At 35.6% G+C, this 144,179-nt stretch overlaps 9 protein-coding genes and 1 long non-coding RNA gene across 30 annotated transcripts; 5 read left to right on the top strand and 5 right to left on the bottom strand.

Moving 5' to 3' along the window:
• Nucleotides 1-26,511: 26,511 nt before the first annotated feature.
• LOC106130244 (kinesin-like protein KIF18A) lies at nucleotides 26,512-38,579 on the bottom strand. The gene is made up of 8 exons (XM_013329049.2): nucleotides 37,851-38,579; nucleotides 37,468-37,686; nucleotides 36,947-37,152; nucleotides 34,598-34,902; nucleotides 34,067-34,248; nucleotides 32,892-33,801; nucleotides 31,489-31,617; nucleotides 26,512-29,707 (listed from the first exon to the last, which is right to left on the bottom strand). Exons 1-8 carry the CDS (start codon nucleotides 38,385-38,387, stop codon nucleotides 29,586-29,588), a joined length of 2,610 nt encoding a protein of 869 aa, XP_013184503.1. The 5' UTR covers nucleotides 38,388-38,579; the 3' UTR covers nucleotides 26,512-29,585.
• A 2,926-nt stretch (nucleotides 38,580-41,505) lies between these two features.
• On the top strand, nucleotides 41,506-44,416 carry LOC106130172 (odorant receptor Or2-like). Its single transcript, XM_013328946.1, has 5 exons — nucleotides 41,506-42,278; nucleotides 42,460-42,559; nucleotides 42,750-42,854; nucleotides 43,934-44,089; nucleotides 44,366-44,416. Exons 1-5 carry the CDS (start codon nucleotides 41,506-41,508, stop codon nucleotides 44,414-44,416), a joined length of 1,185 nt encoding a protein of 394 aa, XP_013184400.1.
• Nucleotides 44,417-58,089: 13,673 nt separating this feature from the next.
• Nucleotides 58,090-66,774, top strand: LOC106130180 (signal recognition particle subunit SRP72). The gene is made up of 13 exons (XM_013328955.2): nucleotides 58,090-58,211; nucleotides 58,625-58,859; nucleotides 59,110-59,254; nucleotides 59,421-59,611; nucleotides 60,034-60,171; nucleotides 60,627-60,759; nucleotides 61,094-61,273; nucleotides 61,757-61,915; nucleotides 63,333-63,548; nucleotides 65,320-65,414; nucleotides 65,613-65,714; nucleotides 66,090-66,194; nucleotides 66,601-66,774. Exons 1-13 carry the CDS (start codon nucleotides 58,109-58,111, stop codon nucleotides 66,731-66,733), a joined length of 1,935 nt encoding a protein of 644 aa, XP_013184409.1. The 5' UTR covers nucleotides 58,090-58,108; the 3' UTR covers nucleotides 66,734-66,774.
• An 830-nt stretch (nucleotides 66,775-67,604) lies between these two features.
• Nucleotides 67,605-72,062, bottom strand: LOC106130188 (probable rRNA-processing protein EBP2 homolog). The gene is made up of 6 exons (XM_060945288.1): nucleotides 71,991-72,062; nucleotides 70,500-70,611; nucleotides 69,987-70,207; nucleotides 69,383-69,541; nucleotides 68,296-68,443; nucleotides 67,605-68,006 (listed from the first exon to the last, which is right to left on the bottom strand). Exons 2-6 carry the CDS (start codon nucleotides 70,551-70,553, stop codon nucleotides 67,635-67,637), a joined length of 954 nt encoding a protein of 317 aa, XP_060801271.1. The 5' UTR covers nucleotides 70,554-70,611; nucleotides 71,991-72,062; the 3' UTR covers nucleotides 67,605-67,634.
• A 2,852-nt stretch (nucleotides 72,063-74,914) lies between these two features.
• On the top strand, nucleotides 74,915-95,067 carry LOC106130202 (uncharacterized). 3 transcript variants are annotated; one of them, XM_013328992.2, is made up of 12 exons: nucleotides 74,915-75,059; nucleotides 75,715-75,834; nucleotides 76,694-78,402; nucleotides 78,504-80,835; nucleotides 80,927-81,105; nucleotides 81,230-81,452; nucleotides 81,818-82,262; nucleotides 82,347-82,435; nucleotides 82,524-83,894; nucleotides 86,139-86,382; nucleotides 89,437-89,606; nucleotides 90,816-95,067. In XM_013328992.2, exons 2-11 carry the CDS (start codon nucleotides 75,796-75,798, stop codon nucleotides 89,601-89,603), a joined length of 6,798 nt encoding a protein of 2,265 aa, XP_013184446.1. In that variant the 5' UTR covers nucleotides 74,915-75,059; nucleotides 75,715-75,795; the 3' UTR covers nucleotides 89,604-89,606; nucleotides 90,816-95,067. The 3 variants fall into 3 exon arrangements, with proteins under 3 accessions (XP_013184446.1, XP_013184445.1, XP_013184444.1); XM_013328991.2 differs by having other exon boundaries at nucleotides 82,332-82,435; nucleotides 89,437-89,562; XM_013328990.2 differs by having other exon boundaries at nucleotides 82,332-82,435.
• Nucleotides 95,068-95,126: 59 nt separating this feature from the next.
• Nucleotides 95,127-115,497, bottom strand: LOC106130204 (transcription factor cwo). Of its 8 annotated transcripts, none has more exons than XM_060945044.1 (9): nucleotides 114,863-115,497; nucleotides 101,272-101,380; nucleotides 100,642-100,825; nucleotides 99,444-99,608; nucleotides 98,772-98,975; nucleotides 98,098-98,312; nucleotides 97,575-97,703; nucleotides 97,103-97,196; nucleotides 95,127-96,806 (listed from the first exon to the last, which is right to left on the bottom strand). In XM_060945044.1, the coding sequence occupies exons 1-9, from the start codon at nucleotides 114,913-114,915 to the stop codon at nucleotides 96,613-96,615; spliced, it is 1,347 nt and encodes a 448-aa protein (XP_060801027.1). In that variant the 5' UTR covers nucleotides 114,916-115,497; the 3' UTR covers nucleotides 95,127-96,612. The 8 variants fall into 8 exon arrangements, with proteins under 8 accessions (XP_060801027.1, XP_060801033.1, XP_060801030.1 ...); XM_060945050.1 differs by having other exon boundaries at nucleotides 98,772-98,972; nucleotides 114,863-115,491; XM_060945047.1 differs by having other exon boundaries at nucleotides 98,098-98,285; nucleotides 98,772-98,972; nucleotides 114,863-115,486.
• On the top strand, nucleotides 103,526-105,257 carry LOC106130205 (uncharacterized). Its single transcript, XM_013328995.2, has 3 exons — nucleotides 103,526-103,925; nucleotides 104,524-104,680; nucleotides 104,954-105,257. Exons 1-3 carry the CDS (start codon nucleotides 103,660-103,662, stop codon nucleotides 105,218-105,220), a joined length of 690 nt encoding a protein of 229 aa, XP_013184449.1. The 5' UTR covers nucleotides 103,526-103,659; the 3' UTR covers nucleotides 105,221-105,257.
• A 1,514-nt stretch (nucleotides 115,498-117,011) lies between the features above and the next one.
• LOC132901900 (uncharacterized) lies at nucleotides 117,012-118,497 on the bottom strand. Its single transcript, XR_009656944.1, has 2 exons — nucleotides 117,893-118,497; nucleotides 117,012-117,512 (listed from the first exon to the last, which is right to left on the bottom strand). It is a non-coding gene; the product is annotated as an uncharacterized LOC132901900 (long non-coding RNA).
• A 1,340-nt stretch (nucleotides 118,498-119,837) lies between these two features.
• LOC106130198 (cyclic GMP-AMP synthase-like receptor) lies at nucleotides 119,838-142,211 on the top strand. The gene is made up of 10 exons (XM_013328979.2): nucleotides 119,838-120,046; nucleotides 121,204-121,284; nucleotides 122,398-122,471; nucleotides 123,764-123,925; nucleotides 124,775-124,895; nucleotides 137,432-137,582; nucleotides 138,078-138,240; nucleotides 138,479-138,704; nucleotides 139,429-140,097; nucleotides 140,534-142,211. The coding sequence occupies exons 1-10, from the start codon at nucleotides 119,924-119,926 to the stop codon at nucleotides 140,888-140,890; spliced, it is 2,127 nt and encodes a 708-aa protein (XP_013184433.2). The 5' UTR covers nucleotides 119,838-119,923; the 3' UTR covers nucleotides 140,891-142,211.
• LOC106130199 (cyclic GMP-AMP synthase-like receptor) lies at nucleotides 125,182-135,281 on the bottom strand. 12 transcript variants are annotated; one of them, XM_013328982.2, is made up of 5 exons: nucleotides 135,148-135,281; nucleotides 133,774-133,970; nucleotides 131,419-131,894; nucleotides 131,054-131,216; nucleotides 125,182-130,459 (listed from the first exon to the last, which is right to left on the bottom strand). In XM_013328982.2, the coding sequence occupies exons 2-5, from the start codon at nucleotides 133,945-133,947 to the stop codon at nucleotides 129,803-129,805; spliced, it is 1,470 nt and encodes a 489-aa protein (XP_013184436.1). In that variant the 5' UTR covers nucleotides 133,948-133,970; nucleotides 135,148-135,281; the 3' UTR covers nucleotides 125,182-129,802. The 12 variants fall into 12 exon arrangements, with proteins under 12 accessions (XP_013184436.1, XP_013184437.1, XP_013184441.1 ...); XM_013328983.2 differs by having other exon boundaries at nucleotides 133,774-133,995; nucleotides 135,148-135,249; XM_013328987.2 differs by having other exon boundaries at nucleotides 133,774-133,953; nucleotides 135,148-135,240.
• Nucleotides 142,212-144,179: the final 1,968 nt, after the last annotated feature.

Genomic DNA, 144,179 nt, shown 5'->3' with positions numbered 1-144,179 from the left:
CCAACCTCCATTTTCATTATGAGTTATTTTCTGTTTGAAAATAAGACTTAAACCTTTCATGCGAATAATGAGTAATTTGAGTGTATATTTTCTAAGTACGTAATTTTCTAAGCTCTTGTTATATCTTGATGTAAATCATTTTCTCCGAATAGACATGTGTAATTTTCTAAAGAGTAATGACAAAAATTTAGGTCACACATGTCGCGTTGTAACTTAAATCAGGCATATTGTATATCTGCCGTGTGGTTCCCGGCACCATTACAAAAAAGAATAGGACCACTCCATCCCTTTTCCACGGATGTCGTAAAAGGCGACTAAGGCATAGGCTTATAAACTTGGGATTCCTCTTTTAGGCGATGGGCTAGCAACTTGAATCTCAATTCTATCCCTAAGCCAAACAGCTGAGCGTGGCCTATCAGTCTTTTCAAGACTGGTGGCTCTGTCTACCCCGCCAGGGATATAGACGTGATCATATGTATGTATGTGTGTATATTGTATATCTTACGGTGTACGTTCACAATCCAACGTAGCCAACAGTCTCGAAAAGACATGAAAGACCACATTCAGCCTAATGGCATAATGATGAAATACAGGTATACTTACTAATGGTTAAGTACATACATATCATCACGTCTATGTCCCTTACGAGCTAGACAGAGCCAACAATCTTGAAAAGACTGAAAGGCCACGTTCATCTGTTTGGATTAATAGTCGCCTTTTACGGTGTCCATTAGAAAGAGATGGAGTAGTTCTAGTCTTTGTTTTTTTGGTGCCGGGAACCACACAGCACATGGTTAAATGGATATAATATTATTAATTTACTTTCATGCTGGGATAATTCCCGTGCAGATTGTAAAAGTCAATCAAGGGAGAGGCTATATAACTTGTGATTTTTCTTTTAGGCGATGGGCTGGCAGTCACTTTTTGAATCTCAAAACCATCATAATTAGCCATATAGCTGAACGTGGTATTTCAGTCTTTTCAAGACTGTTGGGTCTATTTACCCCGAAAAGGTTAGATAAATATATATAAACGGGACAGATTACACAGATTGAGTTAGCCTCGAAGTAAGTTCGAGGCATCTGTTATCTAATGTATCGGCGCACCCTGGGCTTCACTTAAAAAAAATTAAGTTTGTAGTTTAGGAATTTTACTTTATTTTAATTAGGTAGATTTATTATTAGTTCAGTTTCATTTTGACAATATAATTCCAAATACATAATGGTTGATGTCTACTTATTTTATTATAAATTAGAGAAAGTTCGTCTCTCATCATGCCCTGGCCGGGAGTCGAAGCCGGGACCTCGCCGCGCCACAGAGACCGTCAAAGATGTATGTACCTATGTATCATCTGTGCCACTATAGCAATTTTCAGTGCCTAAAAAAATAAGATGACGTCACGTTACTACATCACATCCAGTAAGATCGACAGTGTCCTCGGGAGACAAGCCTCAAAGCGGCACAAATAACTTCAGAGATGGTGTATGTTTACAGATGTATCTCTGAGACGTGAGACAGACCCGATGTATGTAGGTCAAATATTTACAATATGTTATCTTTTATTTTAATATTTCTTAATAAAAATTTTCTCAAGACCAGTATCACAAAGATATCATACTATGATAACAATTATCAATTAATATTTTAGTCAAATTTTCTTAAAATTAATTCTTTCTTTCTTTCTAGTGTCGGTGGCTTGTACCTGTATGGTGCACATTACCACTACGCTGACGCCGTGTGGACGCTCAATAGACAAGTGCCTCTTGCATCAAAAACTATTTAAATTCTAGCTTGAAAAGGTTTCACTCAATTCCAATGTAATAATAATTTGCAAATAAAATCAAGGAAATACTATGAAAGTTTAAGAGCGCGTGATTTCTATTAAATTGCTCTATCAAAAGGAGATCGCAATTTATTTATAAACTATCATCCAGAAACCAGAAAATCCATACTTAATATTACATACATATAGTCACGTCTATACCCCTTGTGGGTTAGACGAAGCCAACAGTCTTGAAAAGACTGATAGGCCACCTTCAGCTGTTTGGCTTAATGATAGAATTGAAATTCAAATAGTGACAGTTTGCTAGCCCATCGCCAAGAAAATAATCCCAAGATTATGAGCCTATCTCTTAGTCGCCTTTTACGGCATCCATGGGAAAGAGATGGAGTAGTCCTATTCTTTTTGTGTTAGTGTCGGGAATCACACGTCAGACATAATATTAAAAAATAAGATTTATCTGCGTGTTTGTATCTTTAAATCTAAACTGCGCTAAGAAATTTTGTATGAATAAAGTTATCCGAATCGAATGTAGGGTAATTTTTATCTGCAAATTCCCACGGGAGCCAAACTTCTGACTAATGTATGTAGTTCTATAATAAATACGCCATATCCAGTAAATGTAATGCCCAAACCCAGACATGTTTTTTCTGCGCCCTTATTTCGAATTCGGCGGGAAATTGCCCGAAATCGTTGAAATAATAACGGCTTTATCGAGTAATTGTTTGCCTATTTTACGGTCTGAAAGGATTCGGCTGCCATCCACTTGAATTCCGTCTAATTGCTTTGTATTTTTGCACGGGCTTTACTCTTTATTGACGGTGTATTTATTTAATGCCACGTGATTCCCGGCACCAAAAGAATAAAGCATGGGACCACTCCCATCTCTTTCCAATGAAAGTCGTAAAAAGCGACTAAGGGATAGGCTTATAAACTTGTGATTCGTTTTTTAGGCGATGGGTAAGCAACCTACTACACTACTACTTAAATCTTAATTAGAAAGGAAAGAAGGCTGTACTAAAACTCAAAAAATTTGCGATTATTAGTTATCATCAAATAACATCATTGATTAATTAGAATATTACACTTTGGTCACATGGGTGATCAAATTCCACATTTTTGTGTCCTGAAATCACCTAATGACTAATCACCTGGTGATCAATATGGCAAAGCTAATCGACCTTACATTTCAATCAGACGAAATCTTCGCTGAATGTCGAACACCTATAACTTATAGAGTTAATTAAGCCACCGCATTTACCTGAAAACTTGAACCATTAACGACTGAATTAGAAGAGTCTACTTGGAACTTAACTGGTGAATTTGGAATGTTACTTAGCAGGTGCCGTGTGGATCCCTACACCTGTTAAAAATAAAGAATAGGACCACTCCATCTCTTACTTTGGCAGTCGTAAAAGGCGACTAGGGGATATTAACTAACTACGGGGCTAATTTAGAATTCTTCTTTTAGGCAATGGGTTAGTAACCTGTCACTATTTGAATCTCAATTTTATTATTAAGCCAAACAGCTGGACATGGCCTATTGATCTGTTCAAGCATGTTGGCTCTGTTTGCTCAGCAAGAGATGTGGACGTGATTATATGTATGTATTTACTTAGCAGGTTCATGTAAAAATAGTAAATTATTTGGATTCGGTACCTAGCAGAGTAGAGAATCACGTTTCATCTCTTCTTTAGATATCGTAGGAGGCAAGTGTACTATGTAAAAGAATGAAACTTCTGCTTTCAGAACTAAACAATCTTTTGCAAGGATACACTGATAAATTTATATATAACTATTAAATTCAAAAATAAAATGATGCCTCTTTCCCGGAAGGGAAGGCTAAGACTACATATTTCTAAATGCCAAAATGCCTACATATTTCTTGCACATTCGTCAGTTAAGGGTTCTTGACCTGTCAAAAAAAAGTTATTCTGCTGCAATTATATAACAAGGCTTTTTTTAGCCTAAATATAAGCGGTCTATCCCAACAATCTCATTGAGGGACAAATGAAATGATTTCGACAAATCAATGAGGCCGTTAAGCAATACCGAATATAAGTAGGTAATTAGGTCAGCCTGATCGACTTCCATAACGATCTTCGAGCTAGAGAAACCTAGTTCAGCCTTGATATTAGACGTCGCAGTATAAAAAGTGTTCATATCTGTAGGTACTTAAGTTATTTAGACAAAAAAAAATAGAGTGGACCGACTAGTTGGGAAATATACGTCACAAAGTGTTCCTCTTCAATTTAAACAAAATTCTACCATTCGTTTAATACAAACAATGGTCTATATAATTCTGAGGCGAGGATGCAAATCTTCCCCGTTCTCACGGTAATCCGAGTTGCAGTTTTAGTTGGACAAAGTGTTGTAACCGTGTTAATTGACTCCGAGTTAGAACCCTCTCGCACCCCGATCGAGTTAGGTTAGCGTTGTATTAGTTGCAAACCGCTCGTAATTGTAACAGATTACTGTATACTTCAACAAGGAATTATTATTAAAGCTTAATATAATATTACTAGAATGTTAAACAGTTACGTAAGTTATGGTGTTCTTTATGAGTTATTGAAATTAATGTCCAAAATTATTTTTGACGCTAACAGATGTTAAATTTATACGGATCACGCCGAGCTTGCATGAAGAGATTGATGAAGCGAAGAAAATATGCAGAGATCGTGGCAAGTGGAAAGATTTAGTCTCTGCCTATCCCTCCGGGGAAAAAGGCGTGATTTTATGTATGTATGTATAGAGTGATTCAAGAGGGAGGTTTATAGGTATAAATATTACCCGTGCGAAGCTGGAAGCTGGGGCGGTTAGTAGGAAATAAAGCAAAAATAAAAAAATAAGAATACACGGGTCGAGTCTCGAGTTTCAAAGGTAACTGCACTTGTTTATTCGTTAGTTGAAAACACGATGATTTCCTTTTTTATTTAGTCATTTAGTACGCAAAGCGGCAAGTTTTAATGAACTCGCCGAGCGCCGGTCATACAACTTTCCGTCAACTTGCTCGGTTTTAGCTGAAATACAGTTTTTATAGATAACAAATGGGATGTTATTTTTTATCTTCAGTGTCATACTTGTCATGTTTATATCCAATCTTTAGGTACACATACATACATACATACAGTCACATCCCTTGCGGGGTAGACAGAGCCAACGGTCTCGAAAATCTGAAAAACCACGTTCAGCTGTTTGGCTTCATGATAGAATAAGTAGAAAAACATTAGTTACACATAAATATATAAAATTAAACCTGACTTTTTCAACGATATACGAACAACCAAAACATTTATTATTATTAGGTACTAGATATATACCAATTTGAAGGCACGCGCAAAGGCTGAGATAATAGGATAGGATAGCAAATAAAAACACTATCCAATCCAATAAACTATAAAACATTGCAATACAATAATAGAAAAGTTCTCAATTAAGAACAGTAAACCCCGCAGTTGGTAATTCCTGTAGGAATTATGTTAGTTCCAGAAGTTTCCCGTGAGCGCGCGTCGGGCGCTCTCCTATATTTGTGTTATCCACTTGAGTCAATTTTAAACTTGGTACTGTTTGTGCCGCAAAATTATCGCTAAAGTAATAATAGCATGGCTCCCTCGGAAGATTTGCATTGGCACTAAAACTTCGTACAAATATCTCTTATTGAAAATTTAAGACTGGATTTTAAAGTTCTAACTTAGTTACTGAGATATTTGTCAATGGCCATAACAAACTTGAAGTTGAAACTTTTGCAAAGCTGTTTTCGTAGCTTAATGTTCTAGTTGAAATTATAGGTGGAATAACCGGTCAGGTGAAAATAAGAGCACAAACATAAGGGTAGGATAAAGAAACATAGTTTTGATTTTTGTATATCTCATATACCTAAATGTGACACCTCAGGTCATGTGACAATCCTACCTGTAACTGTCTCCGTGGTTTTTGATGGCCTAAGTTTTTGTAAATCTACCAATTAGTTACCTCTTACATACAATAACCACAAAAGAGATCAAATTATCCTTCTGGAAATAGGTACGTAGCTAATCAGTGCAAATAAACTATTTGAAACTAAACGTCTTTTAATCAATTCCTTCACAATCTTCTAATTACTCGTGGAATAAAGGATTCCGATAAATCCGATCTACCTGTGAGTCCACGCTCCTCTGCAAGAATCCTCCCCGAATCTGAAAGAATCCAAGCCATTCTGAAAGAATCCGCAGCTAATGCGAGCGACTCGTCGGAATGCGATTGGCGCGCAATTAAAACTACCGCGTGTTTTACTGATACCTCACCTGATTCCTAGTCTAGGAGATAGATGTACAAAAAATATTCATCATTTCATTTACCACAATATCAGAATGCAACTTTCGCTTAGCTCACGTTCGTCACTCTCTTAAATGCAATTCAATTAAGGTGACAAAGGATATAAAATAGAGATAAGTCCTCCAATTTGAATTTTTATTTTGGTCATTCTGTTTTTCATTTTGATGTATACAATAAAGTACTTACAAATAAAAATGACTTACCTACCTAATGATAATTTAAAAATAGAATCTAAAAAAAAAGATGTTTTTATTAAATATATTAATTATAATATTAACAAATTTAATCATTATTATCAAATTCTACGGTGTACTTATTGGCCACTACGTATTTACTATTATATTCTTTTTCAATAGCAAGTCTAGCTCCTGGTCTATTCAGGTCGGATATCCAAGTTGTGCTGAAGGAATTTGGCGCTATCACTGCCGAATACTTCCTCAACTTGATTTGGGGCAAATGAATCGGAAAACTTAAGTTTTACTTTCTTTCTATTATTTTCTTACGACTAACGTGAAAGAGTTTAATATTGCTAATACATAAAACTTTCAAACAATTTAAATGGTAAATGAAGCGAAAGATGTATGCAGAGATCGTGGTGTGAGATTTTATGTATGTATGTATCTAAATGGGAAAGTAATGCTCTGTAAAACACAAACATAGTTTTACCATACAAAGTGAGAATCAAAAGAATTTTATAGCTTCATTTCTCATCTTCATCTCTTACGGCGTGAAAAGACCCTATAACTACGTGTAACCTACACGTGGTTATAGGGTCGGCTGATGGTTTAAAGATAGAAGAATCCCATGACAAACTTTTGCCACGATTATCAATTTAAAATGTTAAAATAAACCTTACTTAATAAATTTAAAAATTACTTAATTAATCTTAATGAAATTTTGTCATTTACTTACTTGTAAGAAAAATATAGGGCTTCTTTTTCCCCTGTAATTTCCACGGGAGCATAGCCCCGGGAAAAATTCTAGTAATAAATACATACATTCCATTTTTAAGAAAACAAAAGGGTAATCCAAATTGTGCCTTTTAAAAAAAGTTCTAACCAAGCTAATGATCTTTAAATGGAGACGTGGATTGAATAAAGGCTGTAAAAAGAATTAGTATCCTGATCAGGTATCGACGCATTTACTGGATTCGTATAACAGCGTTTTTCTTGCACGCAGTATTGAAGATAAAGAAATAAAGCTTTGTAGCAGCCGCGTTTTTAGGTACTGAATAGAGGAAAACAATTATTAAAAAAAAAATTTTTGATATCTATTTATTGTCATGAGAAAAAAAGCTAAAGAAATAACATATTTTATAATAACTTACTTTTGATTTTAACTATGCTTTATTATTGCTAGAAAATGTATTTTTAATGCTAGATTGATTATTAAGCAGTAATATAAGCACTTAAAAATATTGGGCTTGAGTGCTGCTTGCGTTGAAACTGATTGGTACCTATTATCCAAAAAGGGTTAGATTTCCATGCGGAGGTCAGATGGGAGTCGCTTTATGTAAATACGTGACTTACCCAATTCAGGATCATGGTCAGAGCGCAGCCCAGGCTCCTCTCCGAGAGCTGACAATTTTTTGTCCAAAATATGGAAATTGGAATTTAGACGAATTTACACTGAATTGTACTGTCATGACGCATTATTTTCATATTTTCAAACTAATACCATTCATCTAATACTTAGCCCTCTAAGTGAGCTGTGTTTCTGTTCTCTCGTTATTTTTCATACCATCTTGATGCCCCAGACAGGTGGCAAGTCGTAAAGCGAGGCATTGACACCAAAACGACCAATTTCGGGAGAAACGTGCAAAAAAAGTTACATGCTCCGGTCACTGAATACGACGTAAACTTTACGGGCCGCCCAGATGGCGCCACTTACATTGAGGTAGATTTCAAACATTTTAAAGGAAATAACTGTCAGCCATTTCTTAAAACGAAATCTAATAAGAAGTTAAGCACTAAGAGATGACGATGAAAGTAAATATATTATGAGTGTGGTCACACACATCCCTTTACGTTAATTTTTCTTCTTTATCCCTTGAATAAGAAAACAAATAGACCATTTCTATTTCCATTCTATTCTATTCTATAGTCACTGCGTGACAAAACCCCTTTCAAATATTAAAGAATAAAAAAAATCTTTTTGGTACTGACATGAAGGTAATCTTGATAGGTAAGTACGTCTTTTTGTTAAAAAAAAACATTTAAAAACAAATTTTGATTTATAACCTCATTATAATTACTTTTCCTATTAAGTGTGCCTTGTTCTAGATTAACATGATTGTTAAAGTTTATTACAGTTTTTATTCATAAGTTGTATACAAAGATAAGAGTATGTTGTTAAATTAAATCACAGAAAAAATATCATTTTATTTAAAATGTATATACGTTTCTATTTTGTCGACATTCAATTATGCCGATAATGCCACATCCTGCTGTATCATACCAATCTACCTCGCCCTAATCCAAGTAATTCGAGGAAGAAAATAATTTCCCACAACGTACGTTCAAAATTTTTCTACATACGAATTCAATCTTGCACCGTTATAATCTTTATAACCCTAATAATCCTTTCGTTCAACCAAATATATACTTTACTGGTGGGTAATAAGTGCTATTATCAAGCAAGTATCATTCCAAATAAGTTATTTTGATATACAGTTATTTTTTATGCAAAAGGGAAAACATTTTGCCTACATTTATTACATAACTTTGCAGTCCCTAAGGTGTAAGACAAGACATCGGTTTTCGTCGAATTCCGAACTTGCCCGTACTGGGTATTGGTAAACATCAATCTAATACTACATCTTGACAGACAGACAGATATCATATATCTATCTCGGAGCATCGGGGAATCTCTTTGTGTGGGTTTCTGAGGATTGTTTTTTGTTTAATATTTTTTTAACGTAATTCTTGTTCAATTAGTTAATTGACGATAACTTACTTGAAATGCTTCATCGAAATGTTTGCGAAAAGATCAATCAAAGAACATCAAATGTTTAGTTTTTATCAGTTATTCATTGAAATGTATAATTATCAGGAAGTTATGACAAGGATTTAAAATTGCGTATTTTTTTATAAATCCAAATAAGTCTAGGGTCGTGCAAAAGTAGGTACTTCTAAGTTCCCCTTTGGTAATAAGGCCTTTTTAAATGTGTGTTTTTATCAGCGCACAGTCAAAACTACTACACAATGTGGAATCTTAAGCAAAACCTAGGTTAAAACTAGTTTGAAGTAAATGCACCGACTCTAAGCATGTCAACATGCAACTCATTAGATCACCATTTTTATCGTCATTCGCTCGTTAAATTTTCATTCTCTTAACAATTAATCAAACCAGACAGGTCATCTTTTGAGAAATCTACGTGTTTTATGTTAACACTAGGACAGCCGTGTGGTTCCCGGCACCAATACAAAAAAGAATAGGACCACTCCATCTCTTTTCCATGGATGTCGTAAAAGGCGACTAAGGGATAGGCTTACAAACTTGGGATTCTTTTATAGGTGATGAGCTAGCAACCTGTCACTATTTGAATCTCAATTCTATCATTAAGCCAAATAGCTGTACGTGGCCATTCAGTCTTTTCAAGACTGGTGGCTCTGTCTATTACGCAAGGGATATAGACGTGACCATATGTATGTATGTATATAACATACAATAAATATATAAGGTGATTGTGTGAATGGAACATTCTGGCAAAAGGTCAGGTCAAGAGCACCTAAAACCAACGAGGTTGTATGAAGTTAATAATAAATGGGTAGAAGTAAGGGATCGTGGCAAGTAGAAAGATGTAGTCCGCCTACCCCTACCGTAAATAGGCGTGATTTTATGTATGTGTCATCGCATTATAACTGATCTATACAACTCAGCAAGAGTCATGGCATTGGAATTAGTGTACTTCGAAAAAAACTCAGCTATTTTAATCACTCCTCCACCGACGATGCTCCAACCTTATAAACAAGCATATTACAAGTAAATCTCGTGTAAATACAACCATATTAAGCAGTTCATGCAACATTGTAGGTGAAAAATATACAGGGTGACATTATATCATTGGTTTCAAGATTCGAAACGCTTAATAATAATTATTAATTTAAGAAAACATACTTCACGTACTTTGTAAATTAAGTGACTTTGCAAAACTTTATTTTTGCAATGAAACTGAATTTTGTAGTACCTACTTATTTTATTTAAAGATTTTCAAAAAAATTAAAATAAACTTGTCCCTTAATTTTTATTTTTAAATAAGAATGCCAAGTTTAAATGCATTAACATTAATAATCTCACAGTAAGTTCTTTCCAGGAAAACTATTAAGATAAGAGCTTTAATTTAAGAAAATTTTATCTTACCACTCTATGTCATGAATACAGATGTTGAAAAGGATGCCAATAATTTCATTCGGCCTGTATATTCTAAGCTGAAAGTTTCTCTCGCAGCGACATGAATGGCGAATCATTTTGCTCGTCACCGCTCGCTTCACTTCCACTCTCCCGGCAATACATCAAACCTAGACAGGACGCCATGTTGGAAATCTTCTTGTTTTATCTTGCTACTGCTATTAAATTCTGCATAGATTAAAATGACCATAGATAAATATAAACACAGCACTAAAGCGTTTGTGTTTGGTAAAATTGTGGGGTGTATTTTACAGAATACTTATCCAATATACTTAAATATTACGAAATAAGTACATTTTATTCGAGTTTGTTAATTTTATGTACAAAGGTCACAGCCTTGACCGTGTGGTTCCCGGCACCAATACAAAAAAGAATAGGACCACTCCATCTCTTTCCCATGGATGTCGTAAAAGGCGACTAAGGGATAGGCTTACAAACTTGAGATTCTTTTAGGCTAGCAACTTGTCACTATTCGAATCTCAATTCTATCTTAAAGCCAAATAGCTGAACGTGGCCTATCAGTCCGCTCAGGACTGTTGGCTCTGTCTACCCCGCAAGGGATATAGACGTGATTATATGTATGTATGTACAAAGGTCACAGCGGAGCGCTGAAAAGGAGCACACCAAAGTAGTCACTGCTTTGCTAAACGTAATTGGGCGTGGGTAGGCCATGTGTGCAGACGTGGAGATGGTCGATGGAGTAAATCCGTCCTGAAATAGCGACCAAGACCTGGAAAGAGGAATACTGGCAGACCATTGACCTGCAGGTTCGACGACATGAAAAACCATGCTGGTATAACCTGGGCCAGAAAAATCTGTGATAGTGCTAGGTGGAAAGATATATTCAGTGGGATATGCCAAGCAGTGGGCGAATACATGTTGAAGAAGAAGAGATAAAGGTCACTGTGAACTGTGTGTGTTACTCGTACTATATCAAAGCGTCTTAGATATAAGTATGAGTTATTAATTGTTTAATTTAAAAAGATGCTAATACATTTATTCACCCTGAGAGTTCAATTTTGTATTCATTACCTTTCCAATACTACCAGGTCAAGCAACAGCTTAGTTAATTACCTAATATTGTACCTATAACTTAAAGTTTAAAACCAGTATATTTTTCTCAGAGTGTTTTATGAGTAATTACGGAGAAGGTTTACGAATGGACGACTCATCACAACATGTTTATCACACGACCTAACTTATCTTACCCTCGGTCTAACTTAATCGTAGGTAATGGATCCCATATCTCAGACATATTAAATATATTTTATATCAGACATAGATTTTAATTCAATTAGTCTTGTTGTAATTTTAATTCAATAATTATAATTGGTCGTTAATAATTGAGACTTCATATAAGACTTGATGTAAGTATATCTATCGATTTCTCTTATTTAACATCAAAATAAGTTAAAAATTTAGCCATTCGACAAAAATCAACTTATATTTTCAGCAGGCTTTCTCATCTTTCTTTGAAAATTAAATTTAATTTAAAATTTTATTTATTATCTTTTCGAAGAGATATCAGTCATTGGCCTTATTAAGCCCTCATTGCCTTATTACCAACTGGGTCAAAAGTATAAGGCTTTGCCACGCTATTTCTGTAAAATACTTAGATCGACTATAAATTGAACGGCCACTTCAAAAACATAAAGCTATTCACTTTATTATTGAACAAGTTCCGATAGCCGCATAGTTGTTTTCGATATTGAAATAGTTCACTGTACCTAAGTACGAGTACTGATAGACTTATTATCTTAGTGGTACAAGTTATGAACTGTAAGTTCTTCGATACAGCTGTAGAAATGTAGAAAATTTCTTCAAGGAGAAGATTAGCGTGATTATGCATTATTTTATCTTGCATGCACCACTCACTATCGTCACTATTTGAATCATGAAACAGCTGAACGTGGCCAATCAGTCTTTTGGCTCTCTCTACCCCGCATGGTATATAGACGTGAATATATGTATGTATATATGTTCTTATACTGATGACAAAATTTATTTTAACTGTTATAAAACTAGGTGAAGCCTCTGTTCGAAGAAGACTCAAGTGTTAAACATGTATTGATGGATGCTCTAATTCTCGTCGTGATTAAAACTGGTGTTCAAATCGCGACAAGCCGCTCTACTTCCGTGTAATACATCAAACAGAGACAGCTACGAGCTATTGCAGCTGTTATCGCATAAATATGAAGAACCTGCAGATGCTAAGTAAATCTATATCCAATAATAAGAAAGACCTCATACGAGTACAAGTTTATAAATAAATACAGGTTAATTTACATTATAAAATTAAACGCGCACGTAACGTGCCTTTATTTTATCTAAGACTATCGAAATTTAAAAATAGTATATTGCTACGCGATAGTTTCAAATCAGTTATCTCATACTAGGATGGCCGAAAACAGAAGACCTAATTTTACAATCCACAGATAATAAATCTTACTGTCAAAACAGTGGCTCCCTATTATACCCCTACGTTCGTTAATAATGTAATTGTGATATGTTCGTTCGCCGGGTTCGAATTCCTAGCACCTAACAGAATGCGTGGGTAAGAGGAAAGTAAGAGATATGGCCTTAAAACATTACGTGTGCCGGCCAAAATCAAATTTACGATGTTTCAGCATTGTTTTGTAGTGCGGGAATATGCGTTAGCTATAAATAAATACATAAGGGTACATACAAAGGTATAATAACATATATATCACCTGCGGGGCAAATACGGCCAATAGTTTTGAAAAGTCTGAAAGGTCACGTTCAGCTGTATGGCTTTATGATGGAATTGTGATTCAAATACGAACAGGTTGCTTGCCTATTGCCTAAAAGAAGAATCCCAAGTTTATTAGTCTTTCCCTCGACTTACTCTGCTGTTTCTGTTATTTTTGTATAGATCTTTTTGACAATGAATAATCTAAAATTATTCTACCTTGTTTTGGCAAAATTTTACCATCTTTTTTTAAGTAACATCCGCTAAAGGCATAAATACAGGATTCCTTGTACATATGTTAATCTTAAAACGTACGCATTGTAAGGAATTTTTAGTGGAGTGGGAGTGTTTTTTGCAAAATAATTAGAATCCAACTCACTTTCACCCTATTTTTCTAATTGCTCAATTGCAGTAAAACCATGTTACCTAATGGATATTGTAAAAACGAGTCTACCAACTGCACATGAGGTAAAAGGCATTTAGCTGGAATTACAGGCAGCCTTTTATAAATGCTAAGAGCGGGCTGTAATCCGGTTGGCGTTCACAATATAATTTCCTTCACTACGAGATTACGAGATAACAAAGATAGGTTCCTGTAAAGTGGATATATATTAATTACTAAGAAACATCATGTCTCGATCCCTTACGAGGCAGACAGAGCCAACAATCTCGAAAATACTTGAAGGCCACGATAAGATAGATTTTTTAATATAATTTTTATAAGTTATTATGCACTTTTGAGTCAGATTTTCTGATTCATTTATAAATTTTAATCCCTACTGTTACAAAATTTACACACACATACATATTATCACGTCTTCCTCCCTCTCAAGGTAGACAGATCCAATAGTCACAAAAATAGCAACCTACATTTATCACTTGCTAAACTTTATCGCTCAAAATTATAAGCTGTGCCACATACTTTCCTGAGAAAGGGAAGAAACTATCTATTATGTTATTCCAAGTTTCATTCAACCCTTGTTCCTATTAAATATCATCAAAATCCGTCCAGTAAATTTGCGTGAAAGGGGAAAAAACATGCACCCACGCATCTTTACAAATTTTCGCCTTTATAATAAATATTATTAGGCTTATCCTAAGGAAGCAATCGCTAAATAACCCTGTCTCTGCTCTTTCATTAACAAGGAAATCCAACTAAATCTCTCTTCATAGATACGGTTGCAAGCAGTAGCGTTAGCCTGGCACACAAATCGTTACCTTTGTCGGAAAAAAGAAAGTTTCCCTTTACAGATGGGATCTCGATGTGTGTTGTTTGTTGAGATTTAAGATCGCTCCGCAATGTAGAAAGAAATTCTAAACTTACACTGTTTTTAGGGTTCCGTTTCGAAAAACTACACGAGCCGAGTGTACCTATGTGTTTTTATCTGTTTTGTCACCGGCAATCGTTTGAAAGATTAGTGGACATACGTTTCTATATCGCTTGCGGGGTAGACAGAGCCAACAGTCTCGAAAATACTGAAAGGCACTGTTCAGCTGTATGGCTTCATGATGGAATTAAGATTCAAATAATACCAAGTTTATAAGCCTATCCATTAGTCGTTGTATGGTATTAATGTAATGTGAATTTCAGTCTTTTCGAACTTTTTGGCTCTGTCTTTCCTGTAAGGGACAGACGTCATTATATGTACGTGATGATATGTATGATAGGGCATAAGTATCATAAAAGGTTTCTATATGAACAGAAGAGATACAGAGAGAACTGTAAAAAAAGACAAAACGACCATATCAAAGTTTGTCAAGATTTAATCTTTTGTTTGTTGATTTCGAGGGATTATTTGAAATTTACCTAAATAGATATACTGACAGGAATAGGCGAATGCTGGTTTAGTCATGTGGAGAGGATTATTGAAAGCATGTTGTTTAAGAAAATATACAAGGGAAGCCTAAATGGGAACGTTGAAGAAGGAAGGCCTAGACGAACGTACCTTGATCAAATCAGCGACGTTCTCGCAAAAGGTCAGGTCATAAGTACCCGAAACCAACGAGCTTGTATAAAGAATATGATATGTCGTAGCAAGTGGAAAGATGTAGTCTCTACTTACCCCTCCGAGAAAAAGGCGTGATTTTATGTATGTATCTGTAAACTAAGAGAATAAATTAGGGCTCTTCGAATGACTTTCTCGAACGGAAGACACTATTTATACAGTATCAGATAAACAATTCTGTGATTGACAGTTTTATATTTCGCTTATTTTCGTGTGGTTTGCTTAATTTGTTGGTCGGTTTGTGGTAACGCGAGAAGGTGACCCAACATTAATTGGTTTTATGTAAATATGGAACGGGCTGTGATATCTTACCGACATTATAGACACCATACACAAGTGATAAGCGAAAGCGTTTGATTGTCGCTAACGCCTTGCATTTATAGCGTATCATACATACATACATACATATGGTCACGTCTATGTCCTTTGCGGGGTAGACAGAGCCAACAGTCTTGAAAAGACTGAATGGCCACGTTCAGCTATTTGGCTTAATGAGAGAATTGAGATTCAAATAGTGACAGGTTGCTAGCCCATCGCCTAAAAAAGAATCCCAAGTTTGTAAGCCTATCCCTTAGTCGCCTTTTACGACATCCATGGGAAAGAGATAGAGTGGCCCTATTCTTTTTTGTATTGGTGCCGGGAACCACACGGCATTATAGCGTATCATTAACTAATATTATATAATTATGTTATTATTTTAAAATACAATATTGGCAACATGATCACAATTAGACTGGGCCTTGATACGCTGCTTATTTAAAAAATATATTTTTAATAAATATAATTGCGATGCCTTGACGGGACGGGACGGACTTGATATTGCCTTGAAGAATATATGGGTACAAAAACTGTTTCTAGAAAATTAAGACCTTTTGTAACTATATTTAATGATTATGATTAATCAGTCATACATAAAATTACGCCTCCTTCCTCTTTCATTCACGCTCTTCATACAATCTTATCTTTTATATAGGTCAAAGAGAAGTAAAAAGCATTCAATTATGGAATTTGGCATAGTTCTTAGCTAATAAATCACCATAACAAAATGGTAGCCTTTCCAGTAGGTAAAGGAAAATTGTAATGAAGCGCATAAAACGAGAACATTAGAAGTATTCTAAATAATCTCAAGGCAGCTTTGATACAAAATTTTTCCTAAAGACCAAAAAGAGATATCCTTGTATCTACCGTCTAAGCAACGACAGTTTCGAAATTTAAATTTCTCCTTCGAAACTAGTTATATGCAAAAAAAAACTTCATACGAACATTTTCCGTAGACGGTCGAAACGACCATCATAACATCATTGCATTTTTGTTTATTTGCATCAAATTTTTACTTCGCCAATCTCTTAGCCCGACCGCAACTCCAATTCCACAAGTAATATTTGAATTAAGCCAACGACGACTCACCCCCCAGGGTTGTCGTCGAAATAGGATGGTGTAGCCAAAATAGATGGATGTAGCCAAAATAGGTTGTAGCCAAAATTCGTCGGCCCATCGCAGTTGTCCCGTTAATTGATTTATGTACCACCACGTCCTTTAATAGATTTGTTGCCGCAATAATAAGGATGAATTTCCGAATGATGGATTTACGAGTTGTTCGGAGTTTGATAAATAAATAGAATTGGGTTACTTTCAAGCGTACTGTACACTGAAATGTTCTAAAGTTTATTAGCAATGAAGTATGGAATTAGTGTCAGACTTTTTGTGTGTTTTCAATGTTTTCTTCTTCCTCCTGGTTACATCCTCACCTTTCTGCAGACGAGCCGGGATTACGTCGTTTGATCATGATCCTGGACCACCCAGTGTCAAGTTTCTACACGAAGCTAGTCCCATGATCTCCGCAACCTTCACAGGGTAACCTAATCCACTTTGAATCATCGTTACATATCCTGTTGACTGAATGGCGGATTTCTTCGCAATGTTTTCCCTCACCATAAGAGCATCGGTTAGTACTCAAACTAAATTTGATTTTATTTCAATTGAAACTTTTATTTAGTAATTGCGTTATTCACCAATTTAATTATTGTGGTTGGTACAAAATAATGTATCTAAAACAGATTTTCGATTAATTTTGTATATGTCCCTCAAACAATTAATTTCACCTAACTATTCGTTATTAAATTAAAATTATGCCAAAAATTATAACAGAAGTATCTTCGACTTACATAAAAATAGGGAAATTATTATTACACCGTGTATTGCTCTGCATATGCTGCTCGGTAAATATGATGGCGATAGAGTAGGAAATAATGAACTAATTAACCTTTCAGTTAGCAATGGTGTGTCCAATGCACTGCCGCGCATATTTAGCAAGATAATCGTCGCTAATCATTAATTACACGTGCGAATGAATGGCGCAAAACGTGCCTCGTTTGTAAAGCCGATGTTCAGGGGCCCAGTTGCTCAAACAATGATTACGGTAAGATTTTTTTAACAGTGGTTAAATTAAAAGACCTATTAAAAGACCAAGAATACTGGAATAAAAACTGTTTTTTTTTTTACATTATTACCTTAAATTCATTAAGAAGGTTTACCAGGTCTAAACTAAACTAAACCAGTGTCTAGTTGACCTTTGGCGAAAGAAAGAGACTTTTTTAACTATATTCATTGAATTTCCATTTTCACGTTCAGGTCACGTTTTAGATCATAATCTTAAATAGCTGATCTAAGTTTAATTTATTTATATACGCATAAATTTACAAAATATCTTTGTGAAATAGTTCAGTTATGGACTTAAATAGGCATTTGGTCAGATTTTTTGTCGCTAAAGCTCTGTTGGAATACACATACATAGGTTCATAAAATCAACTTTTTTTTTGGTAAGGTAGGCAGAGACTAGATCTTGCCACGGTACCTGTATACTTGTTTAGGTTCATCCACATTTGGAATTTTTGCCACATTTTAATAACTTGCTAAAAATGAATTATTTTTAATCTTTAGTAGGTACAAGTTCCTTAATTCACAAATTTAAAAAGATTGTGTAGCCGATCAAAAATCACCTTACTAGTGAGCCTAAATGAATCGCCTACCCTTCGTTTGTCAAAGCTGGTCTGATATAATCAAACTAGAGGATATTATTTTTTAACAATCAAAAGATTTTATTTTAAAAATATATAAAGTGCCAGGAACCACACGGCACATTAGTACGTAAATATACAAAGAAAACTTAATATACATACCTACATATATCCACGTCTATATCCCTTGCGGGGTAGACAGAGCCAACAGTCTTGAAAATACTAAAAAGCCACGTGCATGATGGAATTGTGATGCAAACACTAACAGGTTGCTAGCCCATCGCCTACAAGAAGACTTTATTAGCCTTTCCCTCAGTCGCTTTTTACAACTATCCTTCCAATTCTTCCAATGCCAGGAACCACACGGTACCTCAATATATATTTAATACACAATTTCATTGAGGTACTCCAATCGTTAACTATTTAACTGGTACCAAAGAATTATTTTATTCAGAGATAGTATAAGAATAATTCAAAAGCTAATGAAAATTATCGAATGAAAAAGAAAAATTGGCGACAGTTTGGCAACCGCTGTTCCAGGGTCTAATTTCGTGATTGCCTTGATCACCCTTCCCTTTGATTACGACAAAAAGACGAAACCTTCCCAACATAATGCTAGGTAATTGTACGATTTTCTTCAATTATTCGGAATATAATTTACTGGGATATATTTAAATCAATTTAATTCACGTACTAGCATGAAAAACGAATATAACAATCTCACTGCCTTAAAGGGTTGGGAGAAGAAATTTTTGTATACATACATATAGTAACGTCTATATCCCATGTGGAGTAGACAGAGCCAACATTCTTGAAAATACTGATAGGCCACTCAGCACTCAGCTCTTTGGCTTGATGATAGAATTGAGATTCAAATGGTGACAGGTTGCTAGCCCATCGCTTGAAGAATCCCAAGTTTATAAGCCTATCCCTTCGTCACTTTTAACGACATCCATGGCAAAGAAAAAGAGTGGTCTTATTGTTTTTTTTATTGGTGGGCACACGGCACAAATTTTTGTATACCAGTTGTTAAGTTGGATCGTATCAAACCACATCAGAGAAAATGGCATTCAAATTGGAGTAACAGTTTTCGCGTGATACGAGTAAAAACCAACCTACATACAGGCACAGCCAGAAAGACTGGAAGATTTGTTAAATCACATTTTTGACTTCAATTATTGCCCACAACAATTTTTATTAAGTATTGGTACCGGTATCGGACGGTTCCTATTTTATTAATGTATGTTTAATCAAACGCCCCGGGTTTGAATTATATCCTTCAAAAGGTGAATTTTTTTTTTACTAATACTAATTACCTTTATAAAGAGACTAAGCTTATGCTCTGTTTTTTATACGCTTAAACATACATACATATAATGTCTTGTTCCCTTGCGGGGTAGATAAAGCCAACAGTATCGAAAAGACTGAAATGCTACGTTCAACTGCGGCTTAATGATGGATCTGAGATTCAAATAGTTACAGCTTGCTTGCCCATCGCCTAAGAGAAAAATCCTCAGTTTGTTCATTTCCCTTGATTGACTTTACAATCTGCTTTTTTTTTGCTACCCGACCATGCTTCTAATCTTGTTCATCCTCAAAAAGAAACAATGACCTTAAGTACTCGTAGGTATCTCATACAACCTTTGATGTCGGTGTCCATTACGTATTCTTACTGAAATCTCTCAACGAACACGCCCTGGTTTTCCTTAAACCTTCATACACACCCACTCAATCAACCTTTAGTACATTAACTCTATAGTGGGCGGTCGGTAACCTAGCCGAAAAAATACTTTATAGAAAAAAAAAACACTTTTACGCGACCAAAAATAGATGAAAGATGAATGAAATACAGGAATTCATATACCACTTCTGAGTAATCTTTTCTATAATTCATTGAACTAAACTCTTACATAATCTTGTTATTCCTACTACTATCCTGCGTCGGTCATGTAGGCAGGCCTACCAATGACACTTTCCTGAAGTAGATATGTGCATTAGTTGGTGTTCAAACCGATTTTTTCGGCAATGAGGGAAAACATTTAGAGAAAACACCGAGGCAACTGGATTTATAAACTTGATTCAAAATGGGTTAATTTTCCCTACAAAGTTTGCGAATAGCAGAACGGAGTCACTTCCTATAAAACCTGACTTATCCAAAACAAAATCATAGTCAAAGGCGCACCCCGGACTCCTATCTAGAAAGGTGAAATGTGTAATGTAACAAGGATTAAGAAGGTGAATTTTATTATGCTAAGTTACATGAGCATAATAAAATTCACCTTCCTCTTCTCTCTTCTTAAACTTAGTAAATCAATAGGATAATAATATTCTTTTTTTTATAACCTTAATTTTTATAGCAAGTTAAACTAAACGCTCCCAAGTGGTTCCGTACTTACTTTTTATAATCTTCGCTCATAAAACATGGATAGGAATCGACAACTTGTTGCCAACCGACGCGCCCAGCTTCCCACAATAATAATGATAAGGGCTTAAATTCTGTTATAAATTCATACGTAAAGGTTTCATACATACATATATTTGCGTTTTTATCCCTTGTGGGATAGATAGAGCCGACAACCTCGTAAAGACTGAAAGGCTCAACTGTATCGCTTAATGATGGAATGGAGATCCAAATGGTGACAGGTTAATTGCCTATCGTCTAAAAGATGAATCCGAAATTTATATACGTACGTATTACCTTTCCGTTCCATTGACTTTTACAAGAAGTGTCGACGCAATAGTTATATTGCTTGTTTAATATTTTTTAACTGCTCTTTTGTTATACCTAGTAGATTTTTGGGCTAAATATATTTATCTGTCTCCTCATTTTCTATGGGTGTCTCCTGGACCACTTACATCGTAATTTGCTGTTAAGCAGCAGAGAAAAGTTAAAGTTTTACTGTTAAACCCTTCAACCCGGGAATAAAATGCCATCTCAAGAATATAAGACGGCCCACATACACACAAAATATACGATACTTTTTTAAACATTCATATAATTTGCCTTGTCAAACAAAAAATCGCGTTCGTCCGCACCGGTGCGCATCGCTCGCTGTTTGCTTGCGTTCCGTGTCTCGCTGGCTGCTCGCGCGATATTTGTCGGCCCGGGATGATTCGCGCGGAAAACTCAACGATTGTTTATTGTGCACGTGAGTTCACTGAACGTCTTGTGATGTTAAACAAAAAAAATTTCGTACACTCCATCTGCCTTTCGCTATCCGTTTGTAAAAGAAGAAACTGTTTTTTCTCGAAATACGTATAAGTAATTGAGTACTAAATTGAAAGAAAATTTCCTAACCCTACCAAGAAAAACTAATTAAGTTCATTATAAATTTACATCGAACAGCATAAAATCAAGCCTCTTTTCCGAAAGGATAAGCAGAGACTACATCTTTCAACTTGCTACGAACCCTACGTTCTCCATCTGCTTTATCCATCCTTCATTCATCATTCACTTCGTGCAAACTCAGTCAATCTAGTGTAACGTCCCGGATTGGATCAAGGTATACCTACGTTCGTCAAAAAGCATTTCGTTTTACCCGAACAACAGACTTATCAGGAATACACGACAATACAAAATTCAAGGGTCTTCATGTAAAATCCACCGTTCCCAAAAATAACTTAAAAAAAATCTCAGGCCAAAATCCATCGATGTGAAGCCTTGCCGACTTTGTCCCAAGCCCGTATATTTCAAATTACAGAGAGATAAATAAGTGAACAGACAAACGTACGTAAAAAGTCAAAACTTTTCTATTGTCCTTGTAGTAAATTTTATCTTCATTGTATTTCTTACTTTCTTTGGATCTCAATACCCAAAATAAAACTTGTTTTTCTTTCAAAAACTGTATGTATATGCTGTGAATATGTAGTGAATTATTTGTATTTTAATTTAACACCCGAAACCCAATTTTTTAATAATCTGAAGACACTGACGCAACATAATGTAGCATTGAGTTCATCTCTTGTAGTCTGAAGACTAAATAAAGCTTTAATAATAAATAATGCTGGACTAACTTTTTCTTTACATAAATACGTCGAAAGTTTTTTTTTTATGTAGGTACTGTTTTTATCTTATGTTTCGATACGTTCATAATATCTGTAGATTATTCTTATTAAGCCTTTACAAAAACAAATTAGGAAATATAAACAATTAATTACTTTCAGCTTACCTACCCGTTTTTATGAAAACTGCATCATCGATCACACACCTATTACTTGATAAACAAAAGATATTCAATCATATCTAGAGACGATCATTTCTTCAATTTAAATTAGATTAAATAACGGTCAAACTTAATTAAAATTGGAGAAATTATCATTTCTCAAATTTTTATGAAAATCATTTAGAGTATGCACTTATTTAGCATACTTATTCTTTCATTTATGCTAAATTCGTGTAATAAATTAATGTCCCAGAGTTGAAAGTCATTAAAATCTTTTAGGGCAGCCAAGCGCAGCATGTCAAGTGGCTTTTACGAGTATTTTGTCTTTTTGTTGCGCGATCCTGTCATTGCAAAGAGGTACTTGAGTTTGTAAAGAACAGTGTTACAGGTATTAATTTTAATGGAAGTAAGGTCTTCATTATTTTACCACTAGAGGCCGCCCGCGACTTCGTCCGCGTGGAATCTATCCCGCGGGAAGTCCGGGATAAAAAGTAGCTTTTATGTTATTCTGGGTCTTCAGCTACCTAAATACCAAATTTCATTGTAATCTGTTCAGTAGTTTTTGCATGAAAGTGTAACAAACATCCATACTGACATCCTGACATACTCACAAACTTTCACATTTATAATATAAGTAGGATATAATATAAGTAGGATTTGATAGACCACCAAAGACCTGATGAAGAGAATTCTGATTGAAATGTGTAGTTCAGATAAAAGTTATTTTGAGGAGTTTTATTAAAATTCTTGTCAATTAGGCAATACTTGGTTAAATTTACTACCTAAGTAAATCCATAACTATCTTTGCTGGGATATATAGTAAGCTAAGCTTTTTACATACGTATTACGATTAAAACTAATTCATTTATTCAGTTTTAGACGTCCGTTATATACCTAATACATAATCAATTGGCACACATAAATAACCCTTTTGTCTGCAAAATACTCAATTAAAACCTCGTTTTAACAAAAGCATTTTGCATTTTGACAGCAAATAAATAGTTATCCCGATTATATCCCATTTGGGATTTAAAGATGCGGGACGCGTCACTGTAAACACTATTTAGGGGAGAAGTTTCCCGAAAATGGAAACCAGTGGTCTGTGGAGATCGTGACTGCTCCCTCGGGAACATGACTATCAAATCCGGGAGTTGGGGACTTCCAGATCTCAGTGGCGTGTTAGCTATTGCGGTATGGTCATATGTTTGATTTCCAGGTAGGCAAATATTTGTGTTTATTTAGGTACATATAGGTATAGGATAGATATTGTAATAACTCTCTAGTTTTGTGATATTTGGCTTTTTTGATATATACATATAATTTGCATGGGTTAAATTTTTATATTGATCCATCATTTAACTTGAAATCAGCCATATGTCTTACAAGTAGATACTTAATGTCAATACCTACTTACTTTATATGACAATTTTTTCCGATGCAAAGGGAGCTGAAATTGTGTTGTAGTAATATTTTCCTTAACTTAGAAAACATGCTGCGATTTCACGGAATGAAGAGTGCGTAAGCCATTGCCGGACCACACTGAACTAAATACATCTTTATAAGAATGCGGCAAAGTTAAGCACTTTGATTTCAGCTCCTATATTTAGTAGTTGTAGGTAGATATATCGTCTTTATTTCGTGGAAAAAATAAAACATAAAGCGGATATTAAACCGCTAAGTTTATTGACTCACAGGGAACTGACTTCTTTCGTTGTAGGTCAATATTCTTCAAAGAGGCTTAAGTAAGTAGTTCCTGGAAAATTCCATTGGTATTCCCGAATTTGCCAACTGATTCAATTTGTTAGGAAACTTGACGTTGACTAATTAAAGTTTTACTTAAGAAGTCGATTTCGTAAATTACTAAGCGCAAAGTACCTACCTATAGTTTAGCGTAGGTTAATTAAGTATATTAGTTATATGTAATGTAACTGTTACATTTCTTTGCAAAACCCGTTTTAACACTTAACAATTTTCAAAGCATATTTCATGCTAGGACGATAGCGAAAAAATACAAGTATGTGTCATGCCAACTGTCATCCCACGCACATCGTTAAGGCCAATCAAAGGAAAGGATCATTTGTAGAAGTACTTGGGGAATACCTTTTTTCTGGCTTCAAGCTACTAATCTTAAAACGGGCTCTAAATGCTTGGTTTTGATGCCAATAAGTAAAGCTCTTTTTTTTTTTAAATTACTTTTAACGCACATTTAAACGCCACCTTAAAAGTTTGTATGTGGGTACTTACCTAGTTTCTTATCAATATTATTTAAAAATAAATTCTGCCTTCCTTACATAAACAAACCTGATTTACACAGTACCTACTTATATGCTTGGTGTTACACGAGATTCATTGAGGACTAAACAAACACATCCAATGAGAAATTTAAATTCGGATACACACAATTTCCTATCAAAACACAATTTTAAATTGGAAATCCTATTTTCGGCCGCTCATTAATTATCTTCCGATGACAGACGTAATCACGGGTTTATATGGACCTGTCAATGCTACTATTAAGCAAAATAGGTAGCTATAATTTAACATTAATATAATTTTAGGTACAACTTAGTACATAGGTATTTACTATCACAGATTTATTAGCGTTATATCTTATACCAATATATTTGACGGCTCAGGTTTGAGGTAAGGTAAGTAGGTACTAAAATAAGGTAGGAATCTATACACTTAAATACGATCCTACATCCCTTACGGGGTAGACAGAGCCAATGGGCCAATGGGCCGCGAGCCTCGAAAATCATTTAAGCCATCCATCCATATAATGGAATTAAGACGTCTTTTTTAAACTTTATAAGTAGTTAACTACTTGCATTTATCTGAATATTAGTAAAAACTGCATCAGAAACAGCATGCATGCGAAGAGCAAGTAAGTAATTTTTAAAGTAAAATTACCGTCACTTTTTTTTATTTCCTCAATTAAAAACACGTGAATTGTCTTTATTTTGCCAGGAAAATTGATTTCGTGAGCCATACGAAAATTCATCACTTTATCACCTACAACATCTAATTACCAATTTTCCAGTTAACTGAACGGTAAGACCGAATGATTGACCGATTTAATCAGAGCCCAAGTGAATGAACGGATCGGTGAGAGTTCAGAGCCGAGGTTAGAAAAAATACACGGAACTTACTATTTTTGTTGTTATATTAGGTACAGCCATCTTGTCCGTGGATTTTCCTTAGGTCTACGCTCATCGGTTGGTAGTCGTAGGCACGGAGAAGATGGCGGGGCGACATTGACACCGTTCTCAGTGGATGGCAAAACTATACTTCAGATAGTGGAGGAAAAATGTGGAAGCCTTTGCCCAGCAGTTGGAATACAGAAGCACTTTCTTGGTCAGTAACGTAAAAATTTAAAGACAAAATGAACTGATTTTAATCTTCAATCACCTGTCAAATAATAGTTACGTGCAAAATTTCTGTTATATTCTGTACTGATAGTCTAGTGTCTAGTACAAATGGTTTGGTGGGTAAATTATTTCTAGGAAGTGATAATTAAGTTGTAATTACAAACGTAATATATTTTAGCGCTAACTCCATTTGATTCTGAAGTCCTTGTCCTTGAGTCCAGGAGAGCGGGAAAAAATTGATTGCGTTGAATCAATTCATTTGCGGTGTGGGGTTTTTATTGACACCTTGGACCCGCTTTTTATCACCTCCAGGACCCTCCGATGCCAATTTTAATTAACCTTCTTGTCGTGTTTTTGCTTAAAAAATTACGAGGGATTCGAGGAAATAAATTAATTTCACTATGGTTGTCGCTTAGGGTTTTGGGACGCCGTTAATTCATCATCCTTTGTTGTCCTGGGTTCTTTTTTTTCGATTGGAGCCTAGGGTTTGCCGATCGACCGCCCAGCCCGTTTCTGGACTGGCAAGTCAGGTTAGGTACCTAAACGAAGAAACTCCTGCCTGACCTCCGTTATACTGTTAAGAGGTTCATCTACCTAACCCGGTAGGATCATAGTGTCAAATTTAGTTGCCTATTGTGAAAAAGCTTTTCACGACTTTTTTAATTCCTATGAGAATATATGAGTATGCGTTTTAAGGAATCTTTTATAAATTAAACAATGTAATATTTACATCATTTCTTTAATCAAACCTCCACACAATCATAATTAGAATATATTATACAATTACAAATAATATTGAAAAACGCCTAGAAAATAAATCAGTCATTAGCATAATTAGTAAATAATTGTTATAACATAGCATTCTACTCAATTTAAGTTAGTAACAATAATCTTCGACTGGGTGTTAAATCTTACTTATAGGCTGTAAGCCTAAAATGCGAAATATAAGGATATAAATCCCGAATTTAATATTAAGGAATAATGTGTTGAGATGAACATTATAGTGTCAAAATCTGTTGCGCCGTCACATTCACCAGTACTTGCAAATTCAAAGTCTACATTATTGTTATGGATTTAAACAGTAATTGTTAAACAAGTTATATGATTGACTTCGCAATCAACTCTAAAATTCGAAACTATGAAGCAACAAAGAAACTTTCCTTTGACGACAGACTTTAATCCATACTTATTTGTATTCAGTAATTGTACATAAAAATCGAAATAGGCTATAAAAATATTACAACTTTAAAACATTACATCAGTTAAAAATAAATAGAAAATACATTTTTCCGTACAAAATAGCTACAAATATTAAAGCTACAAACTTAGTATAAATGCTTAATTATAATGTTTAATTAATCAAAAACTAAGTTACATCTAAAACACTAGTTACAAAGTCACCAAAAAAATTTAAAATATATAAATGAAATTATTAATAAGTAGAAATGGCGATTATAACACCATCATTCAAATTGCTATAAGCTATATTCAATAAACATTACCCCCAAAATGTTACCAACAATTGCAATATTTACTGGCCTTACCTCGGCGTCTTATTAAAAATGTTAGTTATATTTTTTTTAAACTTTATATGCATTATACAATAATTAATGCCTTTGCCAAAACTTTATGAAAGTGTTCAAATTACATCTATATTTAAAAGTGTGTCTGCAAGATTCGCTTGAAAAGTTAGTTTCCTTATGTCTTGATGAACTTATTTATCGTCATTTAACAACTTTTTTTAAAAGGGCCAATAATATCTTTTTCTATGTAAGTACCTAGTTGTGGCAAATAATAAAACAATATAAATGAATATTTTTACTGGAAAAATCCAAATTACTTGTGCCTAAACACATGTTTTCATAGTATTTTTTGTTTAATATTTATATGGAACAGATATAACAACTATATTATTATTTCATAAAAATAATAAAGTTGATCGCCGTTGTCTTTTTTTTCTGAATCAACTTACGTTTACGAATAAAAACATACGTAAAAGTAAACGGTCGATATTAAATTAAATGTGGATGAAGCGAAGTAAGATGTGCGCAAGATCTTGACAAATGGCAAGATAGACTCTTGCGTACTCGGGGAAAAAGGTGTGATCATTAGAGATCGGATAATCGGGTGCAAAACTAATATTTTGGCTAAAATAGTATGGAGGCGGCTTCTTGCTTTCGGGATTCGAATTATTTTGAATCCCGGAAATTTTATTAAACAAGAAATTGAAACTTATCGTATATTACGGTATGATAAACACCTTTATAAACATAAGTGATGGATGATCATATCCCGGAATTTTTGTGCTATAAAAATGGTTTTCATACTAAGCCAACACCTCAACTTTAGGTAAATTTGCATTCGAATACATAATTAGAACATTAAGTGTATCAATGCCGAATCCCGGAATTCTTGAGGTACAGAAGTACGTTCCATACTAACCCAACACCCCAACTTTAGGTAAATATGCATCCGAATATCCGATCTCTGGTGATCATATATGCAATCTTTATATTCAGTAAGTTTTCAAATATAACACCGAGAAAACACAAACTTAATATGTGCAAGCATATCAAATAGTTTTCCGTGTTACACGACGATATAATGTAAATTACATTCAGAATTTACACGCAGTACTCAGAAACTAGTTTCAGTAGTTATACCGGGAAACACTAGGGCATTTAAAGCTCTGGCCGTTTGAAAACAGACACTGGTAGCTCGCTTTCAATTAAAACGAGTTTAGACAGGTGTCGCTTTTGTTAATTTTATGACATGTTTAATTAATACGCGGTGAAAACATAAGTTATTGGAATAAATTTTTATATGTGAATTATTCGTGAAAATTATATGCGTATGACAATTTTCACAACGGAATAATTGTTTTAATAAAACCCTTAGCAATTTAAAGTCTGAAATAAAATTAATTCTTATAACAGCTAACCGTATTTCATACGACGTTGAAATCACACGAATTAATATTATTGAACACTTTCGTAAGTCTTTTCTCGATAAAAATATTTCGCTTTCGTTATTTAATACCAAATGTGACTTGCAGAAGTAAGATTAAGCAAAATTTCAAAATATTAATGTTAGTTTCGTTTTATTTCGGGTGATAAATTTTCTATTAAGACTGTATTTGAAATAGGCAAATTATATTTATTTTAAAAGGACCGTCATATTAATAAAATTGTAGAAAATCCAAAGACATTATTGTGATTAATTTTTGTTATTCGTCAATCTACAATAGCACAATGGGCCTGGAAGATACCTGGACTAACGTTAAGGCGAGTTGGCACAGGTGTGCTCTAGGCCGACTGTACAATCATTCAACAAAAAATTTGAATATAGCCTTAGCTTATTAGCTTTTGGCCTTCATTTTCAAGTGAGAAACTCAAAACAAAGCTACTCCCGTATGACCTATACTGTTAACAAGGGAACCTAATCCAGTCTAGATCAAGGTTGTTGTGAAAAGGCTTGAAATTGTTTAAAGCTACACATTAATAATGCCGCGGCTGCTGTGCCTACGTGCTGAGCTGAACTGAGCCTAATTAAATGTAGGTTCGAAATATGCTCTAGATATTATAATATACATTTAGAAAATACAATAACTTAATTTGTCATTTTTATCCCGTTATGTCTTACGCAAAAAGTCTAAACATTATTTATTTGGCGTTTATCATAAAACATTTTCTTTTTACACAATCACTCATTTGTACAGTCAACACCACATAAACCTACCCGAATCCACTGCAAATGTAGGTTAACTTGATATGATGTAGTGTTGACTGTACAGATTTCTTCCTCACGAAGTCCTTGTTCATTTCCTGGCATGCAGCGATCCCGGCGGCCTGCTGTATGGATGGTTCTGGAACCTCTCTCGGGCGCGCACTGCTTTGTAACCAACTGATCTTTCATTGTTTGTCTTACCACGGCCGAAATCTGTTAGTATGACGTCACGGGACAGTACATGGAACGAAGTGTTAGTGGTTAGTGCGCACACCAATATGTTAAATATGTTAGAGAGTATGAGACAGGTGAACTTTGGGTGACTATCGCTTTGTTGATATGGGATTTGGAGCCCTGTGGTGTTATGTATAATGGATATACATACATACATACATATAATCACGTCTATATCCCTTGCGGGGTAGACAGAGCCAACAGTCCTGAGCGGACTGATAGGCCACGTTCAACTATTTGGCTTTAAGATAGAATTGAGATTCGAATAGTGACAAGTTGCTAGCCTATCGCCTAAAAAAAGAATCTCAAGTTTGTAAGCCTATCCCTTAGTCGCCTTTTACGACATCCATGGGAAAGAGATGGAGTGGTCCTATTCTTTTTTGTATTGGTGCCGGGAACCACACGGCATGTATAATGGATATTGCTGTACCATATAGCCGTTTATGCCGTGTGGTTCCCGGCACCAATAAAAAAAGAATTGGACCACTCCTCTTTCCTCCTGATGTCGTAAAAGGCGACTAAGGGATAGGATTATAAACTTGCGATTCTTCTTTTAGGCGATGGGCTAGCAACCTGTCACTATCTGAATCTCAATTCTATCATCAATTCAAATAGCTGAACGTGGTCTATCTCTGTCTACACCGCAAGGGATGTAGACGTAACTATATGTATGTATGTATATAGCATAACGTCACTATAACTATTAGAGGGAAATTCACTGGTTACGCAATAAACCTCCTGGTCATAGTAACCAAAAGGGCATTAATATCTTACTTACCCTAGGACACATTATCCTTTATTAATAAAGTTCAGAGCTATATTCCGATCGAAAGTCTGACATTTTCCTTGACGAGGTTTATATGTAATTACTTCTTAATTGTTTTTGAGAAAAGGTCTCTGGGCAAACATTAAGATTAGAAATTCTAACAGGGTTTTTATTGATCTGGCACAGATTCGCTAAATAAGGCTACAGACAAAACATCGGCCGATTTCATGACTTGACACTGTTTTACCGCCATTATCAAGGTCGGTACAAATATTTAAAATTATAATCAAGATAACTTAATTACACCATCATCCGATACCTCAAATTAGTCATGTTAGGCCGCCTTAACACATATCAAATGTTCGGTCAAGTTAATTAGCCGGTTAAATATTTGTACGACGCCCGCCCCTGCTAATTGCGAGCGGCGATCCGGGTAAATCCGGGATAATAGGGAAGCACTTTCTTTCAAATGTTTTATCTTTTGGGAGCGTAATACATACGAAAAATTTTGTCCAAATCCTACCCTCATTTGGAGAGAGGAGTGTATTTTTAAGTAGATTTATTTGGGACTAGATTCTTCTTGGCTTTATTTTATACAAGTTTTCTTTTTTTCGTTTAAATTAGGCATAGATATAGTTATGCACGTAGGAGTCTACTAATTATGGAAGCTCCCAAGACAACAAAAAGTCGGAAAATATATTTGAAGCTCTACTTGCTAGATTTTCAAGGTTTAATTTCCATTCATTCTTTAAATACCAATATACATGAGAACGTTGAGAAAAGTTTATCAGCTAAAACTTTGGACTTTTAGAAGTATTTGCGTTACCCTTATTATTATTTAAATATCTTAATAACTTGACCGAACATAACCTCAACCCAAAAGGAGAAATACAATTCAAAATTTAACAATATAGATGCACTATGCTACAAAACAGCAAACACGCTATGGACTAGAAAACTTAGTTAACAGACATAGAAGAATATGTTTATTTACCTTGTACATTCCTCTGCAATGGTGTACCGTCCCTTGACAAACTGGATCCGAAGCCGGCCGTGCTCCGGGGCGGCGCGGCCGGCCGCCGGAACGGCATCGCCTTGCCGATTACCGGCTTCACAACTTTCGCTGAACCAAAACATATAACGTTATTTCTTCTTGTAGTGTCATAATGGCTACTGGTAATATAGGTAATGACGAATTTCTAACATCGATTCAAATGCTATATAAGATATATGTCAGCGCAGTTGTTTAAAAAAAGCATTCATTTTCGGTTGTTAGTAGCTCCAAAGCTTGGGCATTAAACTACAATTTATCAATGCCTTTAACGTCTTAATAAGCCATGACAAAGTTTTTTACAGTGGGCTACCGGCGTCGGCCTATATGCTAAATGAGAGAGTTGCTATATGACATTAAACCCATACCAATATTTGCTCATATGAACATTCTTAGCATTGGCATTAAAGAGGTCTTCTTAGATGCAAAAAATTGGGCCAAGCTTGATTTGGTATGAGTATTAATTTGAGATAAAAAGCAACGATTTTAGACCAACGATAAAATAACAATACTATAAAATATTAGTGGAAAACAAAATACTTGTATTATCATTCCAATTTCCTATACAAGTGTGAATATGAACCAGACAATAACTGATTTGCATATTAGGTGCATAGAACCGGGAATTGGATTAGAACCTAGGTCATGTAACAATCTGGGTAATCAAGTGAATCCCCATTGGATTACACCAATTTACAAACGCGAAAGTGCGCGGGCGTAGCGTGGCCGCACGATATTCACACAAATGCTTTTAGAATCCGACATGCAATGTATACAAGCACGAGTGTACAGATATGAAACCGCATTTAATAAATATATTTCTCGATATAGTGACCTAACTTCATAATGTGAATGATTATTACAAGCAAAAATTGCACTCCAGTATCGTATTCAAGTTAGTGTTAAGAAAGCGGCAGTTCTCCATAACCCTCGACGATTAATATGCATAAAACCTGCTTAAAACAAATTTCGCAAAATTTTAATCACTCCACCTCAGACCTTTTATATTTTTAAACAATACGATCTATTACTACACTTTTGCACTATCATTATTTTGTGCATAATATTAGCAAACTTTGTGCTTGAAGCTACTAATTATTTTACTATTTGTCCTGTGTGAAATGTGATGTGTATTTTTGTCAGTTGGCGGTGTTGACAAGTTTTGTATGTTAGTGTGTACTTGCGACTAGTTAAACAACAAAGTGCAGTGCTTTTAATATTTAAAAAAACATTATTTATGGATTCAACTTAAAACTCAATAATACACCCAAATCAATTACGAATACACACACGAAAATACGAAAAAGAAATCAAATGTCTTTTTTTTAATTTAATTAAATACTTACCATTTCGGTCGTTGAAGGTGATAGTCCTCTGTATCGTATTTGTCCTGTCTGTGAGTCCTCTCTTAATTGGTTCCGGTCTCGGTTCCACCTTCACTTGCTTCTTGGTGATCTCAACTTTACCCCCCAGCACGAAAGTGGAATTCAAGTCATTCGGATCAATAAAATTCTCCACCTCAGGTGCAATACCATATTCCCTCTTCACTTTCTTGGCTGAGTTAATATTTCTCGTTGTGTCCATTAGCTCGAATGAATCGTTAATTACAATAGTTTCATTATTCACCAATTTGATAGGAGTGCCTTTCCGTTTAGCGCACACTTTAACCGGTTCTTTATTTTCTACGTCTGTCAAATCATCACTATCAGTTACTATATCTACGGTAGCATTAATATCGTCATTCTTAGTATTACTAAAGTCTAGAGACGTCGTTGGATTGTCTAAGTCTAGATTTGAAATGAATTTGAAGTGAGCGTCAGTTTCTACGTCCTTATCAGACCAGGATATCCCTTTAGCCAATTTGGCTTTCTTCATCAGGTCAAGGTATTCTGTTTTTAATGCTGGCGTCACTTTGTCGTAACCTTTGAGAGTCAGGTACAGTTTTTTCAACATGCTAGGCATATCGCTCATATATTCAGTGAAAGCGTTAATTTCCTCATGTTCTATTAAGAGAAGTTTTTGCCTTAAATCGTCTCTCGCTTTAATAAACCTCAGTTCGTTCTGTAACTGAATATTTTCGACGAAATCTGAGAGTTCTGGACAATCAGAGGTAGCTTGGTCACAGATGATTTTCAGTTTCTTCCTACTGTCATCCCATTTCGACCAGGCAATTATGACTTTAGAATCCAAGCTGACAGATTGTTTCATGTAACTTTCGAGTGCGCGCTCTTGTCGAGGTATGTCTTCGGTGCACATCTAAACAGGGAGAAAATATGATTTCATCAATGTTGTTATTGGTTAGAAATCTTAAAGTTTATGTTAATTATTAATTTATCACTTCATTATTAGTTTAGTATTTAATATCATTCTTCTCCGTTTTTTTAATAAACTTCGTGTTAAAACCTGACTCACCCAATTCACGATCATAGTCAAAAGGCGCTTCCCGAGCTCATCTCCGGAGATGTGAGGATGTACCCGGGAAAAATTAGCTATAAATATTAGAAAGAAAACAAGTCCATACCTGCTCCATGGCCTCACAAGAGGACCTATGCGCTAAGTCGGCGACATGAGTGAAGGCCCTCGTCCTGAGCCGCTGCCGCAGCGCCAGCACCCTCTGGCGAGACATCAGAGACAGCAGGTGATCTTCCAACTTGCTGTGTGTAGAGTTTTCTTCAGTTAGGCGGCGACGCCATTCTTGTTTTGCTGTTTGAAAAAATTATCATTGTGATTAATTTATTTTCCGTTTCTGATAGAAGCATTTATTTTTTTAATAGTCTTCAATTCAATTAGATTTTGCACTTTTTTTAACAAAATAGACATGTGATGTGAATGACATTTTGTTTTGTTTAATTTTGATGTCAGGTCAGGAACCAAGTAAATGCTGTTGTGTTAAAAAATATTTTATATCTGTATGGGTACCTAGTTGTAACTATTTAGAAAAAAGATGAGTTCTCTTTTCTCCTGTATTTAAACAGATCACCTCAAGTCAACTGAAGTCTTTGAACTCAAAACTCTATACCTAAGTTATGCAAACATTTCTATATCAACAAACCTTTCTCTTTAGCCAGATCCGGCTCCTTATTCACCACCTTAACACTGGACAGTGACAACTTGGCTTCCAATTCCTTCACCTTCTTCTTCAATTCCTCATTTATCTTCACATATTGAGACAACCTCATATCTCCATCGACTATGTTCTTCTTTATACTAAGCTGTATTTTGTTAGCCCGAGCAGCGTACTTAAGAGTATTGTAAGTGTCTTCATAACTGATATGTGCCGGGGAGACGTTTGCTATCATAACCGTCTTGCAGTTACCGCCGAGACTGTCTTTGAGTAAGCGCGTAAGCTTTGAATCTCTGGAACAAATATTTTTTTTTATTTGTATACAATTAATTTACTTTAAAATTGTGCAAATATTGGCTCTGGAGTTTATTTATTGAAAAGTCAATGGAAGTATTAATATTATTACATTATATATAGTATATACTATATATAGTATACAGTGGGTTGCCAAATTAATAGGGACAGTCACATTTTTTATCATATTTTTTCTTCAGGCGCGTTTGACTGCTATTTCAAGTGGTGTAAGTGGTCCTGGAATGTATTTTTATGTTCACAGCACCTCTACAGATCAACTTGAAAGTAAATTTCAAGTGTTATGGGATTTGTTTATTTTGTAAAAATATTTTATTATCGGGAGAGACGCGCAGTCCTTCACACGTGTAAAAGTAAAATAAGTAACTAATTATTTTAAAAAGTTATTTTGTGATTTTGTGAAATTATTATTGACTGCAAGTAAGTATTACTTTATTTTTATTAAATCTTAAGTATTTTGGGGCTGATTTTAGGACGAAATTAATTAATTTTTTATTTTTACAGCTTTCACTATGGGTCGAGGGGTAGATTTGTCTCCAAGAAAAAAATCTGAGGTTAAAACCCTTCTTTTGCACACAAGTCATTCTCAGAGGAAGATAGCAGAACTGGCTGGTGTTTCTAAGTCGGTAGTAAATAAAATAAAAATAAATCTGGATCAAGATCAGCCACTTTTGCCCAAAAGAAAAGGCAAATGCGGAAGAAAACGGATTACGACACCACGGTCCGATAGGAAAATCAGGGATATGTGTTTGCAAAACAGGAAGAAAAGTGCTGGATTGTTAACCCAGATGGTACAGGAGTCTGGAATACAAGTTTCGAAGAGAACTGTACAGCGTAGGTTGGCAGAGGAAGGCCTGACCGGACATCGCCCAGCTAAAAAACCGCGACTGACAGAGGCGATGAAGAAGAAACGACTTGCTTGGGCTCGTGAACACCGTCTGATGAGTGTTGAAGACTGGAGCAAGGTCAGTTTTAATGTCAATTGATAATTTATATTAATATTATGGTATATTATCTAAAAATATTTTCATATAAGTTATAAATATTTTTTTTCAGGTGTGTTTCTCAGACGAATCAACATTTGAGATTCTTGCCGACAAAAGCAACTTTGTCAGGCGGCGCCCAGGCGAGAAATTTCACCCTGACTGCATTGTGGAACGCGTTAAACACCCTGTTAAAATAATGGTATGGTCTGTCATAAGTGCTAAAGGGGTTGGGCGTCTCTACATTGTCCAGGGAACCATGAGACAGGACCAATACAGGCAGGTCCTAGAAACTCGCTTGTTGCCGCAACTCCGGGAATGGTTCTCAGAGGGGGAGGAATTCATGTTCATGCATGACTCAGCACCATGCCATAAAGCAAGGAGTGTAACAAAATTTTTAGCAGACCACAATATACCAGTTTTACCTTGGCCTGGCAATTCTCCAGACATGAACCCCATCGAAAACTTATGGGAAATTACCAAGGCGGAAATTGCCAAGGAAGTGATAACCACCAAGGTAAAACTGATCGAAAAATTAATAAATGTGTGGCACCACAACCCTAAAATAAAGGAAAGTGCCAAACAGTGCATAGAAAGTATGCCGAGGCGGATCGAAGCACTCATTCAGGCTAAAGGAAATGTGACAAAATATTAGCAATATCTCATTGCCATTTTCGTAATACCTGCTAATATTTTCTAATTACCCAAAGACTGTTATTTTTTTGTTTAAACTACTTGTAAGATGTGTGTCTAATATTATTAAATATAATTATAACTCAAAACAACGTTTTTAATTAGTTATGGACCAATAAAGTGTAAAAAAACAATATTTTTCGACTGTCCCTATTAATTTGGCAACCCACTGTATATGCATATATATATTATATATAGTATAAGCACTAAAAATTGGCAAGGTAAGTCGCATAAATACCACAGGACAGGCCTAATTCTGGCCTTGACAAAATGCCTAAAACCAAATCATTGTTGTTCTGGGACTTATTCTAAATAAATTAATGATTGTAAGAACATTGTCATATATTACCTGTATGGAATATAACTGCTTCCGTCTGCCAATTTATTGATGCAGTTTCCCAAAGACAGCAAGCTGCGGTTGATGTTAGCACCCTCTTTGAACCGCTCACCGACACAGCCCGTAGCTGAAGCGCGCTCGCTACCCGCCAAGTCAATCATAGACAGTTTGACAAGACGCAGCTGGCTGCTCGTCTTGTAACGCATCTTAACATACACCTAGAAGAAATAAGTTAATATTACTTCACTTTATAGTTCTTATCTGGCTGTCTAAAAAGACCTTGAACTTTGACTCTGAGAAGTTAAGTTTGAGAAGTTAAATAAAATACTAATATTTTTGAATTAGCATGGCAAAGACCTTTAATTTGAATATTTTTTTTATTATATTATTTAACAAAAACAATTTTATTCATCATTTTCATCAGACATAAAAATTCTTTAAAACATATTCTTCGGAATATAAACAAACTTCAAAAAGCATTTCAAATAGTCACAAAATAAAATTTTTATAAGATGTGTTATTAATCAATGTACCTGAAAAACAGCATGACTCCTAGAGCTTTCTGCATTGGCATCAGTCGGATGCTGAGTCCTGTTCTTGTTTCCATCCTCCAGCATGTTGAGAAGCTCCCGGGCCGTCTTGATGTTGTTCAGAGTGAGCCCTGCCACCATCACCCCGTACTTGGAGTCCTCTCGGAGTTGTAATGGGGTGTTTGATGGCTTTAGTAAATCATATACATTCTCATTGTACACCTGTAAAAATATAACTACTATTGTGACAAAATGTAGATTTCCAAGTATTGTATTTATTTTTAACTGAAGAAAGAAATTTATGTTATAACTTAAATGGTCAATTAAATATGTGACAACCTACATAATTAAGTGTTAAGCAACAATAGCATGATAGTGAAACTCACCTCAATATAAGAAACACCTATGTCAAACTCTCTTTCTTTTTCATATGAGTTTATAGTGTAAAACAAATGTTCCATTGTCAAGTAAGTTATACCCGGATTTTCCTTGCTTCCAATCATCGTGAATGTTTTCCCAGCACCAGTAGCACCGTACACAAACACTGAACAGTTATATCCCTCCATCAAAGAAGTCAACATGTCCTTTGTTGTAGTTTCAAAAACGTCTTTATTTGATGCATTCTGGCTACACACATTATCAAACACGAATTTCAACTCTTTATTGGCACGTTTCAAAAAGTTCTTGTTTGGCTGCTGAACTCCTTGATAGAAAAACGGTCGAATCTCTTCTTTGGGGTCAAACACGAGCATCCTATCGTCAACAACGTCCACCACTATGCGACTGTTTTGGCCCAGTTCCCTATCGTTCAAAGGTCGGACTCTCACCACAACTTTGATATTTGATGCCATGTTCTGTGTAGATCCACTCTTAGAAGGTACTAAATTACCGGCCTGGCCAGGCTTTCTTTCTATTTTAACCATTTTCACAGACGCTCAATAAAACTTTTCTCATTGAGCAAATAGATTAATCCGAAACTTTCTTCAACTGCACTTCACTACGAACTGTAACGGAAATATCTATCTATATCTCCCTTGGTCACAAGACTTTTATTCAATTAAAAACATTTAAAATAAACAGACGATGAGTCAATTATTTTGAATTAGTGCTCAACTCAAAATAACCGTCAGTTTTTGAATTGACACTTTGACAACAACAGCAAAACAACATGTGCGGCGTCATGTCAGTCAGACGTTAGCAGCGCGTCGCGCACAGTGTCGCCAACCCCAATGAGAGTAAAACTGCAAATGCAAACAGCTTTAAAAATTGTAATGTGTACTTACATTCTTTAAAATTGTATACAAAACTTTGATTTAGAAGTTCATTGAAAACATAACTATAAATTAAAAATTGTAAAAATATCGAGAACACGGTCTACTAGGAACTAGTTTAAACCTTACCTAGGACTAGGACGCCTAGGGAGCTGGCTACACTGGTCGCGTCACTTCACGCGCCAAAATATGATTCTTTCTGGAGCAGAACTATAAGGCGGGAAAACTTCATGTAGTATGTATGTGCTGTAATGTTTTAAAAAATTAGGTAGGTACCTACATAGTTTCCATCTCCGATTTAAACTAGGGATGTGACATTGCTGATAAAAAATCGATTTTTTTATAATCGATTTATTTTTTAAGTATGAAAAATCGATTAACAAATAATCGATTTTTCTTAAGAAAATAATCGATTTTATTATATTGATAGATTTTTTCCTAATTTTTCAATTTATGTCAAAATAAACGCCATATACATTATATCAATAGATTTATTCATTAAAAATAAACAACAGAAACAGCAAGTTCTTATATAATCAACACAAATTAAAGTTTTTAACAATCAAGTTTGAAAAATGAAGTTTCAGCAACGAATAATGAATAAAATATCAACCGAATGTCGGTAAAATACTATTCATCGACTAATTCCATCTAGAGAATGTTTGATTAAATTAATCATCTAAACTGTAACTCAATTCTATCATTAAGCCAAATAGCTGAACGTTGCCATTCAGTCCTTTCAAGACTGTTGGCTCTGTCTACCCCGCAAGGGATATAGACGTGAACATATGTATGTATGTATGTATGTATCTAAACTGTTTTAAGAGCAAAGAAAGAATGCACAGATGGCGTTAATGTAATATTATGGAGCTATGATAGTATTCTTTGGCAGTTCGCGTTCCGGGCTCCAAGCCAGAAGACAAAAACGTAATGTCGGAGTGCATTTATTGTATGATTATAAAAATCGATTTTTAATCGATTATTAATTTAAAAAAAATCACGTATAAAAATCGATTTTTACTTTAAAAAAATCGATTATTAATCGATTTTTTCCATAATCGATTTTTTTTTCACATTCCTAATTTAAACAAGTTTTAATTGATGAATATCTTCTACGATGGAAAATAAAAATAATTAAATATAAATTCCTTTATCCACAAATAGAAAGGACCAGCAAATACGTTTTGAAGAAAAATAAGTAGCTACCTACCGCCTACCGGTGAAACTGACCTGCTTTATTTTTTATTTTATTATGAAGATTATTTTTTTAATAAATCTCTTTAGGTATTTTTTGTATGTTCTTAAGACCTAACTAGATGGTCTTTTATTTTGTAATGTCGGACTTATAGCAGCACTTAGTAACTTGGTAAGTTACTTAAAAATTTATTCTTAATTTAGTTGGCTGTTGCTCACCACTTCGTTCGCCGTACAAATGCACTTCAAAGATGACCTTCCTGCATTGCCCATTAGAAGGATGAGGGGAGAAATTTTTGAAAACCTGATTTTTAGCTAAAAGGTATCAATATCTTTAAGGAAAGGACCTACAGTCATCGGTCATGGAATTTACTAGAAGCCTATATAAATAAAACAACAAGTTCAAAAGCTTTCATAGATTTTATCAATCACACTATACACAGACAAAAGTGTTTATTAGATTTCCACTAATTATTTTCGTCCAAACGCTTACTTAATTAACCCCCTAATCCTAAGGCGAATTAAGTATTATTTATATTACACAACGGAGGGACGGCGTCTTATTGTGAGAACGTCGCTGTATAAGAAACAAATACAATTTCCTTTTAATTTCCGGCGGCGATGCTATCTGGACATAAAGGGGGTTCAGCATTCAACCAGCACTCTCACTAAAACTTCGGAAACGGGAATTCCATTGACATTGTTCACTGAACTACTTACATTAGCTACGTCCGACGAAATAGATAAGGGGACAAATCATTGCGTAGGAGTTCTTATTGTCTAATTGTGATTAAATTTGGTACATAAATAGGTACCTATTATTTTTAATCAACGTCAAAAAAGAAAGAAGTTCTCTGTTTGTCGCAATATTTAACGCGACTTTTTGAAAGTTTTATTATGACACAATGGCGCAATTTAGCAAGTACCTGTTTTATGAATAAATGTTTTATAACTAGTATGTTATTACTACTACAACTAAAACTACTTATTAAAAAGAAAAAAAAGTAGATATTTATTTATTATATTGAGTTTTTATAATGGAGTTTTTTTATAACAGATAAGCTTTTTTTCATAAAAAAACCTTGGTTCTAAGTTATACCTATTAGGGGTACATTCTAAAAAAAATTTATAAGAACTTGCATAATAATAGTAGCTCGCATTCTAATAGTTTGCAAGTTTAAGTTCCGGCTGATTTTAATCAAGAAATTTTAATTCTTTCCTGAAAAACAAAGAACAGTTGAAAAAAAAGTTTAAAAAAATGTGCAAATATTAAATTGCTCTATTTAATTAATACTTTTATATTGTACCTAAGTACACTGAAATAATAAAACAATTTGGAGCATTACATAAAATCAGAATCGTGATCGTTTTAACTAAAATGTTAATTTCCCTTTAAAATATATAATTAACCGCGGTTGCAATCATATCGTTACGACAAATTGCCGTTAATTACACAGTGCAAGTCCGTAACCTGTTATTATCACTCGCAAATTATTCATATTACACCGACAAAATATCTACTTATAGAAATTATTTTCATTCAAACAAGGGAACGCCAAGAATACACATCGTAAAAATGTTCCGAAAAAATAGTCCATGTTGCTTTGAAAAAATATTATCATACCTTGAAGACCCTAGGTACCCTTCAGTAGGTCCCCACCTTCGTCTCTTAAGTCTTACTGGTTTATGGCACCCAAATAATACCAAAATTGAAAAATTCAAACTGTATCTCTTCTATATCACGGTAGCATTTTTCTGCAGTCAGTACATTAGGTGCCTCATTAAATGTGACGGAGAATCGCTGACATTAATACTGCAGTATGCACCGTTCCACATGGGCATAGTAAAGAGCTGCTTCTTTCAAAAGGATTATAAGAAATGGGAGAATGTCATATTCTACGTATCGTCTCTAGAACGTGATCAACTGTTAAAGAAAAACGAACAAAGCCTGGAAATAAACAAGTATATCAAACAAAGCCGTCGAGTATCCTATTTCTTCTGGGCGCTGGCCTTCTTTTCCAATTTCAACATCTTTTCTGAGCCATACCGTCTAAACCAGGAAAATGATGATGGAACTAATACGTATAAGAACATCTTTGATGGCTACATTCCTTACAGCAATGAACCGCCAGGATATTATGTCTCCTTGATCGTCCAAACTGTATTAGGTCACATAGTTAGTGCTTATGTCGTGGCCTGGGATACTCTGGTCGTAACTATTATGATATTTCTCGCCGGACAACTGAAGGTTGCTCGAATTAACTGCGAAAGAATGATCATAGATCGTGATGATAATGAAAGTCACGAAAATATTGCGTACTGTCATCGACATCACACTAAATTGGTCAAGTAAGTTGATAATTGTAAGTAAAATAAGCCGCAAGTCTATCTTAACTTCATCGGCCAACGTCTTGCCATTTCTTATACGGGCTATTCAATAAACTTAACAAGGGTACTTTTTCATAATCAAAGTTCGTGAATAATTCGAAAGTTCTCTGACCGTATCATGTGTGTGTATAATTTTTTTCAGATACCAAAAGCTGTTCAACGAGCTGATATCTCCGGTTATGTATGTGTACTTGGTGGTAATTTCCGTCAACCTTGGAGTTTGTATTATTCAAATTGCCCAAGTTTGTACCTGTAATAACATATTTAATTGCACATGTCAAAAACCTATAGCACAGCTTACGTAACATAGAACTTTTTTTTATTACTGGAAAAGTTAATTCAAGAACAGAAAAAAAAATCACATTTAAACAAACCCCCTGCTTGATATTTTTTTTTCAATCAAAAACCTCAATTCTATTTTACTTTACCTAGATGCAAGACGACGTCACGACATTAATAGCAAGTTGTTTGTTCGTGATGGCTTGTTTGATACAACTGCTACTTTTCTACTGGCACGCTAACGAAGTCACGGTTGAGGTAACTATTATCATAGCACTCTAATATGGTATACTTTAAGCAACCACTTTTGAAAACTGCACTTCAATAAACTTAAAAACTTCAAAAATCCATCGCCCCGCTGTTCTTCCTTTTAGTTGTTTGACAAATTAGGCCCAAGAATCCAGTGGAATTTTAATGTAAGTAAGGTACAACTACATTGAAAACCTCGCTGGTTCTTACTCTTTAATATCGAAATGGATGGGCGGCAGCCCATTTTCTCGATACGAGATTATGCCTACATCGTAAAACAAGTTTCTTCCGGGAACTATCAAACAGCGACGCTGCATGAAACTTTCAGCAAAAATTAGTTGGCAACTTTTTCGCCGAGTCGAGTTTACGCAGATTTTGACTGGATTTCTACATAATTGGCTGAGCTTGCGCAACTTCGGAAATAAAATTTCTAGGTTCAAATATAAAGCATATTTTGTGCACTCAAGATTTTTAATTTTAACTCGACTGCGCTAAAATATTTGTTTGCTTTTTGCATAATTAGAATTGCAGGTTGTACCGAAATAATTTTATGTAAATAAATTTGACCAATATCCTATTTATTACTTCTAACAAATAAGGAATGGATTTTACTGGGCAAGCTGTTATTATCATAATATAATTCAATTCTGTTTAAAAAAAAAACAATTGAAATCGATAAAACTCAACGGCATAGCTTTAGCTCTAATAATATTCTTATCATGATGATGGATACAAACCCAAATTTATGATGGTAATATGTGCCGAGTTTTAGGTTAGGTTCCTTATACGTTGCCATTGATCACAGCCCAGAGGTCAGGGATCACTTTAAATAATTACATGATCATTGACGGACTTTTGCGATCTCATGATGTCCTCAAAATGGCGAAAAGGGCGCACCGGAGGGGTTTTAGTGGGTAGGCTGGCACATCAGATGCCAGGAGTCCCACACTCTCACGGGTGAAGACCCAGAAGGCAGTCCGTAAAAAGGATTTCTCCTACCGAGAAAAAATAAGTCTCAATTTAAGCGAGGACGCGGAACAAACGTCAGGTGTAGCTGATTAGGCTTTCATAAAATCCTCGCTTCGCAGAGTACTCTAGTCAGCTACAGCACTTTCAAGAGCAACTGGCCACAGTCCACAGCTAAAATCCAGAAGGAGGTGGCGATACTAGGTCTTAGCACTAACAAGAAACTGGTATTCAGAGCCGGACCTTTCAATGAAATGTCTTTGCAAACATTTATTGCGGTGAGTTCGGTAGATATATTGGAAGCAAAATGTATCGGTAATTAGTTGATGCCGGCGGGCGTCATTTCTATATCTTTTAAAGTTTAGCATCACTATCATGCATGATTCTCCATCAGGTGTTCTAGTTTTCAAAATCATTTAGCTTATTTGCCTATATGTTAAAACCTGTTTTATCTGAGTCTGCCTCCAACTATTGTATTGTGAAACAATGTTGATGCATTTTTTTCCATTTTATCGTAACTAGCTTCTATATTAATATCAAATTTATTTTGACAGATTCTCCGAGCAAGCTACAGCTTCTACACTTTGCTAAGTAAAACCAAATAAATCATCGATCGATAGTACCTGCAAACATACATACATATTATAATTATTCATTTATATTTTTGGAAAAGGCACAGTATACAATACAAACATACTCATGATGAAAAAAAATAGTTCAATTCTATTGTATTTATGTGGTTTATTTTCACATATACTTTTTAGAATATAAGAATTGATATTTTTGTCCCTTTCACATTTTATAATTTGACGTGTTTAACCGACTTCATTTTAAAAACCTAAAAATACACAGAGCTACGTAACCACAGCTACGAAAATAAATGCGCTACGCGCCGCCTACGCAAGTGTTCTTCGTAGCAAGTAAGTACTACGCACGCAACAGCGTAGCAATTGCTACGCGATGTTATTACTTCTTTTAAGTAATTACTTACTGCTAAGTACATAATCCATATTTTTTTGTGAATTAAATGTAATATTTATATTTTGCGAGAAATTGATGAGCAACTTAATTTTTGCAATTACATTTACTACGGTTATTTAACCATAAAGAAAAAAGGCTATTTTCTGCTGATATTATTAGTATTGTGTTCTCCTTCTTCAGTTGTCTTATTTTAATCCAATTTCTATGTGTAACATACACACTTCCATATAGAAAGTAATACAATCAGCGACCATTAACTAACTCACCAAAGTTTGAGAACCTCACTCGGCCAAGATTCCGCTGTGAATCGATTAAGCTTGAAATCTCTCGTTAATCGATTCTGATTCAGCGTTCCGAATGCGGTTGCAGATTTGATTCGATTCGATTAAATGTTTTAACTGATTCAGTAATATTCGATATGCGATCGGGTGTGTTCTGACGTTTTAATACAAATATAATAATTTTACGAAATGTGTAATATATGTTGATTATATAGTACAGTTCGTGGAATATAAACTGATACAAAATGACGGCAGTCTGGGCAGTCTCTTAAAAGGCAGGTCCTATAATCGCCAAAAATATGTCTTATGTATAAATGAAATTGTACATTACAATCTAATCTATATTAATTTCTACTGCCTAAAAATTAGTCTTGAGCCAGTCTAGATTGGACAAATTTAAGACACTTTATCCATAATTGAATTGAAAACCTAATTATGCCTAGACAGATTTCCTCAAACACTGAAATATATTTTTACAATACAAAGATAATTTTCATGACTTTGTAACCAACATAACATATAGAAAAAATCTGTTTAGGGAGTACGACTGATTGTTACCTACGATTTGGCTGATTAAGACTTCATCATCATCATTTCAGCCGTTGGACGTCCTCTGCTGAACATAGGCTTCCTCCAATGACTTCCTCCTCATTCTGTTGTCTGACTTACCTAAATGAAATTAAAATAAAATGTAAAATCTGTGTAAGTATTTATGAGCTTTGAATCAACAACAAAATAAGGAGTTAGTCTACTAATAAACACGAACTCAACGATTGACTGTGTTGGCATGTCTACGGACTAGATTATGTACAGAGACCTAGTCTTATACTTCTATTTCAAAATAATATTAATCTTCATTAACAATTCAAACTCGATTGTGTGTTTACATTTCTGGATATGCGATTCTTAAAAAAACAGACTTGAATCTGAGATTCTGTTTCAAACAAAAATATCAAGCGTATAACCCCCTTTTAAATTTACATTGTAACCGCACATGAAAATTTAGCTTCAATCTATCGCCCCCTAAGATTGCATTTAAAGTGTTTTTTGATTAGATTACATTTTTTTATTTATAATTATTGTCTTTTCCAAATAAATGATTTGACGTTTATATGGAAAAAGGAAGTAAAAATATAACAATAACAATACAAATATAACAATACAACCTCAAAAAACAAAACTTAAATTTATAGGCATGGAAGCGAGGCATGTGTGTTACAGTGGATGTCAATATGCTGAGAAGACGATGGAAAAACATATTATGGTAACCCTTTACGTAGTTCATCAGGACGCCGCTGATACTAAATAGATATCTACGTCACTTTTTGTAACTGAGACTCTGCCTATACCTACTCCGGTGCCCCGATTCTGTTCAAGTCAAGAGTAATTCGCCTGCACGGAGCCCAGTTCATACCTACGAGATTAACATATAAATTGTTTTGAATCCGACTACACCGCGTTAAATTATTTCGCGAACTTCGTAAATTTACATGGTAATTGCGAAAACTCAAGATTTGTTGTTGAATTCCTGATTGTGAGTAGACAAACCCGTGTACGTAAAGTAGTTAAGACATTTGATAGTCAAATTATGATGACGCTTTTGAATATGACAATTTGATATACACCATGTGTGTGGGTGGATATCTTAGAATTTATTCATTTTTTATTCCCGGTCACGGTATTACTTTTGTTAGACCTTCTTTTTTCCTATTTAGCACACAATTCTAGCAACTAAATCCACGTAAAATTCTTTGAATAAAAACAAGTCTTTCCACCACACAACCAAGGCTGAATCTCTTTTGGGCGCATTTATGTTTTTCTTTTGGCTTCTGACCTACATCACGCTCGCCACACGTCGGGGAGGGGCGATTGATTCAAAATTCATAATGATTTATTTGCATTTGATAATTAACACAATTTATCTTAATTGATGTAAAGCAATTTGATGATCCTCACTTGTAAGGAAAAGACTTACTGAAGTTATACTAAGGACAGATCGTGAAGCGTTGCATCAAAATTCTGCTACGATCTTCTGTATAATAGAGAAACTGGAACACCGACATATGAATTCTTTGGTCCCTAAAATTTAATTAAATTATATTGTCACCATTTCAAATATCTAAAATCAGAAAGCAATACATTTAACTGTAACAATTTTTGTAAATTGCAATAGAACTCATCAATCTCATACAGCTCAGAGTAATTCCCAAAAGTGCTATCAACGTCTATCGGGGGAACTTTCACTCATCTAAAATGTATTAGAGTTTCGACTGCGGCTTAATCGATTTTACTCGATCCTCGTCTGGATCTAGAAATTTATCCAACAACTCTGCTACTGGGTGTGGTCCAAAATAAGCGCTTTAGCGGGAAAATAATGTGCAGACTTAATTACTTATACTACTGCAATAGGTACTACAGTACTTAATGTCGGTCTTTATGTGTAACAGAAATCTTTATACCTATTATTTTGCACCAGATTTTTCTTTCTTCTGGCGTCAGTCTCAGTTACGTCCTCACCTCTCTGGAGAGCAGAGGGTGCACTATTGACCAATATCCTGGATTGGGCGAACCAGGTCTTTACACGCAGCGACTTACATCTGACATCTGCAACCTTTAAAAACCTTATCCATATCGGACCACAATTACACATCCAGTTTCCTGAACGTGCGGATTTCACCATCTCGTGTGAACTTTCATATTCTGGATGCATCACCATGGGTAAAGCTAGCTTAGCTTCTGTTGCTTAAATCTGATAATTAGGGTGCTGCTTATTACAATAGATATATCTTCCAGTGGATCCGTGAGAAGACAGGTGAATAAATGGGGACAGGAGACCGAAAACATTGCACTATACCTATGTATTTACTGCTGCTTTTCTAAACTTGCGCATTGGGAGCACTTTATTTATTAGTAATATTAAAAATAATAAGCGATACCTTCCTATGTTTATAAATAGAGAAAAATAAATATACTTTTTCTCTTTTCAATTACATATAGAGAGCGATAATTATTCTTACCAATAAATATTAATTATCTCTTCTCACTTGAAATTGGACCCAACGCCAGCACGGAAGCAGTGTGGGTGTTTTGAGGTAAAGTTAACCAAACTGAATGGGATGTCCGATTTGTAAATTGGTTGCATTACATCAGAGTGTGCTATGTCTGGCTAGCTTTGGATACTATTTAAATTGAATAAACGTTAAACTATATAGGTTTTAAGGAGGTTTAAAGGCAAATTTTAACTGGGAGAAATTTTAAGACCACAAGGTATGTATACTACGTATATGCATAAGTTATAGGCTTATAAATATGGGATTCTTCTTTTGGGCAATGGGCTAGCAACCTGTCACTATTAAATCTAATTTCTATCATTAAGCCAAACAGCTAAACGTATTAAATTATTTACGTACGTATTAAATTTAAGGCGAATCTAAAGAAATTTTTATTTAGTACACAATTATTGTAATTTTGCAGCAATTTGTATATAATGCTATTTTATGATTATAATGACTCTAATTTTTTTTTGTTAATGATATAATTTAGTGTAACTCTAGTTATAAGTTTTAATGTTTAGTTTTTTATTTTATTTTTTTGGTATGGTACTCGCAGAAAACCAGCGTCATGGCTCTGCCATGACACATGCTGAGCGAGGGCCATTTTTGGTGCATGCATGTAATTTAAAAATTTTCATTTCCAATTTATATTTTATTAATGTGCCAAATAAACGATTTTTCTTTCTTTCTTTCAAACGTGCGGCCTATCAGTCTATCAAGACTGTTGCCTCTGTCTACCCCGCAAATGATATACACGTGATTATATGTAAGTAGATTACTCTACTCCGCCTCAAAAGGAGTATGCATAGGGCAGTTAAATTTAACTGTGTCATTTTGGATGACCGAAACAAAATCAAAATAAATCTGAATTGTAACTGATTCAGAAAACATACCAACAACCATAATATTCTACGTAAATTAACCCAAAAATCGCATCAGTCGTTTTTTCAGCTAGCATAAAACTTTACTTCCCATCGTGAACCCTTCGCAACTCAAAACTATTGGGACTTCCGACTTGGAAGGTATTCCATATTCCCGGTCCAACCTTCGTCAGCTGTCGCCAGTGAATTCACTCCCAATTTAATTTGCCGCCGTGTTTCCAGGATGGCCAGTTATTTAATAAGGGCTGCGGCGATGGATGGAGTACCTGCTTTTTAGATGGCAGTTTGGAATACTTCTCGGTATTGAAAAAATTCTAAAATGAAATTTAGAAAAAAAAGAATACTTTGGTTAGGTGTGAAGTCTGGCGGGTAAATTTTCAGACTTGTATGAAATTTGTATTAAGCACCTTAACTTTTGTAGGATAATAATACAGTCTGAAAATTCCCCGTGATATTGTGAAGTAAACTATGTAGGTATATATCTAAAGAGAATTTACGATTATCGGAATTAAGTAGCGCCATAAACTATATCTCCTCATCAGACTAAAAAATATGACGATGAAAAAACCAATACACCATTATTTTACAAAAAGTTGAAGGTGAATTTGATAGATGATAAAAAGAGATTCTTAATAGCCCAAAAAAGCAAAACCCCAGGCAGAAGTTTAATAGTACAAAACAGAAAATACACCGACAAGTGGAAGGACAAGTCCATAAAACTAAAATTGTCCGACGATTTTCCTCGCTATTGGACTGAGATGCCGCAGCGAAATAATTTTTCAAATACGTCGAGCAAGTTCTAAGAAGTTGTAGTGACTCGAGATGCAAGGGACGGGCAAAAGACAATGCATTGCTATGTTATGCGAAATGCCTGGGCCTCTACTACTGAAACTCGATTTTTTTACGCTCTTGCTTATATATGAGATGCTTTTGTCGTGATAATCATAGCGTTCTCTTTTAATCTCTTAAAACACTAGTAAAGGTTCTCTCAAAAGTTCAATATTGGTTACCCAATTTGGAAAAAAAATAATGTTGTTAACCTTTGAATCATTTGTATAGGTACTAATAAGATTTATTAATGAGACTTTGTTACTGACTTAACCAAATCTACCCTGAGAATTTTCGATTAACTACTGAAAAATAATAATTAGAAGCCCTATTCTACTCTACTGAAAACCAAACAACTTTTACATACCTATTTTTTTTCAGACGTAGGTATTTATTTATACAACATAATCTCTCAGCATGACTCGTAACTTTTAGAACGTACAGTGTTCTTCTTCATTTTGTGACGGAAAAAATGTTATTATTATCACGCTGTTAGTAACAAGAAAGTAAGCAACAGTGGGAAAAAATCCCTGAGAGAGAATTATGGGTAATTCAAACAGGCAGGTGGAGCCGCGTCATCAAGTGCTTAATGATGATATAAATTTGTATGACAATACTTACTCTATAAACCTATTAGAATAATTTTACCCGCCCGTTTACCATGGTAGGAGATTCCTTGTTTCCAGCAGGAGATGAGAGTTTGTTTGCGAGCCGGAATTCCCGCGTTATAATGTAATTCGGAACCGTCATTGTGGGACTCTTGTCCTTATTATGATTGCCGGGAATACTCGGATTTACCTCTGTATTTTGTTGTATATTTTCAGTTATGATCTAATGTTATAAATGCTGCCACTGACCTACTTTTATAAGTTTTGTTATTTACGTGCATTGATATTGGAAAATAAAAATAATAGGTAAATTTTTTTTACACTACAATTCCAATAATAAATCAGAGCTAAAGCCGTACCGTGTGCTTCCCAGCTCTGGGATTTCTCTATATCTGTCCATAAAGCAACAACAATGATTCAATCTGGATAAGGTTAATGATGTCATGAAAGTCAGAGTGGATTTGTAATTTAATGTCGCGTGATGATTTTAATGATTTTCCTGTACTACAACTTGTTGCGGTCCAGTTTTCAACCAGCGCGGCTTCTGATTTGTGTTTGGTGTGCTCCGGCCTTTACACACACGATAAAAATACCTTCGTTAACCTAGGTACTTTCAAAATATATATTTACCTAGGTATCGGCTTGTCTAGAGGTATGACAAGCGAGCGTAGGTATGTTATTAACATAAATAAGTTAGAAGCAGACAATCACAAGCGGCTGATTATTTACGGAGCGACAACTCCAACCGCCGCCATGTCAGTCGAACTTTATAACGAGACAACTTGTGTCTATGGTGCCTGTTATTAACACCTAGCTATTGTCGATCCGTAATTATTGTTGAGTATTTGTCAAAGGAGGGAGAATGTCATATTTGTGTTCAACAGTAACTTGGACAGTATGAGATATAAACACTCGTTTTATTTAAGTTTAAGCTAAATTAAAGGACAATGTGTTAAGTTGTCGTATTCAGTTTAGAATAGGACCATTTTATCTTTCCATTTAAAGCGAGATTAGACTGAATGTAAATTTTCCAAGTTGAATGGTACTTATTGACATTCAAGAATATATGAGTAGTTTTCCGCAGATTGTGCAAAGTATCCCTTAGCTTTAAAGCTTTGGATAAAATGAATGCATGTCTAATATTCATTATATCTACATAGTTAAATTTTGTCTAATAAGAAGCAGTCAAGCAATATCATCATCTTAAGAATTCAATTTCAAAACTAAACTAAAAATGAATCAAAACCCTTAAAATAATCCAAGTTTTCCAATGAATCGCAACCCTTATCACTCCGGTCAATTACAGGTTTGAACCAACATTTAAACCCGAACTTATCCCAACGTCCGACAAAACGCAAAAGAGCATTCCAACTAGCACTTAACTAATGCACTCATGTGTAGCGAGGGTCCCGGAATCAATTTTGAAATGATTTATTTACCATCCAATCGCATTTTACAATTGAATTTCCAGTAAGAGTCGTCGAATTCTCACAAGGGATCTTGATACGTAATCTCATAGAGTAGGAGACCAATTTTCCGTACGAGCGCGCGCCAACGTCGAACGATATCGTACGAATTAACTCGCAGGGATGTTCCACAGTAGATGCATTTTTCATATAAAATATAAGCGGGATTTTCCATCTTATCATTATTTTCCGCATCGCACCTTTTTCTTTCTCAAGGTTCTTTTGGTACAAAAGAACATAAGAACATTTTTGTACATACGAATAGATTATAATTTTGTCTGTGTTTGTTCTGAATTCGATTTAATATTCAGATTTCCAACATTCTCTTACACACTAGGTTTATCATTTCATACGTCCAAATCAACTGCAACAGCTGTTTACGGGCTTAATTTGCACCTTTTCTAGACAGCATTTATTTTGGGAAAAACCTTGTGCTTACAGCCTAACTGCATTGAATGAAGGATTAAGTGGTTACTATTCTAGCATAAGTTGACAAAAAAGATAAATGTATAATGGTTACGGAGACACAACTTATGTACATCCTGTATGGATCACATAGTTGACTATTCTAAAAACATCCAATATAACAAATGTAGCCACTGTGGAACAGTTTTCAATAGTCGCATGCGGTAAACGGATCGCGATCCTAGTTAGAACGAATCAAATCTAGATGTAGTTCGATTCCAAGGCTCGACCCAATAATTGAACTGTTAGGCTCGCGATGAGTTTGGGTACCTGCTCGTGGAATTGCCTTCCAGGTCATTGCATGTATGGAGGAATAGAGTTGCCAGGATTGCACTGCAGATAGCCGTGTTAAATTAAGAGATAATCAAAAATTTTGTCTTTTTTCATGTTAGTAATAGCAATGGCATTATTGCAGTGCAGAAAGTCGTATTGAAATTACGGGACAATAAAAACATACATACATATAATAACCTTTATCCTTAACGGGATAGAAGAAGTCAAAAGTCTTTAAAAGACAAAAAAGGTCACGTTCTGTATGTATAATTTCGGTATGCAAGAAATCAATACTTATATATATTTTTTTTGTTTACTTCATTTGCAAACAACGAGGGCTTAGCCTACATTTTTCACAGATTTCAACTCGAGCAACGTGATTATAAACATAAAAGAAGTTATGGCCTCCATCTCATGACAAATTGGCAGATTTAATCATGCCAGCGCACTTTTGTGAGACCCCACCATGAGTCCCAAATTGAAATCTCATATGTCGAGCCTTTATTAGGCTATTGCGAGCTATCGTCGGCTCTCAAGGGTTACTGCCTGCACGACAGGGCTGGCTTCTTAGATTTACATACACGGATAAAAGAATCACTTAAAAATTGTTCTTCTTCTTAAATTTAAGCGCTAACTCTTGTCGGTGGAGTTAAGTTTACTTTATTATAGTTATCATACCTACGTATATCACGAAGATGTGCCGTGTGGTTCCCGGCACCAATAGAAGAATAGGACCACTCCATCTCTCTCCCATGGATGTCATAAAAAGCGACTAAGGGGTAGGCTTATAAACTTGGGATTCTTCTTTTAGGCGATGGGCTATCAATCTGTCACTATTTGAATCTCAATTCTATCTTAAAGCCAATTAGCTGAACGTGACCTATCAGTCTTTTCGAGACTGTTGGCCTTGTCTACCCCGCAAGGGATATAGACGTGATTATATGTATGTATTATGAAATATCCCTTTATGGGTAAACAAAGCCACTAGCCAAAAAAAGGATACAAAAATGCTAATATTAAAAGTGTGTTTGATTTTGTTCATCTTCTCAAAATCACTAAACCGCGATCTCCATGAAATTTTGCTAACAAACGTAGGTTTAGGTACTGCGATATTATTAGTACGGGGTATTTTTGGAGGTGCCGCTGGAGGAAAGCTAGTGAAAATATACCTAATTTAGTCAGCTAAATTAAATTTACGTATTAAATGGGACCAAGACGAGGCCGAAATTAATTTTCATCCTTATGCCATTTCAATTCAGTTCAGTATGCTATATAATAAATATGTTGAAGTTTTACGCAGCCCTACATGAACTCAAGAGCCAAACTCGTTAAATCTAGTATACTAACGACGAGACGAATTTCAGAGCCCGACACCTGTCCAATTTGCGTCAAATGCCCGCACAGACACACACACAAGACTATTTCCATCCTCAATGTGACATCACAAATGGAATTAAGAAAATTGCACTTTGAACTTTGTTAGGGACTTGTTTGAAGTTCATTGGATCCATGACAATGTTAATTTTGGAAAATTATCCGTTTTAAACAAGTTTGTTACGTAGGTAAAGTAATGAGGGATCCTTTTACATTTAACCAACTTTTAAAGATTATTAAATCTGTAATTTAATTCTTATCAACCTGTCACTGATTATCGTTGTAGGTATGTTAGGCCCTTATTTAACATTAACACCACCCCACATTTTTTTGTGTGAAGAACATAAAAGAAAATTACCAAAAACATTTCAAAATAATTTTATAGTTGACATAATTATGAGGGTAGTAAATTTAATATTGATTAAGCACTTAAACTATATAGATCCTGTTTTTAACTTAGGAAATTGCTAGATTGACACTATCTACTGCGCTTATGTATAAAGAGTAGGTATATTCTCTATTTTTCCGACCGAGTTATATAAATACACCTGTTTTTACGTTACTGCCTCAAACGTAATAAGAGAAAAAGCTTTAGAGCACAAATCCAAAGGCACATAAATATCTGATGCTAGTTCAAAATTACTTTCGGACGATTTGTCAGGGAAAAGTGTCCAGTAGAACAAATGGACCATCGCTTTTGTACTAAAGAAAGAATCGAGTGTTTTTAACAACTTCTACATTGGAATTGGAAACTTTAACGACTGGCCAAATAAATAAATTACACACATATGTTGCCTGGAAGAGACTGCATAATTCAATAATGCTGCCTTTTGTACATTACCTTAACATAAGTTTAGAGTTGGTTAAAAATATATACTTTCTCACTATATTCTTATCAACTAGAGTATTATCGTTTACGTCGTATAAAATAAATAAAAGCTCTATAACGGAAGCTTTCGTCGCCCCAATTGACTTTCATAAACTTGTCTTTTGCTATTTTATAAGGGTATCGAAGATCTTTATCGAATACTTTAAGAAAAACTGAAGAAAAAAAAGGTATTGTGTGGTTTTGGTAGAGCAAATTGATCTCATACTAGTCTCTTTCTTATTCTTCTTCTCCCCCTGGCTTTAGTCCTGATGGCATTTCCAACAATCTGTTGAGAAGCCCGGGTTAGGCCTTTAGCCATGGATCCTGGATTGTGACTCACCCAATTCTGAAGAAGGGGGTTTAACACGAAGCGACTTCCATTTGACCTCCGCAACCTTTTGCAGGAAAACCTAATCCGTATCATGGATACAATATAAGCTTGAGAAAAAACCAAAACAGTAAGTAACAAGGTGCCGTGTGGTTCCCGGCACCAATACAAAAAAGAATAGGACCACTCCATCTCTTTCCCATGGATGTTGTAAAAGGCGACTAACGGCTTATAAACTTGGGATTCTTCTTTTAGGCGATGGGCTAGCAACCTGTCACTATTTGAATCTCAATTCTTTAATTAAGCCAAATAGCTGAACGTGGTCATTTAGTCTTCAAGACTGTTGGCTCTGTCTACCCCGCATGGGATATAGACGTGACCATATGTATGTATGTATGTAAGTAACAAAGAGCTATAATGTCATCAAATCACCAAAGGGCCTTGGGTTATAAGTAATTTAACTGGGTTAGTTCAAACATGACGCTGAGCTCTGGAAGGGCAGCCATGCATCAGCAGGTGTCAGCTGCCGATGGCACGCTATATGCCTCTTGGCGGGCGGCCAACGACAGGCGAACCTGGGCGATGGTCATTTTCATATGTTTAGACCGCAGATTGGATCTAGAAAAAACTTATCGATATTGACAGTTCACTGCTAAAATTGGTAGTATAGACTTTTGCAGGCAAACTATTGTAAATTAAAATAAAAAATAATAGGTCGGTTGAAGGTATAAACGTAATTGAGACTTGCGAGAAAAAAGACACCTAAGCCTAAAAAAGGCACTGCTCAGTATACACACACATCTAATCTGGAAACATAAATATTAATCCTTTCCTATTTTCCCTAAAAGGTGCCCAAAAAAGGATACTATTCCCAAGTTAACAAAGTTCCCGGAAACCACACAGCTTTCAAGAACGCTTAGTTACAAACAGGCCTATATTTTTATGGGCGAGGTGCGTGAAGGCTCGATATTTCAATTGTTCAGCGGACCGGACCAGTTTATAGCCAGCGCCGAATGACGACGTAATAGGGACACAAACATTACCCTTTTAAATTGAATTTCGCGCAATTTATCAGCCGGGCCCTGATAAAATACGGTACATCCCCCCTCGAACAATTTAATTCGCGAAGGGTGTACAGTTATTTATTAAATGGAGCATTGGAAATTTGCTAGATTCTTAACGGAAAAAATACAATCGTCGCGCAAAACTGTCAAAATTAATTTAAGAAGATTAGGTCCTCAAGTCACTTTAACTTTATGTCGTACCTACTCCTACCCTGCTCTGCAAGCGTGGGAAGGGTTAGTCAAATCCTCTGGTTTTTGCACTGTAGCAGTTCAAATTGACAGTAAAGTTCTTATGGTCGAGTTCTTATTAAACACCGATTCGTTTTGGGCGATTTTTATTTGACTAGTTATAATTAATGCTGCCTGTAACTGTTGTATTATCTAGAAGCCACGACCATACAAGAGGTAAAGAACTTACCTAAAAAAAATTTAAGTAGTATTAAAATTTAAAACCAGAAAGTAATAAAGCTGCCAGTCACATTCGAAAGCCGTCTGTTGCCGGCCAGTGACAAAGTTTAGACCGAGCTGGGTGCCAAGTCCACACCGCTTCTTGTAATGCGATTAAAAGTCGAAGTTGTCCCCGTCGCCCGACAATAGATGTTACTTTAACATTGTTTTCCTAGCACTGTTCGAACTATGCCTCTAATGCGGCTGGCTTGATGACGTCCAAACTTCTTAATGGTAAACCAACTTTATTTTTCTTTGACGTTGAATAAAAGAGTAGGTAATTTGTTTTGCAAAATAATTTTCCGAAAAGAAGAAGCCAAAAGGATAAGACGATTTGACTTTTGAACATTTTTTTAGCAGCTCAACATTGACCGAACTAATTGTTAAGGCTTTTTGGAATAATTGGTGCCGTGTTAATAGTAATACCTAGTACCTATAATCTTTGAGTCAACCATATTTATGGCATTCAGAAAAGTAAATACATAATAAATATTCAAATTTCTCTCGCGTTGCAATATCTACTAAAATTTATTAAAGAGACTAAAAATTATACATATATAATATAAGAGAGAAATTAGGGAGAAAAGTTTAAAATCGAATTATAAAATGTAGGACATGATAAAAGAAGTGAGTAGGCAATTTTATTCAATGCAAATGTACATCGGGTCCGGTTTTAAAATTTAACAACAGACCGCTGAAAGTTCAAAGACGGAAAACTTTGATGAGTTCGACACACGACGAAAGCTCCCGACTACACAATAGAAATGACAATCGCTTCTTTTCTAACTTTGGAATTTTGTCTTCAATTTTCTTTTAAGTTACTGTATGTAGGTACATATTTTCTATTTTGTATTGTATGTTTTATGATGTTATATAGAGACTAAACCACAGGAACGTGAGTTGTAGAAAGGTATTTTATATAAAAAAATATATATATTATAAAATTACATTATCTAGTTCCTAATTCATTCATCATCAAGAAAACCATACATATAGTTGGTCGGCACGGATCAAATCACAAACAGCTTGACACCAATATGTCTCTCTAGCTAAACTAAATATCGAGAGGTCGTACGGCTCTCAATAATGGGCAGTGAGTTTGCAAAACTTAACAAAAGTTTGTGGCAAAATTTAACAGTTTTTTCTTTGGTGATTATTTTCTTTCTGAACATTGTCTCATGGATCTATCTTCATAACTACATACATACTTAGGTGAAAATTTTATTTCAAAATCCCGGATACTTAGTCCAAAGCCTGTCGCTGAAACTGTTAGAAATATTTATAAAGAAGTACTGTAAGTGATGAAGTACTAGCAAAAACAAAACGACGCTGACGTAAGTACGGCTGGTTGGCAATTGACATTTGCCAAGTTGTCAAAAAATGTCAGCCAACAAGGAAAATAACCTTGTTCAGGCATATATCGAATTAAATAAATTTTGCCAAAGCGGTGACTATGAAAGAGCGTTAAAAGCAACTGGCAAAGGTAAGAACATTATATTCATTCCAATAATTTTTACCTTTATCGTTAAACTACTTCCTAAATGTCAATTAGAATCAACGTATTCGAAGGCAAGTTTCCCATCACATTATTGTATAAGTTCAGTGAATAATCCCCTGAATTACCTATGTCGTTCCATTTTCCTATACTAGGGTACTATTCTCCTAAGCCTACTATATACTTTTAGAAGGAAATTCAGTTCATATAAACTTATACTCATCAATATTTAACTCACACATAATCCATCTTTTTACATTCATTTCACCTTTAACACACTTCTTTTTAAAGTATACGTGAAATTTGTTTCCTTTTTTTTTCTTTGTCGTGTATTTTCATTAATATTGTGAAATATCTTTATATTTTCAAAATAGTGTAGATATGTATATATATTTTTTCAGTTCTGCAAATCGCACCCAATGAGCAAAAGGCGTTCCACTGCAAAGTGGTCTGCTTCATCCAACTGCACAACTTCAAGGAAGCACTTGCCATCTTGTGTAACCCTAAAAATGCAGCGCTGGCGGCAGACTTGCATTTCGAAAAGGCGTACACCCAGTACCGTCTTAACTGTCCTAATGATGCATTGCAAACAGTTGACAATGCACCCGAAATGACCCCAGCTTTAAAAGAACTAAGGTAAGATTAAAATTTTATAATGTCTTACTTTGTGTCTGTTATAATATCAATCTAAGCTCAATTTCACAAAAGGCATTGCTTGCCATGCCAAGGAAGTTGATACCAGCACAATTAAAAGTTTCCTTTAAAAGTTGATTATATAATAAGTGAATACTTAGGAATTAAGTGTCATTGTGATGGAAACAAGATTAACAGTAATAAAAGCTTTAATTTTTATAACACTAAACAATACATGCTTTGGTTTTTTCAGGGCTCAAATTTTATACCGTCTAGAGCAGTATCAAGACTGCTACAATCTGTACCGAGAAATTGTGAAGAACACAACAGATGAATATGAAGACGAGAGACAGGCCAACATGGCCTCTGTTGTCGCCAACCTAGCAGCATTGAATCCAGTGAGTATTTTTAATGCTAACTTATACACTTCAAAAAAGAAGAAATTATAATTCAATAGAAATTATTTCACAATTTGAGAGTGTTTGACTTTGCCTGGTGGTAAGTAAGATGACGCTTAATGTGCTGCAGTATTCTAGGTTGAACCATAAATATTTTATTTCCCAGTCTGCAGACCTCCCTCAATTTGAAGAGAGCACGTACGAACTCTCCTACAACGTTGGCAGTACGCTGGCCATGCGTGGGAAGTACAATGAGGCGTTACCAGTGTTGAAGAGAGCTGAGCAAGCGTGTTCCGAGAGTGTGATCGATGATGGTGGCACCGAGGAGGAAGCTAAAGAAGAGGCTGCTATTATTCGGTTAGTCTTGAAGCAATACTGCATAACATAAATTTTTCGCTATATAATTGCCTGAAAAAATAACTGGGCAGATAAATAATTTTGTGTCAGTTAAATACAAATAATAATACGAAAGCAGTTTTGCAAACATATTGAGCACTTCTTAAAGAAATAGTCCCCTGATTCTTAAGGATTTATCACATAAACTTGTGCAAGATCTTACCAAGGATTTCTTGATTTGAAAATTAAATCGTTTCTCATTCTCAATCTTCGACTTTACTGGCCACCAGCTTCTGCGCGGGGCTTTGCCCCCCGTGGAAATTTCCTTAGAATAATAGCCTAAATTATCCTTAAGGTTTCAGAATCAGTTCAGTAGTTTTCAGCAACCCGAGTTACGTTTTAAATAGCTGTGTTATAAAATAAAAATACAATTTTTTTTACAGAGTTCAACAAGCGTATTGCTTACAACAAATGGGCAAGGAGAAGGAAGCGGCCTCCATTTACCAGAACGTTTTGAAGGACAAGCCCTCCGATCAGGCTTTAGTTGCTATTGCAAGCAATAATCTTGTAGTCATCAATAGGTAAGACTTTTGATTCAATCAAGTTTTATTAGAACCTCTCTTTCTTTTATTTGGTTTATCTCATAGTTAGAGAGGGATGGAGTAAACATACTTACTACATGTCAAGTGGAAAACTCAGTGAGACCTCATATTAAATAGTGACTCCACAAAACCTAGAGTCTTAAAAGGCTAGCTCAGCTTTAATTATGATTTCAAATCCAGGTTTCTCGTAATGTTCACCCTTGCAATGAGTACAACGATTTGGCATTGAGACAAATGTATGGGACTCATATATATATTTTAAATACATATTTAATTTCTTTAATTACGTGTCCTTGATCTCTCTCAGACTCTAAGCAAAAATTATAGAATTAAGTTTTAAGAAATGTAATGATAATCGGAATGAAGGCATATATTAGTACGAGTATAAATTACCTGTCCTAATTCTAAGACCTAAAATTAATTTCACCTTTTAGGGACACCAACGTATTTGACTCCCGCAAACGCATGAAGGCGGCCACTCAGGACGGACTCGAGCACAAACTGAACTCGCGCCAGCGCGCCGCCATCGCTTACAACCAGGCCATCCTCGCTATATACTCCAACCAAGTAAGGATACATCTATATCCACACTTTCAATTAAGAGCAAAGATTTGTATTGTTGTTAGTTTGTAAAGAATCAACTTAAAAACTACTGGATTGATTTTCACTTGGGCATTGATTATATAGACTTTTTTTGTTTCCCACGGGAGCGAAGTCTCACGCAAATGCGTATTCTATACATATAAGAAATTAGTACTTGAAAGTTATTGGCAAAATATCGATATGAGAAATCTAAAGAAGCCCAATTTAATTTAATTTTTATTCTTTAATTTTCTGCATATTTTTTATTTTAGATTTACTAATGAATGTACAGTATTCTCACTACATTTTATTCTTCCAGCCGGATTTCTGCAAACAATGCTGCGTGAAACTCGTGAGGGAATTCGGCCAAGAGCGAAGAGCCGCTTTAGTGGAGGCGTCATCTTTGGCCAAGGAGGGAAAGAGACAGCAAGCCGTCGCATTGTTGCTCAAACATGGCGACACGTTAATTTTCGCAGCAGTTCAAGTTTTGTTGGCACAGGCAAGTGAACTCACCGAAATAAGTATTTACACGTAAAACTGAATAAATTGTGAATTAATATTTGACCAAGGAGGGAAAGAGAGAGTACATGACTGTACATACTCGGCGGTAAGCGGTTTCGACGTACAATATCTCAGTACATAAAGTTGGGCAGTTGGGATTAGTTTAACAAATTGTGAAGTAAGACCTCAATTTAGAAAAATAAAGATTTTATTTCAAATGGTGTAAGGATTTTTTGAATTGGTTCAGCAGTTTTTGCGTTTATTCATTACAAACATACAAAAATACAATTCTTTTCTTTTTATTATTAGTCTGATGGATTTGACAGAAACATACTGCGCTGATGGTACTCAAAAAAGTCCCGTAGCAAAAAGGTTTTGAAAAAAAAATATCATCTCTTATTACGAGAGAAGGTAGCTATTCGTTTAAAAAAATCCCCGTTTAGACATCTCAAAAATGTATTAACTTTGTATTTTGTTTTAGGGTGACAGAAAAGCCGCAGTGAAATTACTAGAAGAGAGTGAATATAAATATCGTGCTGGCGTTATCGGAGTACTTTGTACTTTGCTCTGTGCTGACGGTGAAACGGAACGTGCATCCAATATGATGAAAGATGTCTACAATTATTATAAGGATGATAAGGTACGTTTTAAAGGGTTTTTTTAGGTATTTTATTAACAACATAGTCATTTTATTCCATCATCATTCAAGAATATGCATCATTTGATGTAGCATACTTACATACATATAGTCGTGTCTATATCCTTCACGGGGTAGACAGAACCAAAAGTCTTGAATACTGAAAGGCCCAGTTCAGCTGAGTGGCTTTATGATGGAATTGAGATTCAGATAGTGACAGATTGCTAACCCATTAACTACAAGAAAAACCCAAGCTCATTAGCCGTTCCATTAGTCGCCTTTTACGACATCCACGTGTTAGAGTGGTCCTCTTCTATTAAATATTTCTCTCACTGTTTAAATATGTATATCATTTCTCGTAACATGTTACAATATTTACATGTTCTTTTTTAACTACTGATTCAAAGCGACTTTGTTCAAGCATAGGCTAAAGTTGTGATGAAACTCTCCGATACCATAACTCAATAGAGACAAACCATCGGGAATTATGTCAAGTGGAAGATTACTTTCTTATTCCATTCATTAAAAAAATTAAACCGAAAACCTTTCCACCCAACAATTTAAAAATTTTTTTTCTTCTATAATCTTTTTCTACTGCTCCTATTTTCCTGCCAGTTACATTCACCTTTCCACCGAACAATCTTTAAAAAAATAATAGGCTATTACACTCTTTTTTGAAAACTGTTTTTAATCAATCCTGAGACTGTGTTATACCTATAGAATTTTTATTAAAATTTTTTGAAGCCGAAAAGTGCTCTAAAAACGATTTATTATTTATGATTTTGTATTTTCGCGCGAAAACGCCATCCGCCATGCTGTTTTGACTCGTGACGTCATACTTTTAGTAAACAATACGGCTCTACGTAAGACTAAAGTAAAAAGATTTTTGTAATAATGAATTACAATACATATTGTTGGTGTCTTGTTCCTGAATGCAAGAATACAAGTATAAAAACACCAGAAAAATTATGGATTCCACTGCCAAGTGATATTAAAATGAGAAACCATCAACGTATTAATCCTCGGTAGATTTATATTGTCTGCTTTCACAAAACCGTCTTCCATGATTCTATTAAATTATTAAAGAGTAAAAACCCAAAAACGTGATAGAAATTTTAAAATTTCAAAATAAACAGAGCCTGACATCATCAATAAGTTTTCGATTCGATATTTGTTTACTAAAAGTATGACGTCACGTCAGTACCCAACATGGCGGATAGCGTTTTCGACTTTTGAAGAACAGATTAAAAAAGAGAATTTTTTAAATTGAATTATAAAATCCATATTGCACTTTTATGAATAATGATCGATGTTTTTCTTTTATTTTTTACAAAATCTATAAGATACGTGCATTTTTATATTTTTTTTTACATGGTGTAAAATAGCCTATTATAACTCATATACCTATATATGTTATCAGCGTTTCGCGTCTCTCCGCGACGTGTGGCGAGCGGCCGCCGAAATCCATCGGCGCGCCGGAGATCCCTCCGCCACCGCCGCCGCGCACGAAGCCCTGGCTAGAGCAGCGCCAGACGACACCAGGAGCCTGGCCAGGCTGGTGAAGGCGTTGGCCAACGTGGACCCCGCCAAGGCCAAACAGCTGGCCAAGAAACTGCCCAGATTGGATCAGCTGGAAGTAAGTTATATAACATGAACAATTAAGATATAATCTTAGTTAGAGCCGGATGATACAAGACGACTGGCCGGATTGGTCAAGGCATTGGCCAACGTGGACCCCGCCAAGGCCAAACAGCTGGCCAAGAAACTGCCCAGATTGGATCAGCTGGAAGTAAGTTATATAACACGAACAATTAAGATGATAATCTTAGTCAGAGCCGGATGATACAAGAAGCCTGGCCAGATTGGTCAAGGCATTGGCCAACGTGGACCCCGCCAAGGCCAAACAGTTGGCCAAGAAACTGCCCAGATTGGATCAGCTGGAAGTAAGTTATATAACACGAACAATTAAGATGATAATCTTAGTCAGAGCCGGATGATACAAGAAGCCTGGCCAGATTGGTCAAGGCATTGGCCAACGTGGACCCCGCCAAGGCCAAACAGTTGGCCAAGAAACTGCCCAGATTGGATCAGCTGGAAGTAAGTTATATAACACGAACAATAAAGATATAATCTTAGTCAGAGCCGGACGATACAAGAAGCCTGGCCAGATTGGTGAAGGCGTTGGCCAACGTGGACCCCGCCAAGGCCAAACAGCTGGCCAAGAAACTGCCCAGATTGGATCAGCTGGAAGTAAGTTATATAACATGAACAATTAAGATGATAATCTTAGTCAGAGCCGGACGATACAAGAAGCCTGGCCAGATTGGTGAAGGCGTTGGCCAACGTGGACCCCGCCAAGGCCAAACAGCTGGCCAAGAAACTGCCCAGATTGGATCAGCTGGAAGTAAGTTATATAACATGAACAATTAAGATAATAATCTTTGTCAGAGTCGGATGATACAAGACGACTGGCCGGATTGGTCAAGGCGTTGGCCAACGTGGACCCCGCCAAGGCCAAACAACTGGCCAAAAAACTGCCCAGATTGGATCAGCTGGAAGTAAGTTATATACATATGGTCACGTCTATATCCCTTGCGGGGTAGACTAAGCTAACAGTCTTGAAAAGACTAAATGGCCACGTTCAGCTATTTGGATTAATGTTAGAATTGAGATTCAAATAGTGACAGGTTGCTAGCCCATCGCCTGAAAAAGAATCCCAAGTTTGTAAGCCTATCCCTTAGTCGCCTTTTACGACATCCATGGGAAAGATATGGAGTTGTCCTATTCTTTTTTGTATTGGTGCCGGGAACCACACGGTAAGTTATATAACACGAACAATTAAGATATAATCTTAGTCAGAGTCGGATGATACAAGAAGCCTGGCCAGGCTGGTGAAGGCGTTGGCCAACGTGGACCCCGCCAAGGCCAAACAACTGGCCAAGAAACTGCCCAGATTGGATCAGCTGGAAGTAAGTTATATACATACATATGGTCACGTTTATATCCCTTGCGGGGTAGACAGAGCCAACAGTCTTGAAAAGGCTGAATGGCCACATTCAGCTATTTGGTTTAATGTTAGAATTAAGATTCAAATAATGACAGGTTGCTAGCCCATCACCTGAAAAATAATCCCAAGTTTGTAAGCCTAACCCTTAGTCGCCTTTTACGACATCCATGGGAAAGATATGGAGTGGATATATCTTTTTTGTATTGGTGCCGGGAACCACACGGTAAGTTATATAACACGAACAATAAAGATATAATCTTAGTTAGAGGGGTAGACAGTGCTAACAGTCTTGAACTCTGAAAGGCCACATTCTCGGAAATATATCAATAAAATATTTGACTTTATTCTGTCTATAGATCAATCATACACAGACATGTACTTCTAACACTTTTTTTTTCAGACCAAAATAGACATCGACGCTCTGGAATCGTCCAAGTGGATGATGGGAGCCAAAGTGGTGAAGAAGACTGTCAGCAAGCAGGAACAATCGCCTGGGTGAGGTTCACTGTTAAATTTAATTTTAATTTTTTTTTTGTATGAATCGAAAATCGAGAAATTACTTTCAAGTGAAGCTTTTTCTCTCAATGACATGAAATATAAGTTACATAAGAAAGAGTGCAGAGAAGCAAAATTAGCCTGATTTTATTTGGGAAACAAACATGTCTAATTCGTGTTAAAATTACACCCTTACAGAACACCCGGGTCGGAACTTGGTCAAACCAAGAAAGCGAAGCGCAAACGGAAGACGAAATTACCTCCCAATGCCGACTTATCCAGACCTCCGGATCCAGAAAGGTAAAGAGGGTATAAGAGAGATAAAATTAGAGTTTGAAATCATGAACTGCGTTATTTTTTATGCCTATTGGCAATTTATCAAGTTAAATAATAAGTTCCTTTATATATAGCAAAACCGCATATTTTATTAAGTAATGAAAATGATGTGCAGTGTATGTAAATAGGGATATATTGAGGTATACAATTAATCAAGAACTGACAAGATTTTTCTTTATAGATTTTTATATAATCAACAAATCTGACTAAAGCTCTAGGCTGATTGCCGATATAATATGAAAAAAGAACATCCATTTAAAACAAAAGTGAAAAAAAGTGTGTCTTAGCCTTATGGATTTTTAATTCCCTGACCTTCAAAAGAAATAAATGTTTTAACAGGTGGTTGCCGAAATACGAACGCACAGCGTACCGCAAGCGACGCGGCGTGCGGCGTGACGTCATCAAGGGCAGCCAGGGCATGACTTCCACGGCCACTGACCAATAGTGAGTAATGAGTATAATGAGTATTACTTTATTTTTATTCTTCTGAGCAAGTCAACTGAAAATAATACTTTCGAGAACCAGTATGTGGCCAACACGAAATGACATGTAACTGGCAGACACACAACAAAAAAATTACCTTTTTAAATTTTAATTTGGAACAGAATTGAATGTACAGTTTAGCAGCTCTTTTCACTCTATTTATTTGGTTATCCGAAATGACAAACAGATGGATGATATTACCTTGGCTTTTTCAACGTTCGTGAATAATACTGGTCTTCTCATTGCAATGCATAGCTGAAGTTTTTAACTATGGGCTCAACTGAACGTGGCCTTAGATTCTTGTGGCTATTGACTCTTGTCTATCCTATAAGGGATTAAGATGTAATGTGAAATAATTTATTTTCAGTGACATGAGCAAGCAGCCATTGGCTAGTACTACAGCGGCCGCGGCCAAGAGTCCTCGCGTACAAGAGACGAAGGACAGCGCGTGGCAACGCAAACAACAGCAGAAAAAGAAGGGGAAGGGCCGCAAGTGGTAGGCAGTAGACGGGTTTAAGAATAAAAGTTTTATAATCTATTATATAGGTGTTTTATTTTTAATCCTTGGCGGGCAAAGGGACAAAAGAAAGCGTATGGCAATGCTAAACAACAGCAGAAGGGCCGCAAGTGGTAGGCAGTTGAAGGGGTTAAAAATATTTTCTATTATGTACGTCGGTGTTTTATTAAATTACGGCCCTTTTTCCAATAATCCCGTATTTTGCAGGTAGTTTTTTACAGGGTCCCTATTAGTAGTGTACCGGGTAGCGGGGAGTTCCCCGAGTGTTTACATTCTAAAGTAATTACAAAATTTGTATTCATCTTTTCTCAAATCGCCCACGAGATAACGAAAGATACCAAATTTTGATCGTTGTTTCAGAATTGGGTGAACCCAAAATTGTTTTTATGAACTGGCAGCGGCAGCGATAATACCAACACAATATCGCGAGCGTATTGACGTCCATCGCGTCTGAATTTTCGTTTTAATCTGTCCAATCTACACCGCTCGTTGCTCTACCGCTTAAAACAGGATGCAAACTATTGTGCGTAAACATACCAATGGTTTTGGCGGGATCCAGTAAAAAACTAGCCGCAGAACTGGACAGTCGTTGGAAAGGGCCGTCTGTTATAGTAAAATAAGGGCGATGACGAAGTGGGGTTCCCCGAGAGTAATGTACAACAATATGTTAATACATATAATTTTCGTCTGTATCCCTTGCGGGGAAGACAGAGCCAACTGTATTGAAAACACTGAAAGGCCTCGTTCAGCTTTTTGGCTTAATGATTAATTATTAATGCCAAATATTGTCTAGATAACGAAAACTCCAATAAAATAAAAACACATTCTTGCAATATGCAATTTTATTATAACTAATTCTTATATCTTATTCTTATCTTATGTATTTATCTCTTAGCATTTCGTCGCTTTGACTTTCCAGGTCTAAGATTCTTCTTTTTATTATTATTCGGTTTGAAAGATTTATTCTTAATATTGAATGTTTTCTTAGCGGAACTGTTGAAACCATCCATTTGATTTGACGAATCCCTCGTGTTTAATTTAGAACCCTTCTTTTTGCCTCCAAAACCGAATTTCTTATCTTTCATAGCTCTCCGCTTGTTGATTTTATTCTGAGCTCCTTTTGGTGGACCTTTATTCTTGTTATTACCCTTATTGTCATCTAAAAAGTCCAAATCTGCAGATTTCCCTTTACGCACCCGTTTCAACTGTTCAAGCATTTGACGTTTTTCTGCAGCCTGTTTCAGTTTCGTATCAATCTGTAAGAACAAAAACATTCATATAAATACCTACCAAAACAAATACAACAATATGATAAACTGAATGATTTATAACGGAAATATTGCACAGAAAATAACAGAGGTGTAGGTTACTGTGGAGGAAGGTAAACATACATAATAATCACGTCTGACAGACAGTACAAACAGTCTTGAAAAAGACTGAAAGGCTACATTCAACGCATAATTGTATACCATAAATAAAAAGGTAACTCAAATGTTACCTATCGAGTTCATATAATTGTACTCTGTGTACAATTTTATGCATTACCTGAACCCGCTTAGCAATCTTCTTCTGTTCCCTGAGCTGACGAACTTTCTCAGTGCGCGCTTGTGCAGCTTGCTTCGCCATAAGATTCTTCCGAACCTTCTGCATGTGCTCATCTGTCTTTGCCATCTCGGCGAAGAAGTCATCTGGCCTGTAAAGTATTAAAGGAATACATACATATGCTCACATCTATATCCCTTGTGGGATAGACAGAAATAACAGTCTTGAAAAGATCGAAAGGCCACAATCAGCTGTATGGCTTTATGATGGAATTCAGTTTCAAATAGTGACAGGTTGCTAGCTAATATTCACAAAAATTGATATTCACAAAAACGCACAAATTGTAAAATCTGTTACTTAGTATAGTTAAGTTTGTGATATCAAATAAAATATTTTTCTTTCTTTCTTTCTTTCTATTGCTTACAAGAGGAATTTCAAGTTTATAAACCTACCCTACCATACTATGGGAAAAATATAGAGTGGTTCTATTTGACAGTGCCCATCACCATATGCAAATTAAAGGAATACTTATCATTAGGTATGGTATATATTTTTAGAATATATATTTTAGTCAGTTATTATGTATTCTGTGTGCTTTTAGCTAAATAAAATGGTAAATCAAATTTAAGAAGATCTGGCAAAAGGTCTGGTCAAGAGTACCCCAGAACTGATAAGCTTGTACGAAGAGAGTTATGAGAATGTAGATAAAACATAGGAGTATGCAGAGTTCGTGGCAAGTGGAAAGATGTAGTCTCTGCTGGAAAATAGGTGTGATTTTATGTATGTGAAATGGTGAAAAAAGTTGTCAATGGTCCATCTGCTCAAATAACTATTACATGATCTAAGGGCATAGATACACCCATCACTTAAATAATACTAATATTATGAACGCGAAAGTTTGTTACATCTTCCCAGTTAAACCACTGATCCATTCTTCAAGTACGGAAAAGTACATAGATTATGTTTTGATCAGACGAAAAATTTGGCAATCCAGTGTCAGCAGGACCTTGCCCCTTGTACTTTGCCCAGTAAAAGCAACCATTAAACCCATTCAACATAATAACATGTGAATAACTAATAATGTTATTACCTCCTAGTGGGTACTCCAAGTTCCTTCAGTCTTTTGATACCTTCAACGACTGCGGCCTGGGCTTGTCTGTGGATCAAGTTCTCTCGTTTGAACTCATTCAGTACAGGATCTTGAGCTGGGTCATATTCACGACTTCCTTTACTATTCTCTTTTATGTTTCTGGAAATGTGAAAAATGTGAGATTTAATAATTAAACCTTACAGGTTACTCTTATAGTACTGACACCATCATAGGTTATACCTAAAATAATTATAGAAAACAATTTAACTTGCAGTGTCATAGTAATATAGCCTGGAATTTGAACTAAAAATATAGGATTTGTTGTACCCTAAGCTCATTTATTGAGGAAGATCCTAAGGCTATGCTATAGGAACAAAAGCTGTATGGTCAATTAAAACCTGAGTGGCCCTGATCACAAGTGGTTCACACATGGCAATTAATCCAATATTTATGTCGCACTACAAAAACATAATTTACATACTGAAATATATCACTATAAGTCCTATATGGATCACAGGGCCAATACTCTCTAAAAGACTGAAAGGACACATTCAGCTGGATGCCATAACAATAGACAAAAGTATTTAATAACAGAAAATCTTACTTTCTTCTTAGAGCAGTTTCCTGCATTTGCAAGGCCACATCTGGAGCCATAGGTGCTACACTTGTCACCAAATCCAATGTCTCTACCCATGGCAACTTCAATTTGAACTCTTTCAACTTTGCTTTTAAATCCGCAACATTATTAACGTATGTCTTTTCTACTCTCTCGATTTCTTCATTCAAACCTGGTTTCAATAGACCTTTGGCAAACGCTTCTTGTAGCTGAAATTAAAATCTTATGTTTAGTAATAGTTTGATGGTAAGAAACAATTTTTACATTAATGGTGTGGGTACAGTGGACCTAGACGAACGTATCTTGATCAAATTAAGGACGTCCTGGTATAGGGTCAGGTCAAAAGTACCCGAAACCGCCGAGCTTGCATGAAGAGAGTTATGAATGTGGATGAAGCGAAGGAAGCATGCAGAGATCGTGGCAAGTGGAAAGAGATAGTCTCTGCCTACGCCTCCGGGAAAGAAACGTGATTTTATGTATGTATGGTGTGGGTATACTTGCCTCCTCATCAGAGTCCGTTTCAGTGTCACTATCATTCAAAACAAAATCAGTCATTTTAGTAAATGAGCAGATTCCAACTTAATCACAAAAGTACAAAAAAATAAATATACTAGGAATGTGAAAAAAAAATCGATTATGGAAAAAATCGATTAAAAATCGATTTTTTTTAAAGTAAAAATCGATTTTTGTATGTGATTTTTTTTAAATTAATAATCGATTAAAAATCGATTTTTATAATCATACAATAAATGCACTCCGACATTACGTTTTTGTCTTCTGGCTTGGAGCCCGGAACGCAAACTGCCAAAGAATACTATCATAGCTCCATAATATTACATTAACGCCATCTGTGCATTCTTTCTATGCTCTTAAAACAGTTTATTTATGATTAATTTAACCTCTCAGCTGCTGTGGCGCATATATGCGCCAATACCGTAATCTGCTGTGGCGCACATGTGCGCCAACTGTCCGAGACAACTTAAAACTCGATTTTAAGCTTAAAATACATATCGTTATGGTTTAAAATTGTTTAATTTACATCCCAAACATACTCAGCAACCACAGACAACAGAAATTACACTGTTAGTATAAAATAAAAATTGTTGAAAATCAGTTCAAAACAGACCCTGTTTCAAAAGTGCGTGACCTGGAGAGATTTATTTTGAAAAATATTGGATTTTTGAAAGAAATAACATGATTTAATTGCAAAAACTGTGTTATTTATTAAAAATAAGATAAATATGATGTTCATCTTGATCATATAATACCTAAAAACTAATTTTATGTGGTTATAATGTGGAAATAAGACTACTATGGATCGCGCAAGTTTTTTTGTTGAAAGTTGTAACTAAAGGTCTAATAAAGTAAAATGAAATTAATTTATTTGCTATAATATGGTGTTACAATACTCAATACATACATATATAGCTTTGACTGTACAAAAGTGTTTTATTAACTTCAAAGGAAATATTCCTATATTTTCATCAAATTCTGAAACAAGTCGCGCGCTTAATTTTTCGTTCAAATCCGCCGCAGTTCTAGTGTCTCGGTAGTACGGGCGCTTAGCATCTGAGAGGTTAATCAAACATTCTCTAGATGGAATTAGTCGATGAACAGTATTTTACCGACATTCGGTTGATATTTTATTCATTATTCGTTGCTGAAACTTAATTTTTCAAACTCAAGTTTGAAAAATTAAGTTTCAGCAACGAATCAACAATCAATTGTTAAAAACTTTAATTTGTGTTGATTATATAAGAACTTACTGTTTCTGTTGTTTATTTTTAATGAATAAATCTATTGATATAATGTATATGGCGTTTATTTTGACATAAATTGAAAAATTAGGAAAAAATCTATCAATATAATAAAATCGATTATTTTCTTAAGAAAAATCGATTTTTTGTTAATCGATTTTTCATACTTAAAAAATAAATCGATTATATAAAAATCGATTTTTTATCAGCAATGTCACATCCCTAAAATATACTACTCCACATAACCTCAACCTAGAGTTTTAAAACGTGTTGAGTGATATTTTTTTTTGGAAGCTATTTGACATTGACATATGTTATGTCAATGAAACACCGGTATGTTATGTTACCGGGGTTCGCAATAAGTTCCTGCGACTTGGTTTGATCTCAGCAGGACCAAATTGCTCAGAAAGTAGGCAAGTTGCAAAAGAATTAATTTCTGGTTGCAACGGCAGGCCATGCTCATACGAAGTGGGCGGCACGCTGCACAAACCCTTTGCCGACCGGCCGCTGTAACCTGAAATTAATTCTTTGCAAGTATGTGAAAAAAAATTATACATTAGAAGATATAGTGACAGGAATAGAAAAAAAAGTCTTTATCGATCTGTTTAGGAATCATTATTGGGACACCTTACGCTTTTGTTTTTGCAAATTTTGGCAATTGAGCGCGAGATAGATTTAGCGCCTTCTCGTCACAACGAGTTGGCAACACTGACAACAACTGGTTGTCGCGTCGCATCGCCGGCCGATTGGTTTAACCCAGTCAGTTCGAGACGGCACGACCAAGGGTGTACGGAATAGGTACTTATTAATTGACTACAAAGTACGATTAAGATTAAGATTATACGACGGCACGCTGCAAGAGCTCAAAGACATTAAAAGTAAACAAAAGTTAAGGATTCTCTTGAAAAAATTAATAAAATTGTGGTGACATCTCTACGCCACTCGTCACAACATCCAATCTCACAACAACTGTCAATCATCTCGAAGAAATTGACGCGCTCAACCAATAGCAGAGAAGAAATTAAATCGCGATTTCAGAGATTTCACGGGTTGGAGCTAATACAACCTCCGACACAACATTGTTGGAGCCGCGGTTCCCCAGGCATAACACCTAGCCTGGCGGAAGATCTTCCCTTTGGTGGCGGTCGAGCCGAATCATCGCTCCCGCTACAAAATATTTATATATTAGGGTCAGGTCAAAAGGACCCGAAACCGCCGAGCTTGCATGAAGAGAGTTATGAATGTGGATGAAGCGAAGGAAGTATGCAGAGATCGTGGCAAGTGGAAAGATACCTCTTTGAGACTACCGTCTCTGCCTACCCCTCCGGGAAAGAGGCGTGTTTTATGTATGTATATATACATAATATACATAATATATGAAATTGGCGTTTTGTTCTATTGGCCACTTTAATCATAAATTTCTCTTCTTGGGTAGGAATTCCAAATTCAAAATACAGCTATTCACACATGTATTTGTGTTTCGTTAACCGTCATTCATTTGTTTATTTCTGTCTGATTTTTCTGTTTACAAAATTTTCGTTCTGAAAATTTCGACCTACAGAACAAGCCCTTTGGACGGCTGGAGACCCTAGTTGATAATAAAGAATTGAAGGCTATTGTAAAAGCGTAACCAAGTCCGAGTTAGCTTAAGGCTTGGATGTTAAGATGATGGAAATGCTAGCTACTAAATAATCGAGGCTGGTAAATCGCTCCACACCACTGCTGCTTCCCGAAAACGCTAGACCACACACTGCACAACAGACATCTACCAAATTAGAGGAGCTTCAATTGGAATGTCTAAGACATCTACTGTACTCCCCGGACCTTGTTCCAACAGATTACAATTTTTTTTTCAAATTTGGATAACTTCTTCCAAAGAAAAAATTTAACTCCGATAGGGCAGTCCAAACCGCCTTTCATATGTAAGGACCTGTTATTTAAATTTAAGACCTTGTAGCACTCATATTATGCAAACGTTGCGGATGACTTTGGCAACGATCTATTAACAAAAACAACGGGATGTTGAATGCTGCCTTTGAGTATGTGTCTGTTCGAGTTGGTCAGGCCTAGATAGGTAAGTCGACGACACGCTGCACAAGACCTAAGGGAAACCGACTGATAGTCGCTAGTCATCGTTCGACGACACGCTACATGGGTAGTGTCGTGTCATAAGACTTGTATGATTAGCATTTTTCTAGAAATTTTAAGAACTGACATTTACTTCCTGACCTATAAGTACTAGCGGCAGCTTCAATTTTTGTTTAGACTTAAAATATATTTTTATTTCCTTAGGGCTACCGCCGACTTCGTCTTACATAGGCCTGACCGACTTGAACAGACAGATATATTCACACTGGCAGCATCTGACATCCCGTTTTTTTTTTTGTTAATAGTTCGTTGCCAAAGACATTATGCCGTTGAGTTAAATACGTTCAATCCACTCTGTCCGAGTCGGTGAGACCTAAGTCGGATGAAGTCGGCGGCACGCTGCACCGGCCCTTATGCAGTCTTGATTCGAGAACATTGCCAAGTTAAGACTCGTGAGGTTTAACTTTGTCTTTATTTGTTTGTTTGTTGCCTTTTCACAGGTAATCTACTGAATTTATCTTCTTTAAATATCACTATGCTAGCAACAAATTTAATCATTTAGCTAGACAACTGTACGTGGTCTTTCAGTTTTTTCAAGACTGTTGGCTCTGTCTACCCTGCAACTCTTCAGGGGATATGTATATACTTTTTTATATCACAGTATTTAACACGGTTAATAATTAATACACTCTTTGTGTTTCTGTTCACTTCGTGAGTGACTGGTTGTAAGGTCTTTTGTCCCAATAAAATTTTATTCTTTAGTCCGCATTTCATTTAAAAGTACAATTGACTATGCTTGATTAAAGACAAGACATAGAAAAAATAATTATGGACAAACGGAAGATTTCCTATAGACAATTTTCAACAAACTGATACTATTAATTATATATTACAATTAAGCTACATATAATTGTACTCATTATATTTATAAAATGTAAAAATGAATAAACATAAAATATTTTTGAAATATTTTCATTGAAGTGAAATCATTTCAACATAATATTAATTGCATTTGACCGGAAGTACAAAGTACTTGGACATGTTTCGTGAAACCCCGTTGTTTTGTATAAGAATATGCAATGGCCGCCATCTTCAACTCTTGTGAATGTTTTGGTCGTAGTTTCGAACTTTGAGGCCTATTTTGTTTGTGCTATGCAATTATTTGATGGGAATACTTTCGCTACATTGTAGGTGATATTAATTTTTTTGTAAGCAGGTAAGTCACTATTTCTAAATGCATTTTCTATAAAAGTGTTTACATCTGGATTTAGTATTTCATAGCTTTGTGATGTTGTCGTATTGTATTGGTTAAATATTCTTTATTTTTCTAGCTCTTCACTCTTTTATTATGAACTTTTCTACTTATATTCTTAGAATACCTAATAAGACTTTGAGAAAAAATATACAAACCTCATTTTTGTGTGTACTTCTATTTTACGTCCCTTTGTTACTATGGGGCACGGTTTAATTTAAAGTCATGTAAAATACATTAATTTTAATTGTTTTTCTGCGATGTTTTGGATTTAAGTCTTATTTTAGGTTAGTGTTTACTTTTTTTGATGTTTAGTAACGATACATTTCAGTTTCCGAGCGACATTAATGGCGGCAGTGGATTAACCTATCCACTTAATAAATGCATCATAATTAGGCATTGTTGTATTTATTGCAATCGAAATAGTCTCTACTTGATATATTTGATCGTAGGGCAACAATTCAAGGGACTTTCTACTTGTTTCTGGAACAATGACCTCGAGGGTCGTCCATATCGTAGTCTACTAAAAATATTTTTACCAACATCATAATGGTGTACATAATACGTTATAGCGTCGATTTGCAAGATATATGGATAAAGAGTCAATTTTCGATTGCAGTCACATGAAATAAACTTGGGAGGCCGAGGAGCTCTCCAAAGCGTCATCTCGGGTTTGACCCAAGATGATAGTTTATACGGTATGTCATCTACATCAGAATATGAACCTGCGGCCCGGCAAGTAAGTTCATTTTACACTGCTTTTTTTCCTACCCCATATCAACCTTCTTACACCATCAAAATCATTCATTGAATAGGGACATTTTAAAGCTATCATCAGTTAGCTTCCTATACTTCTTCCAAGTTAGGCTTCATGTATTTGCTTAGACTATTGCATAGGTGATGGATATGTAATACATAATATAAGCTGACTCAAGATTTTCTTATTAGATTCTGATATCTTTCATACCTATGTTCTTTTTGGATTGATTCTTTAAATAAAAATATGAAGCATCCTAGTGAGAAATGTTAGAAAACTATCCCAGGTTGTAGTGGTGAAACATACAGGAAATATGAAAAGAGAAAGATAAACTTACTTACCTAAATGAAGACATTATGTAAATAATCTTACAGCTATGTATATATAGTGTTTATGAAATTTTGCAGCGAATTACTTTTATCTTCTTTTTTTTCTGGAAAATGCAATGTATTTGTTTCTTTTCTGGTAAATATGCAATAAATCTTTCTGTGTACTTATTGTCCTTTAGTTTAAGACTTTCAGCTTTTGTGTTCATGGTAAGTAGATAATGTGATTTTTCCCATGTACGTTCATGGTAGTGGCTATCACAAGTGAATGAGGGCATTTGATATGACTGTTATTCAATTATTCAAGTCCACAGAAATATATGTTGATTTTATGATAATAAATTCGTTAGATGGACAACAGCATATCTGCCTACCCATGTCATTGTTGTAATATATAAAACAGTAAATTTTGTTTTAATATGATTAACAGGAGCTCTTAAAATAGACTGCCTTCAGCAAATTATGTTCAAACATTGTGTTATGTCCATATGATAATAGTTTCTGTTTTGTTGTAGGATTACGGGCCGACCACCTCCAGTGAAAATGTGTTTGATCAAGTATTGGAACAAAAACTAACAGATACTATGAATGTACCCAGTATACGTACTCCTGTCCTTAGGGCTGTGCCCTTATCTCCTACTGAGGGTGGTACCGAACCAGACTCCACTAACATTGAGAGTGTTGTCCACTCTGCTCATAATAAAGCAGACAAGGAAGTAGAGTATCATATCGCAGAGAAAATTTGTGAACAAGATATGTCAGTGGACTCACTCCCAGGAATAATAAGGTTAGAGGAACCTACCATTGACAATGAAGGCAACATTGCATACCCCATAATACAAGAAACTGAAGATTCAGGTGATGCTAATTATATTGATAACTCTGCCACTATAATACAAGCCCCTTTGAACACAGCAATAGTTCAAAATGTTACTAAACTGCCGCAGAACTTTACAATCAACGTTGATGCAGCGGTTGGTAACCTAACAACTATACAGAATGTATCACAAGATGTTCCTACCAATCAGACATTGTGGTTACCAGCAGTTCTTGCTACAAGTGCCACTGCAGATAAAAGTGAAGAAGAACAGTCACAGGCTGCGGTCTCACAGATAATAATCACTAGTGAAAGCTATGTAAATGATACAAATCCAACCAGAAGAGCTAATATTATCAATGAAACCAGTTATAGACCTAAAAATTCAAAGGTTCAGATATTAAGCAACATATCTATACCAAAAAATACTACTTATTCACAACAATACATCACTCAGGGTAAAGAAATAGCACCGGTGTATGGCACCCAAAGTCATTTCTATAAATGGAGCACAAATGTAGTGTCACAGAAACATGTAAATAACTCAGTGCTTTGTACTAAACCCCCTAAGAGTCAATCACTGATTGGTTGCTCTGTTTCGCCTAATGTAATAAGCAGCCCCATTAAGAATGTATCTTATAGTCATACATTTGCAAAAGGCACAAACTTAAATAAAGCATTGAATAAGGTTAACAATGGTGCTAACTTAAATGCTATGGTTGCAGCATCATCAGGCAGCACTCAGTGCCATATTTTGTCCCGTGTAGTTTCTGGACCTAACAAAATGTCAGTACATTCTGGGAAGAAATCTGTTAACACATTCAAAGGATCTAAGAATTCTAGCCAAGTGTCTGGACAGAAAAATCAATCAAGAGCAATAAAGATAATACAGCAAACTGGTTCTACCCAAAAATCGGATACTAAGCCTTGTGCTTCTACAAATACTACTTATAAAAACCAGACACAACCTACTTACAGTACTTTAGATACCAATAGTTCTAAAGTTATACAAAAAATTGGAAGTCCCACTCATAAGCCAAGTATACAACATCAGATGAAATTTCCTCAAAAAGGTGAACGCTTAGTGCTCCAATCCCCATGTGGCCCAGTGTTGATTTCTACTGCTCCAATAAGTACAAGCCTGCCTAAAGGGCCACATTATGTTCAATCAGGATCTACTCCGAATTTACGATATGTTCAAACTTATGCCACATCAGACAATCAGCTCTCTACAGTTTCGCAAGTATCAGCTAACCAGCAATTGACGGCACAAATATTGCAGTCTTTGTCACAACCAAAATTAATGTTACATCCCAACCCAGCTCCTATAGTAGCAAATGTAACTACCCCAATTCATATAGAAGAGATTATTGCAGTTAAACCGAACAACCAAAAGAGGATTGTTTTGTAAGTATTGCATACAATTAAATCATTTTATAAGTTCAATAACATTTTTATTACATTGTCAAGGCTTATCATGTATAATAATTAAATTGCTTTTATTTCAGTGGCGACAAGACGACGCTACAGACAGCAGATGATATAATTGGAATGGAAGAGAGACCTAATCTGACTGAGGAATTCCGCCGTTACTCTTTTCAAGCGCTGGCTTTTGTGATGCTCGACCATACATATGCATTACCAGCACAGAAACAACCCTCACCTTCGCCTCCTGCTATTACAACGGTGGTATCGACATTATCCCCGACGTCTAATGTCTCGCCTACTCCAGCTACACCAGTTAGCCCATTGAAAAGGAGTTCTCCAGTTATTATGTCCACAGCATCATATGACCTACCAATTACTGTACCAACCAGCAGTGTGGTCGGCCCCCCGATTCCTATCACTTCCATTCCGATGGCAGCTTTAACTTACAAACCACAACCCTTGCCAATACCACCGCCAGATGATGATGCGGCTTCGGTAATATCGTCCTTAGACGGAGACCGTGCACAGGCTAACAGAGGCGGCAGCGACACAGAGACTGCGCCCGAAGGTGAAGAAGAAGGCAAAACTAGATGCATTTGCGATTACACTCATGACGACGGCTATATGATATGCTGCGATCGATGTGGGGAATGGCAACATGTCGACTGCATGGGCATTGATAGGAACAACATACCAGATACTTACATGTGCGAACTCTGCTTACCGCGGCCTATTGATAGGCGCCACGCCAGAGCGATTCAAATGCGAAAGCGGGAGGAACTGAATGCCTTGGGGGCGGCGTCAGACTCAGATTCTTCTGAAACCGGCCGGCCGCCAGGACAAAAAAGAAAACGTTTGTTGACTGTTACCACATACACCAATACAAGTGGTTCCTTCGTGACCACTTACAATTCAAGCTCCGTGCCGGTGCTCCCGCCTCTGACGCAACCCCCGCTGCAACCTTTGCCTCCTAAAAGAGGTCCTAAGCGACCTAAGAAAACGGAAGTTGTGCGGAAAGGACCTAAGAGAAAGTTAACAGAAAAGAGAGTAAAACGAAAGAAAGAAATTATGATGAATAGAAGCAAATACAACATGAATGTATCTAATCAGTCACACTGGCAAGAATCTTATGAACTAGCTGTGACAAATCATTACAGTCCAGAGCTGCGAGCTAAGATTATGAAATACAGCAGTAAACTTGGTAATTCACCGAATATGGCGTCAGCTATTACTGCGCATTTATGTACAACAGTGCCTCACGCTGGTGGCAAAATTTTGATTGCAATAAAAGAATTGAAAGAAAACACACCTATCATAGAACTAAGGGGCAAGTATATGTTGTCTAATCAGCATAGACCGCAGTTACAGAACTCTGCGCGGGCCGGCAGTCAGAAGCCGGGTCCTTTCGTATTTTTCTATAGATTACCGAAAGACAACACGCAAATCTGTATCGACACAAGAACATATGGTAACGAAGCTAGGTTCGTACGGAGATCATGTAAACCTAATGCTGAACTGCAACACTGTATCGTTAAAGGCACTCTACATGTTTATTTAGTGACAATTGGAGTAATTCAATCTGACACTGAAATAACTGTTGGTCATGACTCTGATGGTAGCAAGCAGCCTTGTGCTTGTGGAAATCCAAAGCATTGTAAAGTGAATGGATTGAATTATGACACCAAAATGTCTAGGAAGAGTGTGGATTATCCTCCAAGGGAGAAGAGAAGTAGAAATAGATGTTTCAGTAGTTCCTCTCCAATGTCTCCACCTCCCGAGCCGCCACTTACTCCTGTCAAAGAATATCCTTCGAGTCTGCCTATCAAAGCTGAGAAGAAATCACCCATCAAACAGGAGTTCTCTCCAATGTCTCCTATCAAAAAAACCATACCTTACAATTATGACAGAATACTCTTACCAGAAATTAAATCTGAGATAGATTTGCTCTCTAAAGAAGAGTTAAAGCCTGAGATAGATGAGCCAGAATTTGTAAAAACAGAAACAGTTGAAGAGAGAAAGGTTGTAAAAGAGGAAGAAGCTGATAAACCGATAAAAGAAGAAACTGTGGCAATAGAACCAGTGGTTGAGGAATCTAAGGCTATTGTTGAGCACAGTGACCCTGTTTTGAGAACTGACGAAGTTCTTTCGGATGAGGAGAAGCCAGAGAAAGTGGACAAAATTGAAGAAAATGTTATTAAAGAAGAGCCTAAAGAGGAACCTAAACTGGAATGTAAGATTGAAGACGAGAGACCTGCGACGCGCGAATTTACTGCCAAGTCTGCGTGCCACGACAGATCTTCACGGTCAAGTAGGACAACATGTGTAAACCAGGACTCTTTGGACGACAAAACGGATGATTCGCAAGACAAAATACAGACTCCGTCTGCTAAAGAGAAAGAGAAGAGGAAAATGGTAAGATTTAATTTTTACAAGCATTTTAGTACCATATTTTTTTTTGAGTCCAAAGCTTTTGTCATGTTAATATATTTCATTTGTTTTCTAGACACGTGAAGAGCGTAAAATGGAAGCTATTATGAAAGCGTTCGAAAGGATGGAAAAAGCGGAACAGCGGAAACAGGAAGTGAAGGAACGACAGAAAAGGAGGGAGTCTGACCCGCATCCCAACGCGCCCGAGAAGGAAGAAGAGGAAGAACCACATAACTCTGTTAAGAAGAGGAGAAAGTGAGTGACATTAAGAAGTACAAAAAAAAAAAAAAAACTAATTCAGTAATTACACGCTCAATAGACTACAAAGATGACTTAACCGTAGTAGAACTGATGATATTAATTTATTTTTTATTTACAGACGCAAAGGCCGCGCCCGCACTACATCTCAATCGAACCTTAGTGGTCGTCGGCGACTTAATTCCGCTGACAGCGACATGCATACATCAGGCGACGAGGCGCCTCGCACCCCGCCGCGGACCCGCCCTCTCAGGAGACACAGCGCGTTACAACCGGCCACTCCGCAAACGACCGCCGCCGCTACAACTACGCCTGTTGATCAAATACCGCAGCCCCCGCAAGAGGTCAGCTTTTTATTTATTAGCCCACTTTTGTGTGCTACTGCTGGGTAAATGTCTACCCTTTTACATTCCAAGAGCTAACTGGTCAATTTGAATAATTAAATTTTTACTATTATATATTTTTATTACAAATGGTAGAAATTATTCTACCACAAAAAATAAAATGAGAATCATTAGATTAATGATTAGATAAGTAGATTTTCCGTAGTATTGCACGTCATCGATAGTATTACCTTGGTCGGAGCTATTGATAATATCGACATTGATCGACAACACCAGGAAAAACATGACACCCCTCTATAACCCCAATTACTTTTGTTTTGCATTGATGTTTGCAATCATACTTACTGAATCCATTTGTATTTCAGGATCTCGGTTTGAGCTCAGCATGTCTATTAGTAGAAGCAGCTGTCGGTTCAGTAGAATCTACATTCAAACTACCAAAAACCAAAAAGACAATGGCCACAGAATGGATAGGGCGTTCCCCCGAAAGAACGCCGTCTCCTTACCGTTCCCCCTACAGACCTTCATTAGTATCAGCTCCTTCATTAGAAAGCTTAGTCCAAGTAGCATCTACTATTATTGGTGATCTCAGTGGTGGGCAAGATATTGATGAGGAAAATGCTCATTCATCACCACCAAGAACTCCAGGAAGAGACAGAAATAAACCGCCCAAGAAAGCTAAGAGAATAACGAGAAGTACACCTCCCACCGAAGTGGCAGAGGTTGTCCCTACAGTGGTACCCCAACATAGTGCTAAGAAGAGATGGCTCAGACAAGCCATCAGTGAAGAAAGTGACTCTCCTTCGGCTGGTGAGTTAATTAAATTTAGAAATTATGTATGCAGTAATGAACATATTAGTATGCTAAGTTTGAATGTAGATGTGTTTGTTTCAGAATCGCCGCCGAATGAAATGATAACACCTTTAAAGAAGAGGAGGTTAGCCAGAGAGTCGTTATCGTGTGAACCAAACAATATTGTGCCTGTAAGTACACAATAGAATATATTGTTATTTTAGTTGTAGAATGTATGAAATTTTAAATAACTACTAATGAATTCCATTACTTGTGCAGTGCAACGACGAAGCTTCACCTGTGCTTACGTCCGAGGAGTCTCCTGTAAAAGACGATTCACGCGCTGCAATGCAGTATAAAGTTAGAAATATTATGGACAGTATATACGGGAGAGACCGGACGAGGTCTGATAGCGGACAAGGGTCGGACGACCAGTGCAATATGGACAATGATCTTAATGTTAATATAGTTCCACATGACAGTGAAAATATTAGGCGGATAATAGGCGTACCTCCTAGTGCAGACTACAAGATATCACCACCAGTAATAACTAAACCTGAAGATATTAAAACAAACAATAATAATGTCGATATCGAAGATACTAATTACAATAAAGTAGTACCTATGGAAATCGACACTACGATCTCATCACAACCAAAACTGGAGTCTAACGAAAACAGTAATAGTGAAGTAAAAGGCATAGAAAGCCCGAATGACAAGATGAATAGTTGTCAGTCTGCAGACACTAGTGGGAACTCCTCACCGCAGCGTGACGAAATGGACGATATACAAAAGAAAATACATTCATTCCACACGGAAAACATCCTCATTCTCAAAAGCAGAAATAAGAAGCCCAAAGAAAAACGGAAGAAGGTGAATTTGAACTTCGATCTCAACATGGTGGATGACCAAATCAGTATTCAATTGAGGACAGAGGATGAGAACAACAGTTCGAAATCGCCGGAGATCAACGGAGATATTCACGACGATATGAGCAATTGTATGCATGAGAAGATTCACGTGTCGCCGGAGAATATTCCTCTGCCGTCGGTGGAGTCTATACCTTTACCGGCGCCGGAGAATATTCCTCTGCCAGAGGAACCGAGCCCGATGCTTCTGATTCCGCCTCCGGAAGCGATACCACTCCCAGAAGCGATACCGCTTCCCGAGGAGCCCATGAAGCCGGTGAAGACGATTCGTTCGTTATCTCCGGTCGAGAGCCGATCAGAGGACAAAAATTACGACGCGGACCGGCCGTCGGTGCTTGACAAGGCGACTTTACCGTTCTCATCGCGCTTCGGTTCGGGTCTGTTCTCTGGCATCTTCGGGAATATGACGCAGACATTCAATTTCGAAGATCAAAGCGTGCCGAACATGTCGATTATAAAGAGCGCAATAGATAAGACGACGAATCTGGACAGTAGTATATTCGACGGTAAGGACACCGCGCGGGACGAATTTAAGAACGTGCACGAGATCTTGAACCGTGTGAACAGTATGGACTCCAATAACAGTGTGATATTGTCGGGAGTGTTGCGGAACACGCGCGCCAGCAACGCGGCGCCCGCGGCCGCCAAGCCCGGCGCCGCCACCAGGGACCCGCGGCTGCAGCCTCCGCCGCAGGACAAACCCAAGCCGGTGCGGAGGAAGGTTAGTACTGTTGTCAACACAATCATTTAAATAGCACTGGTATTGATGGTCATGTACCTTTTTATTTATTACATGTGCTGTTTACATTATTGACAATGCAATGCGAATGTTTAAAAGTATGATACTTCCATGCTCCGTATCATTAATGCGACTTCGTGTCGCTAAGGCCTCCCATGCGCCGTCTTATCCGCCTTCTTATTTGCGCCTTCTTATCATCCTTACCTGCGATGTTTTACCTAAAAGACACAGTCTGTTTCGCTGTTTCGTTTCAAGGTTACCGCTTCATGAATTTTCAAGGATACCAGTTCATCGATTTTTTAGAAATAGAAATAACGAATAGAATATAAACATGTCCTGTTTTACCAACTATAGTCAGCAATTGTAAGCGCCATCTATTGAAAATTAGTACAAATAAAATTTGTAAATGGCTACTTTTAATAGTCACCCGAACAATTTATTGTTTCCTAACACATGTATGTATATTATTTGCACTGGGAGCAAAAGCGCGAAGCAGTTTCATTATAATGGGTAATATCATATGTAATAATCATTACTGAAATATAAACATCATTTGTGACATATTACACTATTTTTTTTATTTGGAGTAATTCATAAAAATAATTCTATTAATTCTGGTGACCTGGTTAAGATCAAATGGTGAACATTATTGTTTATGAATCAGTAACTATAATTTATATACTGTGAAAGATAGTATTTTGCATTATCTTGTCATAATATTCATATCTGAATGAGAATGGTTCCGAGATTAGATATCTCATAATACTTGTTGAATAAATATCAACTTGCAATAACTTTCCATTCGCATACTGTAAACAATAGGGATGTGGACTATTTTTGGGAAAGTGTTTAAAACCATGCATAAGTACCAAATATAACCCAAACTATTTAAAATTATTTTTTTATTTCAAGTATTTCCTTTAAAATAATTTATTTAAAATTCCATTTAAAATATCGCGCCAAAACGCGGATACCTGTCAAACGGCCGCTGTGACGTCACGCGTTATAAAATATTGTCGAAGTTGTATGTAATGAATAGTTATTTCGTAGTTGTGTGATAATAATATGAATTCAAAATTTTATAAATATTGTGCGGTGCCGCAGTGAAAAAGTACAACTATTAAAACAACTGAAAAACTGTTTATTCACGTTCCACGTACAAAAATGCTGCGAAAAAAGTGGCTTCAATTAGCCCGTCGGGATCCGGCACTTGTATCTACACATAGTAAAATGTATTTCTGTGAGGATCATTTTGATGTAAGTTTGATAATATTTGTTACATTTACTTGTATTAAAATAATTTTTCTCTTTAAGTTTTCAAAGACAAAAACTCGTATTTTTAGGTTAGAAATAATGTAAACAATGTTTTGTTCTTTCATTATAGTTGGCCAATGATATGGAAAAATCATTATAATTTACCTTTTTGAGGTTAAAAATACCTACTATTGCTATAATAATGTATCTTGAGTATATTACTTACATGGATGACTTCACATTTCTAAATTCAGCAGAGCAGAAGTTACTATTTGTTGCGAAGAAATAAGCCATCGTAAAGCAATCAATTCTTGGCAAATTTGAACTATCTGCCTTAATATATCCACTTTCCATTATGGGAAAACCTTTAAAAATTTATTCAAAAAGATAATCGGACGGAAATCACGGTAATAATATGATCCAAATATCAACAAACACCATAATACTTGACAGCGAAAATTCTTGTATTGCAACGCGTGACGTCACGCATTTTGATTGGTGTTCATTGTCACGTGACTTGAGGGTGAAATATTTAATTACATTTTATTAAATAAAAAAATAATCGCTTGTTTTTTGAGGAAAATCTTGTGTTTTTTATTATTTTTACTATAGAAACTACCTTTTCGTGGTAAAATTTTATACTTATTTGAGTACAGTCCACATCCCTATTACTTAACTAATAGAAAAGCAATCAAAGTTTGATCACAATGCTTGTATAAAATATTGATTTGCCCTTTACAAAAGCCTACCCTATGATTCCTAAGGAACAATGCGTTTCAGTTTCCTACGCTAAGTAGTTCCCGCTGTATTTCTCTCAGTTACAGAAAACTTTTATATTTTTTCATTCCCTGGGTCTTGGAAATTTATTAATAAATTTGTTGTTATATATTCCAATAACCAAATCTAGAACTTTCTATGGGGCTAGCTCGTATAGATTGGTGACAGTTTTGACATAAGCAACATGTCCCACAGCTCTCTATCAGCGAATACCGCAAGCGTCTGAAAGGCGCGGTACACGACGAGACGACCACCGACTCCACGGACGGGGCGGAGCCCGAGCACGCCGCGGAGGGCGAGGCGGGGCCCGAGTGGTCTTCAGAGTCTTCCGGCGCGGCCTCGCTGTCTCCTCAGAGATTAGACGCGGCCGCCGCTCAAGCGGCTGATGAATTGGAGCAGAGGCTGCATAGGGAACTCACTGCTGGACAGGGTCTGAGAGGTAAATATTGAGTTTTGATATAAATAATTGTGGTTTTAATTCTAGAACACCAAAAAATCTAGTCTTCCTCTTCGTCGCACACACTCTGTAGAAGTAACCCGGGGTATGCCTTTTGACCTACAAAACAAGTATTGTCATGAAATTTTCACTCTACCTACTGATAGCCTCTTTTGAATACGCAACTTATTTTCATACAGCTCGTACGGATGTTTGGATGATTAGATCGGTTTTTGTAGTCCTATTTGTTTGTTTGTAATATATTTATTGCATAGAAATTTACACAGTAACAAGAAATAGTACATAATTATAAAAGAAACAAATCACTTAATCTTACAAATTAACCAATCTACCATGAATCTATTACCAATTTCCAACAAGAAACACCTGTATGCTAAATTTTATTTATTGACAAAATAAGATACAAAATATATAGTAAAGACGTCAAAACACTACTTATAATTGAATAGGTACCAATCCCATTATACATTTAATTAATTTATCAGTAATTTAGCTCTTCACTTGATATTCAATAGAGAATACAAAACAGAACAAATGATGATGGCGAGATCGTGACGAGATGCAATTATCTGGTATGCAAATGCGATGCAATTAGAGCAAATTGCATGGGGTCACGGTCCGCGGGTCACTCGTTTCTATTGCTTTGCGTCGCGTCTCGTGCATGACTTTAGTCTACTACGTTCTGCTGTTTGGCTTAATAATCAATTGAGATTCAAATAGTGACAGTTTGGTAACCCATCGCCTTATGAAGAATCCCAAGTTAATAAGCCTATCCCTTAGTCGTCTTACGATATCCATGGCACAGATATGAAATTATCTTATACTTTTTTATGTTTGTGCCACACGACTCTGTTTACTTTCTCATGATTTTTTTATTACTGGCTCTTGTTCGAGACTTCATTTACGTGAATCATACTTTTGGCTACCATATAATTATTCAGCAAAACAGGTGTCATTGCCAAATATTTTTCATTTAGGAAGGTGAAAGCCACACACTTTTGTATAACAATTTCTATAGAAATGATGCTCTCACTTATATGTAATATAAAGAGTAATAATCTTATATATAAAGAGTAATAATCACAATTGACATCAATAAGTAATACCTGTTATCTAATTTTGAAAATAAATCTATTCTATCCAAGGATAGAAAGTGTTTATCTCTATAAATTTTTAAAGATGACATAAAATAAACAGTTTCGATGTTATAATTATAACTACACAAATCTTGCACAATCATGTAAATATTTTTTATGTAACAGGTGCAATCACAGCCAAGGGTTATCAGTCGGTCAAACGGTATCTTTGCTCTTTTATTGTGTTGACAGTCGTAAACTAAAGACGGCCATTCATTTTTTTTCCAAGCTTAATTCAATATTTCCATTTTTATGACTTGAAATGTATATTTGTATTATATATTTTTTGTTTTTATACTGCGGCGCAATAACATAAAGTCACGGTCTATACGGCCTTGAATAGCGTAAACATCGCTTTAAACTGCGTTTTACATTACTTTAATTATTCATACAGCGTGCTTTTTGCTCGATACACTGTACCATACTTTGCATTACAGTCATTAAGATAACGCCTCCGCTACTATTTGTAAAGGGATTTTTATATTGAATGAATTACAAAAGCTTTGAGCTAGGTCGTTGAGCGTTTGAAATACAACTTATTTTGAATCAACTTTTTTATAGCGTTAGCTCTGTTTACCGGTACACTTTGATATTAAAATTATGTTTACTTGTGTTTAATTAACTAGTAACTTAAGAGGAAAGCGGTGTGTAAATAGTTAAAACATAAAAGATAAATTGTCTCGAGTGAGTTTTATCAACTGGATCATAAAATGAATCTTTAACGCTTATGTAAACAGAGCTTAACTAGTCGGCGCAGTTAACTGCATTTAGATCTACTTTTAACAAAGCAACTATTTGGTACCAGATAATAATCAAGCGAGGGAAAATAAACACTACTTATTTGAGTTTGCGTGTACCTTGGACCCCTATCTTGTTAACCATCCATCATATTTGAGATCAACCTCAAATACCCAATAAAAAATTGTTGCAGTCAGATAATTATGTCGCTGACTGTACGTAGTGAGTTGCCGTTTGGCTCGTAGCCAATGCTTGTTTATTTTTACGCCACTTGAGCCACTGTACTACAATGCGAAGTAAGGTGGGGTTAACACATCCTGTTTAATGATTGGCGTTAGGACGAATACTTTATACATGATGACGATAGAAGGATGTCATATTTGTATTTGAATTGCAATATCTCATATTATGTTTGTAATCAAACTGAATAATAATGATCCAAATTCAGTCAACGAGAATTCATATCGAACCACAAATTGATGGAAACTTATGCTTCTCACTGTACTTTGGTATTTTAATCATGCGCATGTTCGTCTTATTTTAATCGACACCCACTCGCTTTTGTCAAGGAAAACATTGTGAGGACGCCTGCACCTAGCTATGTTATATCTATTGTCAGCATCTAAATGTGTATTAGAACATAAAAAATAGATGAATGTCTATGTAAATTTTATTCAGTATGACTCTCATCATAGCATTTACCAATAGAATTTTCGGCTGTTGGTTTCATAATTTGAAGAAGAAGCCCGCTGAAAATGTTAACTGGTTTCGGCTGAAGATCATAAGTCGCTCACCTTTTTTATGTTGTAAAAAAATCGACCATCGACAAAACAGAGCGACCCATAAAATTTTATCTGCCTGTCCATATGTCACAGTTTATTTGAGACTGTCCAAAAGATTGAAATTTGTAAGATAAATGTAGGTATTCAAACAACCGCTACAAATTTGTGGAGTACTTCTGTCTGAAAAAATGAATTAATATAATTATATGACATACATGCATGACGGATGAATAAAAAAAAACCAAGTCCTTGTATTGAAGATGAAAATCTAAATTAGTGTACTCCGGGTTTTAGAGTAACTCATAAAGCTTTTGTAAGACGAGGAGTAGTAATGCAAGATGATAATTAGGTTACTGATTAAAAACATGTTTCTTTTGCAGGCGTGTTCGACGCCCAGCCGACGGCTTCGGAACGGCAACGCGAAAACCTGAGTTCGCGTCTCCGGCGAGAGTTCGGTCTCGCGTTGCCCGACGACGAAGAGGCGCGCCCGCCCGCCGACCACTCCGGTACGGTATGGGGGCAAAGTCTACGCGGGGGCTTTACTTGAAACGTACTGGTTTTCTTTTATTTTCTTTCTCCTTTTTTTTTCTTTGGGGAGGGGATAATGAGGGGGGGCTGGGGGGGGATTAATAAGATTTCTCGATTGTTAAAATTGTTTACTATAACGTTACCCGACGACGAAGGGGCGCGCCCGCCCGCTGACCACTCTGGTACGGTATGGGGGCATAGTCTAAGCGGGGGCTTTATACTTGAAACTTACTGGGTTTCTTTTATTTTCTTCCTCATTGTTTTTTTTCGAGTCGGTCGAGTTTATTGAGAAGTTCTTCAGACGGATCCAAATAGACTATGTCAGCGTAATCAAGATGAGGTAGCAAGAGTGAGCTAGCCAACATAATTTTAGTTTTAAGAGGCAAGAAGTTTTGAAGTCGTTTCAAGGCGTGTAGTGAGTAGAAAATCTTTCGACTTACGTCATTGATTTGAGGGGCCCACGATAAAGTCTGATCAAATATGATACCCAAATTTTTTACTTTATTATTAAAAGGGATAATTTCACCATTGAGTGAAATGTTGGGTACCAAGGATAAATTTAATCTACTAATAAAATGAGGGCTACCGATAATAATTGCCTGAGATTTGTTCGCGTTTATCGTAAGTCCAAAATTCCGAGCCCAATTCGCAATTGAAATAAGGTCTGCGTTGATAACGCCGACAGCATTGTGGAATTCATCAAGTGGGGCAGCTGCATAAATTTGGAGATCATCAGCGTAAAGATGAAAAGAGGAGGATAATAGGGCCGTTATTCCATCTATAAAAATAGAAAAAAGTATGGGAGAAAGAACTCCTCCTTGTGGTACACCAGCAGCGAGCCCACACCAGTCAGAACTAATCTGGTTGGCGTAAACTTTCTGATGGCGACCCTGAAGATAGGAGCGGAACCACAGAAGACAAGATGAAGAAACTTTTAAAGAACCCAGAACAGCCAGCAGGATATCAAAATCGACTGAGTTGAAAGCATTAGAAAAGTCTAGGAGAACTAGGGCTGTGAGGCTCTTATTATCAATGTTTAAACGCAAGTCCTCCGTAATTTTTAGGAGAGCTGTGGTTGTACTATGGCCTACTCTAAAACCAGATTGGTAAGGACTCAGCAATCTATGCCTTATCAACTTGATTTTCTTTCCATGTTGAAAGAAGTTTAAATCTCATTTAGAATTTATTATTTGTTCAATTGTGTTAATAATGTGTTTGTTTATTGTTCCAGAAGTGGCGGCGAGCGCGAGCAAGCGCACGGACAGGTAGGAGCCGCGCAAATCATATTTTTGTATAAACAATCTCAAGCCGACGCCGCGGCCCGGCGCTGTATTATAATATAACATAATTATTAATGTAACTTTTTTATGGACTCGTGTTAGAGACATTTGTATATTTCCGTTCATTCTTCTGTTTTTATTTTTCACGGTTTTCTGCAAGTACAAATTGTTTTTATTTCCCCTTGTACATATTGTATATAGAAGATTAAGATAGCGGTAGGCGACCTACTCGGTATGTATGTATAATGGTAACAAAAAAGATTTTTTATATATGTACAATGTTTATGTATCTTATTGATATATTTATTTATTACGGATCTATCTAAAGAGCGCCTAGAAAGCGCTGAATAGGACTTTTGTACGCATAATGTTTAAGTAAATTATAGTTGTTTTTATTATTTGTTTTACCCTTTTTTAGCGTATATAGGTGTCTGGGGGTGACCCCAGGGCGTAGGTCTGTTAGTGTTAGTCGTTTTTCATGTGTAGACATGTTTCAATTCGGGAGCGCGTTAGCCATGTTAGAGGATAAATCTGTGTTATAATTTAAGAGAAGGCATGTCCCATGTCCGCCTTTAGATCGAGGGATGAGCAGTCCTGATGATGTAGAAATTCGTCTCCATCACAAAGCTCGGCAGCTGGTTAGGTGCGATCCGACCGATAGCGGTTTTCACTGTATATTGATAACACCGGCTTCGGCCTTCTGCCCATAAAGTCTGGACTGTGTCATATTTGTCGAATATTTGGTAATGAGCTAGTTTTAAAAAAATCCGCGTCCCCCCTATTCACCTTCAGACGTGTTTCCAATATGCTTTGTATTATTAATTGTGTCTAATTAATTTAATACATCTTGAGAATATTTACGTTGTGATTATCGCTGAAAATATTTAATTAATAAAATCGATATAATTATTTACTCGGAACTGCATTTCCTTTAAAGGTCATATTTCCGTTGATAACTAATTTGAATTGAAAAATATTATTTTATAAATTTACCTAATAGTAATACGAAGCATATTGACGGAAACGTACCCGTCTCGGTGACAACGAATCGATGTTGTGAACCCCGGGCCCAAACCCAGTGACAAATAGAGAGACTTGCAAAATATTCTGTTTGTTATTAAAAATTAAGTGTGGACACCTGGGTCCGCCGGTGTGAGAAGCGGACAGCGCGCGGGGCCTTATTAATGTTTAATCGTCCAAATGAAATGTCGAAATGTTCTTATTTTTTACACCTCGAGATCGTTTTTCCTTTTAGCTGCACGCTTTCCACATCGACGCGGAAGCCGTCGGAGAATAGAATTAACCTTTCTCATTAATTAGTATTCAAATTATAGCTATCTGGTTTTGTAGCCTAAGAAATGATAGATTCAAATTACTATCCTGTCAATTTTTTTTAAATGTTAGTTATTCGTCAGTGAAAATGTAATGGAATGCAATTTCACTAAAAATTTTTTATCGGACGCACGGACGAGTAGTGATACATCTAAAAAAATTCCATAACATTTTCACTATTTAATAACTGATTATAGATTTAAGTAACATTTCATTGAATGGATATAGAAAAGATTTAAGTTTGTCACATAGTTACTAGATAACTTGTAAAAAAGAACCGCCTCCGATGGATATCCTTCTTTTTTAAAGTCGGTAAAATTTCTAAAACTTTCTTCTAAAAGGGTAACAAACACTCCTAAAAATCGCATCAAAATTAGTTCAGCGAAACGCCAGAAAATCGCGTACACACATACGTTCAAATCAAAATAAGAACCACCTTTTATTTTGGAGGCGGTTAAAAATATCACAAATATGTCGCATGTCATGTTTAAATCCCTCAATCGGTCTCACTAGAGTGAGTCTAAATCTTACTCTGGGATACTAATCCCACGCAATCGAAAAACAAAATCGCTTTGAAATACATTTCGAAACTCAATTATTTTTCGATTATCATTTATGCATTCTCGTCTGTTTACAAACGGTGATAATCGATCGATTATGAACCACCGGGAATGCAAAAGAATTAAAAATGAATGTTGAGATATATTTTTTGAATGTAAATTATTTTCGATTGCGTTGGTATCGGTACCTCGTTTCATATGGTTCTGGTACGAAGAGATTCGTTTCATTATCGTTTTTATTGTTAAAATTTTTATACGAGTGAAGACTAGGTTGCAGACGACAAATTCTTCATACAGTTTCTAGTCTACCATTTCTAAGGTTGCAATTTATAGAGAAATTTTGGCAGTGTATATTAGATGTTGTAGTAAAACTACATGGAATGTAATATGAACCCAGTGTTAGCTTTATAGTTGCTCAACGTTCCGTTTCTCCGGAACACTAAATTACTGACAAGCTTTTCGCGGTTTGGGGAAGAAATAGTATTAACGAATTCAAATATGTATTTAATTGTATTTTGATTTTAAATCACGGAATGAAATGTGTCCTGGTAGAAATTGTACTATGTTATGTTGACAGATTTTTTTTAAGAAAACATGCGGGGCCCATCCATTAATTACGTTACACGAATTTCATCGGGTTCTTTTCGGACTCGTACCATCGTACCATCGTTTTATAATTTCTTTATTGTTATTTATTTTGAAAGGTAATATATAAGTTACTATTCTGGGAATATTTAAAGCGTCTACCTGTAACCGTTATTAATATTGAGCGGAAAATACATTATAAAAAAAAATATTTTTAGGATTTGTGGTTATAGCGACAATGGAAATACATAATTTCAGCTTTCTAGCTATCATAGTTTATGAGATACAGCCTGGTGAAAGACAAACGAGCAGGGAGGGAGGGTAATATTTTAGTTTATTTTTTTATCGTTTTTTAGTGTTTATTTCTTCTCACATATAGAATGGTTTTGAGGTTTCCGTAAAGTAATAGTTTGAATTTCGTGTATTCACTCTTACAAAATTACTATTAAAATTAAATTATTTTTTGAAATGTGATGACATGAAATTTATGACTCCTACAGGGGTATTACACTTGTCAACCCCCCCTCCCTCTTAACGTATGACGTAAGTTATGGATGGCTGCTTAGAAATGTGGGTTATTCTTTTTTTTTATTTAACAAAACTAGAAGACAAATAAAATAACTGCATCGGCTATATTATCAAATCGATTTGTAAAATTGTTGAGTCATATCAAGAATTATTTTCAGGCGTATAATAATGATTTTTGCAACTGATAATTCTGTACACGCTGTGTACATAATGGATTTGGAATAATGTGAGAAAAGGTTAAAAGTTGGTTAATGCTTCCACTTTGCGCGTGAAAAGTATCAATAGAAAAGGCATAATTTAATTTATACTGAAAAAATAATATAGTAAACATGTTGCAATAATTCGCCTAAAGGCAACACTAGTTCATAGAAATATATAAACTCGAGATATTTTATTAGCATTTTATTTTAACTCTGGATTTTATTATTTTTTATACGTATTGTAAAGGTATTGCCGATTTATGGTTTCTGTTTGAATATATAAATTACTGGTGCGAAACCCCAGCCAGTGCGGAGTGATAATGTCGGTGGTTCTCTAATATGAAATGTAAATATTTCGTTTTGGTTGTTAACTAGAATTGTGAATCGCTTTTTGTCTTCGTGTTAAAGTGCATTTAGCTGTGAACATTCCCACTACATGGTCCCGTCGATGTTTACATCGTATCACGCAGAGGAATAGTACATTTCATCAGTTTTCTATCGTAGTCGTTAATGTACCAATTGGCAGTTCACAGCCCAATGCTCTCCAATCAGTACATGTTCTGTAGAAATTAGAGAAATCTTTGTGATAAAAATCTTGATAATATCATCCAGTAGAGAGCGATATTTGTGTATATATTATAATAATTATTGGATAAGCAAAAGCTATATTTTGTTATGGTGAACTAAAGCGCACTGTGTAACTCTCGTTTGCCATATGAACTTAGTTCCCCTACTGTTTCTTTGTGATTGCACCCACCTCTGCCCTTCTTCATATTCGATAATTACGTGTAAGGCATTCGACGTAACAATGGAATATTTTGCAATATTAATATAATTTTATTGCTAAGTGGTTCATAAATTACTAGAACTGTATATTATTCAGATGTTAAATATTATTATTTCTTTCTTAATGTTTGAAACTAAGCATGTAAAATTTAAAATAATAATATAGAATAAAAGATGTTATGATAATTAATTACATAAAATCTTCGTTTGAATGCTCGCCTTTCCTTTTCTTTCGGCCTCGTGTCAGGTTCCAAAAAATTAAACAAGCAACGATAAAATAATTCACATATAATGCTTAAACATTTGTATTTACAATATATAAAGTAGATATTTAACAGGCTAACATATGAGGTGTTAAAGGAACCTACAAGCCATGCGAATATAACAAGACAAGGGTTCCTCTAACGCTAATAACATCGAAAAATAAATCTAACATTACGTAAAATTTGACACCCCAATCGTGTTATTGAAGAAATATTCGTGTAGGTCACGCGTTTGCGTTGAAAGATTTCAATTACGTTTTTGAAAGTATTGAGCAGGCACTTTTTTGGTTTCTTATTATGAAAAAGTCATATTTTTAATAATAAATATTGTAAAGAAATTAACAAAAAAAAAACAAATAACCCACACGAATATTGACTCGCCGAAAATAAAAAAAAACCTCAGTCTTTTAGCAGGTCTACTTGAGCAGACACACTGAAATTCGATCCACCTCAATCAAGGTAAATGTATAACATTAATTAAAAATACTTATAATTATTTTTCGAAACAATATTTTAAAATAAAAAAGCCAAAAGTATGGCAGCGCTCTTATACTCTAAAAATATTTCTTATAGATTTTAGTTAGATAACTGCTCATGTTTTTAGGAATAAAAAAGGTAGTTTGGGAAATCTTTTCAAAATATTGTTTCCAAACCTTTTTTATCTTGTAACGTCTTGACTACGATCGTTACTATCACAGCCGTAACTAAGAACACTGATACTTTGTCCACATCCAGAATAACTGAAAAAATCACATTGGTATTGCACTGTAGTATTTTCTTGCATACCAGCTATTTTATTTATCAGTTCGTATATTGCTTGCCGGAGCTGGATCCTTCCATGAGTTAAGGGCCGTAGCTTCCCATTTTTCCGTTGTTGCTAGGATTCTACATGGATTCATAAATTAACTTGATCCTAGCCTTGCAGTTACAGGTAAGGAGAAAATATTCTTTGATACAAATATGTAATGAGCATTAGGTTATATATTCCTATGCCAAATTCCTGTATCCGCCATTGATGTTTTACATAAAATTAGGGTTTTCATGTACCGCCCATTGACTAGACTGGACCATACATTTTTAAATACTAGGAAGTTTCAATATTTTAATCACATCAAAGAAAGCAACCACCTCAGGATGCTTTTGTTATATAATTGAAAGTTATGGTAGGTGGGTACCAAATTTTTAGGATCTTATATCCTGTATATTTAATACATTCTTAAATAAGTAGGTGTAAGAGCCATGACCATCTTTGGGTACCAAGTGTCTCCGTCGCTTGTATATTTATAGATGCATAGCTCTTAGGAATAGAATGAAGTTTTAAATTTCTCGTATTTACGGTAACTTCCTTAGATTTCACAAAACGGTTTCAAATTCCATTTTTAAATCTCTGAAACATTTCAGCGACAACTCTCTAATGTCAAATGTGACATTTTTACTTGTAAACGCAACGAGGCACAGAAACTATAAAATGCATCTTAACCTAATTAAGTTTACTTATACAGCCCGCCAGTCTCGATCGTTAGGTTCTCGTTTCACGTGATAGTTGAGACAGGGCTGGAAGTTGACGTGTATCGTGACGGGGTGAAGCGGCGCCGCGAGGTGAACTGCCCTCGCGTCCAGAACGTCGTATGGGCCCAGGTGTCGCGACAAGCAAGCGTAGTCCACACTTAGAGGGACGTAGTATTTTCCTGGAATTTAAAAATCAACGTTACCAGAACTTCATCTTTCTAAATCGGTGTCAATTGAGGCGACTAAGAAAAGCCTAATGCAACAAAAAATATTTAAGCTGAGTAAAGTCCTCCTGTTAACAGGGTCACGGAGGTCCGATCGGAGTCCATCCGTGTAATCACTGAAAATATTTCATTAAATTTACAACTTTGCCAAGATCTAGATCTAAAATTTAAGAAGGAAAACAGACTAGATACAAAAAGATGTGAAATGAAGGTACTTTATGTGGAAGGAATTATAAATTTATAATTCTTACCTAAGGAGTTCAAAGCGAACACAGGAACATACTGTGTTGGCGGAGGAGGCTTCTCGTAGCTGTTATGATGGTGTGGCGACTCGCTTGAAGTGTCCTGAAATAGAAGTTGGAGTGTGTTAAAGCTGCGTCAACATCGGATCTACGAACGGGTTTATATACAATTCGGAATAATATAAAACTATGTATGTAAGTACTAAGTACTGACATAATTTGCTAAATGTGTCGCCATCTGTTTTATAATGCATCTCATCTAACGCAATCAAGACTTGAAGATGTAATACTACACAAGTCCACAACTATTTTCCATCATCCCATGGGATCATAGCAAAAAAAGATAGCCAGATAACGCCAGTTTTGTATAAGATACCACTACGCCCATGACTATCACTAGACTAGCCCAAGGCTTTGCTCTGCAATATTTCATCAATACAATCATTATGATTGAATTACAAGGACTTTTTGGCGAGCCTACCTGTGGCGAGGTGTCTCTAGTTTCTTCTGTGGAGCCCGAGGTGGACGTTGAAGGAGTCAGCTTGGCGGCGCGCCGTCGCTTGTTGTACACTTTGCCGTGCGGCGTCGGTCGGGTGCCATTTTCTGCCGCCTGAAAAATAGAAACTTGTATTAGAACTATGAAGAATGTAACGTCAGAATGTACCGGATGGTTCCCGGCACCAATACAAAAAAGCCACTCCATCTCTTTCCCATGGATGTCGTAAAGGGCGACTAAGGGATAGGCTTACCAACTTGGGATTCTTTTTTAGGCGATAGGCTAGCAACCAACGTGGCCATTCAGTCTTTTAGAGACCATATGTATGTATGTAAGAATGTAACTCACTTGTTGAAAATAAGTTGTATTTTCTTTCTACCATAATAGCACTTGGTCAAGAGGCCTCAAATTCCTCATTATACATAACAGCGCCCCAATGTAATACCTAAAATAAAAGAAAGCCGTTTGCTTTGCTTTTACCTATATCCAAAATTCAATTCCAACTCACTTCGTTATCCTGTGACCTCGAAAACCGCCTTTCAATGGAGTTCTTGAACTTGTACGAATGCAGGTAATCCTCGCTATGCTCCGGTTTCCTCACGGTTCGGAGCGTGGGTTCGCGTTTGCGGCGGCCGTCCAGGGGTAAAGGCTCATCTTCAGTCATCGCTTCCCCATCCGCCGCCGGGGCCGGCGCAACTGGCGGGAAAAATGGACTTTTAACAGCTGCAACATATGACCACAATGTTAGTAATTGTATTCTTTTGCCACAGACTCTAAATAAGAATCTTTGATGGAGGTACACTTTTGAAAATTATTAAATGACGATTTTCTATAATGATGTTAGATTTAAGAAATGGATATATAGAGTATATGGTGACTGTCTGCTTTAAGGAAGAGAGGCTTACCATAATTATGGACAATTTGCCAACTGACCCAATCAGACACGCTTCCATTTTAGCCAAATATTTCAATTAATTAAATTGAAGGCAGTAGGCCTTAGGCTTAAATCAGGCAGTCATTGGAGGACGATCAAGAAATTCCAAGTACAGTGCTCACTAGCATGCTAGCTACGTGCACGTTTAGAGGGAGAATTCAAGCTGTTCCTCAGCCCGACTTATAGGACGAACGTAAATAAACAACTTATTTTCTGGGTCTGTACATCTATTCCCCAACTATACAGACCTCTGTCGCATTCCATAGGGAACTGTTCATGTTGCCGCTCCGAGTCATATGGGTCCGGGGGGTATGTGGGTGGCGCGGGGGGTGGGGCTTGAGCAATTACTCCATGCTTCACCGCGTAGCCGTGAGAACTGCTAGAGGAACTCGCCGTCTCTGATGAGGACCCAGGGTGCGACCGTGGCTTCTCGCGCGCCGGCAGCTCTCCTGCTTGATATATGAAAAATATAATTATATGTATATGGGTATAGAAATGACCTTGATTTTTATCTACACAGTTTGGATGACCACGACCTCTTCTAATGGCGTGGTACCCTTTCATCACAGTGCTCCTGCTTGTAGCCTCAGCTACTGCAATGCCGTATTGCACTTAATAACCCTCTCTCGCATTTAGTGTGTCTCTGGTTGACGTAAGTAGTTTTCGGAGCCTGCAATCAGTTATGCTATTGTTTGAGATTTCAGGGTACCTAAGCCTAAATTAAGTTACTGTGGAGCATTAAGTCATCAATACTTCTGAGGTGTATAAGTCAGATGATAGGCTAAAACATATGTATTATATGTGTGGTTTTTTTCTTTTTTCTATTGGTGCAACGGCAAAATTTATTATTTTCCAATATTCATTTCTTTAAGAGAATTCATTTCTCTCATAAGGTTTGTTTATCTTGATGATCTACTAACCTTTGGTAACACCTTCGCAATGCCTCTGCAAGTGCGAGGCCATCTGCACGCAGAGTCCGTCGCCTGGTCCGTAGCCTTGCACTTCGACGAGGAACCTCACCGCCTCCGCCGTGGCCTCGTGGTAGCCCGCTCTGAAGTGTTCCGCGCCCACCTGCCTCTCACCAGCTACAACAGAACCCATGGAGATGCAACATCTTCCTGGGCGACTCTCGACAACATTAGAATCCTTCAGTACCGTAGCACTCGATCGTAAGAGCAAATTTGTAAACAGTTTAAAGATGGATCGTAAGTGATCGTGGATGAAGAACTACAACCCAATATAGCAGAAGAGTATCGGCAAATTCTAACAGTCGATTAAGAATCGATGGGTGAAGAAGATGATAGAGTCAAGAATTTGTTGCACAAGAATTAGGTAAATGATATCACAAATACAGTTGATTCCTCTAAGTCACAATCTATCTACCATGCAATTGAATGTCGAAAAGAATTTGTCTTCTTGATACTTGAAGTACCGATTCTATTACTCAAAAATTCTAAATTTAGGAAGATTGATGGAGTGTATAATTTGAAACTCTTGTAAACTATCAGCAAATAATCTGTTACGATAACTCTCATATTCAAGTTTACAAAGTGTGCTCGTTTCGGTGCTAATCGTCAACTTCGAATTATTATCGGATCATGCACAGAAAGAAAATAAAGGCCCAAAGTTGAACCAGCACTTGCTTTGATTAAATTGTGCTTGTTATGGATAATTTCTGACATGTTTCGTAAATATTTAAAAGTCTGAAGAAAACTAAGTCACCAGAAGTCGCGACTGAACTAAATCTAACGCGTAAAGCTTTCCTATCGGCTTTTCCAACTTGGACTTGAAATAAACAATCTGATAAATTTTCTAGTTAAATTGAAAGAGAAACTATCGGCATAGGTAAAACATTAAACAACAAAACTTTAAAGTTGGAATGAGATTGGTCAACCAAACTGTTTCAGCCGTGGAAATTGATTTCTCAATTGGAAGTAATAATATAATACCTTATACCAAGGTCAGGAAGCTATGAGTTAGTATCAAAATTATTATCAATAAGGATAAGAATATAAACTTAATTTACAGCTGCAACTTCCAGTAGAGAAAGCGCCCAAACAGTTTGGTCGATCGTTTTACCTTTTTTAATTGCCTAATTTTAGTTGGCCGGGTACAAACCATTGGCTCTCTCCTGCAGGTACTTGAGATGTCGGATGGCCATCTCGATGATCTCGGTCTTCTCGACTCTTCCGCGACCTTTCTTCAGGTACTCGGGCGGTATGAGCCGCGAGAGATCAGCTAGACAGTTGTTCATGCGGTCCCGCCGCCGTTTCTCAATGATTCGATGTGACATGGGATCTTGCTGTAAATAACAAACCGATCATAAGATTCTTAAATAAGTCCGCAAAACGTTGCCCTAGATCCTAAGGTCTAGAGCATTTAAGCAATGTAGGTTTCGGTCTTATTGCGGTACATGTTTCATCTTGATAGCTCTTTAGATTTTGTTATTACTATTTGTATGGTAAAAACTAATTTGAGCTTTTCGGTTCCAACAATAGAAACTTGACCATAAGACAACAATAAACTGTGTCAGCTAAAATAAGCATAGAAAGCGTCAGACAATATATCGCAAAAACTTAAACTAGTTAATATGTAGATGACATATTTGTGTTCAGAAGCGTCATATCAAGCTTCTAAAAATATCGAAATGTTAATTATAAAATGGTCTACAAAAGGGGGAACAATTATGTCATCGATGTGAAAAAGAGATAAAAATCGGGCATGTTCAGTTTGACTTGCCCTCGAGACCTTCCCCTTCTTGAGATAGGCGCCTGGCGGGTACTCGGCCTCGTCCTCCGATGGCGCAGCGAAGTTAAGCTGGTCTGCGACTCTGCCAAACCCGTCGTTAGAGTTGTAGCTGGAAAAGAAGAAAGGTCACATAAGCGTAAAAATAAAAACATGATGAGAATTTATTAGGTAGGTACTCTTTGTGACGATTAAGTTGGGGTTACCCACAAAACACAGAGAATGTAATCTCTGTTTTCTGAAACATGGTGCATTTATCGTAATGCCATATTGGAGCTCTGAAACACGTTCATTTTGTACGCATCGTAATAAGATTTGACGCTATGTTTTGTTTCTTTCTTTTGTTATTTCAGGGTAGGTAGGTATCCGCGCTGCTGGGAACGATTCTACGAAACTGAGTATGTACTATACGCCTGAGGTCTCCAAAAGTTTACAGAATCTCCCCTACTTACAAAATCAGGCTCCTAGCGATAATTGCTAGTGTCGCTATCAGTAAATTATTCTCACTATGATGATGATAGAAAAAAAAGGTAGAACTCACGTGGCGCGCGCGCCTGCTTTTAGTAAACGGATCGAAGTACAAGGCCTAATAATATGCATGCAAGGTGTCAACAACAGACACGTTTCAATTTGTCAATGGAACTTAACCGTTTCACATTTCATTGTTTCCTTGTTCACGATATTGTGGCGTAGTCCAGTCCTGAGAGACCACACACTTCACTTTATTATTGTCACGTCTTAATTATTTACGGGATAGACAAAGTTTATACATACATATAGAAAAATTAAGATTAACAAGAACGTTTTCGATTTTATATTTGATCCTATTTTTATTTCTATGATTTTTATACTATAGAATACACCTTCAATTTTGGTTATGACAGTTGCAATATTTTCTATCCAGGGTTACCTAGGGTAAGGAGCACAGCCAAAAAACAAACATAGTTACATGATAAATACCTTCTACAAATTACTAGCTTTTAAATCCTCCATGGATTTTTAGGTTCGTGAGACATCAAAATCGGTTAAGTAATTTTTGAGATATTCAGAATAGAATCTTATATTGGCCTCTATCAATGTGTCACATGTAAGTAAGTAGGTACCTACATTATAGGTATCGATACTTGAAAGAGACACGTGTACCTACGTCTCAAGGTCGTTGGCGGCGTCTGACACGCATTCACGAGACACTCAGTATTGAGCCTATACATCACATCCTATACATACAATCACGTTTGCATCCCTTGTCATCATTTTAGTTATTACATTATCGAATCTTGAATGATTGGCTATGTCTACCCAGTCAAGGGATCCAGCTATCAGCAGCATGATTTAGCTGTCTTTTAACGTACATCTAACCGTATACGCTGCTGTAATAGAGCTAATCGCAGTGAATTTGGGTACCTAGGCGATCTGCTGCTATTGAGCAGAAAGGTGAGAAAATTCTCAGGCGTAAGATATCTGTTTGACGGGACTGATTTATAAGTAGGTACCTACCTACCTAACTATGCAACGAATTTTTCTAATTGCACATAATCTAATAAATACAATTATTATGAAATTGATAAAATTATTGCACAATAACAACATTAAAAGTAAACAACCACAGCGCAGCACGTGACTAGTGTGTATTGGGGGCGCATCAATTTTAATTTCCCTCTGACCGATTCATAGCTGTTCGTCATCCGTCGTTTATTTTTCTTTTGTCCTAAAATGCACAAGAGATATTTAAGTAAGTACCTACTTACTTCATTTCATGGTCCATTTAATCTTGACGACATGGAATAACACAGAAATGCAACCTCTTTTTGTTTCAAATAATTTGTGAGTGCAGGAAATCCATTCATCATTTAATAATTGACCATGATCTTAAATTGGAAGAGAGCCATAATAGCGTGCTTTAATAGATAATAATCAAGTCATAATCCTAAACCATTTTTGTATTTTCGGGCTTGGTGATATAAGTACCTAGCTACGAGGCAGTACATACCATACTACATACCTACCTAGGTACCTATTTCTAGTAGGTAACCTTTTGAATACTTTATTATTCTAGTCATTGAAAGATGAACCTAACTATATAGCTATTTTCGCATTACCTATTTTCATAGAAGCGAGGTTGCGACTTCTAATGACCTAGAAATATGTTTAATGTCACAGTCCTGTTTCAAGGTTAATCTGCGTTCACGCGACGCGCGCTTGCGTTGTATCGTATGGGCGCCATTTTGTTCACGGATCGGATCCGCGCATCCAACCCCATCTCACTGCAGTCGCCTCGAGGTTTTATACCCCGGCCAACGTTATAAGTGCCGCGGAATTATCCTCAAAACAAAGTTTTTCTTCACTTCCTAATATAACATCTGTTAAATTAGAATATAAGCTTTTATAAACATGGATATGACAAAGAAACTAACCAAAGACCTAATCGAAATGTATTGGGAGCGCAAATGTTTGTGGAAAGTAAATTCAAAGGAGTACAAGAAACGTGACATGAAAAATAAGGCCTACCACGAGATGGTCATGTTCCTTCGTAAGAATGGAATCAAGAATGCCAATGCAAAATTGGTTCGTGAAAAGATTCAAAATTTGAGGCGCGCAATGAGAAAGGAAAAGAAAAGAATAGACAGTTCAGGTGGTGCTTACAGCCCGACACTATGGTAAGAAAATATCAAGTAGTATACAAATATATATATGTATGTATTGTACTTTCAATTCAATTTCATAAAATGTTTAGTTAAACTTTTAATAAAATAAATCTCGTTATATTTAATTTTCCTATAAAACTTTCATATTGTACGTTATTTACTTTCATTCTTATAATATTTCATCTACTTATCTTCTGTATATATAAGAAAAATATATTGACGGACAAATACCGCCTAGTACATTCCTACTGACTTAAAAAAAAATTAAGACATCCATACACACAAATCGAAATACATACTATATAAATCACGCCTCTTTCCTGAGGGGTAGGCAGAAACTACATCTTTCAACTTCCCACGATCCATGCATACTTCTTTTATACTCGTACTTTTGACCTGACGTTTTGCCAAAATGTTTCCGATTTTGTCAAGTTAAGTAAGTACGTTAGTCTGCTATTCCTTCCCGCTTCACGAGTTCTATCCGAACACTTCTTTGTACGAGTACATTTACTTAGTCAACCTAAGCTTGCCTTCATCTTTTCAACATGACCAAAGAAATCAAAATACAAGCAAAAGCTAAATTCGATCTCTATAAAATCTACTATTTCAGGTATTACGATCTGTTAATGTTTGTAAACGACCAGTACGAAGATACCACATGCTCCCCATCATTAACCATCACCGATTCAAATGACATAAAAGAAATAAATTGTGATGTCGTATATTCGGACACAGATGAAGAAAAAATCGACGAGGAAACAATTTGTGTGAGCTGAACACTTTATTTTAACTTTATAAACATATTATCACGTTTTTCATCCATACCCCATACAAGTAGAAGCTCGGGGTTTGAGTCTTTAGGTAGTTTGTTCTGCAGGTTAAGAATTTAATATGGTTTTTTAGCGCTTTCTTCATTGTCTATTGGTATTTTCTATAATTTTTATAATTTTTCCTTTAAGATAGTAACATAAGGATATCAAATGATTGCAATATTAATGTCAAACTCGTACATTTATTAAAGTTTGTTTGATTTTTTGCAGGAAAATTCCAAAAGTCCTAAATCTGCGGAATCACATGATGTAACAACAGATGATAATAAGGACAATAATTTTTCTTACAATAATAATAATAAAGAAAGTAAGGAAAATTGTGTGGAATTCGAAGCTGTAGGGATTAATTTTACGGCAAAATTAAAAAGGATGGAATCTAAACAGCAGATATTTGCAGAATTGTTAATACAGAAGGTATTAGCTCGTGGACTTCTTGGTCAACTAAACGAGATGACAGACATTGTTGATAAAGTGTAATATTTTAAAAACAAAGTATAAAAGTACTTACGATTATTCTGGAATTTGATACGTGTGGAATTCGCAAGGTATAATTAATTGCAAGTTACTTATATTTGTCGTGTGCAGAATCTGCTCAAGATTCGGCAGCGATATGGTCTAAATATAAACTGAGTCGAGCGAGTCACGTGAAGCTGACGACAGCTCATTATTCACCAAACGAACCTTCAACCCGGGAACAAATATTTTAATAAGCCTCATCATATATGGATTTATTCATCGTGTTCATTTTCATTTTTATCACACAACTTACAGATGGCAATAACATAAACTCCACGTGACATATTTATTTTCACAAAAATCGCCCAAACATTGTTTTAGAAATAAAACTTTCAGTACAAAAGTCTATTTTTTTCAACTTTTGAAAGATATTTCCTTACTATTCTATTCCAGAGTAACGACCAAAATATGTACTTGCAATGGTCTAGTAAAAATATCTGTGTCAAATTTTACGAAATCGTTTCAGTACAGTAGCTTTTTTACAGCCATTAACATTATGTTTAAAATTTCTTATATTAGCTTCAACTATAGCTTAATAAATTGTTGAGAGACTTACATTTTAAAAGGAAGTAGAACTTTGTCTATTGACAACTGAGGAGTTGAAGAAGTTAGCAACAGATTCATCACAACACAACACAACACAATTGTAACGTCACTGAATGCTGGACAATCGCATGTCACACGCGTACTCTTGTAGATGTCGACTGACTACATTCCATATGCAAGGTGATAGGACTAGTCATTGCATATGTTTGTACCGGCTAGGATGACTATGCTGCTTATTAGATTTAAAAATTAATTGCTGCTAGGAGCACGTCCTTTTATTGAGTAATGTGCTACAAAAATTCAAACAAATGTATTGACACTTGATTACATTAACGAAACATTATTGAAGTACCGACGGTACTGTTTGTTTAGACTTTTAAAAATCGCAATACTCTTATCGAAATAAATATGAAGTCCGCCTTCGTGGCGCAGTGGTAAAGGCACTTGGATACTTTTGTCAAAAGGTCCAGTCGGGTCATGATTAATTACGATTTTTATAACTGGCCTGGATATGTATTTATCTCAAATAAAGTGAAGTAATAAAAATAGGCATCGCGGAATAAGTATCTCATAAAAAGTCTCGAACTTAATTTGAACCTTGCTAAAATTGTAAAATTGTTGTTACGAGGTTGGTAGAGTTAATGTTCTCGGAAAAATAATGTATACATATATAGGTAAATATTTATATATATTTACTTTTTCTGTTAGGTTATGTATGAGGCAAAACTTATTAGGTAAATTATGAGTCATGTGATCTGTTTGCACGTGATCCTTTATCTTTCAATTGCAAGTATGTACTCGTATAATATGTCGTTTATAGCCGATTATTTATAAGGATGTTAAAAAAATACGTAATTTAATAACATCTTTGGCTTCGAAACTGGTCGATGGTTTCATAAAAAAAGCTAATTAGCCGGGATAGATTCATTGAATGAAGGAAATAAAATTATTGTCTATCAAAAAGTAAAATGTGTGGTCTCTGTAATGCAAGCACGTGGATTAGACAGTAGGTACTACTGCTTAGTTTGCCTGTTAGTTATAATAACACCGAAATGGGTAAAATATTTTATATAAAAAAAGCAAAGGCAAAGCCATGAATGTTTATCTGTCTGTCTGCCCACGGTCGAATTATAACTACAGATTATAACGCACTACGCACGCTAATAATTTGAGTTGAAACGCTATTGAACCTCAATTGTTCGGTAGTTTTTTAACGTTTTGGGATTGGAGAAGTAATTTGGAAGCTTCTTATATATCAAAACCATCTTTTAAAGAGAAAATCGAATGTAAGTTCGGCCTTTTTTAAATTATCGCTATATCTGTAGCTATGTGTTTCGTGACGCCATAAAAGTAACTAAATGAAAATTGACCAATAGTAACTACATTACTTACATGATGCTCTGCTGATGTATGTATAGTGCAAAGAGACACGTGTATTATCCAATACCTGGAGTCAAATTATTTTACTTTGATGAATGCGAAATTTACGTAGGTAGGTAATTTGTGCGATATATAGAAAGACTTAAGCTTTAAAATTAATAATAAATTGTCCTCAAGTTACTTTTAAAATTTGCACATACGGAACATTTCATATATTAAACACATTGCTCACGTGTTTATAAGTGTACATATTTTGAAAGACAATGCAATGTCATAGCGCGATCACGCGATGCATTTTAAGGAAGTTATTTTGGTGATTCACTTGGGTAAATTCCTAAACGCACTGACTTTTAAGATCGATAGTTGCTGCGTGCGGCTTACAAGAACACTATTGTTACTAAACTTTATCATTACAAGCGTTTGTTTATTTTATTAACATTGTAATAAATAAAATCAATAAACAATAGAAGTGGTCGAAGCATTAGGCTGCATGGGTGTGACACCTTAGAATTTTATCTTATTCTTTACATTTGTTAATTGTCAATGATCCTCTGATCCACAAAGAAATATCCGACGGAAATGCCTAGGCTAATGCTAAAGTTATGTTTTCATTTTCTCTTCATTAAACTAGTTCAAAAGAAAAATAAGTACAATGCAAGGTTAATCTTAAATCTTAAAGTACTTATACATTAAAGCTGCAGTAAAACTGCGTATCGTGCAAAATTTGTTCATTTATTTGACCGACTTCAACTCTGCCGATGTGCTGTTTCTGTACGATTATAAACGTGATTCAGGGAGAATTTTAAAATATACCTTGTTACTCACGTAATAGCTGTGTATCTTGTATGGCAGTTCTGGCAGACGAAGGTGAATCGTGTTGTTGCAATGTTGTGTAAAGGTGTGACGTCACGCGACACGTGCGGCGGTGTCACGTGCTGCCGAGTTCATGCTTGGACGGTTTTGTTAATGATAAATCAGCCTTCGTATCAACGAGTTCACGAACTGATTTGGAGGTTTTTCAATTTGTATTCATTGAAATTTTTCCAAAAAATCTTTATCTATAGATAGCCTTGATGGTTTGGTGTCTGGAGGCACAGATTCAAATTCTACCTCAGCCATGTACTCGTACTCGGTGAACAAACTCATTGAGAGACTCACTGGTACCAAGTTTGTTCACCGACGGTTTTATATGGTGAAGGAAAACATCGCGAGGAAACCTGCACATTTGCAGGCAACGGGTTTCCCTTGTCCCTTGGTTGGTTGCGGAGGTCAGCGGGAAATGCTTTGTGTACTTATAACCTAACTAACCGAGTCCAGGATTATAGTCATAGACGCACCCCGAGCTCGTCTTCAGATAGATCAGGACAAAACCTGGACTAGCACCAGGAAGAAGAAGAATGATTTGAAAACAATCTACTGATTTTTGAATAAGGCAACCGGACGATATATCCAGGTAATAGTAGATTCTATAATTATTAGCTGAGAATTAAGTAGGTAACGATATTTTCCTCTTATTCAGACTAACTGTGTGCTTTATTTGAAGGCTCAATCAAAAAGGAAGAAAAATATTCTTGTTTTCAAGTCGAGTCTTTTTTTTCTTCAGACAAACCAGCTTCTCGCTGATGAATAGCAAATACTCTTTACATTTTGAGTCTACATTTTGTCTCATTTATTAATCAATTATTATCCCGAACCAAAAAGGACAAACGTTTAAAAATGGGTCACAATGTAAACATCTCGTTAGTATGGACATGTAAAATCAGTAGCTGACGTATTTGATATGGACAAAATCTATGCGCTCCCATTTCACATCGTGACCAACCTATGTCACGTGCACTTGTTTACTTTTTCGACCATTAAAGTGTGCACTGAATATCTACATACGTACATGCTTATAGTCACGTCTTTTCCCTTGCGGGTTGACAGAGACAACAATGTCAAACTCAAGACTCAAGTAAGTAGAAACGGGTTGCTTGCTGGCCCATTGTCTAAAAGAAGAATCCCAAGTTTATAAACCTATCCCTTAGTCGCCTTTTACGACATCCATGAGAAAGAGGTGGTGTGGTTCTATTCTTTTTTCTTTTGGTACCGGGAACCACACGACACAATATGTCCAAATACATAAATACGAGTAGGTAAGTAAGTACTTACCTATTAATTTCGCTTTAGCTATTTAACTGTGTTTATTTTCATATAGGTAATGCCTGTACTTCACCGCGTTAATGTAATGAGCCCAAAATAATATTTAAGTAGTTTGTATTAATAATAAGTTTAGGTAGTCTTTTGAAAAAAATATTTCCTTCCACCGGAAAAGGTCTCTCGCTCAACTTGCTCGCTCGTATGTTACTCTTCAACACTTACCTACCTCCGCTTCGCTCTTTTTAAAGTCAATCCAAGAAATGCAATGTATGACAAACATCGTTATTCACAACACAACACGATAAACATTAGCACTTAGCGAAAATCCAAAAATAAACACACTTATGTATATAAATCAAAAGTAAAACCTGGTTTGTTTGAATAAAAAAAATCCAAAATTATTTGTCTTATGGCCATAGTATACCTACTTAAAGATAAATAACAGTTTATACTTAATTAATCAGTTACTTACAATTATCTTATTAAGTTTTTTTGTCACTCAGCTGTGAGATGTGGGCCGAGTAATTTATTTTAGGCATTTATTATAAATATCGGCGATAGGTTCCTGCATTAATATTAAGTAAGTATTTTACGTAAGAAGTTAGTAGACACCTTGGCTTATGAGGTATAATTGTAGATAGGTAAGTTAGGCATTTGATAGACCTCGTAATTTCTCAGTTATATTAATTCCCGACCTGACGTGAGCAGGTACTTGAATGTCGAAGGTGAGAAATGTGTAATGTGGGAATTCAGTTCACCTTTGAACTAAGGCGAAATCGTAAACCAGTTCTATTAAGATAGATCAATTAAGACTAGGCAAAGCACGCGTAGTGGAACGTGTCTTAAGGAGAACCACACGTGTAAGTATGAATGTGTCATTATAGCAAAGTTTAATAGCAATATTTTTTTTAAGCATTGTCATTGTTTGGTATCATATAAAATGATTATGAAAAGAAACTTACAACGATAGGTGATACGTACTTGGATGAAAGCAAAAAATGTCTCCTAGCCCGCATAAGGAACTTACCTACATGCCAAATTTAAAATTTCTACACCGGTTTGGTCTGTGCGTTGAACACAGGCATTAACTCAGTAAACGGAAGAGTTTTATATTACCTACAGATAGATAAATTGTTACCTACATAACTATCTATTTTATCAGACTGTGGAACGACCTAAAATGTAAAAAAACGTAAAGGTCGTTTTTAGTATACTTAATCTCTATCTTTAGTCAGATTCAATTTAAAATAAGGATCTCAAGATTAAAAAGTTTGTACGTTGTTGCTTAAATCTTATTAAAATTTCAGTTTACATAAACACCCACACCCAGAAAATACAGAATTATAATTGTACTGAGCTAAAACAGTCCACATGCCTGTAAACTGGTGGAAGCTCTAAATTTGTATTTAGAACAATGGGAAATCGATAACTAATTAAATTAAACCCAGGATTGTATTATGGCGCTCCTTTCGAAGTAGAAATACTTCGCAGCATGATACGCCACGTGCATGCATCGGAGTCACGTTGCGACCCACGAGGCAGTTGCGCAAAGAACCTGACGTGGCCCGGGTGCCACACGAAAAACAATTCTCAGATAAACAAAATAAGACCCAAAATGAGAGAAACATAATCCTATAAGAGTATCGGTGGATTCCTCGTGAATTCATAATCGGTCACATGGTATCGCCTATCAGAATCTTGAGTGGGAGTGTTCGAATATTATTAGTACTCGTAGGTACTAATGGTGTTTTCAGCTCGCGTTTACCCCGGATGCGACTGTGTACACCATTCATATCTCATATGTAACTTAGCCAAAATCAAAAAACCCATCTTCTCATCTCGATATTTAGCTTCTGAGACTTAGACTTCAAAAAGCCAAAACCGTATTGCCGTTTCTGCCTTCAAAATGTTGTTTTGTAGGAAAATGTGGCAAATTCCTTGGACTGCTTTCCGTCTCTTAGCTTTTCGCACATACATTTCTATCTTACGGGACCTGAGGACAAGATCAGATAATCTAACATGCAGATGCATTTAGGTCACATATCCAAACAGGGTTGACAATGTTAAGAATATTACATTTCTGAAGAAGCAAAATGTTGATTGTATTATACGGTTTACCATCTACCTATGTATGTCTGACTACACAGAACGCAATACGTATTTTTGATTTAATATTTAACAACTCGCTTGGTATCTTTAATAACAATTTTTTCGTGAATTTCGTTCCTTTAGTTAGTCACATATTATTTTTTACTAAGTACTTTTTAAATGGATGTCATGAATGATGCAGTGGGCATCTTTTTAAAACTATTTGTCTACCCCGCGAAGTATATGGTTAGACGTGATAAAATGTACGTATGTAGAAGTCTGAGTCAAGGAGAAGAAATTGTAAAATTGTAGGAATAGAGCAGGCTCAGCCGTATGGATCCGTCGCGATCCTGAGATACCTACGCCAACTTTATTTTATTCTACCTAAAGACTTTGTCTTGCTCTTTTACAATATTGTAGTTTTCCTCGTGCACATTAGCTGCTTGCACGCTTCGTGAGAATCCAATTACAGAACAGCCTAGTCGTACCATGCATGCTATATCATATCACGTGATAAATTAAATCATGACACATTGTAAATAAATACGTAAGTCACGGTAATTTTCTTTTATATCTAAAACGTTTTAAACATCCGAAATCATAGAATCATATTGCCTTGTATACTTAGGTTCCTCTATTCCGAATTCTGAATGAATGTTAAATTCAATAATATCTTATTATATTATAAGGGCAAAGTTTCATGAAAATCCGTTTGGTAGTTATTTATATTTCATTAAAGAGAACTAAACACGTACACACATATCGAAATAGAATGCGGATCATGGGGATGGGTGTTGGTATTGGTAAGGAAAAATAAATAATAAAGGCCATTCGACGTGTTTTTGGTTTCCGGCCATACAAAATGACGACCAGCTTAGAAAGAATTTTTGGAAATCCCGCGGACCCGGAGGATAACGGGATTTTCCATTTAACGCGGGCGGAGCCGCGGACGCATCTAGTTATAGACAAAACGTAAATTTTTTTAAAAGGTTTTGTTTTTTTAATGTAGGCTATAATTTTCTGTCAAACGGGGCTGCCATAAAATATAATCTGCTGAGTATTGGCAAAAACATTTCATAATATGGTACTTACAACCAAATTTCAAATCCATAAATGCAGTGGTTTGGGCTGTAAGTGGAAGCAGGATGTTAGTTAGTGTCCCTCATTATACTAAGTTTAGATTTGTTCGTAAAATCAAACAAAAATAATACATAATATGCAGGTAAGTATAAGAAATAACATTACTTAAAACAGAAAAAAAAAACATCTAAATAATTATAATTACCGAGGCTAGCAGGATTTTAAAGAAACTCAGTCTCGTCAAGTCTACCATTTCACCCGCAGCTTAGATCGAAGACACTTAGTAGGATATTTTATTGGAAAATAACTTGTCATGAATGAATCACGAGTAGGTACCACTGATGTGGTAATGTGATAAATATGATTTTAATCTTATTTAAATAAAATATGTTACGATACTATAACACCATGTTTCGATGGAAAGAAAAGCAAACCACAATGGCGCTGACCTAAGGTTGATGACCGTCAAGGCTAAAGGATTAATGTGATTGCCATGATACGAGTTGACATGCAAAATTGACAACGTGAAATATACTATAAATAGATTTTAATTACCAATTTGAGACATTTATTCCGATGCATTATAAATCACACCACCTTTAGCTGGAATAGGCAGGAATCGAACTACCTACATGTTGATGTTCATGTAAATCCGTATTATCATATCATTGACCTGTATTGCACTAAGTTAAAAGAAAGCGAAGGTCCAAATAAAAATTTTAAATTTAATAATATTGCTACTTGTGTTATGTCTGGAAGCTTTAGTGATCCATTCCAGATTTTGTATTCAGTTTTAGATTTGAACTGAGAAGTTTAGTTACTAAGGTTTCCAATACTTTTTGAATGTTTGAAAGAGTAAGAAAAAACCAAAATAGTATAGCATAAGTCTCAAACAGAAATCGTCAGGCGATACAAACGTGAGCACGGTGTAAAGTGGTGTGCGTACAGTGTGTATCCGGCGCCTATGTTTGTGTGAAGTCACGTTTTCCGCGGCGTGTGGACGACGCGGCGAAGCGCGTGCAAGCCCCACCTCACCTGACGCACCCCGCGTTCGCCTCTCCACGTATCTGTGCGCGCATGTCACGTGGCGGGTGCTATTTTCGCTTCGCTTTCCCCAATCATAACATTATTCTCGATATCGAAATTCGAATTAGGCTTTTCGCAATGAAAGTGATGTTTGTTTTGAAAATGAGGTCTGAATTTAGAACATACCTACAATTTTATCATCTGTTTACAAATTTTCACTTTCGTTTCGATTCAAAAACTAAATTGAAACGTAAATATGCATTGTAAGCTGACATAATGTAAGACTTTTGTTTTTTGACTTTATTTAGTACACAGGACATTTATATTTTTAATGAAAATAGTTCCGTTAATATCGCAATATTAGCTGTGTGTATGTAATTACGTGTAATGTTCGTTATTTTCCCATTTATGATCAAAGTATTTATTTATCGATATTTGAAGAAGGGTTATATATAATACATAAATAAATAGGTACATATGAGTAGAAAATTGTAATGATACAAATATTTATTTCGCTCGTATATTTGATCTTTTTGCATAGGACTTACTACTTTTATGAATGAAATTGTTTAATTATTAGGTAATTAAGTTAGAAATAAGTTTGTCTGTCTGCTCATCACATACAGGTTATCACCTAACTAATCTGCGGGATCTATGTATGTCTATCATTTTATTATTTTCACTATCCCAAAACCGTTAATTGAAATAATATTTTTCCCCCTTAGACTTCATTAAGTATTGGTATTTCGTGCTATCTAAAGATGAAAATGCCTTTTGTCAGATGGCAAAAATAATTTACATAAGTAGCTTAATAGTATTCAAATCACATAAAGCAAATGATGATTATGACGTCTGTCTTTCTTTATTTAGTGGGTAGCTGAGACTACCTTATGTTTCTTCCAGGAAATCCGGCTTACTTAGTGAGCGATGGTTTTCTTTCATTGTAAAGTTTTAAATTAATGACTCCTTTTATATTAATCTTGTTGTTTTCTGGAGTTCATAAGTTATTTTTCATAATTGATCTAACAATATTTCAGATTCCTCATTTAAAGCAAGTGCAAATTTTTATTTATTCCTTTTATTCATTGGCATTACCAACTATTAAGTATTAATATATTAATATGAATAGGTCGGTCGAGCGAGTTATTTCTCTTTGACTATCACAGCGGAATGAAACAAAATGTTAAATTAATTAATAAGTTATGATAATTGGGTATCCAGCCTGGGATAGACTTATCAGATCAACCATAAGTAGACTATTCGAAATAAGTGCAAAAAGAGGCAGCAAAAGTGTAAGTACTGTTCATGATTTTTTTGACGACTTGGTGCCTATAAAAAACTTACTTGTCATATTTAACGGCATGTCCGTTTTCCTCCCAATAATGTCGTGTTTCCATATTCACTTATCGCACAACAAAAACAAAATATCACTGTGTCAACACTGGCACATCAAAAACAAATTCGTGAAAATAATAATATCACTGATACAGTTACAACACTAGTATTTGATAATCTAAGTTAGGTCCTGGCAATCCATTTTTGTCAAACATGCACTGCGATTAGTTATTCTTATCGTGTTTAACTGCATGTAGGTAGGTCCGACGCGTAGCTAGCGTTATCAACGCGAGAGGTTCGCGACCGGTCTGACTGATCGAGGTGTGCGCGCCGGCCGGTACCAGCTAGCCTAGGCAGTCATGTCATGTGACGGGGCGGCGGCGTCAAAATAAGGCACGGTATGGGATGACGATCTGTAAAAATTCCATTGTCCTTTATTTTTAATAAGAGAATAGATATTTGTTCAACAATTTGACAAATGTCATATCATAATCTTTTGATGTAGTAAGTATGTACAATAAGTGAGGCGCGGAGGTCGCGGATAAGAACAACCGTCGGAATCTCTCTCTCGCAGTGAGCCACGCTTGCTCGCACGTGACCGCTATGACGTGACAACGTCCTTCCCGCGTCGCGCCCCACTTGCCTCTCACCTCACTGTTTACACTGTTGTATGCAAATGTACTATAATACTTTGTTTGCGCTATAGATAATTTTTACATTATTATCACCCCATAGATTACTGTTGTAGGTATGTCTACTTTCCACCGCTATTCTACCACCCGTTATCAAATTTCAAGAAGATTGGTTCAGAAGATAACGCATGAAAAGATATTAATAAACAAATAAATAAACTTACTTTCACATTTATAATACGTTGGGATCTTGGTTGGGATAAAATATGTTATGATTTGATGACTGTTGGCAATTGTACTTGATGCAATAATAAAAAGTTTTGTATATCTCGAAAACAGTGACTTTTTTATATTTTTAAACACATATCCTACTGACATACTTATGTGTATAGTCCTAACCCAATTTGTTACGCCCGGAATATTAGAGATCTTTGAAAATATGTACATCATACTTATTGATTTTCTCATGGATGACTTAAAATGCTACTTAGGGTAAGGCTAATAAACTTGGGATTCTTCTTGTAGGCAATGGTCTAGCAACCTAATTACTATTTGAATCTCAATTCCATTATAAAGCTAAACACCAACTGGCGTAGCCTTCTTTTTCAAAATTTATAGAGGTGATAACATGTATATATGTATGTCATAATTAAATTTATATAGCCTATCACACAAACGGTGTATACATATAAATAAAATTGAACTACAATAAAAATAATTGATATTTTTTTTATTATAACGTGTTCTTTTAGGTTGGTTCCGGGTTATGTCAGCTTTTTCTAACTTATAATAGAAGAAACTAGATATTTTAAAATAATCGCCTGGGTAAGGCCGTAGATTTTGCCACTTAGTAACATAGAGTAACATAGATACTTCTATGTTATGGTACGTATAAGTAACACGAAAGTAACGAGTAAAGAGTGTAAGGTCGAGTTCAGAAGTACTGCCTCTTTTTTTATTAATTTTTTTTTTCAAATTTCATAATATTTTCGTAAAGTACCTACTGAAAATTATACTAACGTACGATTGTAATGGCAAGCACAATTCCATAGGAATTGGAGAAGCAAATGTATTCTGAGAAACACAAACGAAGTTAATGCAATGTTCCAAAACAAAATGTATGTACGGGCGTACGGGCCAGGGTATCTATTAACCTTATGTAAGAACTAAGCATATAAATGAAATGAAGCGGTGGTGGTCTAGTGGTTAAGACGTCCGCCTGGTGATCGAAATGTCCCGGGTTCGAATCCTACTCGAGCCACATGAGTTTGTATGCTAATCTGACTTACGTTTAGTACTTTTCATGACCACCACTTGCTTCCGGTGAAGGAAAACATCGTGAGGAAGTCACATTAGTCGATTATTTATCAGTTAGTGTGTGAAATGGAGAAGGCAATGGCAAACCACTCTATTAATATTGCCAAGAAAGTCGTTGTGTGTGTTTCATTGAAATCCATATAATGATCACGACTTCTCAGCCATGAGGAATACGACTAAGAAAAAGAAGAAGCAAATAAAAAACAATGAAATCTTCTAAAATGTCTATTCATTAAATAGGTACTTAAAACACAATGTGTACTAATTAATCAATAAAATCACAAAAAAGGAACTAGGTAACCACTTTTACTTATGTCAACTAACAAATGATTTAAAATATTTAAATAAAAAATACAGTATCTTCATCATTTTGCAGATAATATTCTTTTGAATCTGTCTCTAACTGAATCAAATTTATCTTTTTTACTATAGAAATTGTGGTCACAGAATCAAGATCTAACTTTCTTTGCACTAAGAATTTTACAGAATTATTTGAAATCTTAACATTTAAAAAAAAAATTATTTTGTAATATGTTTCGTCATTTTTAAATTCTATGATCTCAACAAATCCAATATAATACTTCCACGTTTTTCTTTCAAATTATCTAACCATAACGAATCTTTTATGTTGAAACTTAAATAATTCCCTTCATTTTCATTATTCTCTCTAACCGTGCTGCCAAGTTCTTCATCGTTCTGCTCGCTTCCTTCTATAAAAAACACATTTTATAAATTGGATTTCAAAATTCATCTTGCACTTTTAATGATTAAAATAATAATAATATTTTGTTTTCCTAAGCCATTAACTACAGGAAATACTTATTTAATATATGAAATTAAATGAGTCGTAGCCTATTGCACGAGTCTATGTACGAATCCTTACAACACTTAAACGTTACGTAACATACAATCAATGTTACCGATAACATAGCAGTAACCTAGAAGTAACGCAGAAGCAAGATTTTTTTGGTTATAATTTACCATAACTCGATCATTCGAGCTAAATTTAAAACAAAACACGGCTCCTGCATAACTTATTCACTAAATAATACTTTCACATGAAAATAGGAGTAATAAACCAATTCTTTACCTTTGAAATCGAATAAATCCCGAATGACGACACACACCTGCACTCACTTTTTGTCAAACCCACCACAGTAAACAAAATGGTTTTTTTTTTCTTTTTGTCCATGGACACTTAAGTGTTGCCAGTATCGATACAAAATATTACCAAAATGTTTTACCTTAATTAGAGGTGAAATTGTGGTAACATACAAAATTGTAACATATAAGCAAAAATACGGGGACAAACATTTAAATTGCGATAAAAAAATTAAATCTACTTATTTTAATAAATCATATTATTAATTGGCTGCTTAGTTTTGCGTTCTGTAGGTTAAGTTCTTGTAAACTTGACATTCAATAAATATACTACGAGTTTTGTAGTTCTCTAGTATTTGGATGATAAAAAAGACAACGCGATTTTTGCAAAATTTGGAGGACTGGCCAAGTTGAACACACTCTAGAAGTTAAAGTATTGAAGTGTTTGAACTTTTGAAATTAAATTATGTAGAGATAAGAGCTACAAAATATATTATGAGTACCTTAGTAACAAATTACTAGCATTAGTCTTTTATATATGCAGTCAAAATGTGGGACATATTTTTTTTTCAAATAGTGGCAAAATTTACGGCCTTACCCGCCTCCTCGCATCCTCCATTTTCAGTTATTTGTGACGAAAGTTTACAAAAATATTAAATTTTCTTTACACATTTCGAGCTCTTGAAACGTAAGTACATAACGCTATTATTACCGACCATTATGGAAAATGAAATTTAGTATCAATCAATTAAGATATTATCCTTTTTATTATAATAATAATTTTACTTTAGTTCATGAATTATTATTTATGAAATAAACATCATTTAAAATTTAATTTATTTCAGTTGGTAAAATATACCTAAGTATAACAATATTATTTAAATATCTATTTTAAAATCATTAAGTAATTATAATTTTTTCTCTGATCAAATTGTTTGTATTATATTTTCAAATTCAACCACGGTCACCTTAAAAAATATTATTTTTCATAAATATATTGTAAGAAGGTATACTTGCACATTAGGCAATTGAATGATTCATGATCTAATTAGAGTAAGATCTGCGTGATAAGTCGTGCGGGTCAAACCTAAGTAGCTTCGTAAAAGAATTTCACTTACACTCTCCAGAACCGTCTTCATAAAGAGAACCTGAACTTCTCCCTAGACAGAGAGTGTTACCAGGATACACTAAGGCCACGAAGACGATGGGCCTTGACCCCAAGAATTGTCTACTGAAACAGTTAAACGATTTTCATCCGGTTATTTTTTTATTTATTTATGTTATGCCTTATATTAGGGATATAAGGCATAACATAAATAAATAAAATATAAAGCGAAAGTAACTCTGTCTGCCTGTTACGCTTTTAGGCCCAAACCACTGAACCAATTTTGATGAAATTTGGTACAGAAACAGAGTTACCAAGTCTGTACTGTAGTGGATATAGAATAATTTTAAGAAATTAAACTAACGATGGGCTACCAAACTGTTCCGAAATGGATACCAAAAAAATTAAAGACACCAAAGGCTTCGTCTATATGATGTCGAACTGTTGCATAGAACGCTAGTATACAATAAAGGTAACTGTTTAAAAAAAAAACTATGTATTATAATGAGTAGTTATTAAAATTTACCAACGCTTATAAATAACTGATACTATCTGGGCGACCGCGACTCGTTTGCACACATACACATTTCAAATCTTAATGAAATCGTTTGAGCCGTTTTCCAAAACGCGATTACACAAATATTGCTCGATCAATGGTATAGAATTACGAGATAGCACTATTCGCTAGTCATTGTTTCAAAGAACTTAAAAATTATTATTCAACTTACTAATTACCATCAATTTATTACTTCTCTGAAACGAGCTTGGCAACATTATTCGCTGCCAACCCAACCAAATGAACTGTTTGTCTTGTCACCACAACTGTCAAGTGTCAAATTCTCAGCAGTTTTGTAAGAGGCGTTCATTATTTTCATATTTTACATTTTCTCAGATAACTGCGAATAATCCGTAAAAATGTTAGCTTTGATCAATCGTATTCTTGATTGGATTAAAAGTTTGTTCTGGAAAGAAGAAATGGAGCTTACACTCGTGGGATTACAGTATTCAGGGAAAACAACTTTTGTTAACGTCATTGCTGTTAGTATTTTCAGAAAACATTTTTTTGCATTACTAAGGAATACCTTTGTATTTTTACTCATGTACAAATAAGTGTGTTAGCCGTGTTAGGATGTGTGAATGTGAAAATTTTGAGTTTGATTCCAATTGGTAAAAATTTATGTGTGACATACTGCTGTTGTTTTGTGCCCGCATTACTCATGCTGCCGCTGTTTATCGGTGCATCCAAATCACTTATTACTCAAGAGATCATAAAATACGCTAGTGTATGTTCACTTATATAAGAAATTGCTAGAGAAAGTTTCTGCTGAACCCACACCTCGGAGAGAGCAACTGGGACCATGCAAAGATAAGAACATTGTACTTTTTTATTTCAAATATCTGATGGATTAAAGATAGTACATCTCAACTTAATTATTTAATAATTTATCAAGTCTAAAGAAATAATAAATCTAACTCTAATAAAGATTATAAATACTTATAACATATACATGTATGGTTTATTTTTGTTTTCCTGAAGTTTTTTTTATTGCTAGTAGTGTCAATGACCTATCATAAATGCCCAAAAGCACAATGTCAAAATATTAACAGATACTATTTCAAGTGTACATTTGGTGTGTTGACAGACCTATCTTATCTTTAAACACACCGACCAAACAATTAGTTTTGTCCACTTATCATTCTGTCAGAAGGTTATTGATAATAATTATAATAAAAAACTTCAAACACTAATTCTACTAATATTAAAAATGGGAAGGTTTGTAAGGATGTATGGATATGTATGTGTGTTTGTTACTCTTTTATAGAAAACCTATATGGATTTTGTAGAAATTTAGTACATGTGTAGCATAAAACCTGGAATAACATATATAGATACATATAATGACGACTATATCCCTTGCGAGGTAAACAAAACCAAAAGTCTTGAGACTGAAAGGCTGTTGTTTGGCTTAACAATAGAATTGAGTTTCAAAAAGTGACAGGTTGCTAGCCTATCACCCTAAAAGAAGAATTCCAAGCTTGTAAACCTATATCATAGTTGCATATTATGACTTCCATGGGAAAGGTGCTGGGATCCACACGGCACTAATATAGACAATAATATAGACATACTTTCGCATTTATAATATTAGTTGGTATGGTTTTTAAACATTATTTCATGATTTTCAATATTTCAGTCGGGTCAATTTAGTGAAGACATGATTCCAACAGTGGGCTTCAACATGCGGAAAATAACTAAAGGAAATGTCACAATTAAGGTGAATAAGGTTTTTAGTCTTTCTTTTATAACAAACATATGCCTACATAAATCTTTTTTTTTCCTGGAGGGTTAGGCAGTGACTACATCTTTCTACTTGACACAATCCTTACACACTTATGCAAGATCAACTGTTTCAATAATAAGATTTAATTATACTTAAGTTATTTTGACGTCATAAAGTCCTATCCTTGTATCCTATTTTGGAAATAAATCTATTTCTATGTATATGTTAGTCAGAGAGTCGGGGTCTGTGGTACAATAAACTTTGTCCTGGTTACACAAGAAAGACATTTACAATGTTAATCTGAAGTTTGAAATAGTATCTAATTTAAAATTTCAAACAGATTTTCTTATTAGCATACAGCTACACGTTGCCTTTCAGTTTTCAGGACTGTTGGCTTTGTCTACCTCACAGTGGATATAAACGTGATTACATTTATGTTAGTTCTTATGACCAGTCACAACATACAAAATACTACATCGTTGTTCACGGTTTTTGTAAGTTTTTAAAGAACGGGTCGGGTTGCTGGTCTATACATATGTCTGTCTGAATAACTGACATGCAATGCCCAATTCGCAAATCAATTATGTGGTCTAAGGGAGCACTAAGAGAGTTTGCTTCAGAATAGAATATTTTTATTTTCAAAATTGGATACAAGGTATCAACTATTGTCGTAACATAACTTAAATCTTATTATATCTACTACCGCTTCCAAAGCGCATGTGTAGAAAAAGGATTCCCTGATATTCTTACGGGAACGCGAATTTTTATTTACATTAATCTTTACATTTTATTTTATTTATTTAGAATATATACATATTTATATATTTTCTTTATTTATTTATTTGTATTTTACGTATATAATTGTTGTGTCTTATCCTTAGATAATTCTAGTAAAAGAACTGTTGTTCACCCTTGCCTCAATTTTGTTTATGATCCTATTACTGTCAGGTTGGCTGGAAGAGATCCCACTTAGGGATAAGCCCGCCTTTGTACTGTACTGTTTTTATTTGTAATGTACTCCTTTAGTGAACAATAAAGCATTTACTTACTTACTTACTTACTTACATTAATTATATGGCTTTGTTTATTAAGTTATATATTTTTTAGGTTTGGGACATCGGTGGCCAGCCACGGTTCCGATCTATGTGGGAAAGGTACTGCCGGGGAGTCAACGCTATAGTGTAAGTAAATTTTATAAGTACGTTGTATATCTATACTAATATTATAAAGCTGAAGAGTTTGTTTTGTTTGTTTGTTTGTTTGTTTGTTTAAACGCGCTAATCTCAGAAACTACTGAACCGATTTGAATAATTCTTTCACTGTTAGATAGTCTATTTATCGAGGAAGGCTATAGGCTACATTTTATCCCGGATTTCCTACGGGAAACGTCAACAATGCAGGTGAACGTTGAATGAGTCGGCCATCTGCGAGCTTTCCACGCGAACGCTGCGCAAACCAACAAAGATATAGTAAAACAATGTACTGGCCGCCTGACCGCCGACCCCCCTCACCCCGCATCTTTCGATCGCCCTGCTCTATCCTACTTCCTACATATAGATAGGTATCATTCGACTTACAATACTTCCTTTGTATGTTTGTCTGTTTTTACCTCTTACCTACTTTTAAACTGATTATGTCTATCTTTTAAGATTTTTGTTGATTATGAGTATTTAATTGTAAACACAACTGTCTTTGATATCGCTTAATTTCAATGAACATCTTAGAAGATATTACTATTTTAAAGTAAAGTAAAGTATCAGCCTGTAAGATCCCACTACTGGGCAAAGTCCTCTCATCTCACTATACGGTCTCCGTTCCGTCGCGGGTAATGAAGTGGGCCAAGTCGTCGCCAAGTCGCATAACAATTAGCAGCTATAATTGATAAAGCCGAGGAGGATGTTTGCAAAAATAAATATGATGCCCAAAATAACTATTCCACGCGGACGAAGTCGCGGGCACAGCTAGTAGTTTCATATTATTAAGTTGTAGGATATGTATGTTGTATGTGAATTGTATGTGTGAAGAAAATTGATGAATTTAAAATGTATACAAGATTTAATATAATGGTACGCGCGTAACGTCTTTTGCTAGCGATGAGAGAGTGAGTCGAGTCGACGGCCAGTTCCTCCCCACGCCCCGCGTCCCGTCCCCCGCAATCGTGTTCTAAGGACGAAGTCGTGGCGAGCTGATACTCTAATCTTTTTCTTCTTCTTATTAAAATTCTCGTGTCACAATGTTTGTCTCCGTACTCCTCCGAAACGGCTTTACCGATTTTAACCAAATTTTGCATGCATATTCAATAGGTCTGAGAATCGGCTAACATCTATTTTTCATACCCCTAAGTGTTAAGGGTTGTCCACCCTTAACATTTTTTTTTAATTACTTAAGAAATATTTATATGGCAAAACAACGTTTGCCGGCACAGCTAGTACAAATATATAGTTTATAGAAGTTCCTATGTTCCGTTCAACAGATACATGGTAGACGCCGCCGACCAGGACAAGATCGAGGCGTCTCGCAACGAGTTGCACAGCTTGCTGGAGAAGCAGCAGCTGACCGGCATCCCCGTGCTGGTGCTCGGCAACAAGCGGGACCTGCCCGACGCGCTGGACGAGCACGGCCTCATAGAGAGGATGTGAGTCGTATTTAAGGTTACTTTAAAAAAGGCGATTGTTCAATCGAGCAAGCACAGATTAAGTGGAAAGATGTAGTGTTGTCTTGTAGTGTCGATTATTTTTTTTGGGATTTTTAAATAAAAAAAATACGGATCTGTTTTTGAATAAAATTTTGACTATAATTCGAAAATCGAAAAGTAAAAAAAAAACATATTCGGACGCGTGCATTGCGTTAATGCGGCACAAAGGAGGATGGATAGGAGCTTCAACAAGTGTATCCGCCTTTCCTCTGAAAGGAAGCATTTTATGTATTTGTGTTAAGTTTGTATGGAATGGAGCGTGTGTACTTGCTCCCCCGGTTTAACATCCAGGCTGACGGAATAATGTTGATCTGTCATTAATGAATCACACGGTGCAACTGAGTAAGAATCAACCTCCCATTTTGAAGTAAAGCCTTGGAACAAGAGGAAAAATAGCAGAAAAGCCGTTTAATGAAGAGAAAGACGAAAACTATAAATGTTCCTCATAAAATTACTAGATAATATTACAAGCGATTTATTGGGCTAGTATAGTTAAATTTGATATTTTCTTTCCACGTTAGTATGCTATTATTGCTTAAAGTGTCCACGTTCAGTAATGATCGCAGTTGTACTAGTTCATTAAATTGCTTGTAATATTAACTGGTTATTTAATGTAGAACGTTTATAATGGTCGTTTATTTTAGATAAGATAATTTATTTCAAATGAGGCCAGCACTGTTCAAAATCTATCCCGCAGTGCCCCTCGTTGGGTTCCCCACTTCGGAATGGCTCCCGAAAGTTGGGGAGCCGTGACAGACATAAAAAATGAAACATAAATTTAATTTTCAGGAATCTATCGGCGATACAGGACCGTGAAATATGCTGTTATTCGATCTCGTGCAAGGAGAAGGACAATATCGATATCACACTGCAATGGCTTATCCAGCACAGTAAGTCTGGTAGCGCGCGCTAATCGACCAAATTCGGAACGTAGTCGCCTCCCTATCACCGGTATACGCTTCGACACCACGCATTTCTATGGGATTATTTGCACAATGAAGTGATTGGTGTTGGCAACACAAAAATTGGCAATATAATAATTGAAAGCTCAGCGGATTGGTTGTACGCTCTTATTTATTTATGTACTGGTGAAAAGTGTGTTGTTCAACGAGGAAATATGAAAAACAAATTGCTATTTCGCTTTGTTTCATCGGTCATAAATGATTTAAATGTTAAACGGCTTTTTGGATAAGGCAAAGGAACCTTTATTACAGCAAGTTTGAGGGATGAATCTTTAACCAACTTACTGATGGTGATACACTACCTAATTATGATCTGTCAAAATTAATAGAATTCAAAATACCAGCACACATTGGTTGAGAAAATATGTTAATGGTGCACTGAATTGTATGATTTATCCCATAGAAATGGACTAAGACATGATTTCACGAGTACTGAACACTAGTGGATAATATTAGGTGCGACGTACGATTTTATACTACGCAGAAAGATCATGGTTAATTTTTATTATATAATTAATTTTGTGTGCTGTACTTGTCACAAGTTTGTCATTTAATAAAGCTAGATAATATAATATAAATAAAAAGTATATACAAGCATGTAGCATATGTGTGAAGTGATGCTATAAATGGAACAATTTCCTTTCTAAATGTAGTTAATATATATAAAATATAAAAATTTTATGTATGTAAAATTGTATCTGTTATATTCAAGACTTTAAAATAGGAGAAACTTTACCAAGTTACTAACTCTTATATGTATCGTTTTGTAATTTTTTTTGTTTTTATATATAATTTTTATTCATATGAGTGTTTCGTCAAAATATGTTATACTGGTTTCGCTATACAATTGGACCATGAGTTTCTGGTAGTATAAATCGACCCTAAAGCGGCCATTCACACGATCATACACAACTAGATTGCAGATAACATCTTAGTTGTCAATACATTTCATAGTTCGATACGTTTGAAATAGGGAATATTGTATTACAATACGCGAAATAATAGCTGCAACAAATAAGGATTGAAACGTTTAATAATTTCCCGCTCAAAATAGATTCATGCGAAATTAGGTTAAGCGAGATTGGTCTAATTCGCATTTGGTCTAATCGCCTATTCCGCGAGCGGTCCAATTCGCATTTGCCCAATCACCTTTATCGCGATCGAGCCAATTCGAATCTATTCCAACATAACATTTTTCCGTGGTGCGCGTTCTTTGACGAACACAATGACACATAATTGGCACAATTTTGTTTTATACAAAAATTTTCGAAGTACCTTGGTTGTCAACCTTGGTTTTGAGTCAGAAATTTTATAAATTGCAATTTCGCACATCTAATATTATTATTTCAAAGCATAATACTTACTTGAATGAAATCTTTTTTTGTAAGGAAAATTAAATCGAATTTTTACCAAATATTTTTTGTTCGATATGTGTAAGTGGGTCGGGGCAAACTTATAGTATATTCATTTGTTTTTTTTAGGACCACAATATAATCAGGCAAGCAACATTGCTATTTTGAACCAATCACAACTTGAACGAGTAACGATTTGGACATATTTTTAACATTGGACTAATTGCGAATCGGACCAATCGCGACTTTTACTATAAAATTTTACCACTATGCTACCTATCTATATTCTATAATAAAGATAAGTATTTGTATAATTTTGATATAAAAAGGCGTAGAAAACATACGTTTATTTGTATGTCAACAGTTTCTTAAGAGCGCCTGATAATATAACGAAAGGCGTAGTTTCTACTACAATAAAAAAAAACTTCTAAATGGCTATATACGAACTGTGCCTTATTAACAAACACAGAAAGATTTCATTGTCTGACCATTTGTAAAGGTATATTTAATTAATTAAAATAAAAATTATTTAATGCTAACTAATAATAACTTAATAATCCCTTTTAATTTGACTTTTACGAAATACTTATACATACAGTTTGTGGTATATGGAGGATTTTTATTGGAGTTTAAATTGAATTATAAGAAATTTTATATATATTTCCAATTAAGCTCTCTCGATAACAATACTTTGTACTATATTCGAAAGTATTAAGAAACTACGCCTTTTCTTTTAGACTCGCACTGATTTAACTGGTTTTTTTTATTTTCTGATTTCTGTGACCCATTTCTATAGCTTTGTGTAAAATGTATATTCAAATATCTATATATAAAGAATAATGTTACAGAAATATGAAACTCAGTGTTGAATCACAAATATGACAATTATTCCAATTTATTTGTTAAAAGGCGACAGTGATTGTATCGTAACATGTAATCACTAAAAATTACCAAATTATATTCGACTTATGTTAATTTCTAGTTAGCAGTGGAGATGTAAAAAGTTAATGTAAATGTGAGTAAAGGGATGATGTTGGTCGTTAAAAAGCTTGGTTATGCGTCGTAATGGATGTGGCAACATTCAAATAAAATTGAAAATGGGTCAAGTTTCTTCTTTCACTCGGGTTCGAGGCCTATACATTTTGCCGGCAGTTAAAAGACGTCATAATCACTTTTCAAAATTAAAAAGGGTTAAAGAATATGCGAAATAATGCTATTATTCATTAAAATTTATGGGACCCAATACGAATACCTGTAAGACCATCCTCCACGTTGATCACGAGTCAATTGAATTTTGCTTATATGAAACTTTCTTCCTTCTGGCTTTAGATCTGGTTGCATCCTCACTTCTCTGGAGAGGAGCCCGGGGTATGCTTTGACCATAGCTTTTAAGACACCTATCATTGTTTTTTTGTTCTGTTTAACTTTTAGATCATCCCTATTTATTAAATAATTAACTAAATATCAATTAAGCATTGCCCAATTTTTCTAAAATGCCAGCTAAATAATTATAAAAGTTAAAAATATAAGCACAAGTCATTGAATAACAGATAATGCAAAGTTTAAATAAAAGATGAAATTTGGCATTCAGGTTTTTTAGGGACCGTATTAAGTGGGCATCTCTAACAACAACTGAAAATAGGAAATTTATGAAAATGCTATAATAATGTTGCCATATCCAATTCATACAAATATAATCAAAATATGGCAGCTGATAAATATATTATACATATATTGTCACATCATTTTTTTTACATTTCTATGGTTTATGTTATCCGGTAGTTCTACTAAACGAAATTATATTTTTCAGCGGCCATATTTATTATCGTTTAAATACTTTATTAGACTATTTAGATTCCCTGATAAATTAGCGTTATATTAAATATAATAATAAAATGATAATATAATTATACTTATCTCATATTGTTAGCTAAACTAAATAAGTTAATATTGCGTGAGACTAATTTATTTATTTTATTTTTTTGCATTATGTAAACTTGCCGGTCTTAAGAGAATTTTAGTCTCAGAAATTAGGCTCACGCGTTGGTCAACTATAGAAAGTCACTAGTGTGTAATAAAAAAAAAATACCCGCTTCGACTGCACATTGTAATAATGGATAATAGTGTTGCCAGTGCGTGCTGGCTTTCCAGTGTTGGTTAGTACATTCGGAACAACACATAGATATCTCAAAGCATGTGGATCTGTACCGCACATATCTTTTGTGATCGTGTAAGCGACATCGTTTCTTGAAATAATATCACGAAGAACGGAGAATTATTAAATCATTTCTACAATCATTTTGAGCGAGTAGAACCACAGAATTTGAAATTTTGCGTACTCCTCAACGATGAATGAAGAATTGTGGAAAATACTTATTATTTAAATAGATTTACTTCTTTATACATCAGTAATTATTCTTATCTAGGTCTAGATATCTTCTAGAACTGAAACATAAAATTACGTTCGTGGGTATAAAGGCATATACAGTGAGACACACTTTGATTGTACTCAATTGATATATTTATGTGTTGGCACGTGTATGTATGATAAATGGTTACTATTACAACTAGAAATTACATAAATATAATTTTCAAAATATAAACAGCGCTCAATAAAGACGCCTCAGTGAACTCGATTCTATGTATAGCGTGTAATCGATTATTCTTTTAGTAAATACGTACGTGCACGTTTATGTTTTATGGTGCGTTTATGGCTGTAACATATTTATCTTTTTTTTCTATAAAAACAAAATTCAATGTAGTTAAAAATTTCTTTTTGTGTATTATTAATATTGTATTTTACCACTGTATTTTATAACATGAAATTACTTGCAATTGCGATGCAGAAGTGATTTACCAAAAATGATAAATTTGCAAAGACGTTAATTTTTGGTAATATATGGCGAAGTAAAGGTTTTTTTACACTGCTGGATGCCATATACAAAATTTTGCTTCAAAATGAAAGTTTTTCAATTTGAGTACTGATTCGATTTACAATAGTTTATATTTTGTGCGTTTTCTTCTTTCTCTTGCGTAGATATAACTACGTCTTTATTTATTACGGGGTTGCAGAGCCAACAGTCTCAAAACCTAAAGATCACTTTCTAATGAGATTAAAATAGTTACAGCTGTGTTGCTAGCCCATCGCCTTAAATAAGAAACTCAAGTTTATGTTTTAGTCGCCTTTTACGACATACATAGAAAAGAGATGAAGTATTCTACAGCGCCGGAGATCACACGGCATCATATCAAGCCATCATATGAAGCAATAAATGATTCATTGTTTATTTGAAAATAATTGATTTACATAAAATAAAAGCAATAGGTGCATTATTAAAATTACTTTTATGTAGAAAAAATTCTTGGAATAAATTTTCAAGTTACAATATTCGGATGATCTTACCTATTATAAAAAAATATTTCAGTGTTAAATAAAACGTGTATTGATGACTCTTTGACCGTGTTGATGGCACAAAGTAATTGTTTCATCATAAGTAGCGACATTAGTATTTTGGAGTTCTTCCCGATCCATCCGGCATCTTGAGCCGCTTCGGCGAGTAATCCACATCGTACCCCAAATCTTCGATCTCATCAGAAATCTCGTCCACATCACCAACAATATTCAAGAATTCCTCTTTCAAATCATTCCCCACTTTCAGCTTGCTCATTTCCTCCCTAATTTTGTCTACTTTTGACGTTAACTGATCTATTTTACTCATTAACGTATGGACAAGTTCACGGTCTACCTGAGATGGCTTTGCCGCCTGTGCCTTACTAGTTGTAGCTGCTCCACCGTTAAGTTTTTGATAAAAATCTTGCCTCTTAAACTGTACCTGTTCTGCTTTAGTCAATAATCCATTTAATACTGCTTCCATTTCATTATTTTTAATGCCATCTAAAACAGGTTTTAGTTTACATACATAGTCCTCCCTGTCCTTGTCGGTAAGATCCTTGATCAAATTATGTTCCTTGTGCCAGAAATACTGAATATTTTTCTTTTCTATTGCATCCCGAAGGATCGCCACCATTGTTTGAAAAAGAACACTAGGTTTTGTCTCCCAATATTTTTTGGATGTTTCTGAAATTTTCCATAGAAATAGTGTCTTTATGTAGTAACTGGCGATGGCTTTCAGGCGTAAGACGTCGCGAAGTTTCTTTACCTAAAGGGGTTACAAAACGATCAATGTTTAGAACAGCCCCCGTAGCACGCGCCGTTAATATCAAAAACTATCGCTGTTTCGCTCTTTATTATGACGTGAAACGGGATAGCGATAGAAACGCCGCGCGAGGGTAGGGCCATCTTTCCGTCCAAGTAAGGGGCGAATGTACGAGTATTAAGCTGTTAAGTACATTCGCCCCTGTTGAAATTGAAACTGAGGTCAAGCGGGATTCGCTTCGTGTAATATCTGACTCTTCCCCGGGAGACAACAATCAGGATATCATTTATTTATGAAATTTATAAGGCATGTGCTCTCTTTTCGGTTCCGATGAAGAAATCTTGATGAGACATTAATGTCTGAAAATCCCAACAGGGCGATGTTATTGATTAACAACATTAATAAGGGTAGGAATTAACATGGGATCCTTTTTTTAGGCGATGGGCTAACATCCTGTCACTATTTGAATTCTAATTCCATCATTAAGCCATACTGCTGAACGTGGCCTTTCAGTCTTTGCGAGACTGTTAGCTCCAAATACCCCGTAAGCGATAAAGACATGTTTATATCTAAGTATGTTATATTGAGAACAAATACCAGTCGAATGGTTTTCTTCAAGTTCTGGCAGCCCTTCATCATATCCCTCTCGAACTCCTGAAAAGAGAGCCTCCAGCAGCGATTTTGCAGCGCTATATCCTCAAGTGCCTTGTTGGGTTTAGGCACCACTAACCAATTTTTGATATCATTGTTAAGGGGAGTCCTGAAAACAAAAATGTCATTATAGACATATGCCGCACAATCGAAACTACTGATTTTTGGAGTTTAATTTAAATCCGTCCAGTAGTTACGGACGTTAGTGTATTACCCTTGCCTGAAATTTAACTAAATAAGTTATAAATATCAGACCAAAGTGAAAAGTAATACCAATAAAGTTTATGTATAAATGGCGAATGGAAGCTAACCTGTATCCTTGTGGCCATCGAGGGTATCTGAACCGGATCACAGGCACCAAGTCCACGTCGAGATGGAAAGGCTCGTTTTCTTCTTGGCTCTCGTCCGCTTTGATCTTCAGCGTATAGGCTGGTCCCGACTGCGTGTACTTCAACAGATATACCACTCCATTCACACACACTTTGTACTCCATTTCGTTGAGAGCTCGTTGTACTATCCCCTGTACCCAATGTCTAAATTTATTTTGTAAAAAATATTTTTCGTCATCTCGCCATGTGTACGTTACTTTATGACAGTTCTCCCATTCGGGTTGTTTGGCAAGATTGTCGAATGCATTCCCTATTTTCATTTTGACGAAGCCAGGTCTTTCGTTCTCTACTATGATGCCTTCGTCGTAGCTGATCGGTAACCGAATGACTATGTCCATGTCGTATTCGTCAAGTTTAGTTATTTTGATACCGTCATAAACACTGCCGGCGCACATAACCTGAAATAATATTTAAAATATTAATTGTCTTTTGTTACAATCGTAATTAATGATTAACATTTTTGATTCATTATAATGGGATATTTCGAACATCACCTTATAATTGTCACAAAGCAAAAATAATAAATACTTCCAAAATTTCTTTTTATTTCACAAATGATAAAGGTGAAAAGTATTTTTTTTTCCGTGTAAAGAATAACGTACAAAAGTTGGTAACACCCTACATCGGTTATGGGCCGCGTGACCGTGCAGCGTGTCGCCGACTTATTTCGGCGACTCTGACACGCAGGCAGCGTGTCACCTGCCGCTAGTCGCTGGCAGCTAGTCGTCGGTCTCTGTGACGCTGCACTGCGCCGTTTAATTACACACGTTCAATTCAGTCTGTGGGTTCTATTGCCGGCTGCGGGATTTCCCTGTATAGCATTTACTTCAACTTAAAAATGGACTTCAGCGGGGGATTGCCACAATAATCGATGTTTATTTCACGAGAACTTTGTATACGATGGTAAACCACCGAGAGCAGCTATTTAGGCGTTTTATTTTATTGGCCACTACATTGTTATACAAGTTTAACAATGTCGTGGCCAATGTTAAAAAAATCCCTTATAGGGTTATCCTTTTAACAAATGAATTAGTATAACAAACTTTTACTGTGGGACCAACCACGAAACTGCTAAAATAAAATCAGTTGTTTTATACGTTTCGATTATGTGTATGTGCACCTTTTGTATAAAGCATTAAAAGTTGTTCAGTTTGATGTGTTGATTTACCTTTCGAGGTTTCTAGTTAAAATTAAATATAACTCCGTATACTTACTTATAAAGGGCCTCTGAACAATTTTCAATGTATACGGAACGCCAAGGCACACTACTGATATTTGAGCTGTTTGGGTTTGTATTTAAAATTATTATTATATGTAAAATGTGCACGGGCCCATAGGGACCCGGTCATTTGGGAGGCGTTCATGGCGCCGAAGCCAACATGAAGAGGCCCTTTGGTACCTTTTGTTCTTAAGTGAGATGGCTGCAGCTATGGAGATACACCAACGGACAGCCCTCCACAGCTGCCAAATTATTGCCAGGAAGGGATTTACTTAAACTGGGACATGCAGATGGGATGCTAATGGATTGGATTACTGGGCTATGGAGTGAGATACGGACATCTGCCTCGAAAATCTCTCACATAATTTTGATTAGGCAGATGGTGACTCGCTGCTCATTGGCTATACAGCAGCCTGTGGGCACCCTAAATAAGCCACCATGCGGCGGCCAGGGCGCAACAAGTTAAAAGCAGGATAGGATTCCGAGAGGTGCGGCCCCGGTTTTACGAGCACGAGGCATGACCCCGTGCTAGTTTCCCCGCTATTACGCCATTACGTGCAATACACTTCCATCCTGGAGCATAGGATATGCTCTTGCCACTCCACTCTGGCCGGCCGGCCAAGGCAAGGCAGAGGCGGGGAATGTGTTACTGTGTGTATGTGTGTGTATAGCGCATGTCTGTATGTTCCCCAGGAGGTAGGGTCCGTGGTGTCGCCACTCACCAACGGCTTCGCCACAAGCCGCCCCGCGGAGACTGACTGCACTGGGAAGGAAACCTTCCACAGAGGGCGATGGGGTCGTCACGTCCCTACGCCTTTATTATTATTATACATCGACCGTCGACGACTTGTACCGTAGTCCGCGGGAATACATTTGGATGCACGTTGCTTCCAACAGAGCGAGGTGGAAATCATTAGGGGTAGCCTATGTTCAGCAGTGTTCAGTGTTCAGCAATGATAATCATGGGGAAATGGGTAAATCTCAAATATGTGAATCAAACTAACCAAGCAGATATACATAGGTACGGAAAGCCTCTACAATTAAGTTATTACCCTTACCTCACTATTGTATTTCGCGAAATAATTGCATTGTTTCTCCATAGCTTTTTTCACTTGGTCGAATACGCTATCGAAGACTTCTTGTGACCTTTTTATGTCATGATCCTTCAGCGCTATGTTTTTCTCAAAAATTTTCTCCAAGTATAAGTCCAAAACATTTTTCTTTCTGCTCATTGCTAACTATGATAAAATACGCACTGCAAAGTAACAAAGTAAGCCTACCTGAGTAGGTAGAAATACTATAGACTTAATAACTTGATAGCCTAAAAACCACATAGGTTAACCTACACAGATATCACGTCTAAGGGAAAAATGGTATTTTATTTGTAACGAATATCTCTAATACTCAAAAACTGCTGAACCTATTTTGTAGCAATGTGGCACAGAGATAGAATATACCTACCTTAAAGCTACGGGAGCGAAGCCCTATGCAAAAACTAGTCTTAAATACAAATAAGTCAATATCTAAAGATCTATTTTAAAACGAAAGAAGTGAGTACGAGAGCGCCGGTGGTTGAACGGTTAATTAAGGTGCCCATCTAAAATGCGCCAATAATGCGTGTTAGCGCACCGGTTCACCAATGATTTTTCAGAGATTTGTACATTAGTTTGAGAGCTAATCGATGCTCTTCCGACGAGGGAAACCCTCCGGAGGAAACCAGCATATTCAGGCATTCGAAAATGTTATGCATGATCTTATATGAGTTAGGTTCCCCTGCAAAGGTTGGTATCATCATCCTCGGAAATCATCTACAATTTACTAATTATAATAATAATTAGATTATATTATTATACACTTCGAACATACTACAACATACTAACGATACTATCGACAGTTTTGCCCTATCGATAGGTAGTGGCACTAGTCAGCAGCAATATATCCATAGTAACGCCACTATTGATAGTTCTATCAATAGTATTGCTTTTACTCAACTATTGATTGGCAACACTAGTATTGATAAAATCCGTCACACGTTTTGCTGATTTTTTCAAGGTTGCAAATTAATTAAAAATGTATTTTTATATAAATATGTACCTAACTATGCTACTAGAAATGTCGTTATTAAGTATTATATACATTTTCTATGTAGATAGGTATTTAAGTACTTTATGAGGTAGGTAGGTATATGACTTATTACATTACTTTATTGAACGCTACCTATAGTATAATAACCTACACAACACACCCTGGATAGGTACTAAAAGAGTTAAACACAAGGACTTCTTTGTAATCACTTGATAATATAAGTACCTATGTTAATGATATTCATGTTTGTAAGTCTTAGATTACTAAGGAGATAATCACTTATTTTTCTTCTATCTTTGATTAGTTGTTTCTTTTTAACATTAAAGCTGTAAAATTATTCCACTTACTAAAGAAGAAAATGAGTTCACTAAAATAAATTGTACAAAAACATGATTTGCTAACCAAACCAAACTCGAATCTCATTTCTCAGATAAAAATAGAATCTAGTGTTGTCAGCGTTGCAATACGTAGAAACTACCTATATGAATAAAATATAAAAATACATACATACAGATGACAGATTATATACAGAGTTGTAGTATGTACCTACAATAATAAAAAAAATATATAACATTTTATTACGAAAATACAATATGTATGTACCTACTTTACGATGTAAAAGTTTGTAGTTCTTTAAGTAAAAATATAAACTAGGGTGAAAACAAGAGGAATAACTCACAAACTAAACAGAGATACTATGTATGGAATGACCTACCTATATTTTAATGAAATTTTTAAGAAGTTACCTACCTAGTAATGATTCGATTATTGTGTATTGTCAATTATTGAAAGTAAAGTTGCTTGTGTTGCAAATTCTACTATATAGTAGAAATAATTAATTCCGATGGCAATTACTTAGGGGAAATACCCTTGGAAATGAAATGACGAAATCAACGTAGAAGGGGATACCTATCCTTTTCTTTAAGTGCAATCTTGAAACAGATTTATACAAAAACTAAAATCTAGAAAGAGATGCAATATTTTTAAAGTTTTCGGGCTGTAGGTATTGCTAAATACATGTAACTCTTCGTGAGTAGTGGTTTATTCAAGCGTCATACATACATAATAAGATATATTTGGTTGAGACATTACTTCGTGGATTGTAACAACAGTTATTTTTATTCGAAAAGACTTTCAAAATGAAAAGTTGGTGGAAAATCTCTATAGAAATCATTGTAAGTACTACCTACTTGTACTATAATCTATGTGTAGAATGGTTTGGTTAGTTTCAGTTCTGTTAACATAAAATGGCGCGAGATTAGTCCCGGATACGTCTCAACCTCTCTGGAGTCCTCTCCAGAAGCCCGGAATGTGCCTTTTATCATCATTCTTAATTATATATGTTTGGTTTTTACATAAAGCGATTGCTGTTTGATCGCCGATATCCATGAAATTTGTGCATACATACCTAGTGTGGAGTACAGAAATCACAGCATTTATAAAGTAGTAGTATAAACTTATAATACAAGGTCCTGGCTAATCAGAAAAGTCAGTATTTTATCATGACCTGATCGAGTATCGAAAGCGGGGTCTATGGTATAGGGCAATGGTACAAGGCAAAGATAAAGATACTACTAATAGGTCGAACATTTCCATATAATATTATTACAATTAAACAAAAAGAATCGCGCCAAGCTGAAATTAATCCGCTTTTGTTAATTTTGCTTTTTCATAACCAAAATTTTAATAATAAAAGACAAAACTATGAAATCGAACACTACGAAGTTAAAAAGGATTTGGATATACAAAACCAATGTAAGACAAACTTCTCGTCTTTCAGTGTGGCTGGTCTGCTGATTTGTGGGTCGTGACTAATTTATCACCATATTAATGTTAGTAGGTATCTGAGTAACCGGTGGACATAAGAAAAACCACAACAAATAGTAAAAATAAGAAATATGTTGCTGGGAATCAAACCTGGGTAGTCCGACGACGAACCAGACAGATTGCTTCAACCACTGGACAAAATGCTCTGACCATTGGATCAAAAGTCCCGCACTGGTGGTAGTGGCCAAAATGATTTTGGATGAAAATATGGGAAAAAGCTAATATTAACAGGTAAGGGACCTAGTCACATTGATTTTTACCTCAGTATGCGACTATATTTCAAATTTTAATGAAATTGCTAGAGCTGTATAGAATTAAATACAAATATTTCTCATTTAATGGGATAGGATACGGAGAAAAGATTTGAATTCTGAAACCGATTTTGATGATATTTGTTATACAGCAAACAAAACCTTCAGGATTAATAGGTAAAGAATTTTTCTGGAAATTCCACGACACAAAACAGCTAGCCTTTTGTTACGCGTCTAAAAAATGAAGGACATTTGGTAATTAAAGAAAATAACGGTACGAAAACGCGGTGGCAAAAATATATTTGAAAACTCAATAACGTAACAAGTGATACTAAGCTTAATACTTATTATAACTTAATTTAGATGATACCTACTCCATATAAGGAATACTGGTTCAATTTAGGTGATAATATTTCCATTTCATAATATTACTTGCACTGGACTTATTACTTTTTCATATTTTCAGTATTGCTGTTTTTCATGCAGACATGCGGCAGGTACACGCAAAATCGAAGTAATTTAAAAAATTCGGATCATCTTGGAAATACATCAGTATGTATGTGGCATCTTAACGTTATACGCAACCAATCAACTTATCACAGTGAATTATGCTGCGCCCTCAGCCATAAACAATAGCGAGAATGCTAATCACTCAAGTAAATTTTTTACGGACTGGAAAATACAACCTCCAGCGCAGTATCTACGTATGTATCCCAGTCATAACACCTAGCCTTGCGGAAGATCTTCCTTAAGTAGCGGGCGAGCCCGGGGCCCGGAGCCCGGGGGTGACGTCAAGTTAACTTGTTAATACACTTATTTTAAAAAAAATCATAATAGAGAGTTATGATTTTTTAAAAATAAGAGTTGGCAACACTTCTCTTGGGTGAGGTAAAAAGTCCCTGTGCCCCTGACAGCCCTTTTTGTTGTACTAGTAGTAAAAAAAAAAACTCCAAAACAGGCTTAGCTATATAAAGACGAAACCGTTCGAAAATTCCTATAAACACGGTGCTAGTAAGACTGAGTGTAAGCGTGCAATCTATTTTACCTATACAGTTTATAATTAAAGTTTCGTTCATTGTCTTTGTGTATTGCTCTTGGAATAATGAGTGGAAATAGCGATAGAAATGTGCGAGAGGACAGAAACAGTGAAGAAAACACTGGAAACAATAATTGGTTGACTGCTGCTTCTGTTGGTGCAGGTTTGGCCGCAATTGCTGGAGGTCTTTATCTATGGAAAAGCCGTACTTCTCAGCAAAGCAGCCAGAATCCGGCTCGGCAAGACCCGGGAGAAAGTAATAGCCAGTCACGGAGTTCCTCAACTGCTTCCTATCTTAGTGACTTAGTGAATAGAGTGAATATGAGGTAAACAAAGTAAATTTTTATTTAATGTACCTACTCCTTTAAATAATTCCTATGTGCATTTTTTTCCTTATCTTTAACAGAAGTAAGCAAGTAACTTTTCACCTATAAAAACCTTTTTCAATATACAACTTATGTACTAAGGTTTTGGGAACTAGAAGATTCTTGTGTAAAAAGTAGGTTCCTATATTATTTCTGTAAAATTTGATTGATGATTGTATTAATTACTATGTTATTTCAGCAATAACGGAGTCATAACACAATCTTCGAGGTTGGGAATGGAACCTAATCTTGGAAATCCTGTTATTAACAATCTGGACTCCCTTTTACATGATATTTATAAAAGATACATAGCATTGGAGAAATTTGACTTTTATCGTCACTACAAAGTATTTGATACTATATTCCTCAAGATCCATCGTGCCATGCAAACAGTAGATCCTTATTATCGCCAGTACTCCAGTACAGTAAGTAATACTTGTCTATCTAGAAGTTTCAGAGACAGTTGCACCAAATTTTATTATGGAAAATGAAACCAGAATAGTCTGAGTGTTTGAGATTTTTGGATAATTGACTGATCAAAAATACCTGTAGCTATTTTGTGTCCAGAGACAAAATCAACAATCAAAAAATCTCATTATCAAATCTTGTTTATTACCTTTCTTTATTTTCTGTTCCTTTTCTATTTTCTGAAAATCAGTCTTTCTTCTATGCTCATGTAGAGTTTTCAAAAATATTTTCAAAAATATGGTTAATATCTGTTGGTTATGCCCTCATTGATACAAATTTAAATAATGATTCAGTAATCATTTATAAAATATTTTTAATTGATTACATGAAATACTTTGTGCCATAATAATTATACTATGTGACTAAATGACAGCCCTAGAAACCTCACTTATCCACCCCAAGATAATGGTCACAGGTGGTCCCTGGGGTTCTGCAATAAAAATATATTTACTTTCAAATAGGAAACATGGTATCACTTAAAGACATCATCACTGTAAGGATGATGATTTAATATTATAGTATTATATTACAGTGCTCAAAGCAGCTATGTGATACAGTTATGAAACTTGGATGTTTCTAATCATGTTTTAATGATCTGGGGTCACCGAGCAGTTCAAAACCAGTGATTTTAATACATGTATAATTTTTAAACAGCTACATAATCTTGCATCATATTTCCAGGTGCAAGTAGCAGGAAGTCACTATGACAAACTTCGGATAAAGAAGCCGGATGAATTTGATATAGATATTTTTATTGGGCTTCCACTCAACATCAAGACAGAACCATCTGATCTGAGTAAGAGTGATATCATCCTAAAGCCAATGTCGGCAGGATTCGTTGAACTGAAGATGGGAGTACAATTCCAGAAGCTGCCATATAGGGATGGGTGGGACATCCATAAAACTCTTTATTCCTGGAAAGACAATGATGATTATCTACTCCGTTCAAAATTCAGTGATTGGTTTAAAAGTCTTGTATACAGAGCCCTTAATGAGTTTGACCTGCATGGTAATAATCGGGCATGTTATGTGGATAATAAACTATATATTATTGGGACATCAGAGGCGGGACCGGCTGTCACATTGAAAATTAAGTGTTGTAAAAACAATTTCAAAATGGATGTAGATTTGGTGCCAGTCCTTAAATTTCCTGAAGAGCGTTGGCCTGTAAAGAATGGTTACCGCATAATACCAGCAAAATATCGGCATGAGAAATTCATGGTGGTTCCAAAACCTATCAAGGGAAACCTCAATGAAAACAAAGCATCACGATCGTGGCGGATGTCTCTTATATACCAAGAGAATCAAATGTTGTATGATACACACAATTTGCGCCAAACAATACGATATGTAAGTTTTATTTCTTAAAGAAATGATAGGCTAGTAACCTGTCACTATCTCAAATCCATTTTTAAGTCATCCAGAATGTGAGCTCTCAGTCTCTACGAGACTGTTGGCTCTGTCTTTATGAGCTTACGATTTGGACGATTCCATAAAAACAAATAGCAAAAAGTGCAAAAAATATTTTACTGTTCCACAAAAATTGGATGATCAGATGATTGGTTTTAGTTTCGACAAAAAAAAAATTCTGCTTATAGCTGTACGCTTATACGGAAGTCCATTTAGTTTTATCGTTAAAAAATGATGTGAACAGTTTGCTTAGCCAAAAAGATAAAACTGTATGTATATTGATTACAAAAATTTAAAATCAGCTAGAAAATTTTAAAATACCGAAACCCTTTCATTTGTAATAAGTTTAATTTAATTGTGTGTATATGGATTGCAGCTGAAAAAACTCCGGGACACATTAGGGATGTATTACGTCGCCAGTTACTACATCAAGACGCTGTTCTTCTGGGAAGTCCACAATCGCCAAGATTCTGAGTTTTGGAGGCAGGCGCCGTCCAAACTGTTCATTTTGATGGTGCGACGGCTCCACGACGCGTTGGCGGATAAAAGGATACCGTACTTCTGGAATGATGCGTACAATCTGATAGAGGGAGCAGCGGACAACGTGGTCGCAGGGCACGTGGCTAAACTGGCGAAGTTGCTGAAGATTTTGGACAACCCTTCGGAGTACAAGAAAGTAGCAGAGTACTTGCTGACTCCCTCTGAGTACGAGCACTTTTCAAAGTTCTTGTAAATGTTTAATAATGTCCAGTCCAGAGAAATAAGACTGCTTGTTCATCATGTTTTTCTGAGCGACTGTACCCTGTTTCTGTGCCTGTACACATGTTTAACCCCTTATCTCTCTGAAGAGAAGAGCCGGGGTGCGTCTTTTGTGTAACCATAAGTTTATGACACTTTATGTAATTCATACCTTATTTTTTTGTCCTAAGAATTTAAGTTTTTAATCTATTCTTAATATTGTACATGTGATAATGAATATTATCTTTTTTTTTAATTCTATGTTAAAAAGTTTATTTTGTTCGAAATTGCAGCTTAAATGCGTTTTTTTTATTATGTACCTTAGGTACCTTAGGTACCTTATTAAAAACCTGTTATATCGCAATTTAAAATTGTTGCCTTTATTGTTTTAAACATTTGTGACGTATGTGTCAATATTTCATATATTATTAACTAAGAAGGTATAAATAAGTTGCATTTGCAAATGCCGATTTTTATGTATAACTAACGAATTTGTCTATCTCACTTATTTAGGGGTTTCATTAAAAAATAAATATATATTTTTTATAATACATAATGTATATCATTTTATATCTGTCTAGTTGCGTATATATGTATGTCCACTTGCTATGGAGTAATATTTTTACATATTCATATTCTACGTATACCCTCTGTATACTTTAGCGTTTTCAGGGAAAAGGTTTAGAAAATAATAAAATGATAGTGAGTAAAAATAGTGAATGATCCTTTTCTAAAATGCCAGGAACAAGACTGCATGGCTTTTACAGTTTACAGCCTAGATAATGAATATAGTGCAGTACGTAATGTAGGCCTCCTCCAGTGAACCCTATTCACTTCGATTTTGTGTTTTCATTTTCCAAAGCGACGCAGATGTCATGACGACGTTATCTCTTCATCTCGCCACCGTTTCGAAATATGTATAATCTCTATTTACTACGGTTTTATTAGCTTGGGTTGTATGTATGTAACGGAATCTTTGAGCTCAATTTTCACTGGTTTCTAAACGTCTGATCAACTTGGAACTTTGCACACGTATCAAGGACCGATGGCAATGCAATATTTTTTTGTACAGATATCGGGGATCTATATACTATACCCACAGAAGCCAAAAATATATGATTTATAAAAATTCTGTCTGTATGTTTGTAATCGCATCACGCGAGAACAATTGTTTCAATTTGAATACAGTTTTTTTCAGGTGTTAGGTTTTGTCCAACATAAAAACCGGTATACAAAAAAAATTCTGCCCATCCCAGTTTACAAGGCCGGGAACCAGGGCTTTTTTATTACCAAATTAACACGAAAAGTTTAAATAACGTTATTTTCAAAAAGTTATGACTAATGTAATGTAAACTTATAACGATATTAAATTACGTTATATATCGTTATTAATTACCATTATAAATATCGTTTTGCCGTGTGGTTCCCGGCACCAATACAAAAAAGAATAGGTCCACTCCATCTCTTTCCCATGGATGTCGTAAAAGGCGACTAAGGGATAGACTTACAAACTTGTGATTCTTTTTTAGGCGATGGGCTAGCAACCTATCACTATTTGAATCTCAATTCTATCATTAAGCCAAATAGCTGAACGTGGCCATTCAGTCTTTTCAAGACTGTTGGCTCTGTCTAGCCTACAAGGGATATAGACGTGACCATATGTATGTATGTATGTATAAATATCGTTACCGTTATGTGAAATGAAAATTTGTTCAGTTTTATGAAATATAGGTTATTAAAGTTTGTCTGTCGCAATGCAACTGTACGATACGCGACGCGATTAGAAGTGTTCACGGCGAATCCGTCATGAAACTTAATGATAAAAGCATTTTCTACCAGTCAATACAACCTATATAAAAAAAGATAAAAATATTGAAAAGTTTTATTTTAGATAAAGTACCTACCTACATTAGACATATTGACGAGAAATTGTCCGGATCAATATCATCCCGCAACTTGGGAATCAGAACCTCACCAGCAAAAAGGACCAGCGACGCGAGAAAGAGGACGTGCATAAATAAAAAAGAAAAAAAATCCATATTAAAAAAAAGAAAGAATAACATTAAAGATAAATTTTTAAATAACTGTTTTCGTAATACTTTATCTGTTTGTTGGTTTAAACCATCGACTATAATTTTGATACATACATACATACATATATAGTCACGTCTATATCCCTTGCGGGGTAGACAGAGCCAATAGTCCTGAACTGAATGGCAACGTTCAGCTGCTCGGCTTAATGATGGAATTGAGATCCAAATAGTGACAGGTTGCTAGCCCATCGCCTAAAAAACAGGATCGCAATTTTATAAGCCTATCCCTTAGTCGCCTTTTACGACATCCATGGGAAAGAGATGGAGTGGTCCTATTAAGTATTTTTTGTATTGGTGCCGGGAACCACACGGCACATAATTTTGATGTACCTAAGTATTAGACGAAGCAATTTTCTGGAAACAAATGTGTCACTTAAAATGAATAATTAGGTATCATATAATATAGGTACCTACTAACTTCTTTACATGTAGTTATAGCGTATATAGCTACATCGTGTACACTCGCAGTTTTCACAATAAAAATCAATATCATAGTCATATTCTACACTGTAGTCAAAATCTTCGTAACTTTCATGCCTACGTCGATTTTTGCGTTTTTTGATTCGATTTGCCCACCAATACAAGCCCGCAGCCACGACTATAGCACCTACTGCGACAGCGTTACTGCTATCATCGGTTTTTGAACTCTTAATACCCATTGTTCGTGGATACTGAAATAATAAGAATGGAATTTGTTATTAATAATAAGAATTGGTTAATAAAAAGAAGAAAGGTACAAATTACATCACTAACTTATACTAGACTTTATTTAGGTATTTGACTTTGGCTTTATGCAGGTACTAGCTCTGCCGGCGACTTCGTCCGGAATAGTTATTTTGGGCATCATTGAAGCCCTCAAGGTTGAATAAATTTCCCCGTTTTTTTCGCATTATCCATTATTTCTTTGCTCCTTATAGTTGCAGCGTGATGTTATATAGCCTAAAGCCTTCCTCGATAAATGGCCTATTAAACGCAAAAATAATTTTTCAATTTGAACCAGTAGTTCCTGAGATAAGCGCGTTCAAACAAACAAACTCTTCAGCGTTATAATATTAGTATAGATTTGACTTGAGGCAAGTCATTATAGATAGTTTATATCGGATTTATTCCTCCACCGCTATAAAGTACCTACATTACATAGGACCCCTTATTTATTTTTCCAGATACCACGTAGGTTACCACCTATGTTAA

This window comes from Amyelois transitella, chromosome 7, assembly GCF_032362555.1.
Source record: "Amyelois transitella isolate CPQ chromosome 7, ilAmyTran1.1, whole genome shotgun sequence".
NCBI classification, from domain to species: domain Eukaryota; kingdom Metazoa; phylum Arthropoda; class Insecta; order Lepidoptera; family Pyralidae; genus Amyelois; species Amyelois transitella.
The sequence above is the reverse complement of the archived record's forward strand: the minus strand, read 5'-3'. Positions and strand labels throughout refer to the sequence as shown.

What these genes read in the sequence shown, in the direction of transcription:
- LOC106130180 (XM_013328955.2), top strand. Translation starts at nt 58,109, where the DNA reads ATGTCAGCCAACAAGGAAAATAACCTTGTTCAGGCATATATCGAATTA. An exon ending in AATCTTGTAGTCATCAATAG is followed by an intron (nt 60,172 to 60,626) that starts GTAAGACTTTTG and finishes TTCACCTTTTAG; the next exon opens with GGACACCAACGTATTTGACT. An exon ending in CCAGATTGGATCAGCTGGAA is followed by an intron (nt 63,549 to 65,319) that starts GTAAGTTATATA and finishes TTTTTTTTTCAG; the next exon opens with ACCAAAATAGACATCGACGC.
- LOC106130202 (XM_013328990.2), top strand. Translation starts at nt 75,796, where the DNA reads ATGTCATCTACATCAGAATATGAACCTGCGGCCCGGCAA. An exon ending in TCTGTTAAGAAGAGGAGAAA is followed by an intron (nt 81,106 to 81,229) that starts GTGAGTGACATT and finishes TTTTATTTACAG; the next exon opens with ACGCAAAGGCCGCGCCCGCA. An exon ending in TACCGCAGCCCCCGCAAGAG is followed by an intron (nt 81,453 to 81,817) that starts GTCAGCTTTTTA and finishes TTTGTATTTCAG; the next exon opens with GATCTCGGTTTGAGCTCAGC.
- LOC106130199 (XM_013328982.2), bottom strand. Translation starts at nt 133,947, where the DNA reads ATGAGCAGAAAGAAAAATGTTTTGGACTTATACTTGGAGAAAATTTTT. An exon ending in TCGCGAAATACAATAGTGAG is followed by an intron (nt 131,895 to 133,773) that starts GTAAGGGTAATA and finishes ATATTATTTCAG; the next exon opens with GTTATGTGCGCCGGCAGTGT. An exon ending in CGATGGCCACAAGGATACAG is followed by an intron (nt 131,217 to 131,418) that starts GTTAGCTTCCAT and finishes TTTTGTTTTCAG; the next exon opens with GACTCCCCTTAACAATGATA.
- LOC106130205 (XM_013328995.2), top strand. Translation starts at nt 103,660, where the DNA reads ATGGATATGACAAAGAAACTAACCAAAGACCTAATCGAAATGTATTGG. An exon ending in GCTTACAGCCCGACACTATG is followed by an intron (nt 103,926 to 104,523) that starts GTAAGAAAATAT and finishes CTACTATTTCAG; the next exon opens with GTATTACGATCTGTTAATGT. An exon ending in TCGACGAGGAAACAATTTGT is followed by an intron (nt 104,681 to 104,953) that starts GTGAGCTGAACA and finishes GATTTTTTGCAG; the next exon opens with GAAAATTCCAAAAGTCCTAA.
- LOC106130244 (XM_013329049.2), bottom strand. Translation starts at nt 38,387, where the DNA reads ATGGTTAAAATAGAAAGAAAGCCTGGCCAGGCCGGTAATTTAGTACCT. An exon ending in TAGGTGTTTCTTATATTGAG is followed by an intron (nt 37,687 to 37,850) that starts GTGAGTTTCACT and finishes ATATTTTTACAG; the next exon opens with GTGTACAATGAGAATGTATA. An exon ending in GGATCTGGCTAAAGAGAAAG is followed by an intron (nt 34,249 to 34,597) that starts GTTTGTTGATAT and finishes TTTTTCAAACAG; the next exon opens with CAAAACAAGAATGGCGTCGC.
- LOC106130188 (XM_060945288.1), bottom strand. Translation starts at nt 70,553, where the DNA reads ATGACTGATTTTGTTTTGAATGATAGTGACACTGAAACGGACTCTGAT. An exon ending in AAACGGACTCTGATGAGGAG is followed by an intron (nt 70,208 to 70,499) that starts GCAAGTATACCC and finishes TTTTAATTTCAG; the next exon opens with CTACAAGAAGCGTTTGCCAA. An exon ending in CTTGGAGTACCCACTAGGAG is followed by an intron (nt 68,444 to 69,382) that starts GTAATAACATTA and finishes AATACTTTACAG; the next exon opens with GCCAGATGACTTCTTCGCCG.
- LOC106130172 (XM_013328946.1), top strand. Translation starts at nt 41,506, where the DNA reads ATGTTCCGAAAAAATAGTCCATGTTGCTTTGAAAAAATATTATCATAC. An exon ending in CTAACGAAGTCACGGTTGAG is followed by an intron (nt 42,855 to 43,933) that starts GTAACTATTATC and finishes CTCGCTTCGCAG; the next exon opens with AGTACTCTAGTCAGCTACAG. An exon ending in CTTTGCAAACATTTATTGCG is followed by an intron (nt 44,090 to 44,365) that starts GTGAGTTCGGTA and finishes TTATTTTGACAG; the next exon opens with ATTCTCCGAGCAAGCTACAG.
- LOC106130204 (XM_060945042.1), bottom strand. Translation starts at nt 105,883, where the DNA reads ATGAATCTGTTGCTAACTTCTTCAACTCCTCAGTTGTCAATAGACAAA. An exon ending in CCCTATGGAATGCGACAGAG is followed by an intron (nt 98,313 to 98,771) that starts GTCTGTATAGTT and finishes CATATGTTGCAG; the next exon opens with CTGTTAAAAGTCCATTTTTC. An exon ending in GTTCGCTTTGAACTCCTTAG is followed by an intron (nt 96,807 to 97,102) that starts GTAAGAATTATA and finishes TTTAAATTCCAG; the next exon opens with GAAAATACTACGTCCCTCTA.
- LOC106130198 (XM_013328979.2), top strand. Translation starts at nt 119,924, where the DNA reads ATGTTAGCTTTGATCAATCGTATTCTTGATTGGATTAAAAGTTTGTTC. An exon ending in AAGGAAATGTCACAATTAAG is followed by an intron (nt 121,285 to 122,397) that starts GTGAATAAGGTT and finishes TATATTTTTTAG; the next exon opens with GTTTGGGACATCGGTGGCCA. An exon ending in CACGGCCTCATAGAGAGGAT is followed by an intron (nt 123,926 to 124,774) that starts GTGAGTCGTATT and finishes TTTAATTTTCAG; the next exon opens with GAATCTATCGGCGATACAGG.